This window comes from Cryptomeria japonica, chromosome 6 (genome assembly GCF_030272615.1).
Source record: "Cryptomeria japonica chromosome 6, Sugi_1.0, whole genome shotgun sequence".
Classification (NCBI taxonomy): domain Eukaryota; kingdom Viridiplantae; phylum Streptophyta; class Pinopsida; order Cupressales; family Cupressaceae; genus Cryptomeria; species Cryptomeria japonica.
The window spans coordinates 511936593-512080771 of NC_081410.1; positions in this window are offsets into that span (position 1 = coordinate 511936593).

The following is a 144179-nucleotide window of genomic DNA, read 5'->3' on the forward strand; positions in this document are numbered from 1 at the left end:
TACCACATATTGATGAAAGTTGGTTATGGCATAAGAGATTGTGTCATGTAAATTTTGATTGCACTGTGAAGATCAGTACAACTAAGGCAGTAAGAGATTTCCCTAAGATTGTTAAGCCTCACAATCTGGTATGTAGGGAATGTTAATTTGGAAAACAAGTAAGAGAAACATTTAAGAGTATACTAGAAAAATCCAATAATGTTCTTGACTAAATTCATACTGATTTATGTGGTCCAACAAGAACTAGAAGTTTACATGTAGATAGATATTTTATTCTAATCATTGATGATTATTCTAGAATGTGTTGGGTTACTTTTCTTAGGGAGAAATCAAAAGATTTTGAGAAATTAAAACTATTCAAGGTGATGGTAGAGAACGAAACCGGTAAAAAAATCAAATGTTTAAGATCACATCAAGGAGGTGAATTCACATATAAGGAATTTAATACATTCTGTGAAGTGAATGGAATTAAAAGATAGATATCAGTATCCAAGACACCCTAGCAGAATGGGGTTATGGAAAGAAAGAACATAACTACCTCAGACACCCCAGTAGAATGGAGTTATGGAAAGAAAGAACATAACTATTTTGGATACAACTAGAAGCATGATATCAGAAGAAAATCTACCACATGTGTATTGGAGAGAAGTAGTCAATACAGTTGTTTATACATTCAATAGAGTTCACATCAAAGGTGAAACCGATAAGACCCCTCATGAACTATGGTTTGGTAATACTCCTACTCTTAAATATTTCAGAATATTTGGAAGCAAATGTTATATTAGGAGAGATGAGTATATTGGCAAATTTGATCCTAGAAGTGATGAAGGAAGATTTTTTGGTTATTCATCTAAGAGCAAGACATATTGATGTTTTAATAAGAGATTGCAGAAAATTATTGAGAGTACAAATGTGAAGATTGATCAACAGTTTACAGATATTTCAAGGTACTTGGACTCTGAATTGGAAATAGAGATAATATAAATGAACCTACTATGAGCACACCTATACATAATGTTGATCTAGTCATACCAACATCATCTGATAATTCCACAATGATTGAAGAAAAACATCAAGTAAAAACACCCTGGTATGTAAGAATCAGTCACTCTGAAAATCAGATAATTGGGAACAAGTATCAAGGAGTTATGACTAGAGGAAGACTGGCAAATGAAGAGGTATGTTTTATTTATCAAATTGAACCGGCAACTACTAATGAGGCATGTGAAGGTAAATACTGGATTAAAGATATAGAAGATGAATTGAAATAAATTGAAAAGAATAACACATGGACATTAGTTCCCCGGCCTAAAGACAAAAATGTAATTTGAACTAAATGGGTATTCAGAAATAAACTTAATGAAGATGGTAGGGTAATCAGAAATAAAGCAAGATTAGTGTGTAAGGGATATTCACAGAAAGAAGAAATTGATTATAATGAAACCTTTGCACCGATAGCTAGAATTGAGGCAATTAGATTATTCTTAGCTTTTGAAGCACAGAAGAACTATAAAGTATATCAAATGGATGTTAAATATGCATTTCTGAATGGAGATCTTGAAGAGGAAGTTTACATTGAACAACCTGATGGAGTTTCTTTGACAGGTGACAAAGATATGGTTTGCAGGGTAAGGAAAGCTTTATATGGATTGAAGCAAGCTCCTAGAGCTTGGTATGCTAGATTGGACAAAATCTTTTGAAGATTGGTTTCACTAAAGGTAATGCTGACAACAATCTATATTGCAAAGTAACTAATGATGACATCTTGGTTATTGAAGTTTTTGTTGATGATATAATCTTTGGAGGAGAAGATGGATTATGTAAAGACTTCTCTAATAAGATGCAGGAAGAATTTGAAATGTTTATGATTGAGGAGATAAAAATATTTTTAGGATTGTAGATTTCACAGACTGATAAAGGTATATTCATAAATCAAGCAAAGTACTTTAGGAATTACTTAAGAAATTTGGAATGGAAAACTCTAAACCGGTAAGCACACCTATGACTACAACTGATAAGCTATATTTGAAGGATGAATCAACACCTATTAATCCGACTAGGTACAAGTCTATGATAGGAGGTTTACTGTATTTGACACAAACATGACATGATATTATGAATGTAGTATGTATTGTTTCAAGATTTCAGAGTAATCCTAAAGAAAATTATGAATCAGCAGTGTAAAAGATTTTTCGGTATCTATAAGGAACTACAAATCTTGGTTTATGGTATCCTAGAGATTAAAATTTTGATTTATGTGCATACACAGATGTAAATTGGGCAGGAGATGTAGATGATAGAAAAGGCACCACTGGTGGAGAATTCTTTCTTGGTAGTAGATTAATCTCTTGGTTGAGCAAGAAACAAAGTTGCACATCTTTATCAACAACAGAATTAGAATATGTTGCAGTAGCAACTAACTTTAGATAGGTATTATGGATCAAGCAAATGTTGAAGGATATTAAGGTAAAATACGAGGAACCTATAACAATTTACTGTGATAATGTGGCAGCAATTGATATATCAAAGAATCCAGTATTTTACTTAAAAAACTAAACATGTTTCTATCAAATTCAATTTTCTAAAAGAGAATGTTGAAGAAAAAGAAGTGAAATTAGTTTATGTGAATACTAAAGAGAAGATTGCATATATCTTTACCAAGCCTTTGCCTAAAGAATCTATTGAGTATCTCAGAAAGCATCTTGGGGTTATACCCCCACTAGTAGAGACTTAGACAGTTGATGATTGTCAGTAATTAGCAAAATTAATAGAAAAATATTTTTCTGGCTTTGATGAGGAGAGCTACTTCTTAGGAGGAGTAGTTAGATAAATTGATAAGTTGGTATTTTGTGATAAGTTCTTTGAACTGATTGTACTTGGTTTTGTATTGCTTTGACATTTGATGTCAAAGGGGGAGAGATATGGATATGGAAAAACACATTATCTTTTGGGGAGAGATTATTCATTGGCAGAGAGATTGTTACTCTCTGTGTTTGTATTTTGATGATCTCTTTGGGAGATTATTGGTTTCAATTTTTGGCATTTTTTCTTTCGCACTTAGATGGTTTTTCCATCTTGTGTTGCCATCAATGCCAAAGGGGGAGATTGTTGGTATTTTGGATATGTTGATATGGTTTTTTCATTGGCGTCAACACTTGTCAACACTTATCAGCACTTGGATATCTTTGGTTATGTTCACCGACATGTTCAATGACTTATGCACAATCACCGGTATCCAGTTCACCAATAGGTTGTATTGTTCACCAACACTAAGGATGATCTATTACTATATAGAGATTACTTGGTTATGCCGAAGACATCATTTGGACACTTTGTTTTGGTGATTTTTTCACTGGTCTAATTGGGTTGGCATATTTGTTGTTACCAGCAGATAGGTCTAGGTTGTGGACTGGCAAGCTTATCTATTCTAGATCAGCATGAAACATCATGAAGATGATTTATTTTTATTGTTAATGCATTGAGCCAACATCATGCATCACATATATATTCATTTATAATTATAATATCTTTTAGTGAGCCGACCTACTCATTTGGTCTTAGGTTATGGTATAAATGTAAGATCTCATTTATGAGATTGATATAGGATTGTAAAAAGGAATATACTAAGGTATATGAGAATATAAGAAGAGCTATACATGCAGACATCATTCAATATTGAAGGAAGGTTTGAAGAAGGCAAGTCAGAGCTTAACTAGTATTGAATCCAACATATGAAGATTCTATTCTGAGCAGTACATTATCATTGGATTTAACCATCCAATTGTAGTCATTGTGACTCCCGGTTTGTGATTGAGCAGTGAGCTCTAGGAAGTTGGCCCTTTTGCATGTGCAGACTCCATATTGTACACACACACTATTTGCAGTAGTATCATCTAATTGTGGGTAAGGTTTCCCACTGTGGTTTTTCCCCTTACAGGGTTTCCACATACAAATATTTGTTTTATATGTTGTGGATGTTATTGTCTTTCTGTTTCATGCATTAAACTTTATCGGTACTGCAATTAACTATTAAACTATCTACCGGTATTGAAGTTTGGTTTACCGGTATTAAGCATTAAGCTGGTTAAGTTAGTTTTGATTTGTATTTATTGGACAACTTATTCACCACCCCCCTCTCAGTTGGCTCAGGGACCGAACACTTTTTGCATGTTCAAACCCTATTTGTACACACATACTATCTACAGTAGTATAATTTGATTGTGGGTAAGGTTTCCCATAGTGGTTTTTCCCCTTAAAGGGTTTCCACATACAAATCTCCATGTTATGTGTTGTGGATGTTGTTTGTCTTTCTATTTCATGTATTAAGTTTCACCGGTATTGATATTAACTGCTAATTTGTTAACCGACATTAAGTTTTATTTACCAATATTATGTATCAAGTTCTATTAAGTTATATTTGAGTTGAAATAAATAGACAATTGATTCAACCCCCCTCTTAGATGCCTCTAGGTCCTAACACAAACTCCTATTTTTTTCTAACAATTATAGTAGAATTGAAACCCCCTAACCATTTAAGCTCCAACAAGCTTGGTGTTATTCAAATCCTCTAACAAGGTGATCCATTAGATTGGATTCTCAAATCCTCTATCGAGGTTACTCCTTATAGGTTATTGCTTCTAACAAGGCATTTGTAGTCAATCCCTTAATCGGTTGATTCCTAATAGGATCCATTCTTAACATGACTTTTTTTAAAGCTTTAACAGGCTAGCCTCCTAACAGGGCGAACTTCAGATGAGTTCAAATAGTTATCTTGTGAATCTCATCTCACCGTGGTTTTAACCTATTTTGGTTTCCACATCAAAATTATTTGTGTCAAGTGGTGAATGTTTTTGTGGTTATGTTTTCATGGTTGATTTACTTAACTACTTAACTATTTTGATAAGTCATGATAACCAGAAGCATTGAGAAACGAAGAAGTTCTTTACTGTTAATTTCTTGTAACAGTCAACCGGTTTATCTTATGAGTTTTTATCTTGACAAAGGTATTATTCTAAGTTTATTTTGAGAGATTAAATTTTGAGATTGGTGAAGTTTGTATCAGTTTTTCTATCTATTGATTCACCCCCCTCTTAGTAGTTGATCAGATACTTATTCTTTCATCATACAATCAATTGGAATCAGAGTATTTCAGATCCTCTAAGGTCTAAGCCTAATAGCTTGAGGTATTTAGATCTTGTAGATCATTATGAAGAAGGAAGGTCCGAAGTTTATTAGAGAATGTAGACACCTAAAAATGTCTTATTGTTCATGCACTAAATATTCTTCTAATTAGTTAAATAATTCTTTAATTATTTAATTAAGTTAATTAATCTTATTCTTCTAATTTCATATTTCCTCATAATCTCACTAATTATTCTATTTTCTTATTCTATCATCATTTAATCATTTTAACCATTTTCTAACGTTAATTAAATATTTATTATTTAATTAATTGTGATTAATCCCCCAATTTAAATAATCTTTATTATTTAAATAAATTACTAATTATTCAATTTCTATCTCTAATCATTTAATCATTCAACTCTTTTCTAAGTATTAATTAAATATTTATTATTTAATTAATTGTGATTTAATATCAATAAAAAAAATTGAGATTTAATCTTTAATTTAAATAATCTTTATTATTTAATTAAATTCTATTTCTAAAATAATTAAATAGTTTCTTTGAATTATTTAATTAACTAATTAATTCTTCCATTTCCAAATCCCCAAATTCTAATTTCATTCAATTTCATATTCTTATAATTTCTTCCAAATTCAATTACATGTGCATGATTTCAAAAACCAAATTGAAAATCAAAGTCAAGTTCTAAATATATTCAAATGCTAAATTGAATTAATAAATTCAATTATTTGAATTAAATATCATGCAAAGATTAAATTGAAAATCTAAATCTAAATGCAAGCACATGCTAAATTAATTAATTAAATCAATTAATTAATTAATTCATTTATCTCTTCAATCTCTATTTCCATCTTTTAGTCAGCTTTTTCTAAATTAAGCTTTCTTTGTCATCCTCTTTATTTCCTCCAATCATTCTTTTTCTTCCCTCGATTAGCTTTTTCTCAATTAGTTGACTCCATTGATCTATTCAATCTATTGAGTTTCACTCCTACAATGAGTAGTTCGACTATCAATTTTCATGTGAGCTCACCTAAGTTCCACCTCTTGATCATTTTGTTCCACCTTTCAATCAATCTCATCCAATTTTCTATAAATTGAGCATCCAATCTCCATTTTCAATAATCATGAACTTTGAATCTTTGTGTCACTTGCAGGTTACCAGCGCAATATCTAAGAGCCATCATACCGCAGAGAGGAGAAGAGCAATGGAAGCAATATGCGGTCTTGGGATAGGGAGTTTTTATTTCATTTGATTATTTTAATTCCTATTTTCTTGATTGTGTTATTTCATTGTCTTATTTGTTAGATTATTTGGTTAGAAGGGATTCATGATTTCCCTTTTGCTTATAATTGATTACTTGTTTTAAGATGAATTTTACATGCATATACATTTTGGTGAACCCAACGTGAATTAACAACAATTTACCCTTCTTTATTTTTCTATGTGATTTTTGCAGATTGTGCAGATTTTTTATTTTTTTGTAGGTTGCATGAATTTCAAGAAAAGATTATTCTGTCATGCAATTGAGCATTCATCATCACGCAATCACATAGATAGAATCATGCATTCGACCCTTCAGGGTCATGCATTCATTCTGAAAGGGTCACGCAATCGCCCTGGCCCGATCGTGCAATCACCCTTTCTAGATTACACATTTGCAAGAAGCTTTGTTGTTTAAGTTTTTCTTTTGTCCATTACCTGTTCTGTTTAATTATGCCTTAAATTTGGTTAATATGGGATCAAATGGATTTTTTTTTTATGATTTGATTAATATAGATTATGGAAAGAAAACTATAGTTCAGGATTTCAGGTGCAAGAAGGACGAAACAACAAAGAAGAGAAGCCAAATGCTATCAAAAGGTTCTCTAGGAAAAAAAATTGATACAAGATTTAGAAGAACAACTGGCCTTAGATAGATATAATAGCCTAGTTCTTTCTTATACAGTTAAATATGATCTAATTAATATTGAATGGATGATGAGATATTTGGCTAGGGCTTCACAATTGGTTTTGCAGGTTCCTGATCGGGTTTAGTTTCCTTTTATTTTTTTATTTTTTAACTTTTGTTGTTGTTTGCTTTCTATCATGCAATCGGCCTATTAGTGCTATGAAATCAACCAGATATCATCATGCATTTGGTCTGTCAAATTTATGCATTCGCTTTGTCAAATTCACGCATTCGGTCTGAAAGTATCACGCAATCACATAGGTAAAATTACGCAATTGCCTCTGTCAAGTTTTGAGTTTTTGTTTTTTGTTAGTTTGATTTTACTACTAATCTTCTGTTTATAGCCTGTGGTGGATTGCAGAGAGGATTAGATTAGTATTTTTGCCTGCACACTTCACACTTCATATTTAATGCTTAAAATCAACAACAGTTAAAATGGATATGCATGGATAATCTCACACTTCGTTGTTGGTGCTTAAAATGAACATGGGCTAAAATTGACATGCATGTATCTCACACTTATTTTTTGGTACTTAAAATCAAGAAATGGTTAAAATTGACATGTATACCTTCATACTTGGATTTGGTGTTTAAAATAGACATGCACATGTGTATCTAACACCTAAATTTGGGCTATAAAACGAGCATGAATCAGGCTGCATTATATTAAATCATTTTTCTTTTTCTTAAGGTAAAGAACTTTTTATTATGTCTGGGGTGGACCTACTATTGCACTAACTGACTTTCCACCCACCTTCGGGGTCTTGGGAGAAAGAAGGAAGGTGACAATGACATTCAATTTTTTTTTATTCTACATAGTGAGGGGTATCTTTGACTGGGGATTTCATCACCCCATAGAGGTACTTTGAATTGGGATGCATTGGGGATATCATCTCTTGTAGCATACTCTCAAGTGGGTTTTTTGAGCTACTATATAAATATATTGGTCAGGTGGTTAGAGTGTTGAGTGAATTCGATGTATGTGGGGGCCTTCCCTGCATTGATAAGCTCAACTAAAACCTTAAGTGGCTTGCTCTGAGAATCCATCATTGGATCGGGATCCCTCAAAACCTTATACTAAGAACCAATTTAGTTGCCAAAAATCCTATATTCAGTGGTTCCAAGAGTGCGGATTGTACCCCATAGATACCATTCATGTACTTTACACTATGATATAGGAATCCCTTGGCTATAAGATCCTCAGATCTTCAAGGTAAGAGAGACTAGCATGTCTAGGAAGTGTGTGTCGTGGAGTGGAGCTAGTGTTGCTAGACTCTCTATCTGTTCATTTTGTCTCGATATTTCATAAGGGCCTCACTGAATGGTGTCCACTATCCAGCCTAAGATTGTATTTCATGCTTTTTTATGTATCAATGTGCTAGACCAATATTGAGTTAGTCCCTTGGTCTATTTCAAGCCCTATCCCATGTATCTCCAAATTTTTTGAGATTGTATGAAAATTGAGTTAGTCAGCTATACATACCTACCAGCAATTGTTCTCAGATTTGGAAAACTACAAAACATTGTCCTACATGCAAAGTTACAGAAAACAAAGTCCATTTTGAAACCAAAACTCAAAATTCCTTATATACTTGTGACCCTAGGCAGTCTTTTACATAGTCTTTTGCATAGTCCTAATCATGTCCTCATTATCATCCTACATCTTTTGCATATTCCCACTTACATCCTCATTATCATCCTATGTCCTTTGCATAGTCCCACTTACGTCCTCATTATCGTCCTACATCTTTTGCATAGTCCCACTTGTTGGCATATGCACACTCCAATGAGACATTGTATGTGATTGAAGGTTTTATCATTGATGGAAACCTTACAATCCTATGGCACTGGCAAGACATTACACCGGCAAGTTAGTGCACTAGCATCAATGATCAAACTCTACACCGACACTCAGGACACCGACATTGGCACAGAGGCCGACAGGATTTTGTTATATTAGATTTTGTTTATTATTGTAAAAACTTTGTAAGCTGACTTGGCATGTTGTAAAATGACTCTTATATATAAAAGAGATCATTGTAGACATTTTAAAATGAAGCAATGAATAAGGTTATGTAAGTAATATATGCAAAATATTAAGGCAGACCTATTATGCGAAATATAGGGTAAAGGGTTTATGTAAGAAGCAGAGTAGCAACCAGTACTGAATCAGGCATTATAGATGCTATTGTAAAGTAGTACAAGATATTGGATTTGTACAATCCACATTGTAAGTCAGTGAGACTTCCCACTGAGCAGTGAGCTCTAGGCAGTTGGCCTTCCTACATGTGCAGGCCTCTATTGTAAGTAATATTCTCTCATTTGGCAGTAAGTGGATATTGTGGGTCACAAATCCCACTGAGGTTTTTCCCACACTGGTTTTCCTCATTAAATCCTTGTGTCATGGTGTGCTTTTCATGTGGATGTTTTTAATTCTGTTTATTGCATTATTTCTTGCATACCGGTACACTATTATAATATATTCTACATGTTTTAAGATAAGAAATTTTGTACACGAGTTAGATACTGATTTACCCCCCCCTCTCAGTATCTGTGGGAATCCTAACAATTGGTATTAGAGCCTGGTGCTCTATTTTCAGAAGCCTAATAGCTTGAGGAAGATCTTGACACCGGTAAAGATGGAAAATCTAATGAAGCAACTTGAAGGAGCTCTTTCAGACTATGATGCAAAGATTGAAAAATATCAAACTAGAAGATGATTTAAGGGAAGCTCAGGATATCATTCAGGCACTTCAAGAGAATCTTACTATTGCAAGAAATAAGAGAAGAGAACTTTGTGAAAAGATGCAAAATGAGAATGATGAAAAGGAATCACTTAATGATCAGATAAGAAAACTGAAACAAGAGAACATGACAACAAAGAATGAGATGCAGGATATGACTATGAGATTTTGTAAAGAGATTGAGGATAGAAAGAAGAATGAAGAAGAATTGACCAGAAGACTAAGTGATGCAGAAAATGAGAACACAAGACTTAGCTATGAAAATGAAATGTTGAAAACAGATCTGATGCACACTCAGAATGACTCCAATGAACTGATGAGATAGAAAGAGGTCTTAGAAAGAGAACTAGAAATTGCAAATCAACATAAGGAAAAATTCAAGAAAAGCTCAAAGGAACTTGGCACCTTGCTGAAGATTCAAAAACTTAAAGGTGATACTTCTGGAATTGGCTTTGAAGTTGGTGAAAGCTCCGATACTACAAATACTCAGGATCATAGCAAACTAGTAAGACAACCTAATGCTTATAAATTCAAAGGAAAATGTTTTAACTGTAATAAGTATGGTCATAGAGAAAATAAATGTAGATCTAGAAATTATTAGAATATCAACATACCCACCGGTCAATGTTCAAAATGCAACAAAGTTGGTCACAACTCTGAAAAATTGCAGAATGAATGTGAGATGTTATGTTTGTGGAAGATTTGGACATTTATCTAATCAATGCAGAACACAAACCGGCATAGGTTATGGGAAAGCTATTCAAAAGAGTAATGTAACTTGTTATGCAGGTAACAAGATTGGGCATATTGTAAAATTTTGTAGAAGTAAAGGATCACCAGTAGACAACAAAAGTTCTAGCTTGAAAGGTAAAGAAAAGGTTGAAGAGGTTAAGCAAGAATTATCAAAACAATGGATTAGAAAAGTTGATCTAAATATTGGGAATACTCCTCCACCGGTAGAGCTAGTCAATGCTTCACCGATAGGACAAAGTGATGCTTCACTGGTAGGATAGAGCAGTGCTCCACCGGCAGGAAGTTCTTCATCTACTTGAAGAAAGTTTCCTTGAGGGTTTGGCAATATAATGACACGTGCTATTATTCCCTCAGTTAGAGATGAGAAGTTGGAAATTACTTATTACTACTAGACAATGTTAAGTGAATACTTAACTGGCATACATTTAATGTGGTAGATGGTGAAAAGACACTATAAATTTGAGGTTTTGGCTCCATTTCATTTCACCGAGATTTCAAACCTACGAAGAGCGTGAAGATCCTGAGCTAAGGAATTTCAAGCAAGAGGCGAGAACACTTCAATCAATCATCCATCCTAAAGGTAGTAAAAGGTATTTTATCATGGCATCCACCTCTGCAATTGAATATATAGCAAACCCTACTGTAGTCAAAGTTATAAAAAGACCTAGGTCCGTATTTCAATTAGTTCCCAAAGTAGCAAAGAAAGATGATACCTTAGGTACTTTTTCTCAAATTCCTAAAGGAGTTGTTTATGCTGAAGACCCCAAAATTTACATTCACTGTAACATTGAGGAACTAGGAGATGAAGAGATTAAAACCATGTTTAAAACTATCATATGTGATGAATCTGGCAATGCAAAAGATGAACACAAGATCATTGAAAACCTAGGATTTCCAGAGATCCTTAGCATTCTTGAATTTCCCAAGGATGTGATTAGGATAGTCTTAAGCAGGGTACATGGTGAATTTTTCTGGTTAGATGCAATTCACAAAATCACTAAGGAAGCTGTGAAAGCTGTCACAGGGTTACCAACCACCGGTAAAAGGCCAGACAAAACCAAGAAGGTTTCCAATGACCTAGTTACTCAGTTAACTGGTGCCACATCCGATAGAAGGTCCTTAAGAGTAAATGATGTAACAGATATTAATGTGAGATTTATCAGCATGATATTAGGATATAAAGCTACTCATGCAAATAGACTTAATTTAGTTTCAAGTTTATGCATTAAGAGTTCTTATGATATGGTCACGGATAATGCAAAGATTGATGTATGTGAGTGGTTGAAGGAAAAATTAATTGACAACTTAGGCAAGATTAAGAAGGACAAGTAGGAACTTTTAAATTTGGAAATCTGTTAGTATGTCTGATGCTACATATAACCAAATAGGTTCCTGGTATAGGCTACAAAGAACTTGGATATGATATACCGGTAGGTAAACAGCTAACAGAACTATTCAACAATATGGGAGAAGATAAGGAAAACAATATCTATGATTTCTTTCAAGTAATAAAGGCCAAAATGAAGAAAAGAATCAGATTATCACAAAAGATTGTTGACAAATATAAGGATGAAATATGCTTTGTAATCAAGAAGGATGAGATCTGGATGGAAGCAGTCATCGCTAGGACTATTTGGGTAATAGAGATGGGCTATGAAACAGATGATCATATAATTGAAACATATGCTAAAGCACTTCTGGAAGTCCCTAAAGAACCTAAGGAAGAAGTATTTGGTAGTGTAGAAACTATTGAAAGCCAAATACAATCTAAGAAAAGAGTGATTAAGGTTGAGGCAGTTGTGAGAAGAGGTTCCAGACAGGCAAAGGCTATTAAAGAAGATGTGTTAAAGCAAACCAGTATAATAGAGGATGAGTTAGCAACTCCACAACCTGAGACTCATCTATCACTGATTGGCACTTCTTCGGAGAGTGACATGCCTGCAACTTTCAAGAGAGTTGTAAGAAAAGAGATCCCTCATCAGCAACCACACCCTCACCTAGGAGGACAAGACAAAAACAACAAGCAGTGAGATCTTCAATAAGAAAGGCTACACCAAAGAAGAAGAAGAAGACAAACAAGGACCTAGCCCCTCTTGATATACTGTTAAATGAAATTACAAAGGAAGGAAAATTGAGGAATATAGAGAAAATATATGACACTCTGACAACTGATGAAAAAGAACAAGTAGAAAATAGTGTTATATTGCATATGGATATGTATAAGAAATTTTTGATGGAAGTAGTAAATGAAGTTCCAGATGAACTATTTAAGAGACTGGAAGCAAGAAGACAAGCAGTAATAGAACTTGACAAGAAGATAAAGATAGAAAAGCTACTTGTTGTATATCCAGTGAATTCACCCAGATAAATTGATGACTCAATTGCTCAAGCCAATTGGTTAGTATTTTCTACTAGACACCGGCACATTGCTTTCATGATTGGAAGAGTTAATGAGGTGACTGAGGAGACAGAAAATGCATGGGACATTTTCCTAGTGGAAAAAGAAAAACAAGAAGAATACATGAGTGACAAACCTATAAAGGTATATCAGAAAGAAAGAAACAAGGGTAAAGGTAAAGTTGGTGGACCACCTAGTATCAAGGTTAAAGACAACTTACCCCCACCTCCTTTGATTACTCCACCGGTAAAAACAACAGCTACAAAAGATCAACTAGTAGTTGAAAGTATGGATGTAGAGGATGTTAATCCTAATCCTGAAGTCTTATATACTATGGATTTTGATACTCAAAAGATCAACATTATGGTAGACAAAGATACAGCTGATAAGACTAAAATGGCTAGTGAGCCTCCGGTAGCTGAGCAAACTAATAACACACAGGAGAAACTAGTAGATGACAAAGAGCAAAAGGTAGAGACTCAAACTCAAACTGAGACAATGCAACAAACAAAGTAAAAGGCTCCTTAACAGGAACATCAACAAGAACAGGAACAAGTTCATAAGGAAATAGTGCCACCGACAACTGGAGAAGTAGAAAAACCATTGCTTAAGAAAATGCAAACACAAATAGACCTACCAGAGGTCAATACAAGCTTGGTTACTTCCACTAGCGGTACTCAGAATGTAGGTTCATCATCAGGCTACAAATCAACTAATGTGATTGAGGTACTATTGGATTCAATTAAAAAGATAACAGACTGCAGCTCACAAGCTTATAAGGCAATAGATGACACAATACCAATTTTGAAGGTAATTGTTCCTAACTGTAATATAGACAATAAAGATTCTTTAGGACAACTTGATACCTTGTGTAAATATATCATAGAAAACATTGAGAAAATAAAGGAAGAGACATTGAAGGACAAAGTATAAATTGAAAAGCAGAGATTCTTTGATGAGCAGATAAAGAAGTGTACTAGATATTTTGACACACTTCTATCGGAACTGTGTAATTTATTGAAAGAGTACAAAACTTTGTACAAAGACACCTGTAAGACAAACTTTTTGACTGTAGATATTGATAAGAAGATGAGAAAGGTACAAGATGAAATCAACAAACTTGGAGATAATTTTGTTAACTCACCTGATAAATTATCAATTTTTGAATAGAAGATAACAAATTTTGAGGAAGAATTAATTAAATTTGAAAGAGAAAAGGAGAGAATAGTGAATAAGGCAAAGAATCTAAGATTAAAACTAAGTCCAAGATTGGACTATTTAGCATCATTGCAGAAGGAAGTATCTGAGGCACTAATACAGGGACAAAAAACATCGGCAAAGCATTTGCAGCATCTCACTGGTACAGTTAAAAGAACAGAGACAACAATAAGAGATGGTAAAAAGTTTATGGAGAGTATAAACTTGATTTTGGCAGATCTATTTCAAATTGTAACTACCCAGTTACAAGGTTGAAACTACAAACTCTACTGACATCTTGACAACCTTTGTTATTGATGCCAAAGGGGGAGTAGTGGGATGAGAAAATTCAACATCATAGGAATCATATGCTCAGGGGGAACACACACATTTTTGGTAACATTTTTGGACCACATTTTCAGATACACTTATGAAATTTCTCATGAGTGTTGCCATCAATACCAAAGCGGGAGATTGTTGGCATATGCACACTCCAATGAGATATTGTATGTGATTGAAGGTTTTGTCATTGATGGCAACCTTACAATCCTATGGTACCGGCAAGGCATTACACCAGCAAGTTAGTGCACCAGCATAAACAATCAAACTCTACACTGGCACTCAGGACACCGGCATAAAGAAAGGAAGTATATCAGCACAAAGGCCGATAGGATTTTGTTATATTATATTTTGTTTATTATTGTAAAAACTTTGTAAGCCGACTTGGCATGTTGTAAAATGACTCTTATATATAAAAGAGATCATTGTTGACATTTTAAAATGAAGCAATGAATAAGGTTATGTAAGTAATATATGCAAAATATTAAGGTAGACCTATTATGCGAAATATAGGGTAAACAGTTTATGTAAGAAGTAGAGTAGCAACCGGTACTGAATCAGGCATCATAGATGCTATTGTAAAGTAGTACAAGATATTGTATTTGTACAATCCACATTGTAAGTTGGTCAAACTTCCCACTAAGCAGTGAGCTCTAGGCAGTTAGCCTTCCAGCATGTGCAAGCCCCTATTGTAAGTAATATTCTCTTATTGGCCAATAAGTGGATATTGTGGGTCAAATCCCACCGAGGTTTTTCCCACACCAGGTTTCCTTGTTAAATCCTTGTGTCATGGTGTGCTTTACATGTGGATGTTTTTAATTATGTTTATTGCATTATTTCTTGCATACTGATACACTGTTATAATATATTTTGCATGTTTTAAGATAAGAAATTTTGTACACTGGTTAGATACTGATTCACCCCCCCTCTCAATATCTATGGGAATCCTAACACCACTTACATCCTCATTATCATCCTATGTATTTTGCATAGTCCCAATCACGCCCTCATTATCATCCCAAGTCTTTTGCATTATCATCCATATTAGTTACATAGTCCTACATTATCATATACGTCTTCATCTAGACCTCATATACGTCTAATTCCATTGTCAGTTATAGGTTCATAGCATGTGCCTTCATGGGTCTCCCAGGTGATGGTTTTCTCCCATTCGAGCAACCTAATTTAGTTCTGAATGATGGTCAATGAGAAATCATTGATGGTCTAGCTAACTTAGCTTGGGATGTAAGAAGAATTGCACCTCAATATATAGGAGTCATACACGAGATAAACATTGAGTCTAGGATTTCCCGTATAATTGATAGAGAGATTGAGGCTGAACAACTTCGTCAACAAATGGAAAGACTTGCATTAGAGAAATCTAGAAATTCTCAAAAGGTCTGACATCAAAATCCTCAATAGAGAGTCTAGTATAGTCTTGCATACCTCATATTTACGTCTATAGTCTAGTGTGAAGTCATCATCTTGCATAGAACCACCCTCATATAAGCAATTTTAGATGCTTGTCATAAGGTCACAGAAAGCGAAAGGAATAATGGACCCGAACAAGACACAGTCTATAAACCCTACTTGGAACATGGACATGTCAATAGGTCAGCACTCAGGTACACAAACAATGCCCACTATAAATGAATTACAAAATAATTTGACAAAGGAAGAAATTGAGTCCGCTCAGCAAGACCCACATGTCCTCATGATCCTAGATGCACTTATACATAGCAATAGGGACAAATATCTTTTGTTGTTAATACAAAATTGGGCAAAACTACTTGAAGATTTTGATGTCACAAAGATTTTACCACCAGGAAAAACTTTAGGTCAAGATAATAGTCAAACACCACCCTTGACACAAATACAATCAACAACCTCCACTTTTTTCTCAAAACATACCTATCCAAACAAATGTCAACACAAATGCAAACTTTCAAACAAGTGTGTCATCCTCGATGACCAATGCTAGTATACCATCACAAAGCATACCGATAATATCAAGTGTCTCAACACCTATATAAACACAAGCAACAAGTGCAACCCAACCTCCAGTTTCCTATTCTATGGGATCCACATATAGTTATCAAAATGCAAATCTAGGTCTTGCCAATACAACAAGTACAACTCAACCAAACATGGGTTCACATATCAGCTATTTCACAGTACCTAGTGGAACGCACAACACACAAGGTTATAATCTTGGTACCTTCCAACAACCTCCTAGTTATGCAACCACAAATCCTTTAGTGGGACATACACAAACACGAGGTATACCTTTGACACAAACAAATATTCTGACACAAAAAATATAGAATTTACAACAACAAATGATGACCATGCAAACTGGTAATGATAAAAAGAGCTACATAATGCAGGACTTACATCCTTATCCATTCAATCACACATTATACATGCCGCCTTTCCCACAACATTTTGAAATGCCCAAATTTGATAGATATCGAGGGAAGGGTGATCCTAGAGATCATACCAGATAATTTTTTACAACATGTATAGAGGTTGCCTCAGAAGATACTTATCTAATGAGACAATTTCCTACAATTCTGGGAGGTCCGACTTTAGAGTGGTTTTCACATTTACCACCAATCATCACATCATGGGGAGAATTAGTTGAATAATTTATTTCAAACTTCTCACACAACATTGATACCTCAGTTACTTTGATGGATTTGTGTTCCCCTAAACAATATGAGAATGAAACATTTGCATCCTTCATACAATGATGGATGGCTCTCTATAGTAGGTGCAAGACAATTATCCTAGAAACAAAGCAAGTGAATATGTTCACAAAAAATTTGATTCCTAAGATTAAATATCCTATACAAATTCAATGTTTAACCACATTCAAACAAGTCACAGAAAAGGCTCTCAAATGTGAGAAGGGACTAGTAGAACAAGGTCTTATTAAGTCTAGCAATACCAACAATAATGAAAAATCTAAGTTTTGGTCAAAAAACAAAAATGTGACCAATGATGATATTGTAGATGCTAGAATGATAAATAGAACTCAACCCGTTTTATCTTTGGGAATGAGTCAGTCAACAAATCCACATATAGGGAATAACACAACATCAAAACATGTAAATGCTACACAAAACACGAACACAAGATACCCTAGGGTAAATACTCCGAGAAGAAATTACACACCTCTAGGAGAACCTGTTGAGTCAGCTCAAAAAGTTAATACAGACAAACGTGATCACTTTACCTGAGGTAAGAGTGTATGAACAAGGTCCTCTCAAACCCACATGGTGGAATGATAATGATTTCTCCAATTATCATAGGACTAAAGGTCACAAAATGGCAAGTTTCTACAAATTGAAAAACTTGGTCCAAGATATGATAGACCAAGGGGACATCACAATTGATACTGATAAAACCTCAACAAACACAAATCATACAATTTTTAAGGATCGTTTTGTTAAGCATGACAAGGGGAAAGCTACCACATCAGGTACCCAAGACAATACAACTAACTACACAAAGGTCTCATACGACTACACTATTCATGCCATTAGCTCAGGAGATATAGCAAACAATGATTCACAAGAAATACTTGATCAAGATGACCAATATCAGAACACTCACACAAATGATAACCAAATTTGCATTATATTAGAGGCACCCAAGTATGATTATGATAGAAATCTTTATTTTAGAGACTGGGGGCATGATCAACCATCTCACTCAGGTTGGTTTGAAGATGAACTCATAGAACATATCATGGATGTCAAACATACCTATACAAACTATGAGGGGATTTAACATTAATCTTGATAAAAAAACCTATGATACAAATGATACAATCACTACGATCACCATAACTCCCAGAGACAGAGACTGTGTAGTAGTTACTCGCAGATCAAAGATAACTTTACAAGGAATATCAAAAAATCAACCACCAACAATAGGAACTTACAATGTTGTTGACCAACTTAAAAAAACTCCTACACGGATATCATTATTCAAAATATTGTGAATTTCATCCACTCATAGAGTTATACTGGACAAAGCACTTCAAGATTCGATAGTGAATAAAGATATAGATGAAAATGCCTTCCAGTCTATGGTGGGAAATCTGACACAAGGCACATGTATTGCATTCACAAAACAAGATATTCCCAGTGGTAGAATGCTTCATAACAATCCTCTACATTTGGAAGCTTACATTCATAAAAGAAGAATCAAAAGAGTACTCATAGATGGGGGAGCCAGTCTCAACATTTGTACTTTAAATTTGGTCAAAGCACTAGGGTATTTTGAACTTCACAATGATTCTTCTAAGAGGATAAATATAAAGGCTTGAGATGATGAAGAACGTCCATCAAAAGGCATTGTAACATTACCTATACAAGTAGGGCCTATAACAATAGAGGTCGCTTTTCAAGTCTTGGAGAGAGAGTTGGGATATAACATGTTATTGGGCTACCAATGGATCCATACCATGCAAGCAGTACCATCCACATTTCACCAGTGTATCAAATTCCCATATAATGGTATTAAAATCACCACAAAGGGTGATCCAAATCCATTCCAACATTGCAATTATCTGAAAGAGAGTGTGGATAATAAGGTACCTATCAATTAGGCCACACCTCTCACTACACAGCTAGAAACATTAAAGATCACAGAAACAAAAAAGGAAATGCCTACAACATCCTCCTTACAAGTAAAAGATATGGGTTGTGGAGAGTACTCTATTACAAATAATTTAAGTGGGAAACAATTGTCTCTTTCTCCTAAGTCCTTTGGGAAACCTGACACTATAGTGCAAAAGCAAGACAAAGGATAAGAAATTGTAGATACATAAACTCATTCTCTTTCATTAGATGGGGTGACTTACAAGAAGAATCTCTGAATGAAGATGTTAACCATTGGATATATAGAGAAGAAGATCATATGAAAATACCCAGAATACACATAGATCAGTATGGCAATGGATACAAAATACTCCAATGACATGGATATGATGGTACCACAAGCCTTGGGTTACAGAAACAAGGAAGACTAGAACCTATTGTTCCTAATGATAATCCAGGGAATCAAGGATTGGGATACAAGCATGTACAACATATCACCGAAGCAAGACAACATACTCTTGATATTCTAAATTGACCAAGCAAACCATTAGATTTCATATCACAAAGGAATTTGTCCACATAGGTGCTCCCATCTTCATCTCAAACAAGTATTTAGGTACCTACATCACCTAGTACAGAATCAGATGGAGAAGACATGAGACATCTCCTGCAAGAACCTATCACTGAGTTACAAAATGATGCAGTTGTTGACACAACAGTACATGCTAATGTGGCAACAGATGCAGGTTTACCACCACCACCTGAATCCCATCCATGGTTATTGTCACTACTCCTACCATGAGAAGCAACTCAGGCTCAACCTAATGAAACCAATGAAGAAAGATTGCAAAGGCTTATACCAGGATTAAGAAGGGTAACTAATGTTGAAAGAAGACCAGTCAATCTACAACAGAATCAGAGGCAGGAACAAGAAGAAATAAGTGATGATAGCTAATATGATGAAACATATATTGAAAGTGAGATAGACTCTCATTACTACGAATTCTTATCACTCCATGATTCTAGCCCACCAGAAAGTGTATTATTAAGGAATCAAATAAGGCTTATACAGGATGAAGATACACAAATTTAGTCAAACAATCAAGTCTTCATGTTATTAGAGTCTACTAAAAAAGGGAGTAATGATTTACCCCTAGTGCATTCACACTTGATTGATTGGGGGCAAGAAGGAAAACCAATGCTGAATTAGTTTGAAAATGACAAAGTAATTTTAGAATTTCTAGGAGTCAAAGAGGGATTTCCATAAGGTGATCATAAAGCAAGGTTTGTTATAGACCTGAATAGAACAACATACTTTGGAGAAGAAAGTACTTCTATAAAAGAAGATAAGGATCAAACTACTCATAATGACAAGAGTGATTTGGGTAATCTTCCTATGGAAAGAGAAAGGTCAGCATTACTTACAAAGGAAATAGAAGAAGTAAACATAGTAGAAGAGGAGGTTGTACATAACATTCATCTATTAAAATCACTAAGCAAGGAAGAAAAAGACAGATTCATCCATTTTTTAAAACAAAGACGTATAACCTTTGCTTGGTCCTATTCAGACATGCCAAGATTAGTGGTGTAGGAGAACCCTTTCAAGCTATCCCTCCTTCTTGTTTTGTTGGTTTTATGCTTCTTTAGAAGCCATTGTACATGAATAAGAGTCATGAGCTCATGTGTGCTAGTCTAGGTCCTAGTTTTAGGTCCTTAGTGTTTTTGTTGTGATTTCTTGTGCAGGAAAGGTTGAGTGTGCCTAGAATGTGTGTTAGGCCTTATTGGCATGTTGATGTCCTTAGGATAGCCCAAAATAGGCTTAGGAGTCATGAAAAGCAACAATGGCTAAGTTGCTCAAAAGATGCAAAAGTTGCATGACAACTTTTAAAAGTTGTCAAGCAACTTTTCCACCCAAAATGGTCATAGACCCTTGTTGTGCATGGAGAGCCCTAATTTTGGCACACTGATTGAGGTATGGGTAGTATAAGTATTTCCAAACCCTAAGTTAATGGGTTGGATGTCAGACATTGTACGGCCCTAGCAAAAAGACTAGACTAAGACTGTAAAACTATTACCAGTCAGTTTGAATGAAGCAACCAAGGAAGTTAATGGATTGAGATACATCCAAAACTCTGTGAAATGTCTTTCATGGTGTAAATAATTTCATTTCAAGCAATTAGTTTAGTTGTTTATTTTCAGATCCAGTGTGGTTGTAAATAGTTTGTAAATTGTCTTCTTACTGTCTAGTTTTGGATAGGATTGTGTAAATGGCTGCATAACTCCATTCCCCATTGTGGAACCACCATGAAACAATGGGGAATGAGAGTGCAAACCTTGTACCATACTACAAAACAAGAAGGGCCCTTGAAAATGAAGGGAGGCCATCAAGAGACCCAATCCTAGGTGAGACTGAATAGTGCCCCGCTAGGAGAGGTTAGGTTGTAGAGGTCTTGGAGAGCAAGGTTGGATAGAGGAAAGTACACCCTTTCGAGGAGGTGTAGAGGAGTGTTTGAAGAATCATTGGGGTGAAGGAGGAACCTCCACCAATCTAGAAAAGGTGGATAAAACACAAAACACTCACTGTGACCCAGGAAGACCACATAACCCTCACAAAACCATTAAAAACCCCAAAATTTGCCCAAGGCATTGTACGGCCACTTGGAGGCCCAAAACCTAGAAAATCCTTGAGCCCTTGCCAATTGAATGGTAGTCTATTTTGGGAGTTTTGGTTGTGTATGCATCATTTGTGAGAGAAATCCCTAAAGGACCGGGTAGGAGGCCTAATTGGTCCTAATCCTTGTAGCCCTGTTTTGTAAGCAAAAACACAAAATAGTGAAATTGGTAGAAAGGATGAAGGTAGCAACTTCTTGGGGGCACATGGAGGAATGTAAAACATGGTGTAAGACCTGATTTAACCTTGCTAAGACCTTGGAAGGTATGGAACAAGCCTTAGCCCTTATTAGCCATAGTAAGGGATTTTGAGTCTCATGAGTAGATGAGACCTTAGGAGCAACATAGCAACTCATTGGTGGGTGGATTGGGCAAGGTCAAGGGATTCCTCAAGAAAAGAAAGTCCTAGAGACCCTAGGGTGTGAGGAGAACACCAGGTGATCCAAGGAAAGGATCCAAGAACATAGACTAGGCTAGTCTATCCCAAGCACCAACCCATCAGATTGGTATCAGAGAAAGTTAAAGACTTGTTGGACTGTGTATGTCTCTATATACTAGCGAATCAGTAAGGGAGAGTAGAATGGTCACTAATGCAGAGTGGGATAGAGAGGTGGAAGAACAGAAGGAGAAGAATAGACTCCTTGAAGAAGCTATGAGTGAGATAAGGGATAAACTACAAGAAGTGGTTTATCAGAGGACACAAGGATCTTGGGATGAAGACACCAAGGGTAAAGGCAAGAAGACTATAGACATAGATGACATTATCCCTGAACCAGATCCCTTGTTCAATCAAGAACCTTTTGTGAAGGCTATTAAGGCCTTGAACACCAAAGCCTTTCAAGGATTACCACATTTCAGTGGAAGAATGGACATAGACACTGTCATGGAATGGATTGAGGGCATGGAAAACCACTTTGAGTGTGAAGGAGTGATAGAGGCTCAAAAGGTTAAAGTTGCCAAATCAAGATTAAGGGGAGCAGCTTTGACATGGTGGAAGTACCTGCAAGAAGAAAGAGTTAGTATGGGAAAGCTACCTATTGCAAATTGGAAAGCTATGGTGAGTAAGATTAAGGAGAACTACTTAGCAGAGGATTATGAAGTCCAACTTCATAAGAAGAGACTAGGATTGAAGCAGAAGGATCTTGATGTGACCTTCTATACAGAGGAGTTTCAAAAGCTATGTCTTAGAACCAAAGTCCAAGAAGATGAATCTATTAAGGTGGCTAGGTATCTAAGCGGCCTAAAGTGGAACATTCAAGAGGAGATAAGCCTATGGACTCCTACTACTATCCGAAAATGTCATCAACTTGCTACCAAGGTAGAAGAGAGGGACAAAAGGAAAGGAGACTTCAATAATAGGGGTAGAGGTAGAGGTAGAGATCAAGTGAATCACCGAGGTGGTTATCAAAGCAAGACAAATGAGCAAAGGAACTAAGGAGAAGCCAAGTTGACTAAGCATGGTAGTGAAGCCAATCTCAAAGGAGGAAATTCTAGAGGAAGAGGTGCACAAGGTGGTCCAAATAGGGTAGAGGTACCAACAGAGGTAACTCCTATTTTGCAACAATGAAGTGTTACAATTGTGGACAATTGGGACACCTGGCATATAGATGCCCTGACAAGCCTACATCATCAAACTTTGGAAAGAGGGTTGCATATGCACATGAAGACTCATCAAGTAGCAAGACACCTAAGGTGGACCATATTGAATCAAAGATTGGAGAAAATCTGATGTTCAATAGGGTCTTGATAAGATAGCCAGTCAAGAGTGAACCTAAGCATAGGAGAGCATTGTTTAGGGTGAGGTGCAAATTCTTGGTAAAGTTTGCAAGGTGATAGTTGATTCAGGCTCAATTGACAATATCATATCAGAAGTGGTAGTCAAGAAGTTGAAACTAACAAGGATACCCCACACTAACCCATACAAGGTGACATGGTTGAATCATGAGCAGAGTGTGCTAGTCAATGAGCAGACTTGGGTAGAGTTTTCTATTGGAGGATACAAGGATAAGATCCTTTGTGATGTGTTACCTATGGATGTATGTCACTTATTGCTAGGAAGACCCCGGCAATTTGATAGGAAGGTGGTCTATGATGGAGAGGAGAACTCCATTTCCTTTAAGAAGGACAACTAGACCTTCAAGATTCAGTCTTTGATAGAGAATGAAGAGGGAACTTCAAGAATACCTAGTGTATTATTGGCTACCAGTAAAGAGTTTTTAAACTTGCTACATGAGGAGTAGATAGTGAAGTGTGCCATCTTTGTGAAGCCAAATGAGGAAGAAGACAAGTTGTAGGTAGGGATACCCAATGAGGTGAAGCACATGTTGCAAGAGTATAAGGAGATAGTGAGTGATGGAGCACCTGCAACACTCCCACCAAGAAGGTCTATAAGTCATCAGATAGACTTTGTTCCCAGTGCATCCTTACCTAACAAGGCTGCATATAAGCTTACACCTGATCAAAATAAGGAGGTAGCAAGGCAAGAGCGGGAGTTATTGGAACAAGGACTGATTAAGAAGAGCATCAGCCCATGTACAGTCCTGGTAGTGCTAGCATCAAAAAAAGAAGGTAAGTGGAGACTTTGCACTGACTCAAGAGAAATCAATAGGATTACCGTAAGGTATAGGTTTCCTATTCCTAGAATAGAGGATGTAATGGACTATTTAGGGGGGGCTATGTATTTCACCAAGCTAGACCTTAAAAGTGGTTATCACCAGATAAGAATTAAGGAGGGTGATGAGTGGAAGACTACTTTTAAGACCACATAAGGATTGTATGAATGGCTTGTGATGCCATTTGGACTCACGAATGCTCCGAGCACCTTCATGAGGCTGATGAATGAAGTGTTGAAGGATTTCACAAGAAGATTTGTGGTGGTGTACCTAGATGACATTCTCATCTATAGCAGAACCAAAGAGGAGCACCTTGAGCATTTGAGGTTACTCTTAGAGAGGTTGCATGAGGAGAAGCTATCCATCAACCTAGAGAAGTGTGACTTCTTGAAGCAAGAGATGGTCTACTTAGGATTTGTGGTGTCTAAAGGAACCTTGAAGATGGATCCAAGCAAAGTGGAGGCAATCTTGAATTGGCTTGCACCTAAAACAGGGACTGAGGTTAGAAGTTTCCATGGATTAGCTCAATTCTATAGGAAGTTTGTGAGGAATTTTAGTGGCATATGTGCACCAGTCCTTGACACCACCAAAGGAGGCCTTAAAACTAAGTTTAAATGGACTGAGTAGGCTAACAAAGCATTTCAATTGTTGAAATAGGAAGTAGCCACAAAACCTATCCTTCTCCTACCTACGTTTGATAATCTATTCACTTTGGAGTGTGATGCAAGTGGAATTGCAGTAGGTGGTGTGTTGAGTCAAGAGGGAAGACCTGTGGCATTTTTCAGTGAGAAGCTTGATGAAGTAAAGAAGAAGTACTCAGCCTATGACCTAGAGTTGTATGCATTAGTGCAGTCACTAAAGAAATGGAGGCATTACCTACTCCTAAAGGAATTTGTAGTTTTCACAGACAATTAGGCATTGAGTTACATTAACACTCAATAGAAGCTCAGCAATAGACATCTAAAATGGATGGAATACCTCCAATCCTTCACCTTCACCATCAAGCATAAGATGGGGCAACTTAATAAGGTGCCAGATGCATTAAGTAGGAAGTTGTTGATAGTTCAAGAACTACAGTTGCAAAGCATAGGCATAGAAGGTTTCAAAGACCTCTATGAAGGAGATGAAGACTTCTCATCAGCTTACAAGGTTTGCAAAGAGTTTGAGAACCATTTCCATGGTGAGTATGCAGATTACACTCTCCAAAATGGTCTCTTGTTCAAGGGTAACCAGTTGTGTGTACCTAGAGGATCCATGAGGGAGAACCTCATCCAAGAAAAACATAATGGTAGTTTAAGTGGACACTTTGGTGTCAACAAAACCTTGGATTTAGTATAGAGGTACTACTATTGGCCAGAGTTGCCAAGAGATGTAAAGAGGTATGTATAGCAATGTGGAGTGTGTCAAAGAGAAAAAGGAGGATCAAGCAATGCTAGTCCTTATCAACCATTACCGGTCCCTAATAGACCTTGGGAATGTATAAGCATGGACTTTGTAGTGGGACTTCCCAAGACTAAAATACGTATGGACAACATCTATGTAGTAGTAGATAGATTTTCCAAGATGAGTCATTTCATACCATGTAAGACTACACATGATGCTAGCTATGTTGCACATCTCTTCTTCAAAGAGATTGTTAAGATTCATGGACTCCCTTTAAGCATTGTTTTAGATAGGGACAACAAGTTCATGGGTCATTTTTGGCAAACATTACGGAAGAGACTAGGAACTAACTTGTCATTTAGCTCAGCTTACCATCCACAAACAGATGGTCAAACTGAAGTCATCAATAGGGTGTTAGGCAATTTGTTGAGGTGTCTAACTAGGGAATATGGTCAGACATGGGACCTAATCATTCCTCAAGCAAAGTATGCATATAATGACAATGTGAATAGGACCACTAGTAGAAGCCCTTTTGAGGTTTTCTATGGCAAACATCCAAGAGGGATATGTGAGTTGAGAGACCTTAGTAGTTTGGAAATGAAGAGTGGGAAAGAAGAAGACTTCACTCAAACCATCAAGGAAGTTCAAGAGAAAGTTAAGAAGGCCATCCTTGAATCCACTCAAAAACTGAAGGCCAAAGTGGATGAGAGAAGGAGAGAAGTTCAGTTCAAGGTGGGTGACTATGTGATGGTACATTTGAGCAAAGCCAGGATGCAAAGTGGTAAGCCTACCAAACTGTAGATAAAGAGAGTAGGACCTTGTCAAATTCTGGAAAAATATGGTGAGAATGCCTATAAGGTTGATTTACCTTCAGAATTATCCATTTCACCACTCTTTAATGTTGCTGATCTAGTAATGTACAAGGGAGAGATAGCAGGGCAGACTGAGAACCAAGCTAAGGTATTACAAGACTTGGATGTAAATACCTTACCTCAAGTGAAGAAGCCTATAGAAGAGGAGATCTCAGAATCAAGGGTGAAGAAGTCTAATAGACACTAGGTCTACATGGAGCACTTAGTGAAATGGGCAAATCAACCAGTATCTGAAGCTACATGGGTGGAGGAGAGCAGGTTCACGACACTTGGAATAGACCCAGCTCTCATTTTTTCTTCTTTTCCTTAGTTATGTGCAAAGGGGGAGTATGGTGTAGGATAAACCTTTCAATCTCTCCCTCCTTCTTGTTTTGTTGGTGTTATGCTTCTTTAGAAGCCATTGTACATGAATAAGAGCCATGAGCTCATGTGTGCTAGTCTAGGTCCTAGTTTTAGGTCCTTAGTGTTTTTGTTGTGATTTCTTGTACAGGAAAGGTTGAGTGTGCCTAGAATGTGTGTTAGGCCTTATTGGCATGTTGATTTCCTTAGGATAGCCCAAAATAGGCTTAGGAGTCATGAAAAGCAACAATGGCTAAGTTGCTCAAAAGATGCAAAAGTTGCATGACAACTTTTAAAAGTTGTCAAGCAACTTTTCCACCCAAAATGGTCATAGACCCTTGTTGTGCGTGGAGAGCCCTAATTTTGGCACACTGATTGAGGTATGGGTAGTATAAGTATTTTCAAACCCTAAGTTAATGGGTTGGATGTCAGACATTGTATGGCCCTAGCAAAAAGACCAGACTGAGACTGTAAAACTGTTACCAATCAGTTTGAATGAAGCAACCAAGCAAGTTAATGGATTGAGATACATCCAAAACTCTGTGAAATGTCTTTCATGGTGTAAATAATTTCATTTCAAGCAATTATTTTAGTTTTTTATTTGCAGATCCAGTGTGGTTGTAAATAGTTTGTAAATTGTCTTCTTACTGTCTAGCTTTGGATAGGATTGTGTAAATGGCTGCATAACTCCATTCCCCATTGTGGAACCACCATGAAACAATGGGGAATGAGAGTGCAAACCTTGTACCATACTGCAAAACAAGCAGGGCTCTTGAAAATGTAGGGAGGCCATCAAGAGACCCAATCCTAGGTGAGACTGAATAGTGCCCCGCTAGGAGAGGTTAGGTTGGAGAGGTCTTGGAGAGCAATGTTGGATAGAGGAAAGTAAACCCTTTAGAGGAGGTGTAGAGGAGTGTTTGAAGAATCATTGGGGTGAAGGAGGAGCCTCCACCAATCTAGAGAAGGTGGATAAAACACAAAACACTCACTGTGACCCAGGCAGACCACATAACCCTCACAAAACCCTTAAAAACCCCAAAATTTGCCCAAGGCACTGTACGGCCACCTGGAGGCCCAAAACCTAGAAAATCCTTGAGCCCTTGTGAATTGAATGGTAGTATATTTTGGGAGTTTTGGTTGTGTATGCATCGTTTGTGAGAGAAATCCCTAAAGGACCGGGTAGGAGGCCTAATTGGTCCTAATGCTTGTAGCCCTGTTTTGTAAGCAAAAACACAAAATAGTGAATTCGGTAGAAAGGATGAAGGTAGAAAATTCTTGGGGGCACATGGAGGAATGTAAAACATGGTGTAAGACTTGATTTAACCTTGCTAAGACCTTGAAAGGTGTTGAACAAGCCTTAGCCCTTATTAGCCATAGTAAGGGATTTTGAGTCTCATGAGTAGATGAGACCTTAGGAGTAGCATAGCAACTCATTGGTGGGTGGAATGGGCAAGGTCAGGGGATTCCTCAAGAAAAGGAAGTCCTAGAGACCCTAGGGTGTGAGGAGAACACCAGGTGATCCAAGGAAAGGATCCAAGAGCATAGACAAGGCTAGTCTATCCCAAGCACCAACCCATCACTTAGATTCTGAATTAGTGTTGCGTCACTTACCTTTGAGTTAAACCTTACAAGGAAAAATTGAGAAAAATGCATCCAAGTATCCCATTACTGGTTTAAATAGAACTATAAAAGTTGTTGGATGTAGGTTTTATTAGACCTATTGACTACGCATAATGGATATCCAACCTGGTACCTGTGACTAAGCCCATGGGAGGCATAAGAATCTGTACTAATTTTCAGGATCTAAATAAAGCTTGTCCTAAAGATGACTTCCCGCTACCCAATATCAACATGATAGTTGACCTAACAGCTTGAAATGAGATGCTATCTTTAATGGATGGTTTATTAGGATACAACTAGATTAAAATTGCACCAGAAGATCAACATAAAACAACCTTTACATTCCCATGGGGAACATACTGCTGGAATGTGATGCCATTTTGTCTCAAAAATGCTGGAGCAACATACCAAAGAGCAACGAAAAAATTGTTTCATGACATGATCCATGTAATGCCCCGCCAGGAAACCCCTAAGGGTTTAAGTTAAAAACACTCAAATAGAGTGTAAATATTTTTTATTTTTTATTTATTTTTTTAATAATACTAAGAGTAGTTAATTATAAGTTACAACATTAAGATAATCTGGAGTTATATGAAACTTAGATAACACAGCGGAAGGCTAAATGATCCTAAGAGGTTTCCCAACGCGATTACATAACCTTACACCTAACTCAACTTGCGTCAAATGATACATAACTCTGGATGTCTTAATTGTGGAATAATGCTTAAGCCATGATTATATATATATGTTCGATGATATGACATCTTAGAATTTTAGGAAGCGTTCATTTACTTTGGGTGGTTGGGAGGCCATCGAGAGGTTATTTTCTCAATGCACTTTAATTCATAATTTCACTAGGAGGTCTCCCAATAGGTTCAAGCATTTAATATAACGAAGTTCACTCATTGGGTTTAGGGTATCCATTCACAATTGATATCATCCTTTAATATTATAAGTATGGCTAATAAGATGAGATACATTCATTAAGGAATAAACTACAATTAATAGAGTGAGGTCCCTTCAATTGATTTCATGCATAGCCAACTAATGAGTTGTAGTTCATTTATGAAAGATAAATTGTGAGTAGCCATAGAATTTCATTGAAGTTTTATTAATACTAATAGATGGCTAAATTCATTAAGGTGAAAATGTATTAGGACACATGAGAGCATCCCTTAAATTAAAATATAGTTAGCAAGATGATATTCATCATTACATGATTAAAACATGAGTACATAGTGACGTTCTTTCATTAGGATTAAAGTATACTTATCTTATTGCATGTCACTCCTTTTTAATCAAATAAGGTTAACATGAAGAGATACATTTACTAAGGTTGAGATAAAATCAACTATACCCATACTTCCCATTTTAGTTCCATTTTAGCAATTATAAGGGGTTCTTTTATTAAGAATTACAATTATGGATAAATAGTTGAGTCCACCCAATTATCAAGTTAATTTTGGTAAGGATTATTGTTAAGATTAAAATGTGATATAACTAAACAAATTCGTCCCAATGTAGTGAAACATAATTAACATGGCATTAATTCATTTAAGAAGATAAAAGTAAATACCTATATGATGTTTATCCTTTAGAACCCAACTTAGAAATTATAACGTTAATTCTATCTTTGTTTTCCCATACTCATTTGTTCAATTTACATGCTTAATAATAGTTAATCCAATGATGTACCCTAGCAAGATTCTTTCCACTATTACTACTTTTAATTCACATTATCAAAATACTTTTTCCATAAACTTACTTACAATGTTCTATGAACCTGATTTCTACATTTGTCAAGATGAATGGTTTCATGCACTTTGATTTAAGTTCGTTAATTTCCCATCATACACTTATTCAAGATAACAACCATACATGATAACTTAAAGCATGAACAAAGGAAGCTAAAACATCGCATAACACAGATATGATCTCGGAGTTCACCCCTAAAGGGATACATCTCTAGGTCTGCTCAACTGTAAGACCCCTTTGGTATTATATCGTTAGGAATACATGATTTATAAGTCTTTTACATCCTTGCCTCTTAGGCGAACACAACCAATATACAATAGAGACTTGACCGACGTTGGTCAGACATAAACAATCAGATGACGGGGACCCAACATACCTATCAAGGCCGTGCTATTATAACAAACACATCAAATTACCAAAATAATAAGCCATGCTCAAGCGTTAACGGTTAAATACTACATTTTCTGAAGTTGTCTCAAAAATCTGAATAGATTATTTAATCCTTAGATACACACAAATGTCAAGTTGGTTTTACAAAAATAATCTAGCCCCTTCTCTATCTACACAAAAATTACCCTTTTACTATATAGGAACAAACTAAATTAAGAGTACATAAAGAAATGGGAAGACCATTTCCGAGCTAAATTAAGCTTCTATTGCATTCATTTAAAAAAAAATTAAGGACTAACACCACCATTCGATTTACTCATTAGCACCTAACCGAGAGTCCCAACATTTCCCCACTTAAATGAATTAAAGACTATATACACATTTCAACCTTTGTAAAGATAATGAAAATCATTGCCATATTACATTTCAAAAAGAAAAGTCAATATAGGTCATCAAAAGTATATATGCTAATTAGATGATACCTATATTAACATATATTTTAACATATCTATTTATCCCTTTTTAAAAATAAAAATAAAAATAGAAAATCATTACTTATTAGAATGTACATCTCAACTCAAAATTTTAATATAAAATATTGGTTATAATATATTTATATTAATAAGCATCTTTTTTTTGTTTGTATAAAATAAAACAAACTAAATCCAATTTTTTAACTTACCTAAAAACTAATTAATAAATAATAAACTAAAAAAAACAATTTAAAATTGGAGGGCGGCCAAACCCTAGCTGTGCCCTAGCCGGAGGGAACTGCGGCCACCATGACGGGCGCAGCCCCTCGGCCTCTACACAGTGGAGTCAGGGGTTACTGTGTCCGCCATGGGGGATGCAGTCCCTATGGCTCCTCCACACAGTGGCGCCGGAAGGAGCTGCGGCCTCCAAGGGAGACGCAGTCCCCTTCGGCCCCCATTGTGTGTGGGCGCCGATAGGAAGCTGCAAGCGGCGCACGGGGAGGGGCGGGTTGAGCTTCGGCTCCCCCCCCGAAACCCCAAAATCATATTTTTTTTTTTTATTTATATTTTTTTTTTCCCAGTTAATATATGATTCGATTTACAGTTCGGATTTAATCATTTAAAAATCTTCAAAATAAAATAAAATACAATATGTATACAACAAAACTAACGAAATCTCCCATCATTTTATTTTTATTTCTTTTCACAGACCCATTCATTTTCTAGATTTTTACCAAAATCTTCATTATGGGAAAAATACTTTCTATCAAGTTTCAAATCACAAAATCCATTAAGAACAAAGATTTGATTCAAGAAACAACCAAGTTTGAAAGAAATATGAAACTAAACCTCAAGGAAAACATTCATGGGTAATACCTTTTTTTTTTTTTTATTCAACAAATAAATAAAAGGGTAGATTTGAATCCTACCTCATGATGCATTCTGAGCAAGAAATTTGATGAAGAGCTCCACCTGTAACTCCAAGCAAATCCCCCATTTTTCCAAAAATTTTCCCATCTCCATTTTTTTCTTTTCCAAAAAGATGGCCAAAAGAAAAGAACCCCCAAAAACATTTCCAAACTAGGTTAAAATGAGAAACCCTATTTTTGACCTAATTTTCAATTTCGAATTTAGGCATTTATTTTTAAAATAAAATAAAATAAATGAAAATCAAAATGGAAGTCATTCCTTTCCATTATTTATTACATCTTATTTGTTTTCCTTATTAAAATTAAAATGCTTCTATTTCTTATTGAGTTTTAAATTTTAATTTCTCAATATTAATTTTAGGCCTACTTCATATTTCGAAACTATTGACTAGGGTAAGGCGTTTTGATTAATTTTACTTTCTAAAAATCAATCTTTTATACTATATCAACTTTACAAGTAAAAAGGAAATAATTTCTTTTAAATAATAAAATTTACCCTTTTTTCTTCCAAAATGTGAAAATGAGTAATTTATTTCTATCTCCCAAATGACTTTAAATCTTCCCTTTCAAAAACGCATAACTCATTAAATTCGTTATTATTAAAATTAACTATTAAATTAACTCGCTATAACATAATATGGCAACCTTTTTAATAAATGATTATTCTCATGAAGGAGATCTATTTATTCTAATTTTCTCAACTACAAATGCGTAAATGAGCACATTAATCCAAGTTAAATACTTTAAGCTTGTTACAATAATGATTAAAGCGGTCTCTTTAAATTAACGATTAATCGTATAAAAGAAAACCACCTATTTTAAATTTCTAATTTACAAATGCGTACATCCACACATTAAATTGAACTAAATACTTAGGATAACAAACTTCACTTACCTCGTGCAAGGCACACAAATCGAGGAAGTCCACCAAATCACATGACACGTAACCCAATGCAAGGTAAGCCCCACGAATCCACACACGATGCTCACCTAACCATGGCTAAGGAAAGACAAGAGTTTAATGACCCCCAAATCCGAATTCTAAGGATGGAGGAGGTTTACTCAAACCTGCGAACCCTGAAGGAGATGAACCTCGCCTTAGGCGGTGTCGTACCTGCAATCTCCTGCACTCATGAATCACGCAAGCATACATATACATATACATATTCAATGAAGGCGTTAGCTCGAGATTTATCACAAGAGTTAGGAAACAATTACATATACACAAGAATCGATGCAAAAGCACAATAATAGGTATGCACGATTATTTATATTATCTAAACTACACATAGCACCACGGTTAACCTACCATTCAAGAATGCCACATAGGAAGTCAACCAAGGTCAAACAAGTTTTACAAGTCCAACTAGGGTAGGGGCATTACAATCCACAATATAATGGAAGATTACGTGGATGATATATTGGCTAAATCACAAACAAGAGAAAGTCACCTTGTAGTTCTGACACAGATAATTGATCGGTTAGAATAGTATAATGTCAGAATAAACCTGAAGAAGTGTGTGTTTGGCGTAATAGTAGGTAAACTATTAGGGTTTATAGTATCAAACAGAGGAATTGAAATAGACCCTACCAAGGTCAAGGAAATTATTGATATGCAACCTTTGTCAATACTTAAACAACTCGGAGGGTTACTAGGAAGACTGCAATCCATAAGGAGATTCATAGCACAGTTGGTAGATAAGTGTCACCCATTACAAAATTTACTCAGGAAAGGAGTTACTTTTAAATGGACAAAATGCCAGGAAGCTTTCCAAGCTCTTAAATATTATCTTTTGAACACACTAGTTTTAATATCTCCTACTCTAGGACAACCTCTATTATTATACATATCAGCAACGAACTCAACTCTAGGAGCTCTATTGGCACAACATGACAAAAATGGAAAAGAAAGAGCCATTTATTATATAAGTAGGATTTTTATCAGCTATGAGCTTAATTATGCCCCCATAGAGCGAGCATGCTTAGCAGTAATCTTTGCATCCCAAAATCTCAAACATTACATGTTGAGTCATAAGGTACAACTCATTGCATGCTTTGACCCACTCAAGTACCTATTGAGTAGAGCAACATTGACCAGGAAATTGGCTAAGTGGGTTATGATCTTGAGTGAGTTTGATATAGAATACATAGATAGAAAATCCATCAAAGGACAAATTATAGCAGATCAATTAGCAGAGGCTCCTATACAAGACATTCACCTATTGCTGATAGACTTTCCAGATGAATCTGTGTTTACATTAACTGCCTTAGTAATGTGGAAGTTATACTTTGATGGGTCATATACAAATCACGGATCTAGAGCAGAGATTCTCTTCATTACTCCTCAAGAGGACGTTATACCTAAGTCATTTAGGATCAATTTCTAATGCACCAACAATATGGCTGAATATGAATCTCTCCTCATAGGGCTTTGTACAGTTGTACAATAGAAAATACAAGAGTTGTAGGTCTATGGTGATTTGTAGTTGATTGTAAACCAGGTCAATGATGATTATAACACAAAGGATGACAAATTCATGCCTTATAAGAAGTTGGTCAAAGATTACAAGGAGCACTTCAGCAAAATTACCTTCGAACAAATCCCAAGGATACAAAACAAGGTAGTAAATGCAATGGCAACCATATGATCTCTTCCGAATATGCCTGCTAATGAAACTCAGTTTGAGTTCATCATATAAGAGTTGATGCTACCTGCATATGAGACTCCCCTATTAGAATATGAATGTGCAATTGTGGGTCTAGAATCACCTTCATACAATGAAATATATACATATTTACACACCCAATACATGTCACGGGATCTATCTAGAAATCAAATGAAGACATTTATTTGTCAGGCATCTAGGTACACCATTATAGCTCATACTTTGTATAGAAAAGGTTTAGATGAAACTCTTCTCTAATGTGTTGATGAGAATGAAGCACACCTTGCTTTAAAAGAAGTCCATGATGGAATCTATGGGGCTCACTAAAGCAATCCACCATTGTCAAATAAATTGTTGAGAATAGGTTATTACTGGCCAACCATGGAAAAAGATGCTTACAAGTATGTAAAGAAGGGTAAACATTGCCAAATGCATGGAAACCTTATTCATGCACCAACACAAGATCTTCAACCCATCACATCACCATGGCCATTTCACAATGGGGATTAGATCTAGTGGGTAAAATCAACCCTACTTCTTCCAATGAGCACAAGTTCATCTTGACAACCACTGAATAATTTACCAAATGGGTTGAGGCAATTCCTCTAATATACACCACTGGAAAGAAGATATCAAAATTCATGCTCAACTACATTGTATGTAGATATAGACTTCCAATGTGCTTTGTTATAGATAACAGGCATCCATTTAAAAACCAGGAAGTAAAAGAGTTGTGTGACAAATTACACATACAACATAGATTTGCCACACTATATTATCCACAAAGTAATGGACAAGAAGAGGCTAAAAATAAAACAATATTGAAAATTATTAAGAAAGTAGTCACTAACATAGGACATGACTAGCATCTCCAGTTAAATCCCGCTCTTTGGGCTTACAGAATAGGAGTACGTACACATATAGGAGAAAAACCATATTCCTTGGTCTATGGAACAGAAGTGATACTCCCCATTGAAATAGAAATATTATCTCTAAGAGTCTCCTTACAGAACATCATATCAGAGGAAGATTATAGGGTAGAAAGGTTACAAGAACTCAAAACCCTTGATGAAAAAAGACAAATAGTGTTTAACCATCTACAAGGATATCAAAACAGACTGAGACAAAGTTATAATAAACAGGTCCACACATGAACTTTTCAAGTGGGAGATCTAGTAATTAAAGAGAATCAAAGGAACTTAGCAAAATGAGAAAGGCCAGGGAAATTCAAACCTAACTGGCTAGGTCCTTTCATTATAACAAGGGTCATAGGCAATGGAGCATATAATTTGGCTATCATGGAGGGAGATCCACTCTCTGACCCTATCAACAACATGCACCTCAAGTGATATTATACCTAAGGGATGTGTATTTTAGGTTTCTACTTTCTACATTTCATATCATATCATTTAAAATATCTGCATTACATATAGTTTCTTTTCAAACGCATTGCATTCTCAAAAGTTTCAGCAATTACATATAGCAGCATCAATAAAACAAGGCAATTATCCAATTTTATCATCTATTTGCATCCAAGAGAAGCAAGGGTCATCTCCTTTCTTAAATATTTGGACATGAAGTCTTTAAGGTCCTAAGGTCATTAATTTTCAAAATTACCCTATGACGACGCTTTACTCGTGGTTGGGTAGTAATTTTACTATTTGAGACTTGTTAACCCACAATCTATCAATTGCTATATCTCACACATTAAGAAGAACTCTAATTCATTCTAGACACCTATTTTATCATATGAATAAGTGAAAAATCTAATTCTACTTTAGCGCCATTGTAATTGTCACACCCAAGTAGGTTTCATTACTTACAAGTCAAGGCAAGAAAAAAAAAGAGCTATGCCAAATATCCATCTCAAGGAAAAAGAGAAATGATATATAACTAAAATATCATGTATACAAAGTGCGATACAAATCTTGACTATGGGAACATGCAAGTAACTCCATCAGGGCTATGAACGCCTACTAGCAATGGAGCAATATTTGAGAAATTATAGTCTATAACCTTGTCAAAGCTCTCAAGGCTTGCTGGCAGCGAGGCTCTATTCGGGATGCTTTTGAAGTTAGAATAAACCATGTAGCTAGTCATATATGATTCTAGGGATCTTTAGTGAACACAAGAGCAAGAATTAACTCATCTGCACACACATGGGCAAAAGAAGATCAAAGTTTCAAGAACCAGTGGGGAAGTTTTCCACATCTCCATTTGTAAATCCTAGTCACTAAGTGTGTTGAGATGAATATTCCAAGGGACCTTAGGGATCGATTGATTGCTTATCTATGAAATGTTTTGCACCTCATTTCAATTGGTTCATTACAAATGCTAAAACAAACACAGTCAACCTTGTTTGAATAGGAAATGCATTTTCATTATGCATATTGTATTCACATAGGTCATGTCAAAAAGTCATTTGTCTCCACATACATTCTACAGATCATCATGTCATATAGGTCTACACACTAGGGGCACAATTGAAAAAAATCCTAAAAATCATATAAGGTCCTGAAAAAATCATAAAAATCATATAATGTCCTTCAACAAAATCCAGAAATAGTGAAAACCATAACTGAAAAAATCCAAAAAATCATATAAAGTCCTGAAAAAATCCAAAAAAATATATAAATTCTTGAAAAAAACCAAAATCATCCATATAAAGTCCTAAAAAAATCCTAAAAATTAGATAAAAAACTAAAAAAATCCAAAAACATTGAAAAACATAAAATCCAAAAACAATGAAAAACTCAAAATCCAAAAACAATGAAAAACTCAAAATTCAAGAAACAATGAAAAACTCACAATTCAAAAACATTAAAAATGATAAAAATAATTCAAAAACATCTGCACAATGTCCTTAAAAAATCAACCAAAAACATTCAAATATCAATCTACATAATCCAAAAACATCGAAAAAGCTCTTGGAAAACAACTAAAAATTGAAAATCAATCAATCAAAAAACTTGCAATAAAATGTCTTGTGAGAAACAAACACCCTGGCAGATATCCAGCAAATGCTTCACACAAAGTTAACAAAGGATACGACTATCGAGTCAAACATCTGCAATCAACTGATCAAACTATCTTATCAATCGTATCATATCCATATCAAAGTGATCATTATCTTTTCTTAAATAGAAGAGGATACACTCGAAATCAGATAGGTCAGTCTTAAATGGGGTCCACAACTTTCTGAGATCAGACATTATCAACCATCACATCAAACAATTGAGAACGAAGGCACAAGGTCAGTATAGCTACTGAATTTTGTCTGGGTCAGTCTTTATCTTTTTATCATTTGGCGATAGATATTGTTCCTATGCTACTCAAGGATGTCTACAAGTGACTAGAGGAGCTATGATGGGCATTATCTTTTTCTTTGTTTGCTGTTTATGGTGTGAACTGATGAAATTATAGGGAAATTTCTCTAGTGGGTGTCTGTGATAAGAGGCTTCACATCAAGGTGAAACTGCCACACATACCTCGACCCCTAGCGTAATTCCCAAAATGGAGGGTTCACTCCTTGTCTGCTACGTGTTTGTTTCTACAATGAGATATGTTTGCATCTTGGTTCCTTATACCTTGATGTGCTAAGATTCATTGTTCAATAATAAGGCTCAGTGATGAATATATATTGATGCAATAAAATATGTGACACAGGTTCGTGATTCATTCAATTTCATTATTATTCTCATCTCATTTGCTTAATTGATAGTTTGTTGACTTCTCATCTTCTGTCTAAATCACATTCTTTCTAACATTCCTTCTACCATCAATTCTTATTTCTATAATCTAACTAACATTTATTCAAGTTGTATCTGAGTTAAAATTGGTTCACCCATTATCATACAAAAAAACAAAAACAAAAAAAAACAATCATTATAATTCATTTGCATTTCATATAGATTCATTTTATTCATTATAGAACTCATTATAGAGTTCATTTGCATTCATTTAGCATCATTAATACATACATGTACTACCATTGCATTCAAAATCATATAGAATCGAATAGATATACATCATAAAACTCATAGCATCATATAAGAATACATGAGAAGAAAAACATACATAGATCACTATCAAAACCCGTGTGTCATATATATATAACTCAAAAATGATAATGTGTGTGAATACAATAAATAAACCCAAAGGCTCAGATAATATGATCAACCAATACTGCCTCTGTCAGCAGGTGGATCCTGTCCACTAGATCCTGCCCCAGGATGTCAAGGTGGTTCCATAATGCCACCACTGCTAGTCCGTTGTGAAGTAGATCTACTTGATCTCCTCCCTATAAATGCACTAAATCTAGGCTCTCTCTAACCCTCAAGGATGGCTCTTTCATATGCCTACCAATAATAAATAAACTCCTGCGCAATAGTGAAATACCTATCTGCCTGGTTGCACACATCTGTACTTGTTCTAAAAAGATAATCAAAGGCATCCATGGTAATCTGACATCTCCACACTGCCTCATCTCTCTCCCTATGGAGATGATCTCTCTCAACCTCAAGGGCACCATAATTTGCATGATAAGTCTCTCACTCGATATCTCATCTAGCGACCTCATCCTCCAAACTCTGGACCTACGCTCTAAGAGTCTGCAGGTCATCCTCATCATCAACCTGTCCTCTCCCACCCTCAGCACCAGGCACATCGTCCAGCTCTGACATATCCTCATCATCACCTCCACTCTCACTGCTCGATGACTCAGAAGAATCATCATCATCCTCATTTCTAATAGACTCAGTGTCTCCACCAATGTCTACATCCTCATCTCCCTCATCTCCTCCCTCATCTCCACCACCTCCTCCCTCAGCTCCACCCTCTCCTCCTCCTCCAACTCTCTCCCCTGCATCTATCCTCAACTACTATCTAGGATGTCGTATCTATTGTGTTGTAATCAGAACAACAAGATCAGTCAAAGGCACTGGCCCGTGCCTAGGAAACCATGCATCATACTCTGTCGTCGTCCCTTGATCCATTGCACCTCTACCCCAACCCTAGAGTAATGGTTGCAGAGAATCAAACTCAGTTAAAGAAACATGTGGTTGTATGCACATACCCCAATCAGATACCTCTCGTGATACATGAGCAAAGTAAGTAGTAATGATAGGTGTCACCTGTACCTCACCGAACTGTCTCATAACCTTCCCTGGAAGATACATCTCAATAATCTGCTAGGTTTGAAAGGTCCTACCAATAAGATATCTTTGTTGTCGACAGAAAGAAAAGTACACTACATCATCAGGCCAACCAAGGGAATCTAAGCATGGTCTCCAAATAAATTGCTGCAATATGTCAAACTGATGTCTCTAGTACAAGGTGCTCCCCGAACCTTTGTGTCTGATACCTGGTGTATACCTTAAAGCATAAGGCTCACCAAGCTACAAGTCTACATGAATGACATGCCTAGAAATAGAAATGTGCTCCCATGTGCATGTCTAAAGAAAAGTAACACCACAATTGATAGAATGGTATCCAAGATACACAATACCATGCATCTAATAGTACAACATGGCAAGTAGAAAAGGACCCAAGCATACAGTCAATGATGAACGATTATATCATGGAGCACTCTACCCCATCCAATTGGAAACCCATGACCTCATCTGTCAAGTATCAGTAAACCACCAACAACACCGTATAATACAATAGTCAGGTCATCATAGTCTAAATAGGCCCAAGGGATGTCATAATGGCCATTGATATGCATGTCCTAAATCTCACACTCAAAAAGTACACATAGTCCAGCAATACCATCATCATGGTCATATACAACTCTCTCACCATGAATAGGAATCTGTAGTATACACCATACATCCTCTAAAGTAATCGATGCCTCACCAGTCAAAAGATGAAAAGAATAGGTCTCAGAATGCCAATGCTCTATCAAAGCTTTAATCATGGCCCTATTGGTCGTAACCTCTTGCAAATGTAAAACATGATATAGACCAAGCTGTCAGATATGCTCGATATCCTCATCCAATAAGTTAGCTTGAAGATCAAGTCCACTAGGTCTGCTCTGTCGGCAGTATAACACTCCAATGTTCTCCTGCAATGAGAAAATGTTAAAAATATCAGATATCGGATCCTGAATAATAAAAATAAAATTTCAAATGCATGACAAAAAAATACACATACAATGAATACGTAACAGTTATGGCTGATGCGGAACAGTTATGACTCTTGCATGTTGTTTAAACCTAATGCATAATAAAATGGGCGCATGCGTAACGGTACTCACTTATGCGTAAATGAGTGAATGTTGAATGTTTAATACTAATGTGTAACACTTACGACGCATGTGTAGCATTTAGAACATTTGCGGTATAGTTAACACTAATGTGTAAACATCGACAGGCGATTACGTGACACAGTGCAAAAATTGATCATGGATTTTTTTTTGGAAAATAGCATAAAACAGGCATAAATTAGGAAAGAAATTGGAAAAATACCATGCTGCCAGTCCCAGGAGGTCTCTAATATGAACATACTTAGTCAGATAGGTGCAATCGAGCTCTATAACTAGCCATGATGATCAAATACTCAGAAAAAAGCACACAAATTGTAGAGAAAACCAAGGAATTACCAAATTGCAAATGAGCAAATGAAAACCTAAAAATCTCTATTTATAGCTCAAAATTAGGGTTTTTTGACACCTCAATGCCCATGGTCCCCGCCAGCTTCAAACACCTCGTAGCCTCCTCAAACGATCTTGAAATCGTACGAAATTTCACACGCTTGCTCGTTAAACTGATATCGAAAACATGGTCTCAATTTTGGAATTTTCTGACCATCTTTTCCGAGGGGGCATATTTACACTATACAACAGTACCAAGGCATACTCGAGCATATTTTTTTGTTTTCTTTGAAACAATGTCATTTCAACTTTGTCTCAAAGAGGGGCAAATGTAGATACCTAAAAATGTCTCATTGATCATTTACTAATTATTCTTCTAATTAGTTAAATAATTCTTTAATTATTTAATTAAGTTAATTAATCTTATTCTTCTAATTTCATATTTCCTCATAATCTCACTAATTATTCTATTTTCTTATTCTATTATCATTTAATAATTTTAACCATTTTCTAATGTTAATTAAATATTTATTATTTAATTAATTGTGATTAATCCCCCAATTTAAATAATCTTTATTATTTAAATAAATTACTAATTATTCAATTTCTATCTCTAATCATTTAATCATTCAACTCTTTTCTAAACATTAATTAAATATTTATTATTTAATTAATTGTGATTTAATCTTTAATTTAAATAATCTTTATTATTTAATTAAATTCTATTTCTAAAATAATTAAATAGTTTCTTTAAATTATTTATTTAACTAATTAATTCTTCCATTTCCAAATCCCCAAATTCTAATTTCATTTAATTTCATATTCTTCTAATTTCTTCCAAATTCAATTACATATGCATGATTTCAAAAACCAAATTGAAAATCAAAGTCAAGTTCTAAATATATTCAAATGCTAAATTGAATTAATAAATTCAATTATTTGAATTACATATCATACAAAGATTAAATTGAAAATCTAAATCTAAATGCAAGCACATGCTAAATTAATTAATTAAATCAATTAATTAATTAATTCATTTATCTCTTCAATCTCTATTTCCATCTTTTAGTTAGCTTTTTCTAAATTAAGATTTCTTTGTCATCCTCTTTATTTCCTCCAATCATTCTTTTTCTTCCCTCAGTCGACTTTTTCTCAATTAGTTGACTCCATTGATCTATTCAATCTATTGAGTTTCACTCCTACAATCAATAGTTGAACTATCAATTTTTATGTGAGCTCACCTGAGTTCCACCTCTTGATCATTTTGTTCCACCTTTCTATCAATCTCATCCAATTTTCTATAAACTAAGCATCCAATATCCATTTTTTAATAATCACGAACTTTGAATCTTTGTGTCACTTGTAGGTTACCAGCGCAATATCTGAGAGCCATCATACCACAGAGAGGAGAAGAGAAATGGAAGCAATATGCGGTCTTAGGATAGGGATTTTTGATTTGATTTGATTATTTTAATTCCTATTTTCTTGATTGTGTTATTTCATTGTCTTATTTGTTAGATTCTTTGGTTAGAAGGGATTCGTGATTTCCCTTTTTCTTCTAATCGATTACTTGTTTTAAGATGAATTTTACATGCATATACATTTTAATTAATTAAATCATTTATCTCTTCAACTTCTATTTCCATCTTTCAGTTAGCTTGTTCTAAATTAAGATTTCTTTGTCATCCTCTTTATTTCCTCCAATCATCCTTTTTCTTCCCTCAATCAGCTTTTTCTCAATCAGTTGACTCAATTAATCTATTCAATCTATTTTGTTTCACTCCTACAATGAGTAGTTCAACTGTCAATTTTCATGTGAGCTCACCTGAGTTCCACCTCTTGATCATTATGTTCCACTTTTCAATCAATTTCATCCAATTTTAAATAAATTGAGCATCCAATATCCATTCTGAATAATCACAAACTTTGAATCTTTGTGTCACTTGCATGTTACCAGCGCAATATCTAAGAGCCATCATACCATAGAGAGGAGAAGAGTAATAGAAGAAATATGTGATCTTGTGATAGGGAGTTTTGATTTGATTTGATTATTTTAATTCCTATTTTCTTGATTGTGTTATTCCATTGTCTTATTTGTTAGATTCTTTGGTTAGAAGGGATTCATGATTTCCCTTTTGCTTCTAATTGATTACTTGTTTTTAAGATGAATTTTGAATTAAATATCATGCAAAGATTAAATTGAAAATCAAAATCTAAATGCAAGCATATGCTAATTAATTAATTAAATCAATCAATTAATTAATTCATTTATCTCTTCAATCTCTATTTCCATGTTTTAGTTAGCTTTTTCTAAATTAAGCTTTCTTTGTCATCCTCTTTATTTCCTCCAATCATTATTTTTCTTCCCTCAGTTAGCTTTTTCTCAATTATTTGACTCCATTGATCTATTCAATCTATTGAGTTTCACTCCTACAATCAGCAGTTCGACTATCAATTTTCATGTGAGCTCACTTGAGTTCCACCTCTTGATCATTATGTTCCACCTTTCAATCAATCTCATCCAATTTTCTAAAAATTGAGCATCCAATCTCCATTTTCAATAATCATGAACTTTGAATCTTTGTGTCAATTGCTGGTTACCAGTGCAATATCTGAGAGCCAACATACCATAGAGAGGAGAAGAGTAATGGAAGCAATATGCGATCTTGGGATAGGGAGTTTTGATTTCATTTGATTATTTTAATTCCTATTTGCTTGATTGTGTTATTCCATTGTCTTATTTGTTAGATTCTTTGGTTAGAAGGGATTCATGGTTTCCCTTTTTCTTTTAATTGATTACTTGTTTTTAAGATGAATTTTACATGTATACAAAGATAAGTATAGGATATGTAGTGATAGAATGAAAATTTACATGAAGAGTTTGGGAAGTTAGTATTGGGAACATGATAATACTAAGTATGTTGCACCTTATTGGGATGTTGATTGATGATCAGAAGAAAGAGTAACAAGAAAATCATCAAGCTATGGAGGCTATTATCAATTCTTTGTCTATTGTAGAGTACGTAGATTTTCATGGTCTTGAAACTATATACGAGGTTTGAAAAAAACTTGAAGAGATTTATAGTGGTGATGAACATGTTAAGCTTCCTAAAGAAGAGAGTCTAAGAGGAAATTTTGATGACATGTGGATGGCTGAAGGTGAGAATATCCAGTAGTATGGTCAAAGGATAAAAGAGATAGTTGGTTAAATTAAGAGTGCATAAGGTAAATTCAAAGATTCTGCAGTGATCAGTAAGGTACTAAGAACCCTACTACCAATCTATACTATCTGATTTGCAGCTATTCAGGAGCTAAAGTTCATTGACAAAACTAAGGTAACTCTTGACTCCATCATTGGCAAACTTACTAATTTTGAATTAAATGGTTATGATGGTAGTGTACAAAAATCTAAGCCTACATTTAGAGCTTCTATTTCTAACCCATCTGTGAGGAAAAGTAGAGATGCCAGTCACAGTTATGAATCTAGATCCAGCAGAGGAGTTGATGATGAAGATAGTTTAGTTGAGCTTGAAGCATTGTTGGCTAAGTCATTTCCAAGAGGTACACATAAATATAGATGCAAATTACCTTTGAAATTTTTTGCATACAAAAAGATTGGACACATTGCTGCTAACTATCCTAATGGTGATAATAAGCACAAATGAGAGAAATTCAAGAAGTATAAGGGTAATGGGAAAAGAGATTGTCTTGTTACTATTGATAGTGGTATCACTGATGAGGAATCTAATGGTGATGCTAATGAAGACATTGTGTTTGTAGCTATTAAAGAAGAGATATCAGAACAAAAGGCATTAGTATCAAGGATGGATAACTCTGATGATTGGATCATTGATAGTGGTTGTTCACATCATGTGACCAGTGATCAAAGCAAATTTATTTCTTTGAAAGAATTTGATGGCGGAGTCGTAATATTTGGTAATGACTCACCCTGCATGGTTAAAGGTAAGGGGACTATTTATCTTAATGGAAAGAGTAGTGTAGATGATGTCTACTGGGTTGAAGGTTTAAAGAATAATCTTTAAAGTGTTGCACAACTCAATGACAGAGGATACCCATTGGAATTTAAAAATGGTATGTGCAAAATCTATGGCAATAAAGGTGAACAAATTGCAACTGGGAAGCAAACTAAAGGTAACTTGTTTCACCTTAATCCTAAAGTCAGCAATTGCTTAATTGCAAATATAGATGATAGTTGGCTTTGGCATAGGAGATTTTGTCATATAAATTTTGATAACATTGTTAAAGTGAGTAATTCCAAGACAGTGAGAGGTTTGCCTAAGCTAGACAAACTGATTAATACTCTATGCAAAGAGTATTAATCGATTTGTCTAGATTTGGTTCATAAAGATCTTTGTGGACCAATAAGAACAAAAATTATTCAAGGCGACAAATATTTTATGATCTTCACTGATGATTGCTCAAGGATGATGGGGGTCACATTCTTGAAGGATAAGACTGAAGATTTTGGTAAGTTCAAGGCATTTAGGACCTTAGCTAAGAAAGAAAGTGGTAAGAAGATAAAGTGTTAGAGGACTGATCAAGGCAGTGAATTTACTTCTAAGGAATTCACTAGGTATTGTGAAGAAAATGGTATCAAACGATACCTTTCTGCACCAAGGCTACCACAATAGAATGGTATCGCAAAGAAAAAAACTGGTCAACTGTTGAAGCTACTAGGACGATGTTGATACAAGGAGGTGTAGAAAAAAATTTCATGAGAGAAGCTGTCAGTATAGTAGTCTACACTATGAACTAGATTCTGGTAAAGAGAGGTAAGGAAAAGACTCCTTATGAATACTGGTATGGTAGATCACCTGATGTTAGTTATTTCAGAATATTTGGAAGTAAATGTTTTATTAAGAAAGGTGATTATATTAGCAAATTTGAGGCTAAAAGTGATGAAGGTATATTTCTTGTCCATTACACCAAGAGTAAGGCCTACAAGTGTTTTAAAAACCGGATATAGAGAATTATTGAGAGTGTTGATGTTCAAGTGGATGAAAATCCTTAAGTCTAAGAGGAAACCAGTTCAAAGAAAAATGATGAAGATCCTTGAATTTTGATTTTGGAACCAGAAATTGTGAAATTTGAAACCAGCAAAGCAAATATTGATGTACCAGTGCAACCAAAACAAATAAGTTTAGAAGAAGTTGATGATAATGAAGAAGCTAAAGCTAAAGATAATGATCATGTTATTCCAAGATATTTGAGACTGAATCACAATCCTGAATAGATTATTGGGGATAATGATGTTGGAGTACTAACCAGAAGAAGAATCAAAGAGAATTCTTGCATGATCTCCACTATTGAACCAAGAACTACTAGGGAATCATTTGGTGATGATCATTGGGTTAAAGCTATGGAGGAGGAACTAGATAAAATTTTAGAACAACAACACATGGACCCTAGTACCCCAACTAGTAAATAAAAATGTGATAGGTACTAAGTGGGTATTCAAGAATAATTTGAATGAAGATGGTGTTGTAGTTCACAGGTTGGTTTTCAAAGGGTATGCATAAGAGGAAGGAGAAGACTATGGTGAGACTTTTGCACTAGTGGCAAGACTGGAAGGTGTCAGAACTTTACTTGCATTTACAACACACAAGAAATTCAAGGTATACCAGATGGAATATGTTAAGTCTTCATTTTTGAATGGGATACTAGAAGAAGAAGTATACATTGAGCAGCTAGATGGTTATGCTCTAACTCATAAGAAAGACATGGTATGTAGATTTCATAAAGATTTATATGGATTAAAGAAGGCACCAAGAGCATGGTATGAAAGGCTTCATACATAGCAGATGAAGATAGGCTTTCTGAGAACCAGTGATGATAGTAACATTTATCTCAAATCAAAAGGATATAAAATACTAGTCAGTGAAGTATTTGTTGATGATATCATATTTGGAGGTAATGATGACATGAGCAATAATTTTGCAGATGAAATGAAAAAAGAGATTGAAATGTCTTTAGTGGGAGAAATAAAAAATTTCATAAGCTTGCAAATACAACAAATGAAGAATGGTATTTTTGTCACATAGTCTAAATATGTAAAAGAGGTCTTGAAGACATTTAGCATGAGTGACTATAAACCAGTTGGGACACCTCTGGTTATAGGTTGTAAGTTGTCTAAGGAAGATGATTCCAAATCTCTTGATGAGAAGGAATATAGGTCAATGATTGGGAAGTTGCACTATGTTATTCACATCAGACCAGACATAGCTTATGCAGTTGGCATAGTTGCTAGATTCCAGAAGAATCCTAGGGAAACACATTTGATAGTAACCAACATAATTTTTAAATTTCTGAAAGGTACTGTTCATTATGGGTTATGGTATCCATATGGAAGAAATTTGACTTGAAGGTGTACATAGATGCCGATTGGGTAGGAAATGTTGATGATCGAAAAAGAATAGCTGGTGGAGAATTTTTTCTTGGAGGAAGAATTGTTACATGGATTAGTAAGGGTAGAGTTGTACTTCACAATCTACTACTAAAGTTGAGTATGTTGCAACTTACATGAATTATACACAGGCTATATGGATGAGGCACATTTTGGAAGGTTTTAAGATGAAGATTTTTGTTGGCAAATGCACACTCCAATGAGAAATTGTAGGTGATTGAAGGTATTTTCATTGAGGGAAACCTTACAATCCTATGGCACTAACAAACACTAGCACAGGCATAGACACTGACACCGGCAAAGATGTTTATCGGCACCATGGACGATAGGATTTTGTTTATTGTATTTTGTATGTTATTGTAAAATCTTTTTGTAAGCCGAAAAGGTGAATTATATTAGGAATCATATAAGTATGAGATCTTGTAAATCATTTGTATGAAGCGAGAGATGCATGGAAGGCATGTAATAGGCAGATGTGAATATTAAGGCAAATTCTGGATTAGGGTTTTGAAGTTGTATGAGTTTAAACTGGTACTGAACTTGGCATGACAGATGCTGAACTGAAGGAGTACATGACATTGGATTTACATAATCCACTTTTGTAAGTTAGTGAGACTTCCTTTTTGTATTTAAGCTATGAGCTTTAGGTAGTTGGCCTTCCTGCATGTGCAAGCCCCTATTGTATTAGTAATTTTCACTTATTGGTCAGTGAGCAAATATTGTGGGTCATAAATCCCACCGAGGTTCATCCCACACCGGGTTTCCTCATTAAACATATTGTGTTATGGTGTTGTTTCTATGTTGTGCTTACTGATCTCATTTACTGCATTATTTCTGGTTTACCGGTACACTGTTTTGGCATGCAATTCATTTAATAAGTTTAGAAAATCCATATACCAATTGGATACTGATTCACCCCCCTCTTAATATCTTTGGGAATCCTAACAATTTCAAAACCTATAAAGATTTTATGTTATAATACAAGTGCCATAAATATTTCCAAGAACCTTGTTTTGCATGCACAAACCAAGCATATTGAATTGAAGTATCATTTCTTGAGGGAAAAAGTATAGAGTAAAGATGTGATCTTGGGACAGGTTTCTACCAAGGAACAAATTGTAGATATTTTTACTAAACCTATGCTTAAGACTACTTTTGAGTATCTTATAAGTTAGTTAGGGGTTGTCCCTCTTCATGAAGTCAATTAAATATGATGTAGATTACATCAGTCCTTGAGCTATTTGCAAAATTTTATAGAAGGATTGGTGTAGAAGTGGATTTATTCCATAGGGGGAGCATCAAGTTGTAGATTGTTGATGATGTACAGTGAAATTTGACATTACATGTTTTACTTTCAATTTGGCATTGTTGTCAAATGGGGAGAAGAATTATGTGATTATGGGAAGGAGAACCAGTGACAAGCTGAAGACATCGACAGCATGGTGAATACTTGGTAATGTAATCCATGATTCCTATTCACAATCATGTAGAAATCAATGATATTGATATTTGTATTACCATCAATACCAAAGGGGGAGATTGTTAGCATTTGCATGAAGATTGCATTAATGATATGTTATGTTGTCATTAATGTCAATTAACCGGTAATGATATTATTGATATTGTTGTAATATTGTTACTATAACCGGTAGGAAGAATTTATGGAGTGAACCGGTAACTAGTGTAAACCTTATATGTTATTGTAACTAGTAAACCCTACCTATTATTTTTGATAAACCCTAACTGATTAAGTCTAGTGAATTGGTTATATTGGTTTATGATCTAATGATGAGCGGTAATGATTACGACACATATGATTATTGTATGAAGACAATTCCAAGAGATTTTGGTGAGTTGTTGTAATGGTTTTTGTCTATGGAATGAGCAAATGTATTGCATATAATGCAAAGCACATGATGAGTTAATAAGTTTGATGAAGCAGTGATCAAGGAGCGATCAAGGATTTCTTGATTGATGTGAAGAGATTGCTATGTAATCCAATGGGCATACTTGAACCGATTTGTTTGTAATCTCTATGATAATTAGGTTTTTGTTGTGTTACCGACCTGATTGATTTGTTTATAAGGTTGATGAAGTTGTTTAGTTTAATGAGTTGACAAAGAATGAGCACATATTAGTTCAGTGTGTGGTTGGCGAACCAGATTATGTATCTGTAGTTTGAGTAAAGGCATATAGGAGCATGAAATAGATCTGATCAAGCAAGTGTAGTGTTATTCACACAGATTAGCAAACTCTTGTTGTTTTCTAACAATTATAACAGGATTAAAATCACCTAACTAGGTAAGCTCTAACAAGCTTGGTGTTATTCAAATCCTCTAAAAAGGTGATCTATTAGATTGTATTCTCAAATCCTCTACTGAGGTTACTCCTTACAAAGTATTGCTTCTAGCAAGGCATTTCTAGTCAATCCCTTAACCAGGGGATTCCTAACAGGATCAGTTCTTAACAGGACTTTTTATAAAGCTTTAATAGGCTAGGCTCCTAACAGGGAAAACTTCAGAAGAGTTCAGATAGTTATCTTGTGAGTCTCATCTCACCATGTTTTTTACCTATTTTGGTTTCCACATCAAAAATATTTATCAAGTGGTGAATATTTTTTGTGGTTATGTTTTCATGGTTTATTTACTTAACTACCTAACTATTTTGATAATTCATGGTAACTGGAAGCATTGAGAAATGAAGAAGTTGTTTACTATTAATTTGTTGTAACAGTCAACTAGTTTATCTTATGAGTTTTTATCTTGACAAAGGTATTAATCTAACTTTACTTTGAGAAATTAATTTTTGAGATTGGTGAAATTTGTATTAGTTTTTCTATCTACTGATTCACCCCCGCTCTCATTAGTTGACTAGATACTTATTATTTCATCATACCATCATATGATTCCTTTAATAACACAATCTCCTATCAATGAGGATTTTTTAGCAAAGAATTAGGGTACATTCAAATTTATTCCTTTCATTAATGGGTATAAAATCCATCAATCTAACAAGGAAACCTTGTGTTCTATTGGGATAGGTTATTGGATGAAAAAGATGAAATGCCAGTGAAGTGCTAAAGGCATTGTGCAATCTGATCTAACTTGGAAAAAGTAAAGCTACAGATGTGTATAACACGCCATGTTAGTTGCATGCAGTTACAGGGAGTACCAATCATAGTTATGTATAACACATCATGTTAGTTACACAAAGGTTATAGGTGGAGCACATAACATGGAGGTTATCACTATCTACGTAACTACAAAAGCAAACAAGGGATGCCAATAATACGACAATTATGCAATTGGGTTATCAATAATATAATAGTTATGTGAATGCAAATGTCAATAATATTATGAGTTAGTTGTATTGGTTTTGTGATAGAGGATGTCAATAACATGACAGGTTTGTCACCTGGCTATCCCGTGACATGAAGGATAGCAGAAAAATAACCCTGCAGAGTAACTTCAAAGCAAATAAAATGCAGTCCACACTATCCCATGGGAAGTAAAGTTGAAGTGACATGGCATCGCGGGGAAACAAAAAAATGAGGGAGATTAAGGCCCCCTACTATCCTGCACCGAGGAAGTTTAGAAGAAAAAGGCCCTGAGGGGTAACATAAAAGAAAGGAAAACAATGTTCCCCGCTATCACCTGACATTGAAGACTGAAGGTTGGAAGCATGACCGAGAAATTTAAATGAAGAGGAGAGGATAATCCTTCTATCCTGAACCATTCAAGATTGAAGTGAAGCGGTCATGTTTGGTTAAAAGAACAAAGGGAAAATTGTGCTCCCTGCTATCTCATAGCTGGAAAGCTAGAAGTGTCATAGTCTTGTGGGATAAGAAGAACCATGGAGAATGAAGTCTCCTTCTATCCCACACCATGTAAATTGGTTGCATGGTGATCTTGAGGGGTAACAAAAAATGAAGGGAGAGATGGAGCTTGCTATCCCATGACTTGGTGAAGGTATGATAGATGACCTTGTGGGGCAACATAAAAGAAAAGGATGAAGTACCCTGCTAGCTGGCATGGGTAAAATGAGCATATGAATGATGAAATAGGGAAATGAGGGGAAAGAAGATAGCGGTTCCCACCATCCCTCTAACATACATGCAATGCAGATATGCGAGGACATAGTCTAAGGTCATTGTGACTATTAGAGGTGATTATGTTGACATGTTGGCAGCCTGATAAACACAGAAGTCCACATGGCAGGTTGACTACAGTTGACCATATGACTTTAAAGGCAAATTTTGACACCACATATATAGCTTGAGAGATAAACTTCTCACACAGATAGTTGACCACAATTGACTGAGTGATTTGGATGTCCAATGAGAAGATTTTGCCCATACTTTTGCATGCCGATAGGCAAAATGGTCCATGTGGTAGCTGACCAAGTTTGACCAAATGATTTGGATGTCAATTGAGAAGTTTTCATGACTCATGTGCATGTCGATAGGCATAAAGACCTACATGGCTATTGACTAATGTTGACTGAGCGACTTGGACACCGAATATGAAGACATGTGGCTTCCTAGTGGTCGAAGAGGAAATCTAATATGCAGAAGTCGGTGATGATGAATTTAAATGAGGTAGTTATCAATCCTTTTATGGTAGGTCGAGAGAGGATGGTTAATAGATTAATGATGACTGCATTGTAGGATGTTTTTGTGCCTCAAGGAAGGATACTTGATCTCTTCGTGTAGATGAATATTAATAAACTTAATAATCAGTACACAGAGAACTACTTGATGACAGAAAGGATGTATTTAATATGGGTAGTTATATGTCTAAGAGATGAGTATAGAATATCTAATCAACAAGAAGATATGATCTATTAGAAACTCGAGAATAAATCCTTGAATCTAGTGCATGTTGATAGATACAGAACGGTCCAGATTCAAAGAAATTGAAGAAAACATTTTGTGGTGTCAACTGAGTGGACTAGGAACTTGAATAAGTCATTCTAGATTGCCAGTTGGTTGATAGATATATAAGGTGGTAGATTTCCTATTCCAATTTAATCAAACAGAAAATTGACTAAATGGACGATCTGCATGCAACCTAGGAAATTGCACAGATCATGTTGCATGATAATGATGAAAACTATGTTTGTTTGATCTATGATCTGGCCGACCTTATGGAGGTGGATGCTAAGTATATAAGGAGTGTAGTCTTGATATCATTTAATAGTTGTACATAAGGTAGTTGAAAAAAGATAGTAGTGATTATGAGGAGGATGTTGAATTGAAAGAGAGAGCTTGTGATCTGGAAGAAGGAGAGTAAGAAATAGTGTTGCATGATAGACAAAAAAGATAGTTGCAGAGTAGACCATGAATATTACAGAAGTGGAGTGTAGAGATTAGTGACCAGAGAAGTGTAGAGTCAAGGCAAAGAGGTAGAGAAGAAAGAGTGATTAGAGAAGAGACAAGAGGTAGGCAAAAAGAGTTATTTGCAGACACACGAAGAAGACAAAGAGAAGAGGAAAACAAGTGATAACAAAGATTAGAGATTGTGAGTAGAAAAGAATCAAGTCAATATAAAGAGCAGAACATATATGAGTTACAAAAAATTTGTAATAAGATGCAAAATTTATTTCTAAATACTTGTTCATTGCAATTATTTGAGTAGATTCCCAGAGCAGGAGTAGTTGCTCCTTTGGGTGGGTTCCTAAAAGGATAGGAGTTGGTGCTCCTTTGGGTTGGTGCCCATAAACTTCAGGGGTCGATGCTCCTTGGGTTGGTGCCTTAAATATTATAATCAATTTTATTTGTGAGGTTGGATTGGAGTAGTAGACTCTAGCAACATTTCTCACCGATGTTTTTGAAGAACACAAATGGACACTGAAAGGGGGGTTGAACCAGTGTATTTCAAAAAATTTAAGTTTAGTGTGCAAATTTTAAGAATGTAAAACAAACATAAGTACACATACACAAGAGGACATCACATAACACTAGTTGTACGAGGAAAACCCAATGTAGAAAAAACCTCAGTGATAATAATTGTTGGAGTCTACTGCTCCTATCCTGCCTCACAATGAATAATAGATTACAATGTTTAGGTCACCAACCCTTGATTTTATAAGCACCTACTCAAAGGAGAACCTACCCTTGCTCTAACCACCCACTCAAATTTTTACAATGTGTTGGCATTATGTGAACCAGCATGAAGACATAATGATATTGTATGTTGTCATTGATGTCAATATGTGACATGGTGTGAACCGGCACATGTGATAGGTGAAAAGAGAGAGGAACTAGCATATGTATGAACTAGTTTATATGCCAAAGTAAAGCGGCATATTTGTTCAAGATGAACCGGCATGGAGTTATGGGAACTGGCACATGGAAGCATTATGTTACTACCAGTTGGTAGGTAGTTTCCACTTCAGGATTTCCGATTCGAGTACCTCAAGCTTGTGTGACTCAATTGGTCATCTTTGTGTGATGAGTTAGCAGTATAATGGAGAATAGATCATGTTTCCATGTAAGCTTTGTGCTCGTGAAGGATCTTGCATGAAGAAGACTATTCCTATCTACCTCAGGAATGTGCAAAGTCCATCAAATGGTGATAACGTGTGATGGGTTATCAGCCACCATGAAATCGGTGGAAAATGGATGATGGAGAATGTCTTGAGATTGATTCAAGATTGTTGCATTTAATGCAGTATGATTCAACAGTCAGGATTGAACCACTTGAATTGCTTAACCTAACAGGTTTAGGGTTTAGGTTTTTTGCTATCAACCAGTCTGTTTCCTATAAAGTCGATGTTGTGTTTCTTTCTAAGGTTGTTGGAAAAAGCTGTAAGTGTGTATCCAAGGGAAGTGATACGTGATTCTTACCAAACCAAAGGAGAGAAGAGATATCTACAAAGTGAATGTGTAGAAGGAGAAGAGGAGCCAAAACAGATCTGCATTAGCATTTAGTGTTGTTATCAGATCATTGTAATTCTTGTTGATCTTTAACCACTTCAATAGTTGTGAAATCCCTTAACAAGGTAGCCTTAACTGGGCTTGATGCAAAATTCCTTAATAGGGTAGTCTTAACAGGTTTGATTCAAATCACTTAACAGGGTAACTCGAGGTTAATGAGTTCTGAGAAGCTATAGAGCTCTGGAGATCCTTTAGCTATTGAGTTCTTGAAATCCTCTAACAAGGTAACCCTAACCGGGTATTATAGCCATCCCTTAACTGGGTGATCCCTAATAGGATTGGTTCCTAGTAGAACCTATTATAATGTCTTTAACCAGACAAGGCTCCTAATAGAGCAGACTTCAAAAGAGTTCAAAAGCAACTTGTGGGTGTTCATCCCCACCGTGGTTTTTCCCAGTTGGGTTTCCACGTGAAAAATATGTGTGTCATGTGTAATGCTTTTATCTTGTGATGCTTTGTTTTTACCTATTGAGCATATGATGGTTTTATGTTTTATGCCTGTCTATAAAACATATTGAACTCATTGTTATGAAGATCTGATGTTAGTTTAACTATTCATGCATGAGAGCGTAATGGTACTATAGTATTGAGCTAAGAGGAAAGCTTAGTGAGTGACCAGTTTATGACTGTTTGAGCTGTACTGGATGTTACCGGTTGCACTCTATTTTAACCAGTATCCCTGTTTGTCAGTCATTTGGAGTATTTTCTATCAAACCGGTTTTGGACTGTATTTGTATTTATACTGATTCACGCCCCCCCTCTTAGTACCAGTTTGGTACTAGTGGTTCATCATTGAGTTATCAATTGGTATCAGAGCACCTCCAGATCCTCTGTGTTGTAATCTTAACCGCTTGAGGAAAAGATCCTAGTCAAATGATGAAGAGGGAAGGTCGAAAGTTTAACAGGGAAAATTTCGGTATATGGAAAGATAGGATGAAGATATTCATCAGAAGCATGGGTGTTCAACACTGGAGTTATGTTGTTGCTACCGGTACTCTCACCAATGACCAAAAGAGAGAGATACAAGAAAATGGGCAAGTCATGGAAGCCCTCAACAGTAGTCTATCTGACATTGAGTTTATTGATGTTCAAGACAAGCCAAATCCCAAAGAGGTATGGGATGCTCTTGAAAATATCTATGGTGGTGATGAGAATGTAAAATAGGCTAAGGAAGAAAGCCTGAGAGGGAAGTTTGAAGACATGGGGATGGTTGAAGGAGAGACCATTCAGTAGTATGGAATAAGAATCAAAACAGTTGTTGGAGAAATCAAGAGTGCAGGTGGCAAAATAGAAGATTCCACTGTGGTAAGTAAAGTCTTGAGATCCCTATTCTCGGTCTATGCAATAAGGGTTGCTGCTATTTAGGAGCTGAGATCAATAGACAAGTCTAAAGTATCCTTGGACTCCATCATAGCCAAGTTAATAGCCTATGAGCTAAATAGTTTTGATGGCAGTGTTCAAAAGACTGAATCAACATTTAAAGCCTCTGCTATACCATCCAGAAAAGGAAAAGATGCTAGCACTAGTGGGGAACCCAGTCAGAGTAGAGAAATGAATGATGAGGAGATTCTGATGGCATTTGAAGCTCTCCTTGCTAGGAAGCTTCCTAAAGGAACCGGTAAATACAAAGGTAAGCTACCTTTGAAATGTTTTTCTTGTAACTGAATAGGACATATTGCTATAAACTGTCCTAATGGTGATAACAAGGACAAACCAGAAAGGTTCAGGAAATTCAAAGGAGGAAACCAGAAAAACTATTTTGTGGCAGTTGATGAAGGTGTCATAGATGAGGAATCAGAAGATGAAGAAAATAAAGACATTGTGTTTGTTTCTATAAAGGAAGATGTGGGAGACAGGGAGACAAGAAGGCTCTTGTCTCCCAGTTTGATAATTCCAATGAGTGGATCATTGATAGTGGTTGCTCTCACCATATGACTTGTGACCGGAGCAAGTTTCTATCCTTGGAGGAGTATGATGGTGGTGTGGTTTTCTTTGGCAATGATGCACCATGCATGGTCAAAGGAAGAGGGTCCATCTCTTTGAATGGAAAGAGCAGTGTTGACAATGTGTACTGGGTTGATGGTCTCAGACACAACCTTCTAAGTGTTGCCCAGCTAAATGACAATGGCCTCACTCTGGAATTCAAGAATGGAGTTTGTAGAATCAAAGGAAAAGATGGTAAATTGGTGGCCATAGGCATGCAGACCAAAGGTAACCTATTTCATCTGAATGCAAATGTAAGTACATGCCTTATGGCTAAGCTTGATGATAGTTGGATATGGCATAGGAGACTCTGCCATGTAAACTTTGATAACATTGTGAAGGCTAGTAAGATCAAGGTAGTTAGAGGGTTGTCGGTGCTAAACAAACTGGATAATACCTTGTGTAGAGAGTGTCAATTGGGGAAAATTTCTTCCTCAACCTTTAAAGGTAAATCTTTCACTACTGACAACTTGCTTGATCTTGTGCATACTGATTTATGTGGTCCTATGAAAACTAGAAGTGTGCAGGGTGATAGGTACTTCATGATCCTCATTGATGACTGCTCAAGAATGATGTGGGTCACATTCTTGAAAGACAAGTCTGAAGCTTTTGGGAATTTCAAAGCTTTTAGAGCATTAGTGGAGAAGGAAAGCAGTAAAAGGATCAAGTGTCTTAGAACTAATCAAGGAGGGGAATTCACTTCCGGTGAATTCAACAAGTATTATGAAGAATTTGGCATCAAGAGACAGCTATCTGCCCCTCGGACTCCATAGCAGAATGGCCTAGTAGAGAGGAATAACCGGACTGTGGTTGAAGTAGCTAGAACCATGTTGATTCAAGGAAAGGTAGCTCACACCTTTTGGAAAGAAGCGATGAGCACTGCAGTCTACACTATGAACCGGGTACTCATCAAGAAAGGTAAGGAAAAAACTCCTTATGATTATTGGACCGATAAGACACCTATGGTTAGCTACTTTAGGGTATTTGGTAGAAAATGTTACATCAAGAGGAGTGAACATCAAGGAAAATTTGAAGCTAAATGTGATGAGGGAATATTTCTAGGATATTCCACCAAGAGTAAAGATTTCAAGTGCTAAAACAATAGGACTCAGAGAATTATGGAAAGTATCAATGTAAGAGCTAATGAATCCTCTGAGAAAACTAAGGAAACTGGTAGTGAGCAAGCTGTAAATGAACTAGTTGCAACCTTCTGGGAACCGGTTGTTAGTCAACCAAGTACTAGTAACAGTGTCCTTGAACTGGTGAATGCTAATACTGATGAAGATGAGGATGAAGAGGAAAAGCAAGAAGAACCAGTTAAGACCATTCCTCAGTATGTCAAGTTGAATCATGATCCTAAGCAGATCATAGGTAATAAGGATGTAGGAATCCTTACAAGAAGAAAGATCAAAGAAAACTCAGGTATGATCTCTGAATTTGAGCCTAAATCATTCAAAGAGGCTCATAAAGATGAAGACTAGATCAAGGCAATGGAAGAGGAACTTGACCAGATAGAGAAAAATGGTAAATGGTCCTTGGTACCCAGACTAGAGCATAAAAATGTCATTGGCACCAAATGGGTGTTCAGAAACAAGTTGAATGAGGATGGCACAATGATTAGGAATAAAGCCAGATTGGTGTGCAAAGGATATGCTCAAGAAGAAGGAGAAGACTATGGAAAAACCTTTGCTCTTGTAGCCAGATTGGAAGGAGTTCATATGCTTCTTGCATATGCAGCTTTTAAAAGGTTCAAAGTATATCAAATGGATGTAAAATCTGCATTCCTAAATGGTGTACTTGAAGAGGAGGTATATAGAGCAACCAGATGGGCTTTCCCTATCTGAAGACAGTGATATGGTGTGTAGGCTACATAAAGCCTTATATGGTCTAAAGCAAGCACCTAGGGCATGGTATGAGCGCCTACATTCCCATCTTGTGAAGATTGGATTTGAGAGAACAAGTGAAGATAGCAATATCTACCTGAAGTCTGAAGGAGATCAGATCCTGATCTGTGAGGTTTTTGTTGATGACATTATCTTTGGAGGAGATGACAAGATGAGTCATGAGTTTGCTGATGAGATGAAGAAAGAGTTTGAGATGTCACTCATAGGGGAGATTAAGTTCTTCATTGGACTGCAGATCCAACAGATGAAAGATGGAATCTTTATCACTCAGTCCAAATATGTCAAAGAGGTGTTGAAGACCTTTGGCATGGAAGATAGAAAACCGGTTGGTACACCGATGGTGACCGGTTGCAAATTGACAAAAGAGGATGATTCCGCACTGGTTGATGAGAACGAATACCGATCAATGATTGGTAAGTTGCATTATGTAGTGCATAGTAGACCGGATATTGCACATGCAGTTGGCATTACTGCAAGGTTCCAGAAGAGTCCCAGAGAATTTCACTTGATTGCAGTCAAGCGGATTCTTAGGTATCTGAAGGGAACAATTGAATATGGATTGTGGTACCCATACAACAATGATTTCAATCTAAAAGGGTTCACAGATGCTGATTGGGAAAGTAATGTGGATGATCAAAAAAGCACAACCGGTGGTGCATTCTTTCTCGGTGGTAGACTGGTCTCATGGATGAGTAAAAAGCAGAGTTGTATCTCTCAGTCTATAGTGGAAGTGGAGTATGTTGCAGCTTTCATGAACTGCACTTAGACAATTTGGATGAAGCATGTACTGGAAGGCTTCAAGATCCCTGTATCTGAACCGGTAAGTATAACACAAGTGCTATCAATATATCAAAAAATCCGGTTTTACATTCTAGAACCAAGCATTTTGAGCTTAAGTATCATTTCTTGAGGGAAAAGGTTCAGAATAAGGAGATTGCACTAATACATGTTTCTAGTAAGGAGCAGTTAGCAAACATATTCACCAAGCCTCTCCCAAAGACTACATTTGTGCACTTAAGAGGTGAATTAGGGGTATTGCCCCTTCAGGAGATGAACTAAAAGTAATTGTTCCACATCAGTCAGGTATTGCAAAGTCAATTTTTTATTGATTGATGTGTTGAAGGATGCTACTCCTTAGGGGGAGCAGCATAATGGAACAGAGATGCTTGTGCCTCCACTTTGGCATTCTTGTCAAAGGGGGAGAAGGAGTGAAGCAAAAAGATATCTGCAACAAATGGGGGAGAAGATGTGAAGCGGAAAAGATATCTTTGTATATTGCCATTAATGCCAAAGGGGGAGATTGTTGGCATTATGTGAACTGGCATGAAGACATAATGATATTGTATGTTGTCATTGATGTCAATATGTGACATGGTGTGAACCGGCATAGTGATAGGTGAAAAGAGAGAGGAACTGGCATATGTATGAACCGATTTATATGCCAAAGTAAAGCAGCATATTTGTTCAAGATGAACCGGCATGCAATTATGGGAACCGACACATTGAAGCATTGTGTTACTACCAGTTGGTAGGTAGTTTCCACTTCAGGATTTTCAGTTGGAGTACCTCAAGCCTGTGTGACTCAATCTATGATCTTTGTGTGATGAGTTAGCAGTATAATGGAGAACAGATCATGTTGCCATGTAAGCTCTATGTGCGTGAAGGATCTTGCATGAAGAAGACTATTCCTATCTACCTCAGGAATGTGCCAAGTCTATCAAATGGTGATAACGCATGATGGGTTATCAGCCGCCATGAAATCGGTGGAAAATTGATGATGGAGAATGTCTTGAGATCAATTCAAGATTGTTGCATTTAATGCACTATGATTCAATGGTCAGGATTGAACCACTTGAATTTCTTAACCTAACAGGTTTAGGGTTTAGGGTTTTTGCTATCAACCTGTCTATTTCCTATAAGGTCAATGTTGTGTTTCTTTCTAAGGTTGTTGGCAAAATTTGTAAGTGTGTATCCAAGGGAAGTGATACATGATTCTTGCCAGACCAAAGGAGAGAAGAGATATCTACAAAGTGATTGTGCAGAAGGAGAAGAGGAGCCAAAATGGATTTTCATTAGCATTGAGTGCTATTATCAGATCATTGTAACTCCTATTGATCTTTAACCACTTCAATAGTTATGAAATCCCTTAATAGGGTAGCCTTATCTGGGCTTGATGCAAAATTCCTTAACAGGGTAGTCTTAACAGGCTTGATTCAAATCCCTTAATAGGGTAACTTGAGGTTAATGAGTTCTGAGAAGCTATAGAGCTCTAGAGATCCTTTAGCTATTGAGTTCTTGAAATCCTCTAACAAGGTAACCCTAACCAGGTTTAACCCTTAACCAGGTGATCCCTAACAAGATCAGTTCCTAGCAGAACCTATTATAATGTCTTTAACCAGACAAGGCTCCTTACAGAGTGGACTTCAAAAGAGTTCAAAAGCAACTTGTGGGTATTCATCCCCATCGTGGTTTTTCCTAGTTCGGTTTCCACGTGAAAAATATGTGTGTCATGTGTAATGCTTTTATCTTGTGATGCTTTGTTTTTACCTATTGAGCATATGATGGTTCTATGTTTTATGCCTATCTATAAAATATATTGAACTCATTGTTATGAAGATCTGATGTTAGTTTACCTGTTCATGCATGAGAGCGTAATGGTACTATAGTATTGAGCTAAGAGGAAAGCTTAGTGAGTGATCGGTTTATGACTGTTTGAGCTATACTAGATGTTTTCGATTGCACTCTATTTTAACCAGTATCCCTATTTGTCAGTCATTTGGAGTATTTGTTGTCAAACTAGTTCTGGACTGTATCTATGTTTGTATTGATTCACCCCCCCCTCTTAGTATCGGTTTGGTACTAGTGGTTCATCATTGAGTTATCACAATGATTGTTCAAGTTTACAATACAATGATAAAGCCTTGTTACAAATGAGTTTTGTAACACTTACAGATTTCTCATAACATAAGATTGACTTTCTTTACCTATTGAAGTTATTCCTCTATTTCTCCCCCTTCCTTTGTCTGGTTATCTTCTTCTCTCTTCTACAAAAGTACTCTCCAAAATGATATGTTCTTACTCTATTTTCTCTTGGCAACAATACACTATGTACTTCACCGTTCAACCGTAATAACACCTTACTTTAACATAACTCACATGCACTTCTTCATTGACTCATGGATATATCTTTTTTTCCACCTTAGTCACTGTCTCATCAGACACACCTACCAATGTCAAATCACATTTAGCAATAAATTCTATATGTATTAGATCTTTCTTATATTGTAGTCTTAAATATTTTATTCAAGTCGGTTGTCTTGGAGGCCTATAACTCAAGAGATTTTATTCTTTGCCCTGAATAAGATCTTAGTTTAGTTGTATGAAGTAAATGCATTCTATCTGTTTTTAGATCATACTCTATGCTTAGATTACTAAGTTTAGTAGTCTTCCTCTACCCAAAGCAATCTGTCATCCTTCCTCAAGCCACATAGCCTACCTGCAACATGGTTGCCATTAATGCATCTTTCATTCTCTCAGAAAAGTTTGACAACTACCACACTAAAATCCACCATCACTGACTTTAGCATATCAAATATCTTCTTTGACTAGCTAGGGAGCCATATGTATTTTATCCAAATCATTCGGTCAAGGTGTTGGCATATGCACACTCCAATGATACATTGCATGTGATTGAAGGTTTTGTCGTTGATTGCAACCTTGCAATCCTATGGCACCGGCAAAGGCATTATACCGACATCAGTAGATCACACTCAACACCGTCACTAGCACATAAGAAAAGAAGTGTACCGGCACAGAGGCCAACAAGATTTTTGTTATATAATATTTTGTTTATTATTGGAAGATGACTTGGCAAATTGTAAAATGACTCTTATACATAAAGGAGATCATTGTAGACATTTATATAAGTGATAGAGAAGTAAGAAGGAAAATATTAGGTAGACCTAATGTGCGAAATATAGGTCAAAGGGTATATGTAAATAACAGAGCAGGAACCAGTACTGAATCTGACATTGAAGATGCTATTGTAAAGCAGAACAAGTTATTGGATTAGTATAAATCTTATTTGTAAGTCAGTGTGACTTCCCATTGAGTAGTGAGCTCGAAGCAGTTGGCCTTCCTACATGTGCAGGCCCCTATTGTAAGTAATATTCTCTTATTGGCTAGTGAGTGAATATTGTGGGTCACAAATCCCACCAAGGTTTTTTCCACACTGGGTTTCCTCATTAAAATCCTATGTTATGGTGTACTTTTCATATGGATGTTCTTGATTCTATTTATTGCATTATTTCTTGCATACCGGTACACTATTATATTATGTTCTGCATGTTTTAAGTTAAGAAATTATAATTACCGGTCAGATACTGATTCACCCCCCCCTCTCAATATTTCTGGGACCCCTAACAATTGGTATCAGAGCCTAGTCCTCTATTTTCAGAAGCCTAACAGCTTGAGGAAGATCTTGACACCGGTAAAGATGGAAAATTTGATAAAGCAACTTGAAGGAGCTTTTACAGACTATGATGTAGAAAAATTGAAAAATATCAAACTAGAAGATGATTTAAGGGCAGCTCAAGATATCATTTAGGCACTTCAAGAAAATTTTACTATTGCAAGAAATAAGAGAAGAGAACTTTGTGAAAAATTGCAAAATAAGAATGATGAAAAGGAATCACTTAATGATATGATAAGCAAGTTGAAACAAGAGATCATGACAACAAAAAATTAAATGCAGGATATGACTATGAGATTTTGCAAAGAGATTGAGGACAGGAAGAAGAATGAAGAAGAATTGACCAGAAGACTAAGTGATGCAGCAAATGAGAACACAAGACTTAGCTATGAAAATGACATGTTGAAGATAGATCTGATGCATACTCAGAATGACTCAAATGAACTGATGAGACAAAAAGAAATCTTGGAAAGAGAACTGGAAACTGCAAATCACCACAAAGAAAAATTCAAGAAAAGCTCAGAGGAACTTGGTACCTTACTAAAGAATCAAAAACATAAAGGTGACACTTCTGGAATTGGCTTTGAAGTTGGTGAAAGCTCCAGTACTGCAAATACTCAGGATCACAGCAAACTGGTAAGACAACCTAATGCTTATAAATTCAATGGTAAATGCTTTAACTATAATAAGTATGGTCATAGAGGAAATGAATGTAGATCTAGAAATTATCAGAATATCAACACATCCACCGGTCAATGTTCTAAATGCAACAAAGTTGGTCATAACTCTAAAAACCACAGAATGAATGTGAGATGTTATGTTTGTGGAAGATTTGGACATTTATCAAATCAATGCAAAACACAAACTGGTATAGGTTATAAGAAAGCTATTCAGAAGAATAATGTAACTTGTTATGCATGTAAAAAGATTGGACATATTGCTAAATTCTGTAGAAGTAAAGGAACACCGATAGACAACAAAAGTTCTAGCTTGAAAGGTAAAGAAAAAGTTGAAGAGGTTAAGCAAGAATTCTCAAAACAATGGATTAGAAAAGATGATCTAAATATTGGGAATACTCCTCCACCAGTAGAACCAATCAATGCTTCACCGATAGGACAAAATGGTGCTTCACCAGAAGGATAGAGCAGTGCTCCACTGGCAGGAAGTTCTTCATCTAATTGAAGAAAATTTCTTTGAGGGTTTGGCAATCTAATGACACGTGCTATTATTCCCTCGGTTAAGATAAGAAGTTGAAAATTACTTATTACTGGCAAACAATGTTAAGTGAATACTTAACCAACATGCAATTAATGTGGTAGATGGCGAAAAGACACTATAAAGTTAAGGTTTTGGCTCCATTTCATTTCACCGAGATTTCAAATTTTTAGAGAGCGCGAAGATTCTGAGCTAAGGAATTTCAAGCAAGAAGCAAGCACACTCCAAGCAATCATCCATCCAAGGTAGTAAAAGGTATTTAATCATGGCATCCACCACTGCAATTGAATACATAGAAAACCCTACTGTTGTTGAAGTAATAAAAAGACCTAGGCCCGTATTTCAGTTAGTTCCCGAGATAGAAAAGAAGGATGATACCTTAGGTGTTTTTTCTAAAATTCCTAAGGGAGTTGTATATGCTGAAGACCCCAGGATGTACATCCATTGCAACATTGAAGAGCTAGGAGATGAGGAAATTAAAACCATGTATAAAACTGTGATATGTGATAATACCGACAATGTTAAAGATGAACACAAAATCATTGAGACCCTAGGATTTATAGAGATCCTTAGCATTCCTGAATTTCCAAAGGATGTGATTAGGATAGTTTTAAGCAGGGTACATGGAGAATTTTTCTAGTTAGATGCAATCCATAAGATCACCAAGGAAGCTGTGAAAGCTATCACAGGGTTACTGAGCACCGGTAAGAGACCAGATAAAACCAAGAAGGTTTCCAATGACCTAGTTATAGACCTAACTGGTGCAACATTTGACAAAAGGTCTCTAAGGGTTAATGATGTAACAGATATCAATGTGAGATTCATCAGTATGATATTAGGTTATAAAGCTACTCATGCTAATAGACTTAATTAAGTTTCAAGTTTATGCATTAAGAGTGCTTATGACATGGTCATAGATAATGCAAAAATTAACATGTGTGAGTGGTTAAAGGATGAACTAATTGACAACCTTGGAAAGATCAAGAAGGACAAGAAAGGAACTTTCAAATTTGGAAATCTGTTAGTATGCCTAATGCTACACATAACAAAATAGGTTCCTGGTATACGTTACAAAGAACTTGGATATGACATATCGGTAGGAAAACAATTGACTAAACTATTCAATAACATGGGTGAGAACAAGGAAAACAATCTTCATGACTTTTTCCAAGCATTAAAGATCAAAATGAAGAAAAGAGTAAGGTTATCTCAGAAAATTATGGACAAATACAAAGATGATATATGCTTTGTCATCAAGAAAGATGAAATCTAGATGGAAGCGGTCATCCCAAGGACAATTTGGGTAGCCAAGATGGGATATGAAATAGATGATCACATAGTTGAAACATATGCAAAAGCACTTTTGGAAGCCCCCAGAGAGCCAAAGGAAGAAGTATTTGGTAGTGTAGAGAGTATTGAAAGACAAATTCAATCAAAGAAAAGAGTGAAAAAGGTTGATGCAGTTGTAAGGAAAGGGTCCAGACAAGCAAAAGCCATTAAGGAAGATGTATTGAAGAAAACCGGCATAACAGAGGATGAGTTAGTAGCTCCACAGCATGAAACTCACCTACCACCAATAGGTACTTCTTCAGGAAGTGACATGCTTGCAACTTTTAAAAGAGTTGTAAGGAAAAGAGATCCCTCACCGGCAACCACACCTTCACCTAGAAGGACAAGGCAAAAGAAACAAGTTGTGAGATCTCTGATAAGAAAGGCCACACCAAAGAAGAAACTGACACCCAAGAAGAAGAAGAGGACAAACAAAGACTTGGCCCCTCATGATGTACTATTGAATGAAATCATAGAGGAAGGTAAACTGAAGAACGTAGAGAAAATATATGACACTCTAACAACTGATGAGAAAGAACAAGTTGAAAATAGTGTTATATTACATATGGATATGTACAAGAAATTTTTGATGGAAGTAGTCAATAAAATTCCTAATGAATTATTCAAAAGACTTGAGGCAAGAAGACAAGCAGTGATAGAATTGGATAAGAAAATAAAAATTGAGAAATTACTTGTTGTATATCTGGTAAACTCTCCACAAGAAATTGATGATTTAATTGCTCAAGCAAACTGGTCAGTATTCTCTACTGCACAATGGCATATTTCACTAATGGCAAGAAGAGTTAATGAGGTGACAAAGGAAACAAAAGATGGATGGGATATATTCCTTGTTGAGAAAGAAAAACAAGAAGAGTATAGGAACCCTAAACCTATAAAGGCATATCGAAAAGATAGAGACAAAGGGAAACGAAAATTTGGTGGACCACCAAGCATCAAAGTTAAAGACAACTTACCCCCACCTTCTTTAAATACTCCACTGGTGAAAACAACAACTACTGAAGATCAACCGGTAGCTGAGAGTATGGATGTAGAGGATAATAATCCTAATTCTGAAGTCCTATACACTATGGATGTCGATACTTAGAAGATCAACACAGTAGTAGACAAAGATACAACTGATAAGTCAGATATGGCTAATGAGCCTCCGGTAGTAGGGGAAATAGAGAAACCAACATAAGATAAAGAAAAAAAGGTAGAGACTAAGTCACAGACTGAGGCAATACAACATACAGAGAAACAAACAGAGCTAAAGGCTCCAGAACAACATCAACCTGAACATGTACATAAGGAAACAGTGCCACCGGTAACTAGTGAAGTAGGAAAACTAGTGCTTAAAGAAATGCAGACACAAACTGACCTACCAAAGGTCAATACAAGCTTGGTTACTTCCATCGGTACTCAGATTGTTGGATCATCATCAACATATAAATCAACAAATGTGATTGAGGTGTTATTAGATTCTATCAAGAAAATAACCGACTACAGCTCACAAGCTTACAAAGTAATTGATGATTCCATACCAATTTTGAAGGCAATAGATCCCAACTGTAATATAGATAACATAGATTCTTTAGGAAAATTGGATACATTGTGTAAATATATCTCAGAAAACATTGAGAAAATAAAGGAAGAGTCAGTGAAGGATAAGGTAGAAATTGAAAAACAAAAATTCTTTGATAAGGAAATAAAGAAGTCTAATAGAGATTTTGACACACTTCTATCAGAACTATGTAATTTGTTGAAAGAGTACAAAAATTTGCACAAAGATACCTGTAAAACAAACTTTTTGACTGTAGATATTGACAAAAAAATGAGCAAGGTACAGGATGAGATAAATAAACTTGCAGATAGTTTTGTTAACTCACCTGATACACTATCAGTTTTTGAAGAGAAGATAGTAAATTTTGAGGAAGAACTACTCAAATTGGAAAGAGGGAGAAAGAATAATAAATGAGGCAAAACATTTGAGATCTAAACTATGTCCAATATTGGACTATCTAGCATCTCTATGGAAGGAAATTTTTGAGGCATTAACACAGGGAAGCAAAACATCGGTAGAGCATTTGCAGCATCTCACTGGTACAGTGAAGAGAACTGAGACATCAATAAAGGATAGTAAGAAGTTTATGGATAGTATAAACTTGATTTTGGGAGATCTCTTTTAGATTATAACTACCCAGCTACAAGGTTGAGGTTGTGGATAGTTGAAACTATAAAATCTACTGACATCTTGACAACCTTTGTCATTGATGCCAAAGGGGGAGTAGTGGGATGAGAAAATTTGAAACACAGGAATCATATGCTCATGGGGAGCTCTCACATTTTTGGTAACATTTTTGGACTACACATTTTTTGGATACTTTTTGAAATTTCTCATGAGTGTTGCCATCAATGCCAAAGGGGGAGATTGTTGGCATATTCACACTCTAATGAGACATTGTATGTGATTGAAGGTTTTGTCATTGATGGAAACCTTGCAATCCTATGGCACCAGCAAAGACATTATACCGACATCAGCAGATCACACTCAACACCAGCACTCAGGATACCGACACCGGCACCGGCATAGAGGAAAAGAAGTATACCGGCACAGAGGCCGATAGGATTTTTGTTATATAATATTTTGTTTATTATTGTAAGCCGACTTGGAAAATTGTAAAATGACTCTTATATATAAAGGAGATAATTGTAGACATTTATATAAGTGATGTAGAAGTAAGAAGGAAAATATTAGGCAAACCTAATGTGTGAAATATAGGTCAAAGGGTATATGTAAAGAATAGAGCAGGAACCGATACTGAATCTGGCATTGAAGATGCTATTGTAAAGTAGTACAAGTTATTGGATTAGTATAATCCTTATTTGTAAGTCAGTGTGACTTCCCATTGAGCAGTGAGATCTAGGCAGTTGGCCTTCCTACATGTGCAGGCCCCTATTGTAAGTAATATTCTCTTATTGGCCAGTGAGTGAATATTGTGGGTCACAAATCCTACCGAGGTTTTTCCCACACTGGGTTTCCTTGTTAAAATCCTGTGTTATGGTGTACTTTTCATGTGGATGTTCTTGATTCTATTTATTGCATTATTTCTTGCATACCGGTACACTATTATATTATGTTCTGCATGTTTTAAGTTAAGAAATTATAATTACCAGTTAGATACTGATTCACCCCCCCTCTCAGTATCTATGGGACCCCTAACACAAGGTCAGTTTACCACCATGTAGATCAGTTTGCCTATCGACATCCAGGTATTTTTTTCATATTAAGCATCCGAGTCACTTGGTCAAACCTAGTCAATCATACATTTGGATCTCTGAGTCTATCAACTTGTAGACATGGCCACAAACTCAATCACAATCTTCAATTTTGTCAGCAATATACCTTTTCATCTTTCTAACAAGTGTCTTTTAATTTTCTCTATGCATGCCACATCATCAGGTCAAACTTGGTCAACGTTGAGATGGACAATTGAGTTTCTTAGTTGCATGTTCTTCCTGCACTGGATAAGCTTTTGTAATTCTCAAGAATCTCTCCTCTTCCTTTGCTAGCCAACACCTTATTTTCATGGTCTCTCAACACATGCGAGATAAGACTTCTCCCTTTTGTCTTTGCTTGTCCTTGTCCCACACTATATTTCTTGACGCTATTTCTCCTCCCAAGATAAGATTTGTTTTTCGCCTTAACAAGCCTCTTCTTGTCCAACGACCCTTTCCTTGTCCCCACAGAGATGCACGAGATAAGGAAACCTTTCTTTTTCCTTTGTCTTATCCCACAACAATGTTCTTGCAATTGTAAACCCTCATGGGATAAGGGTTTCCTTCATGACAACTTCTACTTGTTAGCCTGCATGACATTTTGTGTGCCACTTAATCCACGCAGGATAAGTGAATCCATGATATTCCCTTTAGTTTCTTATCTTACATGAATTTTTTAAGTCACTCTTGACACCACGGGATAAGAGAGAGCATCTCTCCGCTTTGACCTCCTTGACTATCGTTATCCTACAAGGTTTTCTTACCTTATATAACATGTCATGGGATAAGGCAAGCAGCATAACATACATGTTATTGATATCTCTGCCGCAATGCAATGTTATCCTAAATGGTCACTATCATTGTCATGTTATTGATATCATGAAAGAGCAACATGACTAACCCGTTGTGTTATTGACATCTATAGTCACATTTTGCATCTTTGTAGATAGTGATAACCTTCGTATTATTGATAGTTGTGACTGATACTCCCTGTAACTACATGCGACTAACATAGCATGTTATTGAAAACTGCAACTAATCCTCCCAGTAACTACATGCGATATCATGCGTGTTATTGACAATTGAAGCTAACTTTTTCTGAGTTAGACCAAATTTTACAATATATTTCCAACTCAATTTCCTATGTCCTTGTCCATTTTCATTCCCCAATGACATGCTTCATGTTGGCATTAAAGTTTTCATTGTTGTCAACATGTGTGTGTGCAGGGTTGAGAAGTTGTAGCATATGATGTGTGCCCCAAATGAAAATTAGAATGAATGAGATGACGTTGTTTCAATTTGACTGAAGTGGTGTTGCTAAGATGTTGATGAAGAGAAGAGTAGTTTATGTTGGTAGAGCTGATATAGGATGATGAGGTTTCAAAAGAATGTCAACTTGCAAGTTGCAGGTTAAGTAAAAGAGTTGATGGATCAGATTTTTGAAGACACAGATCACAGAGATCAGATTGATGAATTGTTGCAAACTCCCACAATGCCACATGATGTGTTTATGAAGTTTATGTTGGATGTCCCAAAGTAGTTGGGGTAGTGAGAACAGTAAGTCATGTATATCAGCAAGACCCCATTATGTTATACCAATCATAGTATGGTTTGATAAATAAGTATCACAAGCAATATCGAGATAGCTATATCGACCAAATGTTTTGCAGGTGAAGTGATTGTATCAGAATAGCTAGTCAATACCGAGTCATGTGGAGGAAATTGATATCGGCATAAGTCATGTTGATGTCAGTACGTGAGGAGTCTCTTTTGTGTTTTTATGGATCAAGATATCGATATCAATCAAGTGTTATAAGTGAAGTTGTCATATCAGTATAACAATGTCGAAAACAAAGGCAGAGCCACTTTTTAGGATAGCAGGACAAAGGTGGCATAACGAGTTTGTGTTATGTCGATAGTGTAAACTACTCTGGCATCATTGTGATGGAATAGTTATGCCAACAAGAAGATTGAGCAGGTGTATCAGAGTAGATTTTGAACTTAGAATGACTAATTTCCAATATGTCGATAGTGTTAGTTATTTCGATGGATGTGCATTTTGGAATAACTATGTCGATGAAGATTGTCACCATGGAGTTTGATTATCAGAATAACATATGCTGATATGGAGCAAGTCATTGGAGTTCAATGTCAAGGTAACTATACTAATGCAAGTTCAAGATGTGTCATCGAAATAGCTTGTTTTGATGGGATAGAGTCCAAATGCTAATCTGATAGCGTTAACAATTCCGATGGGTATGTGCTTCATGATAGCTATGTCGATAAAGGGAGTTTGATTGTGTCTCATTGGTATAACTTATTTAGTCGATTTAACATATTTTCCTTATACCGATAGACCAAGCTATGCCAATAGAGGAAAAAGAAGAGTTCATCTTTTGGTTGTGAAATTAGAATAACCCATTCTGATGGCACTCGTCACCGTGGAGTTTTCTTATCAGAATACCTATGCCTATGTACCATATCACCACAAAGTTGTGCTTTTTGGAGTAGCCTAAGCCAATGTCATTTATCACTACATAGTTGTGAGTTTGGAATACCTATGCCGATAAAAGGAGGAAGACAATGTGGCATCAAATTAACTTGTTTGATCAATTTAGATGTTTCTAGCTATGCCGATAGTTATGACTACTCTAGTGATTGGTCATTTGGATTGAATTCCTTTAGCTCAAGATAATCTATACTGATAAGGTCAGTTAGCATGGAGATTGTAGTCTGGATAGCCTATGGTGATAGTAGAACTCAAGGTTGGAATTTCATCAAAATAACTAATACTGACATAAGGGAACAACAACATCATAAAGTCATCGAGATAGATTATGAAGGAAGAATAGTTGCAAGATGTCATCCCAATAATTGAAGCTTTCTTGATAGAGTTTCAAAGTGATATATCAAAATGAGTTAACCCAATATGAGTAACATGAAAATAAAGTGAATCATCATAGTTGTATATAATTAACCCGATGCATTTGTAGAGCATGCCTCTAGGTAACCTAATAGTCCACATCAACCTTGACCAAATCTGACTAGATGACATGGCATGTACGAAGCGAAATAGAGGGTGCCTATTGAAAAGATGAAAGGGTCTTTTTTTGACAGAATTGAAACTTGTAATCAACTTTGTAGTCATGTCTACAAGTTGATAGACTTAGAGGTCCATAGAGCGACTTGGACAATGAATATGATTACATGTGTGCTTCAGGTGGTGAATCAAAAATGCAACATGGTTGAATAAGGTGCTAACAGTTTAATGAAGTTGTTATTGATTCAAGCAGAAGTAGTCAGTGAATTCATTAATAAAGGATATGTAGAAAGATAGGTGTGTGACTCAAGATGATCAACATGTAGGAGATTAGATCTTGTGGATAGGTGATGATATCAGATAGGTAGGTGAAGTAACTAAGCTTGCAAGGTTGTGTGGATAGATAACATAGATGATCATGCAGAGAAAAGATAGTCATGAGATAGCTGAGTTGGTAGATTTGTATGAATATGTGGCATGTGGAACCGCCACAATAATGGCTTAGATCAAGGCTTCCCAATCGAATCCATTTGATCTATGGCTTATAGTCAAAGTTAATTATGAATACAGTTTTATGGGTCTTGAATTTTGAATTTGTTAGATAATTCAAATAACTGGAGGACAATTGAGGTGGGGGGTGGGGGTGAATCAATTGTCACCAAATTACCGAAACCTTAAGCAATTAAAAACTTATTACTGAAACTTATAAGATCAATACTAGAATACATAAACCAATTACCGAAATAACATATATACCAATTAAACACAAATAACAATTAGAGAATAGTTACCATCTACATGACACCAATATTTGTACATGGAAAACCCAGTAAAGGGAAAAAACATGGTGGGAAGCCTACCCATAGTAAGATAATACTTTTATAGTAAGTATGTGATTACAAATTGAGGGACCTGCACTTGCAGGAAGGCTAACAACCTAGAGCACATTGTTCATTACAAAAGGAGTCTCACTAACTACATAAAATATCCATACTACAATCTGGAAGGAAGAATGAACTACAATAAAAACATCTCCTATGCCTGAATACAGTTCCGGTTAAGCTTAATACCAGAGGTCTTAAACCTCTTTTGTAAACCCAACTTGACCATCTATGATCGACCAAATCCTTTGCATGAATTATTCTTACATTATTCACTTCCATACAATTATCCATCATGATCTACAACGATATCATACACATATATATACAAACTTTAGACCTTAAACAATTAGGTCGTCCACCTAGATAATAAAACTAATTACATAATCATAAAGCATGTCAGCATGAGACCAAACAAATATCATCCAACCCATAAGTCATCTCAAAAGCACATCAAGGAGTCCCAACAACACGTTACATTAAGCCGGTCCAAAACCTAGATAGTAGCAGACCCAATTTAGGTCCACACATGCTAAAGCAATGATCCCAATCACTTAAGACTCGAACACGATCACCATCAAAATCTTGAAACTCAACTAGAAGCTACACCAACACCACTTATGCATAATATCAAAAGATCTTCAACAAAGCTCCACTGGTATAACCTTCACCGAATTAATAAACAAGGCTTAGGAGCATATAAGATAGCATTTGATCACCAAATCAATGCCAACTGACTAAAAATGAATCCGAGTAGCATGAATAGAATATCTAAGCAAAAGCATACCAGAGTATACCAAATCAACATGATCTAACCAACCAAAAACCAAACATCCTACTGGGATCAACCAGATACCGATAAACAGTAAAAGGAACTAGTATTGACATCAACGATGAAAAATGAATGCAACACATAATCAACTCCTCCAAATTGATAACAATCTCCCTCTTTGGCATTGATGGCAACATTATATGTGAAAAACATCCAAGTGCCAAAAAGTCTCCCACACAAGAATATAGCAATGAAGTTATGATCCATACTCTCCATATAGATGATATCAGAGTTAAGTTTTGCAAATTTCTCCGCCTTTGACATCAATGCTAAAAATATAACATAAATATCAAAGCAAAATCATAAACCACTGAATCACAAGACTAAATACACCCCCTGAGTAGTAGCAACACCACATCAAACCAGAATGAATAATAGCTCCAATAATGCATACCGAACTGATGCCAAATAGCATCAATCAATTTTTTGCCCAAGGGGTAGAAACCCCTAAGCTATCTCTAAGGTACTCAAATGATTCTTTAGGCAAAGGTTTAGTGAAGATGTCTGCAATCTTCTCTTTAGTGTTCACATAGACCAATCTAACTTCATTTTCTTCCACCTTCTCCTTCAAAAAGTTATACTTGATAGATATGTGCTTTGTCTTAGAGTGAAATATTGGTTATTTGATATGTCTATAGAAGTAGGGTTAGCACAGTGAATAACTACCAATTCATTGCAATGCACTTTTATGTCCTTTAACATTTTCTCCATCCATAGAGATTTTGTACAATTAGTAGCAGCACCAACATACTCAACTTCAGTAATAGATAAGAAAGTACATGACTATTTCTTGCTAATCCATGAAATAAGTTTCTTTCCAAGAAAGAAATCTCCACCAGAAGTACTCTTTCGGTCATCAACATCACCTGCCCAATCTACATCTATATATACACATAAAGTAAAGTCATCATCTTTAGGATACCACAAACCATATTCAGATGTTCCTTGTAAGAATCTAAAAATCCTATTCACCACACTCTCATGATTTTCTCTAGGATCACTTTGATATTTTGATGCAATGCAAATTGCATTCATTATATCCGGTCTAGTCTAAGTCAAATATAGCAGATCTCCAATCTTAGACTTGTATCTTGTAGGATTTATGAGTGCTGATTAATCTTTCTTTGTCAATTTCTCACTTGTAACCATAGGAGTACTAACCAGTTTATAATTTTCCATACCAAATTTCTTCAACAACTCTCTAGCATACTTATTTTGACAGATGAAAATACCTTTACCAATAAGAGTAATATGCAAACCTAAGAAATTTTTTATTTCCCCAATCATAAACATCTCAAATTCATTGTCCATATTGTTAGGAAATTCCATGCATAACTTATCTTCACCTCCAAAAATGATGTCATCAACAAAGACCTCAATAATCAGTATATCATCATCAGTGACTCTATAATATAGATTACTATCAGCATTACCTTTAGTGAAGTCAAGTTTTAAAAGATATCTATCGAACCTTGCATACCAGGCTCTAGGTCCCTATTTCAATCCATATAAGGTTTTATTTAACCCGCAAAACATGTTTTTATCATCTGAAAGTGAAAATCCATCAAGTTTCTCAATATAAACTTCCTCATCAAGATCACCTTTTATAAAAGCACACCTAACATCTAGCTGGTAAACCTTGTAGTTTTTATGTGCAACATAGGCAAGGAATAATCTTGCAGCTTCAATCCTAGCTACAAGTGCAAAAGTTTCACCATAATCAATTCCTTCCTTCTGAGAATATCCTTTACAAACCAATCTAGCTTTATTCGTCACAACTTTTCCATCTTCATTTAATTTATTCCTAAAAACCCATTTAGTTTCAATAACATTCTTATTTTTAGGTTGGGGAACTAAAATCCATGTGTTATTCTTTTCTATTTGATCTAATTCTTCTTCCATATATTTCATCCAGCATTCATCTTTACATGCTTTAGTTACTTTTACTAGTTCAACATAAAAAATTAAACATACCTCATGAGATGTCAATCTTCTTCTTTTCATCAATCCTTTGTTCATAACCCCAATGATCTAATCTTCTGAATGATTCAACCTTACATACCTAGGAGTCTTCTAACTCTCAGTTCCTCTCCCCTGATCTTCAGTTACTATTGAATTTTTTGATACTGCCAGAGTAACTTGTTCAACATTATGTTCTAGTAAAGGTGTTACCAGTTCAGTTATGATCATTTCCACTGTCGGTTCTTGCTCATAAATTCTTATTTGACTCCTATTTTTCTCATCCACCTTGACATTAGCACTCTCCACAATTCAATGCAATCTTTTTTAATAACATCTCTATGCTTTTATTTCATTATAATAACCAAGAAATATTCCTTCATCACATCTAGGGTCAAACTTTCCAATGAAATTATCTCTCTTGATATAACATTTACTACAAAATATTCTGAAGTACTTAACTGTAGGTGTATTGCCAAACCATAACTCATAATGTGTCTTACCATTTTCTCCTCTGATATGAACTCTGTTGAATGTATAAACTATTGTGCTCACTAGTTATCTCCAGTAGATATGAGGTAGATTATCTTCCATCAACATGGTTCTAGCAACATCCAAGATAGTTTTGTTCTTTCTTTCCACAACTCCATTCTGTTGAGGTGTCTTGGGAGTAGAAAATTGTCTCGTTATGCCATGCTTCTCACAAAAACTAATAAACTCACTAGATGTGAATTCTCCACCATGAACTGACCTTAAGCACTTAATCTTCAATCTTGTCTCAGTTTCAACCTTAGCTTTAAAGATTTTAAAATTTTCAAAGGACTCGGATTTCTCCCTTAGAAAAGTAACTCACATTATTCTAGAATAATCATCAATGATTAGCATAAAATATCTATCACCTTGAAAGTTTTTTATTCTAGCAAGACCACACAAATCAGTATGAATAAGATCAAGAACATCATTAGATTTGTCTTATATACTCTTAAAAGAGGTTCTGACATGTTTTCCCATTTGACATTCCTTACATACAAGATTATAGGGCTTCACAATCTTAGGTATATCCCTAATTGCCTTAGTTGAACTGATCTTTACCATGAAATCAAAATTCACATGACATATCCTTTTATGCCAAAGCCAACTCTCATCAATTTGTGTAATCAAACATATCTTCTAACCAAAATTTAAATGAAATATATTACCTTTTGCCTGAGTAACGGTAGCAATGTCCAATCTAGATCTATTAATGATCTTGCATTTTCCATCCTTGAATTGTAATTGAAATTCCTTATCCACAACTGTCCTACACTCAAAATATTATGCCTTAAACCTTCAACACAATAAACATTATTAATATTGTGATTACCATCTAATGATATAGTTCCTCTTCCTTTAATCATGCATGCTTTGTCATCTCCAAATCTAACCAAACTGCCATCAAATTGTTGCAAAGATAGAAACTTCCTTTTATCTCCAGACATATGATGTGAACATTCAGTGTCTATTACCCATTCATCCTTATCTTCAATTTTAGTAGCAAGGGCCTTTTCTTCAGATACATTCTCTTCCAGTACTAGATCATCTTCCTTGATAGCTAGGAACACCTATTCCTTTTCATTATTGGAACCACTAGCAGATTCTTGTGCCGATTCATCATCAAAGTCAGTCATACCTTCCTCATCTACAAAGTAACATGTTTTATCTTTGTTTCTCCTATACTTATGCTTGTTCTGATATCCAGGGTTAGGCTTAAAATATCTTCTAGCTCTTTCTTCAAATATTGAATTCATTTCAAGACATATAGATGCAAAATGACCTATCTTATTACATGCAAAACATTTAAAGGGTGATTTTCCTTCATACTTACTTCCTACCGGTCCTTTAGGTACTCTTCTAGAAAATAAGGATTCAAGTTGCTCAAATTTTTCATCTTCTCTCTTCATATCATCCAATTCCTTTGCATACAAAGCTTTCCATTCTTGCTTTCTGGTTGATGATGTAAATGCATGAAAAAAAGGTTCGACTTCATAGCCCGGGAAGGTCCAAATTCTTTGAGCTCAAAATAAAATAATTTCCCAACCAAGGTATTCCTATTGACTGAAGTATTATCCATTGTTATTAATTCTTTAATTCCAGTAGCCTTCATCTTATAAGCTGGTGGTAAAGCTCTTTGGACTTTAGAAACTATTTCATCTTCACTCAGAGATCCACCACAACATTGAATTCCCATGACAATTTCATTTACCCTTTCCATAAATACAGTAATCCTTTCATCTTCTTCCATCTTCAAATTTTCATATCTCACTTGGTAACCATCAAGTTTAGCAATCTTAATAGTAGGGTCACCTTCAATTAGAGTCTCCAACTTGTCCCATATAGCTTTCGTTGTTGATTTGTTATTCAATCTCATTATTTGTTGATCAGAAAGGGCACACAAGAGGGCTTCTCTAGCACTAGAATCATTCTCAAGCTTATTATCCAAGTTTTTCAGAGGAGGAATACTAGATGATAGATTAAAATGGGTTACACCATTCTCAGTGATCTCCCAGGTTTCCTTACCAAGACATCTCAGATGAGTCTCCATCTGAATCTTCCATACTCTATAATTTATTCCATCAAGCCTAGGAATTTCTCTCTGGAAGATAGTAGTAGATGAACTAGATAAATTTGAACTGTTAGATGCAATAGGATCTTCCTCAAGTAGTTAATATTGTGTAGAGAGGACCAAAGCTATGATACCAATTCTTAGACAATTCAAATAGCCGGCAGACAATTGAGAGGGGGGATCAATCAGTTGTCACCAGATTACCAAAAGCTTAAGCAATTAAAATTTGATTATCAGAATACATAAGTTCAATACCAGAATACATAAACCAATTAAGCACAACCAACAATTTGAGAATAGTTACCATCCACGTGACATCAAGATTTATACGTGGAAAACCCAATAAAGGGAAAAACCATGGTGGGAATCCTAACCATAGTTAGATAATAATTTTGTAGTAAGTATGTGATTATAAATTGAGGGGCCTAAACTTGCAAGGAGGCCAACAACCTAGAGCACACTTCTCATTACAAAAGGAGTCTCACTAGCTACATATAAATTCAGACTACAATCCAGAAGGAAGAATGAACTGCAATAATAGCATCTCGTATGGCTGAATAAAATTCTAGTTAAGATGAATACTGGAGGTCTTAAACCTCTTGCATAAACCCAACTCTATCACTTATGATTGACCAAATCCTCTACATGAATGATTATTATATTATTCTCTTCCATACCATTATCCATCATGATCTACAATGAGATCATACACACACACATATATATATATATATATAAACCCTAGAACTTAAACAATTAGGTTGGCCACTCAAACAATAAAACTAATTACATAATTATAAAACACGTTTGCCTAATACCAAACAAATATCATCCAACTCATAAGTCATCTTGGAAACACATCGAGGAGTCCCAACAACATGTTACATAAAGCTAGTCCAAAACCTAGATAGTACCAGACCCAATTTTGGTCCATACACACTTAAGAAATTATCCCAATCAGTCAAGGCTCGAACACAATCATCATCAGAATCCTAAAACTCTACTAGAAGCCATACCAACACCACTTTTGTATAATATCAAAAGATCTTCAAAAATTCTCTACCGGTGAAACCCTCACTGAATCAATAAACTAAGATTACATGCATATAAGATAGCATCTGATCACCAAATCAATACCAACAGACTGAACATGAATCTGAGTAGCCTGAATAGAAGATCTAAGCTAATTCCATAAGCCAAATCATACTGGATTATATAGGATCAACATGATCTAACCAACCAGATACTGGTAAATAGCCAAAGAAGCTAGTGTTGACATCAATGACAAAACATCAATGCAACACATAATCAATTCCTCCAAATTGCCAACAGAATTGCCAACTAGGAGAATTAAAACTAACTAAATGGATGATCATGGTGGAGAGAAGAGTAGGGCAGTGAATGTGATCTAACTAGGGTAGTTGGATTGTAGTGAGAAAGAGGCAAGTTGAAAAAATAGAGAACGGTGAGCTGTAGTAGAAGGATATGGTTGTGTGTGGCGTTGCTGATAGGTGAAGGAATTAATTGCCATGAACAAAAGTTTTAGAAATGCATAGAGATCCAAAATAGAGTAGTGTTTAACCGAGAACATAGAGAAGATAATAAGAAAAAAGAATAGAGAGTGATATGTTGTGGTTGTAGGGTGAAAAGACAAAAATATTAATAGAGAGAAACCGCATAGAGAGAAGCAATGATCAAAGTGCGGAAAGTGCAGTAGAAGGAAGGTAGAACATAACAAAGAGCAGATAACAGAGTAGAAGGCAAAGAGTTGAGATACATAGATTGTAGCAAGCTAAGATTTAAGCCTATGGATAGAGAGTAGAAAAGAGATAAGTCAATCTCAAGAGTAGATCTGTAAGGTGTTACAAAATCTCATTTGTAACAAGGTACATAACTTGTTTTGTAATTATATTCATTGTATTCTTTGAGTGGGTGCTTAGAGCTAGGGGTTTGTGCTCCTTGGGTTGGTTCCCTAAAGATGAGGGGTTGGTGCTCCTTGGGTTTGTGCCCTAAAGTTAAGGGTTTGTGCTCCTTGGGTTGGTACCTTAAAGATCAAGGGTTGGTGTTCCTTTGGGTTGTGCCCATAAAAGTTGTACCAGTGTTTTACCTGTGAGGCTAGATTGGAGCAATAGACTCCAATAGCATTTCTCACTGAGGTTTTTCCCCACCATGGGTTTTCCTCATACATACTTGTGTTATGTGTTGTTCTATTATGTGTGTGTGCTCTTGTGTTGGTATTTTTGATCATGGTTTGTGAATAAGGGTATTGCTTCTTAGATCTTTAGGGAGAAAAAGTATTATTGATCATCACTAACTCACTGCACCCCTCTTAATGACCCATTGTGTTCCAACAATTGGTATTAGAGCACTAGGTTCTAGGTTATAAAATATTCCTCTAGCTTGAGTATATTCTGGTTTATGAGAATAATGTTTAATTTTGAGTCAATCCCTGCTCCTATGTTTGATGGTTCAAAATATTATATTCAGTCTTGTAGAATGGAAGTCTGTTTGTCTACCTTAGGTTATGATTTTTGGATGTCAGTTGTAAATGGTTACTCTATTCCTACTTGTCCTCCTACTGATCCTAAAGTAAAAAGAAGTTATGAGTACAATGATAAAGAAATGAAAGCTATCCTCGGTGGGTTATCTGATGAAGTATCTTCAAAGGTGGATAGATGCAAATTTGGAAAGAGCTTTTGGGATAGAGTGAAGAAACTATATGATGAAGAACCTACTACTGTTGGATCAGATTGTGATAGGAATAATATTTATGAGGTAGATAAATGTGAATATGATAAAAGAAGATCTTCCAGTGGTTGCAATAGAAATGAAGATAAAAATGAATCACATCTATTCATAGCACAAGGGACACAAGATGAGGAGAGAACATCTTGTTGTAATAAACTATCACCTTCATGCAGGCAAGGTATTTTTGGTAGTGATGATGATGAAGAAGAAGATGAAGAAGAAGTTGAAGATGAGGTAGATCTTGAAGGAGAACTAGTCACTACACTCGATGAACTTAGTAAGGTGAGGAAAAATACAAAAAGTATAAGAATGTAGCTATTGAAGGACATGACAGATTAAATAAAAACCTTGAAGAATCTAACCTAAATATTGCTACTCTAAAAACTCAATTGGAATATGCCAAAAAGATAAGGGAAGAAATAAAATCAGATCTTGATGTAAAGAAAAGAAGGTGTGAGGATTTAGAGCTAGACATGGAGACAAAAGGAAAGGAGTGTAAGAAGCTAAAAGATGAAATACCAAAGCAGACAATAGAGCTTGAGAGGTGTCAAGATGAGCTCAAACTAAGGAAGAAGTATGATGGTGGCTCCAAAGCACTAGATGAAATGTTGAGTAGACAAAAGCACTCAAAAGACACCACTAGATTAGGATGTGAAGCTCGTCAATGCTCTACTAGTGGAGAATCGTCAAAAAGTGATATAAATTTTGTGTCTTCAAGCTTGAATGGTAATAAACAAACCTTCAAAGTCAAGAATGCCCCAAGGAAGAAGATTGATCTGACTACTATTGCTGAAAGTATGAAAGCACAGGGTGTTGCTTCAAGAAAGAATAATGTTGATTCAAAAGGAAATGACAAGTTGAATGAATAATGTTTCATCAAAAATAAAAACACAAGATTATCTAGCAGACCTCCTGGGTGTGTGCAGCGAGCTGGTGTTTAAAAAAGTGGACACACACCAAGAAAAAGTTGAAAAAATGGCAATCGCATTCACAGGGTATTGGCTAGGCCTCTTCATTCTCAAAATCTATGGAAAACAATAGGGAAATTTTAAAAAAAAACCCATACATGGTTAAATTCATTATGCTCAAGCCTAGAGGGACAAAACCGCATACACAATCATTTAGGAAATAAGACTGTGTACGCAATTTTTTAGGAACTAGGACCCCTACGTAGTTTTAGTTCCTAAAGGAATGTGTATGTGGTCCCTTTCAATAAATTGTTTTTGTTCACAGTCAACTGTATCATTTTATCTCATGATTGAGAGCAAGTTTAAGGGTTTTTTTCTTTGAAACCATGCATGGGCTATGTATTATCACACCCAGATGATATGGAAAGAGGTTGGTTACACATTTTTTTAATTTTATTTTTTGCACATTTGATAATTGTATTTACGTTTTCAATTTAAATTCATTGATTTTGATTAGTTTTTAAAAAAATTTGTTACCAATATCAGATTCTCAAAATCTAGAACCACAACAAGACACACCTTAAAACCCACAACAAAACCCTCAGGATACACCTCCAACTCCTCCTCTACACCATACAATAGCTACACAGGAGGATTTTCTTAATTAGTTAGGGAAAAACACTACTAAAATAACTAGATTGATTGCTAGATTAAAAACATCTGAGGTTGAGCATCATTTATCCCTTACGACTAGCCTAGAAATATTGGCTAGTGGTGCCACTATAGTTTTGAGTCAGATTACAAAATGGGGAAACTATACGGATAGGTGTCACACTTATTATGCTAATGGGTTATCATATGATGCAGTGAAAAGAAAAAACATAAGTAAAGCACAAATATGTACTCTTTTTGTTGATCCTAGAACTGGTGAGTCCTTACCTCTTAATACAAAGAGGTTTCCCATACATTGGTGTACCAACGTGTAGATGAGGAATCTTTTTTGGAATAGGTGGTGGATGGTCTTTGATGAACCACTTGTTATAATTTTGAGGTTCCATTATATTTTTTGAGGAAAGTATATTGTGATTTTGTCCTTAATGAGCATCCTAATTATTTTGATATGAGAGAGTTTCATGGTAGAGGTGGTGGATCTGCCCAAGATAAACCTGGAGCCCATAGGGTATTAGACCCACAAAGTCATTGCCCCTTAGCACCCAAACCTAAGGTTCATGTGTTGGCTTATGTTGGATTTGGTTAAGTGTTGTCATTGATGTCAAAACTATATATCGGTTAGATATGGTTTTGTTATCCCCGTTGGACCTATCCTGGTTAGGCTTGGTGTCTATCTTGGTTTTGGATTCGATTGTGATCTAGTATGATCAGATCCTTGGATATGGTTTTGGATGCTTATTCAGGATGAATATATGCTTTCCATATTATTTTGGTTTATGTTTTGGTACTCTGGTAACTATAGCTTATGTTCCTGGTTGATATTTCTTGGTACCAGTTAGCTTTATTGGTTAGAGATATTTGATGTTTTGATAAGATGATTTTGGTCCGGCTTATGGAATCAATTTATATCATGTTGAAGGTGCTTCTTAATCATGTCCTGAGTGTTTTGTGGCTTTACATTGGTTGGTGTGCTGTTATGGTGGTCCTATTTGCATCTGGTTAGACTTTCTATGTTATTGCACTAAGGGTTTCTACTAGTTGGTGAAATGTGCTAGATTTTGGTCTTAACAGAATTTCCAATGGATATAATTGTTTGGATATTTGAATTAGATCCATGCTATGTAATGTAAAACATAATATTGGTTTGGTAGTACCATGTGATGTAACTTTTATAATAATGGTTTTTTGGGTTTAGAGTTTAGTCGACCTTATCATTAAGGTTGATGATTTGTATTTATAGGTAACTTATTCATATAATTGGGTATAGTTTATGGGATAGATGATTATGTCTACATTATAAGTGAAATATTTATGTGTGAACAAATTCATATCTTTCAACAAAGGGATCAAAAGGATTTGGTATTGCAAGGTAGACATCTATGCTTAACTAAAACTATATCAAGCATTAGTGGATGCTACTTTCATAGTTCATTTTCTCTGGATTGTAGTCCGATGTTTTGTAAGTTGGTGAGACTTCTCTTTTGTGATAAGAAGTGAGCTCTAGGTTGTTGGCCTAATCGCAAGTACAATCCCCATTGTAATTATTTCACATACTACTACAGAAGTATTATCTAATTGTGGGTAGGGTCTCCCACCATGGTTTTTCCCTTTATTGGGTTCTTGTGTGTTGTTCTTTCAAGCTTCATCTTTCATTGTTTTGTGCTCTAATATTAATTTGATAATTTTCATTAACTATTGTATTTGTGTGAAAACTGATTCACTCCCCCTCCCTCTCATTTTTCTCCTAGTATCAAATCATTCAAACAATTGGTATCAGAGCAAGGTCCTCTCTGCAGAAGCTTAACTACTTGAGAAGATTCAATGGTATTAGCATCAAGTTCTACATTCAACCCCTATCAAAAGGAGAGTCCCAGATTTGATGGTACAAGTTACAAAATATAGAAGGAGAAAATGAAGATTCATCTTTGATGTCTTGGAGCTGATGTTTGGGAGATAGTGGAGAAAGGGTATATACCTCATGATCCTAATTCTGGAACACCGACACCTACTGATGAATGGAAGAGAGCTGAAAATGATGTTAGAGAAAAAGAAGCATTGTTGAGTGCCCTATGTAATGAAAATATATTGAATGTCATAGAAGTGGAGAATGCAAAGCAGATCTGGTTGAAGCTTGAAACTCTTTATGAAGGAGACCAAGCAGTAAAGATTTCAAAACTAGAAGGTTTCCAAGTAAGATATGAAACTTTGAAGATGGAAGAAGATGAGAAGATTAGTTCTTTCATGGACAGAGTAAATGAGATTTTTAGGGGAATCAAATGTTGTGGTGGATCAGTTAGTGAGGATGAGGCTATGTCAAACATTATGAGAGTTCTACCTCTGGCTTACAAGATGAAGGCTACTACAATTAATGAACTCCAAACAATGTCAAGTACCCATGTTACTAGAGATACATTAGTTGGTAAATTGACTGCTTTTAAACTTGAGGAACTTGGAGATCAGAGTGCTACTAAAATATAAACTACTTTTAATGAATTTGCATTTGGTAAGAAGAAGATAGATTGGAAGGAATTGTATGTTAAATATTTGGAGGACATTGAAGGGAAGACAAATAACTTGAAGAGTTGGAAACCCTGATTGCTAGAAGAATTCCTAAAGGATCGACTGGAAGTAAGTTTGAAGGAAAAGTGCCTTTTAAATAATTTTCATGCAATAAGATTGGTCATTTTTCTTCTATATGCCTTGAAAGAGTTGCTAAGAATCATGAAAGATCTGTGAAGAGTTATAAGCCTAATCTGGAATATCAGAACAGACCTAGATTTAGAAGGATTAAGGATAAATCATGCTCTTATGTTGGTGATGATGATTTTGGTATTACTAATGATGATGATGAACCTATAAGTGTAACAATCAATAGAAGCTCCGGTAAACATTGGGTCTTTATTTCTATCAAGGATGATTCTCTGGAACCTATCATTGAAGCAACTCATACCAAGGAGAATGCCTTAGCTGCTAAAATTGAAGAAAATGATGAATGGGTTATAGATAGTGGATGCTCACATCACATGATTGTTGACAAGAGAAAATTTCTAACACTACAAGAATTTGATGGCAGACTAGTCAGATTTGGAGACAATAAGGCATGTAGGATCAAAGGCAAAGGAACAATATCATTGGATGGTAACACTAATACTGATAATGTTTATTATATTGAAGGATTGAAGCATAATATTTGAAGTGTAGGTTATATGGTAGATACAGGATTTCATTTGCAATTGAAGGATGGTAAATGCAAGATTATCAATAGATCTAGATTGGAAATTGCTTCTGGAACCCAAACCAAATAAAATATTTTTCATTTGAACTCTAGTAAGAAAGCTTTTTTGATTTCTCAGATTGATTAAAGTTGGTTATAACATAAGAGGATGTGTCATGTAAACTTTGATTGCATAGCCAGGATCAGTTCAACATAGGTTGTCAAAGATTTCCCCAAGATCGTCAAACCTCACAATCTGGTATGTAGAGAATGTCAAATGGGTAAGCAAGTCATAACTTCTTTCAGAAGAACACATGATAAATCTAATGAAATTCTTGATCTTATTCATACTGATTTGTGTGGATTAGCAAGGACTAATTTTTTTTTAGGTGATGGATATTTTATGTTACTTATTGATGACTACTCTAGAATGATGTGGGTTGCATTTGAAAAAGAAAAATCAGAAGATCTTGAGAAATTTTGAATCTTCAAAGCTATTGTTGAGACTAAGATAGGATTGAAGATAAAATGCTTAAGATTAGATCAAGGCAGTGAGTTTACATCTGGCGAGTTAAACAACTTTTGTGAGAAGAATGGAATAGATAGACAACTTTCTGCACCTAGAACTCCATAATAAAATGGATTGGTGGAAAGGAAAAGTAGAACCACATTGGATGTGGCAAGGACAATGATGAGTGAAGCTAAATTGTCTGATATCTATGGGAGAGAAGTTGTCAATACCAGTGTATACACTTTCAGTAGAGTACACATAAAAGGTGATAACGGTAAGACTCCTTATGAATTATGGGTTGTTCATACTCCTACTATTAGATATTTTTGAATTTTTGGAAGTAAATGCTACATTATAAGAGATGATGGATTAGGAAAATCTGATCCTAGAACTGATGAAGGGATATTTTTGGGTTATTCTACTAAGAGTAAAGCATATAGATGTTATAACGAAAGATTGAATAGGATAATGCAGAGAATAAATATTAAGGTGGATGAATAAGATAATGCAGAGAATAAATATTAAGGTGGATAATGCAGAGAATAAATATTAAGATTGAATAGGATAATGCAGAGAATAAATATTAAGGTGGATGAATAAGGCAGTAATCAGATTAGATCATATGACTATAGACCAGAAGATGAATTTATCAGACCAAAAGTGGTAATTCAAGAATCTGTTCAAAATATTGAATTAGTGACTCCAACAACATCAGAAAATTCAACTAACTATTGAACAACATAAAGAGTCAGTAAATCAAGAAAATTCAAAGACTCCTAGGTATGTGAAACTAAATCATTCTGGAGATCAGATCATTGGAGATAAAAGAAAAGGTGTGATTACTAGAAGAGGTATGTTTGATTTATCAATTTCAACCAAAATCATTTATTGAAGCACGTAAATATGAAAATTGGATGAAAGCAATGGAAGAAGAATTAGATTAGATAGAAAAGAATAAGACATGGGAATTAGTTCCCAGACCTAAAGATAAGATTATTATTGAAACTAAACTGGTTTTCAAGAACAAATTAAATGAGGAAGGTCAAGTTGTAAGAAATAAGGCTAGATTGGTTTGAAAAGGTTATTCATAGGAAGAAGGAGCTGATTATGGTGAGACTTATGCTCCGCTTACAAGAATTGAAGTGGCAAAACTATTTCTTGCCTATGTTGCTCACAAGAGCTACAAAGTATATCAGATGGATGTCTAATGTGCATTTCTGAATGGAGATCTTGAGGAGGAAGTCTACATTGAGCAATTTTCTTTATCAGAAGACAAGGAAATGGTTTGCAGATTGAAGAAAGCTTTATATGGATTAAAATAGGCCCCTAGAGCATGGTATGCTAGATTGGATAGATATCTTTCTAATCTCGATTTTAGCAAAGATAATACTAACAGTAACTTATATGATAAAATTGAGTATGATGATATACTGTTTATTGAAGTCTTTGTGGATGATATCATTATTGGAGGACACAAAATCCTATGCATGAAATTTTCTGATGTTATGAATAATGAATTTGAAATATCTATGATTGGTGAGATGAAATTTTTCTTAGTTTTGTAGATTACATAGACTAATAAAGGTACTCCTATGATAACCGGTTGCAAATTGTCAAAGGATGATCAATCTCATAAAGTGAATCCAAGTAGACACAAATCAATCATTGGTGGATTGTTTTACTTAACTTAGACTAGACCTTATATAATGAATGTTGTTTGTATTGTTTCAAGATTTTAGGCAGATCCTAGAGGAACTCATGATATTGTTGTCAAGAGGATATTCAAATATTTGGAAGGTACAACAAACCTTGGGTTATGGTATCCAAAGAATGAGGATTTTAGACTATGTGCCTATACAAACTCTGATTGGGCAGGAGATGTAGATGACCAAACAAGCACTACTGATGGTGTATTCTTGCTTGGAAAGAAATTGGTTTCATGGCTTAGTAAGAAACAATCATGTACTTCATTATCTACTGCTGAAGCAAAATATGTAGCTACTACAACCAACTATACTTAGATTTTATGGATGAAATAGATGTTGAAAGATATAAGGATAAGTTATGATGAGCCTATTTCTATTCACTTGATAATACTGCTGCTATTGATATGTCAAAGAATCTAGTATTTCATTCCAAATCAAAACACATTTCTAGAAGGTATAATTTATTGAAAGAAAAGGTTGAAGCAAAGGAAGTTAGATTGGTTTATGTGCCTACTAGGGAGTAGATTGCAAATCTTCTAACAAAACCATTTCCTAAAGATACTTTTTATTATCCTAGAGATCAGTTGGGGGTTACCAACCCTCTTGAAGAGACTTAGAGATGCAAGAATGCATCAATCCAGTAAGTTTATTAGATATTTTCTTTGATCCGGGTTGATTAGATGATTCTATTACTCATGGGGAGTAGTTAGTTGTTTGGTTCAATATGTTTGGTTTGGTATCCATCCTTTTTCATTGATGTCAATGGGGGAGATATGGTATTCATGTGAAAAATAGTCAAATCTTTGGGGAGATGGTGCTCATATGATAATCAGTTAATCTTCGAGGAAATACATTTCAGATAAGCTTTTGGGAGATTGTTGGCATTCCTTAGCACTTGGAGGTTTTTCACATTTAGTGTTTTCATCAATGCCAAAAGGGGAGATTGTTGGCATATGCTAGATTTGGTTAAGTGTTGTCATTGATTTTAACATTGTATCTCGATTGGATATGGTTTTGTTATCTCGATTAAACATAGTTTTTTATCTTGGTTTTGGCTTCGATTCTGAACCAGTATAATCATATCCTTGGATGTGGTTTTGGATTCTTATTCAAGATGATTATATTCTTTCCATATTCTTTTCGTTCATGTTTTGGTGCTCCGCTAACTATCGCTTATGTTCCCGATTTATATTTCTTGGTAATGGTTAGATTTACCGGTTAGCGATATTTGATGTTTTGATAAGATGATTTTGTCCTGGCTTATGGAATTGGTTTATATCATGATAAAGGTGCTTCTTGATTGTTTCTTGAGTGTTTGGTGAGTTTTCATTGATTGGCGTGCTGTTATGATGGTCCTATTTGGATCTGGTTAGACTTTATGTGTTATTGCACTAAGGGTTTCTACTAGTTGGTGAAACGTGCTGGATTTTGGTCTTAATAGAATTTTCGATAGATATAATTGTTTGGATATTTGAATTAAGTCCATGTTATGTAATGTAAATCATAATATTGGTCTAGTGGTACCATGTGATGTCACTTTGGTAGTTATGGGTTTTTGGGTTTAGGGTTTAACCAACCTTATCATTAAGGTTCATGATCTATATTTATAGGTAACTTATTCATGTAATTGTGTATGGTTTATGGATCAATGGTTATGTCTGCATTATGAGAGAAAGGTTTTATGTGTGAATAAAGTCATATCTTTTAGCATAGGGATCAAAAGGATTTGGTATTGCAGGGCAGATATCTGTGCTTAATCGGAACTGTATCAAGCATTACTGGATGCTACTTTCACAGTAAATTTTCTCCAGATTGTAGTCTGATATTTTGTAAGTTAGTGAGACTTCTCTTTTATGATGAGTAGTGAGCTCTAGGTTGTTTCCTTGATTGCAAGTGCAATCCCCATTGTAATTATTTTACATACTGATATAGAAGTATTATCTAATTGTGGGTAGGGTTTCCCACCGTGGTTTTTCCCTTTACCGAGCTTTCCCATGTTAAAATATTGGTGAAATGTGTGTTGTTCTTTCATGATTCATCTTTCATTATGTTGTGCTTTGGTATTAATCTTATAATTTGCATTAACTATTGTACTTGTGTGAAAACTAATTCACCCCCCTCTCAGTTTTCTCTCGGTATCAGATCATTCCAACACATGTGATGGTCTCAGTAGCCCTGAAAGAGTCGATGGAGGTAAAGACTCTTTAGGCAGCTACAACATTGACTGATGAGATCATTTAGCATGGGACATAGTTAGCACACCCTCTAGGCCCAGATGATGATCCATTAGCTGAGGCAGCTAGTGCTGGTCAGCCCATTGAGCTTGTGTGTCCCACTTGCTCAGGCATACGCATAGGGATGGATGTTGAGGCCATTGAAAATGGTTCCACATCCCATTTGTGCATGATTTGCTGGAGAAAATTGTCAAACCTACATGAGTAAGGATGTGACACTGACAGATGAAGCAATGGACATGTTGCTTGCTAGTCAGTCGTAGACACAGATGTGTTGATTTGAATTCATAATATTTTATTTATCAGTCACTTAGAATTTGCAATTATAAATGATTTTCATTTATACATCAATTTAAATTGATTCAAATAATATATATTTTAGGATGCAATAGCGAGTGTTAATACACCATCTAATATTCCTCCTGCGGTTATTGCAACTGCAACTTCGACACCTGAGGTATAAATTTTGTAACATGTTAAAATAAAATAGTAATTTGAATTCAAAAAAATAATAAGGTATACTAACTTTCTTTAATGCTTGACAATTTTTTGTTTTGTAGGCATTGACAGGGGACCAAATGTCCCACATTGATGATGTCATGCTCTCGACAATCAATTTTTTCCTACAAAGCTATGCAGTATCATATTTTGTACACCTTATTTTGTGTATTCTTTTGATGGAATATGCAAGTCATTTAATTTTAGATTTGTTAAATTATGTTTAATATTATCTACTAATATCTCTTGTGTTAATTTTATTTGTTTCAGGGTACCCTGTCCATGTTTAGGCCTTGTCCTCACTGAAAGAAATACTCGACGATTCCTAAACATGAGAAGAAGGTAATTGAACATATTTTAAATTATACAATTGTTTGAAAAGTTGAATTGTCTTAGTTGTAATTTATAGATTTATTAGTGTATTTTGTCTGTTTTATATACAACGGCCATTGGGCTTTGTAGAATTATTGAATGCACCTGATACATTCAAGGATCAAGAGAGGGCAGAGGTATGTATCTCTACTTTATTTTCTTGATTTGATGGTTATATGCATGTGTGCATGTGAACTTGTGATAAATTATAATCTTATCATTTTTCAGATAAGAAATATCCATAGCCACTTCATCAATGGCGATCCCTCCTCTGTGTGTTGGAGAAGCATCTCAAGCTCCGGTATAGTTTTGTTTTATATATTGCATTAATTGTATTTAACCTACAATACTTATCATTATATTAATTATATTTAATCTTTAATCATATTTTGTATAGGTAATAGTCATAGCTACTCCATCAATGGCAATTATTCCTCAAACTACTAGAGAAGCTTCTAAGGCTTCAGTATACTTTTTTTCTCTATATTGTAAATTTTTAGTGTTTTTGATCTGTATATGCTAGTGCATTATATTAATTGTATTTAATCTACAATAGGCCCCTTCGTGGTTTGGCCATAACTTGGATCCTTTGAAGTTTGTGTTCAAGAAAAATACTAAGACTGACAAGGAGAAGACAAAGAAGATAGTATATCCTAAATTAATAGATCAGTTAATCTACATTTCAATTGCAAAGAAATTCTGGCTAAATGCATTGCTATGTTGACAATTGTAAACTATTTTCTACAAAAGGATTCTAACCTAGCTTTTGAATTGTGGTTATGCACCCATCTACAGAGCCATGTACTGTATCAAGGAGGCTCGATTTTGATGATCCACCACAAGTATAGGATCATATAGTGTTAGTTATGGTCAGTGAATGACCAATACCTATATGTTGGCATTTTTTAAGTTCATGTTATGATTGTCATTGATGGACACACACTTGCATTAAGATCCTCTTTATATGTATAAGTTAGAGCACAACCGGTATTTGTTCCAACCAGTATGTTGTAGGTATGTTGTATTATAGTCTTTAGACTATTGATGTTTTGCAGAATGTGTTTACTGGTCTAAAGCGGCATGTTGACCCCAAGCGGTTCGTGGATACCAAATGGTACGAGGGATTAAAGCGGCATAGCACATTTCTACTAGTCTTCATTTTTGTCAAACTGGCAACTGGTATTTTGTATGAACTGGTAATACTTTGTGATGAGTTACCAACCGGCATTTTGTGATGGTGCCGACACACTGGCGATGCTTTTTGTGTCATGTTACTAAGTATGTCTAGATTCATTAAACCTAGTAAATTGAAATGTAATCCTATTGGACCGACATGAAATCAGATTCCTTTAAAAGGACATCATGTCTAGGGTTTTTAGGTTGTTGTCAAAAGGGTTTATGTTGTTGCTAGGGTTTAAGGTGGTTGAGGAGTTGGAAAGAATATGAATGTGTCGAAGACTGAAGTAATGCAGGAGTGCATTAAGAACGAGCTATCAAGGATCTAACCGAGCAGTTTGTGCTATTAGATAGATCAAACACTTGTTGATTACTCACATCTTTGACATGTCTATAGCCCTTAACCGGGTAGGCCCAAAAGCCTTTTGTAAAATCCTCTAACAAGGTGGTTCACCTCTATGAATCTAAAATCCTCTAGCAAGGTAGTCCTTGATCAGACTTATCTCCTAACAGAGATTGAGATTCCTAATAGGATCTGTTCTGGTGAAGAACATTGTAAGACCTTAACCGGTCTGACCTTAATTGGTCTGGTTTCTATTCTGTAGATAGTGACTTGTGAGTTCCATCTCACTGTGGTTTTTTCTCATTTGGGTTTCCACATCAAATATCTTGTGTTATGGTTGTATTGCTTTTGTGGGTGAATGCTTTATTTGCACTTTGGTTTGCATGTGTGATAACTGGTCTGTCTGTTAAACTATTTTACCGGTTTATCTTTAGACTATTTAAGTGTTTAACTGCAGTGTTTTTTGGTGTACTAATTCATCCCCCTCTCTTAGTATTCATCAATTGGTATCAGAGCCTACCTTTCTATAAGTTTAACCACTTGGAAAGAGATATGGGGGAATACACTTTGAGGGAACTTATTCAATGACTCACTTAGTGCAAGCAAGCCTATGATGATCTTATGGTCAAATACAAGGCATCTCAAGCAAAAAGGAGAGAACATGCAAAAAAGCTAATGGAGCTATCTGAAAATAGTTCTACAGATGAAGCAGACATGGAAGCCCTAATTACAGAATTAAATAAGCTGAATGAATCAAACTCCAACCTGAGAAAGGATTTGGAAGGACTAACTCTCCGAATGTGTCAAGAGTTTGAGAACCAAAGAAAAACTGAAGACCTAGTGAAAGAAAGAGATTTTGAGATCTCCAAGTTAAAACAAGAGATGAGTGCCCTAAATGCTCAACTCCATGCAAGCAAGGTGGAAAAAGAAGGCATGGAAGGAGAACTGAACACTGCCATCTCTGAGAATGAAAACCTGTTGGAAACAAATGCTGCTATTTCCAAAGAACTCTCTGAGTCAAAGAAAATACTTGCTAAGTTTAGCAATAGTACTGTCAAGCTAGAGCAAAAGCTTTAATCTGCCAAACCGGTCAAGAATACTAATGGACTTGGTTATTTCGATCATGAGGAAGGTGAGACCTCTGGAACAAATGCTGAAACATCAAAGAAGCAACCGACATTCAAAGCAAAAGGTAAGCAAAAATTCAAACCTATTTGCTTTAACTATCTTAAAGAAGGACACACTGCCAATGTATGTAGGAGCAAAGCCTACAATAATTTTCCTTACTTTATTAACAATGTACCTAGATCCAATAAGTTCAATGGTAATTGTTATGCATGTAACAAGTTTGGGCATAGAGCATCTGAATGCAAGTCTGTCATGAACAACACCAGAAGATATCCTTAGAGGACCCAAGGAGCTGGTCCAGAATCTTTTGTGAACCGGAACCCCAACCAGTTTAATGCTTATAACCATTAGTCAGGTAATAGTGGCTATCAACCGGCAACTGAATGGAGAGAAAATTGTATGATCTATCATGGTCATGGTCATACTACTGCAACATGTAGAAGGAAGAATAGAAACATGAACAACGGACCTTGGAGAGCACCTAGATTGGTCTGCTATCACTGCAACAAACCGGGTCACATTGCTAGATTATGTAGATCAAGAAAGAGTATATCTGATGATATACCAGTCACTCTGGAAGGAGGAATTGATGTTGAAAAAATTCAAGTGGACATGAACAAAACCTGGAAGAGGAAACTAGTAATGTTGGAAGAGGAACCGGTTTCTGCACCTAGTGTGGAAATATTGGAACCGACAAACTAAGCTTCAAAAGGATTAGGGGGAGAAAACAGAAAAATGTTTTTGGACCCTCGGTTTATACCGGCAAAAGACCTTAACTGGTATGTGATACCTGTCGCTTGGTAGAAGACCAGAAACGGTAAAAAGGTAAACTATCAGTTTTCAAGCGAAGAAAAGTTTTTCAAAGAGCAGAGCGACAAAAAGGCGATTTGAGTTGAGATTTTGAGAAATTGAAAAACTGTGAAGGAGATTCAAATTCAAATAGAAAATGATCAAGTGGAGAACACAAAGCAATGATTTAGCTACCAATGAAGTGAGGAGTGAAGGAGAATCGGAAAGCCCTAAATTCACGTGTTTTAAAAGGTATTTCTCAAGTTCTTAAAATTTCTACAATGGCTTCCGCATCTCATACTAGTTCTAGTGCATCTATTGAGTCTAAAAGTTTTATTCAATGGAAGTCAAAGTATAATGCCCTATCACAAGTTTCGGTTGGAGTGATAGTAGAAGAGGGAATTTCTGACTACATAGATTGCAAGATTGAAGACCTAGGGTCTCTAGCCATCCACTCCCAACTAGGTCTATTTTGTAGAAAAGATAAGAAAATCAAACTGGAGTATAGTATCTTGGAGAAGAAGAAACTCCATAATGTTGTATACTTCCTGGAAGACTTTACAGAGGATCATATAAGGATCATTTTGACTAGAGTCCATGGTGACAAAATGTACTTGGAGAGGATGCATGATATCACGCCGCAGGAAATTCCTGCAATCATCGGTTTCTGCAATACAGGGGAAGTACTAGCCCTAAGGACGGTTAGAAAAATTGAAATGTCCAAGCTCACTGGTTCAATGAGTGACTAACAGGGCATGACTGTAAATTCAATAAAGGATGATTTGGTTAAGTATGCCTGCATGGTGATAGGCTACTAGACATTCTCTGCCAGCAGAATCAACTCTGTATCTGTTGTAGCGGTAAATACCGCTTACAGGATGATAAAGGAAGATGCATCATTTGATCTATGCATCGGTATTTAGAGGCAACTCCTATTGAACCTAAAATCAATCAAACAAGATAATGCACTGAGGTTCAATTTTGGACAACTACTATTTGGGTTGTTATTTTACTTTCAAGGATACTTCCTAGGAGTGGGAGACATTCAGTGGTCTGTGGACCAACTGGTTACCAATCAAATAAAGGAAAGTTTGCAAGCAGTGGGAACTGGTTATCCTGAAGTTCTAAATAAGTATTTTGATGAGTTTAGACAAAAAATGAGCCAAAGGATGAGGATCTCAGGTGATATTGTCATGAAATATGAAGATGACATCTGTTTCACCATCCAGGTGGACAAATGCATAATGAAGGTTGTTGAGCCTAGAATGGAAGAAGTGGAGCCAATGGGCTATGAGGTGATGTACGACATGGTGGAAGGGTATGCCTCTACCCTTATTGCCTCACCGCTTGATCCTAAGGTGAAGAGAACCGGCACCTACCTAGAGAGGATAGCACCGACTGAGGAACCACCAGTAGTGAAAGAGAAAGAACCGGCAGTGAAGAAGGCAAAGGCAATGCCTCCAACATCAACACCGGTTACTACTGCAACTCCAAGAGTGACCAAGCGGTCACCAACTAAGAAGAAACTAGAAGCTGCACTGGCTAAAGTGTTCCAGAGAAAGAGGAAGACAAGGAACACCTCTCCAGACTCAGAGGAAACTGTGTTTGAGGAAAAGCCAAAGAAAACACGTCAAGCAAAGAAGAAGACCAAGAATGAACCGACATCATTTGCACTGGTAAATATAGATATCTCCTCCTATAAACCTTTGACACATTGTCAAAGAACAATAAAGAATATTAGGAGAAAAGTGTTAAATGATTTACTTGAGTGTTTTGATGACTTCAATGAGGATGAAAAGGAAGCGGTTGAAAAGGAAATAATTCACTATCTATGTAGTAATGACCGGTCACCCTCAAAGATTAAGTCTCAGACATGGGATTCTTTATATATGTCATTAGATAATAGATGGCACATTGCCATAGAGAAAGAACAAGAAATTAGAGAGAAGGTTTTTGCACAATACTTTCTCGACCTGTCAAATTCTGAATTATATGATGTTATTGATTTCAATAAAGGACTCTTCTTCACTAGAAAAAGAAGACTCTGACTGTTAGAAGGAAGAGTTCCTGATGTCGAAAATGACACCCATCTATTTATGCAAATGCTGTCCAGACTCACAAAGCATGTTTGGCCAACTGGCAAGCAGAAGAAGAACCGACTATATCCAAACCAGACAAAGTATTTGATGATGAAGGCAATCTAGTTGTTGAACCAATCGACACCATTGATGTCGATGCTCTGGATGTTGAGGATGATACTTAGGAAACACCATCTGAGGCAACAGCTCAAGAGCAACAAGCTGAATAGGAGAAGAAAGCTGAGGACAGACAGGAAGCAAGGCCGAGCAGAGGAAAAAGGAAGAAGAAGAGAAGAGGAAAAAGGATGAAGAAGAGAAGCAAAAGAAGAAGGAAGAAGAGAAAAATAAGAAGAGAAAAAGAAGAAGAAAGATGAAGAAGAGAAGAAGAAGAAGGATGAGGATGAGAAAAAGAAAAAAGATGAAGAGGAGAAAAAGAAGAAAGATGAAGAGGAGAAGAAGAAGAAAGATGAAGAGGAGAAGCATAAGAAGGATGAAGAGGAGAAAAAGAAGCAAGAAGATGAAAAGAAAAAGAAAGAAGAGGAGGATAAGGAACAGGAGAAGAAGAAGGAAGTAGAAAAGAAAAAGGCTGAGGAGGACAAGGAAGCAGAGAAGAGGAGAGATGCAGAGAAGAAGAAAGTGGAAGAGGACAAGGTAGGAGAAGCAGTGAAGAGCACCCAGATGGAGACTCTGAAGGCAACCGGGAGTCAAGCCAAAGTGGCGGACCTCTCTAGTCCTATAGATCTCCAGTCTACAAGTGAAACAGAGCTAATGCAAAGCATCAAGGTTTCTCAAGAGTGCCTTGAAATCATTCAAAGGAAGAAGGAGTAGGATATAATTCAAGCAGTTATGGACACACTTACCGGTTTGATACCCAATACAAATCTTCCCAACACTGAATCATCACTAGAAAAGCTTAAGCTACTATGCACAGTAGTGGATGATCAATTGCAAAGCTTGGAAGAAGTAGCTAAGGCAAATGTCAAGAAAGAGCATCAAAAAGCTCTTAACATTTCTCTGGTAAAGAAGTTGAATGAGCTCCGGTCTAACCTGCAGAAAGACCAAAAGGATATAAGGGACACTTTGGATGAGCAAAATCTGCCAACCCCATCTATTCTATGATGATGTGCTATCTCAGAAGCAAAAGCTTCAAACAGACTTACAGTCTTCCTTGAGCACATTCAAGCCACCTTATAATTCCTTCACAACTTATGGGCTAATAGTTCACCGGTTTCACATCCAGTCAGCCAAACTGGAGCAAGAGATAAGCACATGGTCTAGAGATTTGCAGGAGCTACAACTGGTTTTACTTCCACGTATGCAAATTCTTCAGAAGTGTTATTTGAACTTGGATGCCTTGATAGTTACACAGGAGATGAGCACAGTTGATGTCATGGAAGAACAGGTCTCCCAAATGCAAACAGAGAAAGAAGTGGCCACCTCCCTACTTGAGTCCTGGTCTCTATCAATGAAGCAATTCTTGCAGGACTATAAATCTATTTTTGACAAGTACTATTCCTTATTGTCATAAACTTTTATTATTTTTATATACCAAATGGAAATAGGGTTGTTTAGCGGTACTTTGTCATTGTTGGCAAAGGGGGAGAAGTATTCTATTTTGGAGAAGTATAGGGGACAAGTATCTGGTACTTAAAATTTTTCTATATGCTTTGATATATGCTATATGCTTTGATATCTCAATGTTTATGCTATGTATGCAAAATTGCTATACATTATATTGATTAAGGGATAGTGTATATGCTTAGGGGGAGCAATCTTTTGCTAATGGCATGATTTTGTTGTAAAACACTTAGATGTCAAAATTTTATTTTCCTAAGTGTTGCCATCAATGCCAAAGGGGGAGATTGTTGGCATTTTTTATGTTCATGTTGTGATTGTCATTGATGGACACACACTTGCATTAAGATCCTCTTTATATGTATAAGTTAGAGCACAACCGATATGTTGTAGGTATGTTGTATTATAGTCTTTAGACTATTGATGTTTTGCAGAATGTGTTTACCGGTCTGAAGTGGAATGTTGACCCCAAGCAGTTCATGGATACCAAGCAATACGAGGGATTAAAGCAGCATAACACATTTCTACCAGTCTTCATTTTTGTCAAACTAGCAACCGGTATTTTGTATGAACCGGTAATACTCTGTGATGAGTTACCAATCGGCATTTTGTGATGAGTTACCAATCCACCGATTGTTTGATGGTGCCGACACATTGGCGGTACTTTTTGTGTCATGTTACTAAGCATGTCTAGATTCATTGAACCTAGGAAATTGAAATGTAATCCTATTGGACCGACATGAAATCAGATTCCTTTAAAAGGACATCATGTCTAGGGTTTTTAGGTTGTTGTCAAAAGGGTTTATGTTGTTGCTAGGGTTTAAGGTGGTTGAGGAGTTGGAAAGAATATGAATGTGTAGAAGACTGAAGTAATGCAAGAGTGCATTAAGAATGAGCTATCAAGGATCTAACTGAGTAGTCTATGCTATTAGATAGATCAAACACTTGTTGATTACTCACATCTTTGACATGTTTGTAGCCCTTAACCAGGTAGGCCCAAAAGCCTTTTGTAAAATCCTCTAACAAGGTGGTTCACCTCTGTGAATCTAAAATCCTCTAGCAAGGTAGTCCTTGATCAGACTTATCTCCTAACAGAGATTGAGATTCCTAATAGGATTTGTTCTGGTGAAGAATATTGTAAGACCTTAACCGGTCTGGTTTCTATTCTATAGATAGTGACTTGTGAGTTCCATCTCATCGTGATTTTTTCCCATTTAGGTTTCCACGTCAAATATCTTGTGTTATGGTTGTATTGCTTTTGTGGGTGAATGCTTTATTTGCACTTTGGTTTGCATGTGTGATAACCAGTCTGTCTGTTAAACTATTTTACCGGTTTATCTTTAGACTATTTAAGTGTTTAACTGCAGTGTTTTTTGGTATAGTAATTCACCCCCCCTCTTAGTATTCATCACTATAGATATATTCTACATTTTTATTGTATATCAATTTGGACATGGCATAAACCACATTTTTGTAAAACTTGTATTGACTTGGCATATATGCCCTTTTTTATATATATAAATGTGTATTATGTTCATTATTATGCATTTCATTGATATTGATAGGCATATTAGATACATACAAAAAAAATTCATTGTGTTGATTATTGTGCATTTGGATATATATAAATGATTATTTATAATTGCTACAGTTAAGTTTTGCTCAAACTATTCGGTGTATTTGGTGGCTACCCTTTCATCAAGTTAAATGAATATCTGCCTATGTAATAAAAAATATGAATATAGACAAAAAACATTTATGATATAAAGAATGGAAATTGTGGAATATGATTTGATAAGATTTCTAAAATATTGAATTAACCCTACAAAACTCCTTATCTCAATCAAAATGAAATTTAATGGTAATGGTCAGATTTGATTTGTGGTAATGATCACTGGATGCTTTTGATTCCTTTCATCAAATTTTAGTGTTTGTCTTGTTTTCCATTTGTTTTATATAAATAAGGTGATTTGGCACCATTAATGATCATTTGAAGTCATTTGTGAAAGTTTGGGTTCATTTGGATAAAAGATGTAAGAGTTGCTCAGATGTTGTCAAAGTTGTGAATGTTGTCAAAGGTTAGTTGTGGGCACAAACCAACATCACGAGCATGTCTGGGGGGTAGGTTTACACTAGGAAAGAAACTGTTGTGCCTCCTAATGCATCAGAACGTCGAGAGCCATACCCTATCAATGTGATCTCCCAAGTGCCCTGAGTCCAAAAAATGTCAAAAATTTGACGGTCAGTTTCTTACAATCTAGGATGCATATGATCGATCTGTTTGAACCTATAAGGTCACATGAGTGTCATCTACATTAAATTATCTCAGGTTTTGATGACTCTAAACCATTTTCAAATGGTACTATTTTTTCACCTGCTACAAAACTGTCAGTGACATGCAGTGCAAAGTTGCAAGATAGGATAGATTTGATTCCATTTATAATGGGCACAAAACCACATCATGAGCGCATCCACATGGGTAATTATATACTATGCATTTTCCTATTGTGTCTCTGAATGTGCCAAAATGTTGAGAGCCATACCCTACCAGCGTGATCTCTCAAGTGCCCTGAGTCCAGAAAATTATCAAACATTGATGGATAGTTTCTCATAATCTAGGATACATATGATCAATATGTTTGAACCTATAGGGTCATGTGAGACTCTTCTACAATGACTTATCTTGGTTTTTGACGAATTGGAGCCATTTTCCAATGGTGGCATTTTTTCACCTATTGCAAAAACCGTTAGTGGCATGCAATGTAAAGTTGCAAGATAGGCTAGATTTGATTCCATTCGTCATGGGCACAAATGAAAATCACAATTGTATTTGAGTGGGTAGGTATACACTAGGAATTCTCCTATTGTGCCTCCCAACATGCTGGAATAACGAGATCCATACCCTACAGATGCAATCTCTCAAGTGCCTTGAGTCCAAAAAATTATGAAACTTTGACGAATAGTTTTGTGAAATCCGAGATGAATATGATTATTCTGTTTGAACCTATAGGGTCATATGAGGCTTGTCTACAATTACATATCTCAGTTTTTGATGAATCAGAGCCATTTTATAATGGTATTATTTTTTCACCTGCTACAAAAATCATCAGTGCAATGAAATGCAAAGTTGCAAGATAGGCTAGATTTGATTCCTTTCATCATGGGCACAAACCAATATCACAAGCTCATCCAGGTGGGTAGGTTTACACCAGGCATGCTCCTTTTGTGCCTCCCAATGTGTCATAACATCAAGAGCCATACCCTACCGACGCGCTCTCTCAAGTGCCACGAGTTCAAAAAATTGTCAAACTTTGACAAACTATTTCTCGCAACCCACGATGCATATGATTGATTTGTTTGAACCTATAGGATCACGTGAGCCTCATCTACAATGACCTATCCTGGTTATCTTCCTAGTCATCCCAAAATGCTTGTTAGTTGTTTCTAATCATGTTGCTATCATGACACCCTATACAAGCCCATTCCTAACAAACTATTCTAATGTGAGGGAAAAATGGAACAGAGAGAAAGAGGGAGAAGGAAGGCAAGAAAAAAATTTCTATCTCTCCCCCATTTTCACTTTGTCTCTCCAAAGGGTGTTTTATCTTGTCGAGCCAAAAAGAGGCCTTTTTCTCTTCTAGCCTACTTCAAACAATCCAAATGCCCAATTTTTGCTCTCCCCCATAATTCCCCAAGGAGAAATTTGTGCAAATGGAATCAAAAGCTAATGTGCCTTCACAAGTTTTAGGGCTAATACCAAAGTCATGGCCCATACACCTCTAAAATTCTTCCTTCCCAAGATCTCTAACTGCAAACCCACAATAGGAAAAGCCAAAAATCCCACTTCCAAATGTGGCTTATCTCAATACCAAAACCAACCCAACTTATCACATCACATAAAATCAAAACCCTTAATATATTCAAAACATGGTCACATATATTCACATATATTAAAAAAATAGTCACAAAAAATAGTCACATATATTCAAAATATGTTTCACAAATCATCTCATGGGCTTTTATACAAAAATTGACATTTAAATATGAGTGAATCAACTCATTTCCATTTAAATATACAAAATTTGGCATCTAAATATGTATAAATCAGCTCATGGCCATTTAAATATACAAAATTATGCCCCTAAATATGTACAAATGAGCTCATGGGCATTTATATATACAAAAAATGAATATAGAACAATTTGCTGATGATATATATAAAATTCTCAAAATCATTCTACCTTGAACCATAGAATAAATCAAGTGAGCCTTCTGGATTGGTTCTGACCCATATTGTGTCAAGTATTGCCTCGTAGTTAGAGTCATGAACTTTCCATAAAATATTGTTATGAGGTCTACTACGATACTTAATCAAATTAATATTTATTGCAACAACAAGGTTGGAGAAATGAAAAATATGTCTATGTGTTTTGAAGTCCTCAAACAACCAAACATCATAATTCTTGATAGGTTATCTCCTAGTACATGTGCCTCTCATGACAATAGACCCTACTAGATACTCAATAACCTCTCCATCAATGATTGTGGTTGTCAATTTTCTCTTAGGATCAATACAATGACACAAAAAGTAATTTGTTCTTTATTCATTGTTCTCTCCTGCAACAACTGCATACACATGAACTGCATATTATAGAGTGATAATTAATACCAAAAATAATGTTTGATGTAACAAAATGAGCCAAAAAAAAAAATTGCGATAAAATTTACCCAAAAAATTACCTAGTTCCACTAGGTCAGATACATGATCAAAATCAACTCATGCTTCCATCTAGTTCAATTGCAGTTCTTTATAAATTTGATAGGTATCAATGGGAAGCAATGGTCTACAAGACCATTTGTCAACCCTCTCTTGTGATTCACATTCTTCCCACAAAAAAATACATACATGAATAGACAAAACATACAATCTGTCTAGTATAAATTATTGGTGAACTTGCATTTGAACTTCAAAATGAGTGCATGCCACTGGATCCTGCAACTGTACAACAATCTTGATAGTTTTCAATGCCATATTTAGTGATCAATCAAAAATATCTATCAAGCATTGACATACCTACATTACCTAGTCCCATTGTAGAGTTACACCATCACAAAATTGTTGTTGCATCTATCAACTCAACATAACCTTCATACATTAATTCTTCTCTAGCTAGGGCTCTTTTTACGCATGCTCCTGCACCATCATGCTCACCCTTTCCATGTCCAGGCTTAGTGAAATTCTAAAAATATTGTACACCACTTGTCACATGCATCCTACTCAACCAATAGAACATCCTTGCATTTTTGAATTGCGAGGTGCAATTATCTGACTATATTATGTGTTGCTTGTATCATATGTTCCTTTCCCTTAAACTATCATATAAAACTTTAAAGAATCCTTGCACAAACTCTGAAAAATGTGTACAGTCATCACTTATGTAGAAGTGATACTCTCTTACAACCTATCTATCCTCCTTTGTGCTATCATCTACCTGGATGAATGCTATGTGTACAAAAATAGAAACTTATGTAGAATGTTAATACATAGATTTCACTTCATTTTGAGGTTGTAGTGTATAATTTTTAGCAAAATAAACTATGGAGACAATGGTACCAAGAGGAAATGTGCCCTTACATAACTTCCATTACTCATCTAATGATCGAGCTCTATATGTATGCATTATATACTCATAAATTAGTTTCTCTTTAAATATTCTCAAAAAATCAGCTACACATATATCATTTTTCACTAACTCACATCTCTTAAATTCTTTTCCATCTTTAACTCCATATGTCATTGTCTTGTACTTTTCAAAAGATACTAGTTTCTTATGAATTTCATGTGTGCTATCCAAGTGTAGATATCTTGGAAAATATTGCAAACCACCACATGTAGAACAAGAACCTTTCAAACACATCATCTTATAATAAATGAAACCATCATCTCTTTAACACAACATACTTGAAATAAATTCTCTTGGTGACCTAAGAGGTGGTTGTATAATGCATTCCTGCAAAACATCTCTAGTGTGCAAAGTACAATATATATGACAATAAATATCATAGTGCATGGAAAATTCAATATGCATCCTAGAACATCACATGGTGCATACATGATTAATCTTAACATAAAAAGATTTTCCCATTTCAAAAAATCTTTGACTAATTCTTATTTGAGAAAACCTTTGAAGGAATCTTTCATAAAATTTTGTTTGAGTCATATCCAAATAGTGTTTGGCATGTAACTCATGATTTATAGATCCAATTCACCTTCTAAAACCATCTCTTTTCTTAGGAGAAACCCTTGTGTTGTCGTGCCAAAAAGTTTCAATTAATGTTCTTAGTGCATCAATAACAACCTTGTCTTTGCGTGGTAGTCTATCTGAGAACACCCAAATAGAATTATTGTTAGGATCCTCTATTTTCTCCTACCTATGTAATGCTTTACGTAATGTTGTTCTACTTATGTTTACTTACTTACTTGTTTTTCTTATCAAATGATCTTTTTATATTTTCTTGCTCATTATGGTTGATGTAATAACATGTCGAGTAACATTAGAATCTTTATTACATGAATTTGAACCAATATCTTGATATGCATCAAATAGTTTTCTCACAATAGTTCTTTCGCTATTACTTTCATATGATCTTAGGTCTAGAATTTTCATTCTCTCTAAAATTCAAATATTTAATCATTTCAACAATTAATTGGAATCTTCCAGTTTGATTTAAATTTCCAAAATAGTTTTTCCATATTATTTTAACCATTCTCCTACAAGTTCGTTCATTCATTTTATCAGGTATTGGCTTCAAACTATTCTCATCGATGTCAATTAGATACTTTGGTTTTCTTTGAATGATTATAGGAGGTGTTAACATCGATGCATTGTGTCCATTAGGTACATTCATTACATCAAATAGATCTGATGTATTTTGATCATTGTGTGAATTAGGTTATTGTGGTAAATCAAATGTTGTTGGTGCATCTTTATCATTTATTTGATTATTCATTGTGATCTCTTATTCAATTGCATTATGTTCATTTGGTAAATTGAATTCAGATGTTGAGGATGATGTACCTTCTTGTTCCATTATTCTTATGTCATGCAATTTCTTCATATGTTGTCTTTCTCTTTCCTTTTCAGCCTCTTGTTGTCCCATCATTCCTCACTTGTTATTTCCCATCGTTAATACCACTTATCCTAAATAGAATCATATTACATATATATGTAAACAAAAGTTCTTAAAGAATCAAATAACCATAAAACTAAGCATTATCATTATTTTTTAAATCAAAACTATTAAAAAATCACAATAGCATTGATCAAACTAATAAGAACAACAATTCAATCATTTGAAATCATGCAAAATAAAACTGTCACAGAAGCATAGTAATAGTTGTAGTGGGGCATTCAATGACCTCAAAAATGTCTTTTGAGGCCATTGAGACTATTGGGCAACTAAAAGTATGTCCAATAACCACATATAAAATATGTTTAGTAACTATGTGCGTGCTTTTAGTCCCTAAAAATTCTCAACAAACCAACATCCATATTCCTAGTACCCCATATGCACTTTTCACTTATCAAAACCCCATATGTGTTACTTGTAGTAAAGAAAATGTGAAGGAAAGGGGAGGGAGGGAGAGGAAGAGGGAGGGAGAAGGAGAGAAAGGGGGAGAGGGAGAGAGGAGGGGTGGGAGAGATGATGGAGAGAGAGAGAGAGAGAGAGAGAGGGGGGGGGGAGCAGGAGAGAGGATAGAGAGGGAGGGAGAGGGAGAGGGAGAGAAAGGGAGAGAGGTAGAGAGAGGGAGGAAGAGAGATGGAGAGGGAGAGGGAGAGGGAGAGAAAGGGGGAGAGGTAGAGAGAGGGGGGAAGAGAGATGGAGAGGGAGAGAGGGGTGGGAGAGAGGATGGAGAGAGAGAGAGAGAGAGAGAGAGAGAGAGAGAGAGAGAGAGAGAGGTGGGGAGAGAGAGAGGATGGAAAATGGATGGAGGGAGAGGGAGGGAGAGGAAGAGAAAGAGGGAGAGGGAGAGAGAGATCAGATTAAGGACATTCCATTGTCTTTTATTTTATAATATATTGGCAGGTGAACATGTCAAATGTTTTTTGGGCCATGTTTGAAGGGGATCTAATGGTTCAAAAGAAATGAGTGATTGTGATAAAGGAGGTGTGAGATAATATTATTATGTTCCAAGTGGTATATAACGAGATGGGTAAACAAAATATAGTGATGTAAGAGGTGGGAGGAGAAAGTATCATGTTTCAAGTTGTAGGTTTCATGGAGAACGGAAGAGTAGAAGTGATAGTGGAGGAGGTAGGTGAAGAAATCTTGAAAGTGTTTCTGAATTTTTTCTACATAAGAAAAGTAGGTGATAATGAATGTTTTGGCAATTATAAACAACTTGCGAGGCTTGCAACCAATTTTCAGATAAAGAAGTTGTTTACGAAGTTGAATTTGTGTATGGATGGGGTATGGAGGAAGGGAGAGAGGGGGATTATGTTGGTTTGTTATTTTTGTAAGTAGTGTTGGTACTGCTTTTATATTATAATAATGGTTGATCTTGCCACCTTAGGAAACCATATGACCCCTTAGGACATCATATGCTCCTAAAGGGTCATGTGATGTGCTAAGGGGTCACATGATGTCATTAGGTGTTATGTGGGGTCCTAATGGAGAGAGAGAGAGAGAGAGAGAGAGAGAGGGAGAGAGAGATATGGGAAAGTAAGGGAGACAAAGAGGATAAGGAGAGAGAAAGAGTGGGGGGGAGAGAAGAAGAGATAGACAGGGATGGGGTATGGAGGAAGAGATAGAGGGGAAGAAAGTTGGTTTGTTATTCTTATAAGCAATATTGGTATTTCTTTTTATATTGTAATAATGGTTCATCTTGCCACCTTACAACACCCTAATGTCATCTTGCCATCCTAACTACTTAAGACATCATATTCTCCTAAAGGGTCATGTGGTGTTATGTGGGGTCCTAAGGGAGGGAGGGAAAGAGAGAGATAGAGGGAGAGAGAGGGACCCCTTAGGACACCACATGACCCCTTAGAGAACCACATTAGGGTTATATGGTGTCGTTAGGGGTCATATTATGTCCTAAGGGGTCATATTGTATCCTATGACCCCTTAGGACACCATATGGTGTCGTTATGGGTCATATGGTATCTTTAGGGGTCATATAGTATCTTTTGACCCCTTAGGACACCATATGACCCCTTACAACACCATAAGGTATCGTTATGGGATGTATGTTGTCCTTAGGGGTCATATGGTATCTTATGACCCCTTAGGACACCATATCACTCCTTAGGTGTCATTATGGATCATATTGTGTTCTAAAGGGTCATATTGTGTTGTATGAACCCTTAGGACACCATCTAAACCCTTAGGTGCCATTAGAGATCATACTATGCCCTCAGGGGTCATACATTGTCCTATGACCCCTTAGGACACCATATGACCCCTTAGGTGTCGTTATGGGTCATAATGTGTCCTTAGGGGTCATATTATGTCCTACGAGCCCTTAAGACACCATATGGTGTCATTATGGGTTGTATGGTATTCTAAGGGGTCATAGGACACCCTATGACCCCTTTGGACACTATATGACCCCTTAGGTGTCTAATTTTGTAAGTGGTATTGACACTTCTTTTTATATTATAATAATGGTTCATCTTTCCACCTCAGGACATCGTATGACCTCTTAGGACATCATATTCTCTTATAAGGTCATGTGGTGTTATGTGGGGTCCTGAGAGAGAGAGAGAGAGAGAGAGAGAGAGAGAGAGAGAGAGAGAGAGAGAGAGAGAGAGAGAGAGAGAGAGAGAGAGAGAGAGAGAGAGAGAGAGAGGAAAGGGAATGAGGGTGATAAACTTATAAGGCACTGAGAGGGGGGGTGAATTAATGCAAGAAAAAAACAATATGAATCTGATCACCAACATTAAAAACTCAAAAATTAACAAACATAAGAGGAATAACACCACACAAGCTAATTCCCAATAAAAAAAATTCCACATAACACAAGATATTTATATGTGGAAAACCTGTTGGGACTCATCAAAATTGAGTCAATTTTAGAGGCCCAACCCAAAAATTTGCTTTGCATACCTAAATGAGTCGGTTTGAAGGGCCTAGTTTGCAAGAGGGTAAAATGGAGCCAGTTGATTTTCAGGGGGTAAGGCTCGGGATTCATGTCCCACACCTTTCATTTGGCCTATGAAGTGATGTGCAACTTACAAAATTCAATTTGGATAAGTTTATGAGGTACCCATTTTGAGGGGTGAGCTGGAAGTGCATTTTAGGCACAAATGTAGATTTTATTGAGTAGCCTACTTTGAGTGATTACATCTTTTTCCCTGTTGATCATCATAGATAAATTCAAAGTGGATTAAATTCTGTGTGTAAAAGTGACTTACCCTACAAAATTTCAAGTCTTGACGAATCCATTTGCTCAGTTTTCATAGCAAAATCCGTTTGCAGTTTGTGTGTTTTGACTAGTCCTTGTTTCGACAGCTAGTCGGAGCCCTGTTTCGCATAAGTGTAAAAGTTGCCTCCGTAAGCATCATGTTAGAATGTTTGTTCTCGGCTAATGTTGGTATAAATGATGAGCTATGTTTAAAATTTCAAGCCTTTATCAATCCGTTTGATCGGTTTTCAAAAGGGTTCATTTAGCTATCATTTTCAGTTATCCGTACTTTCAGTGATATATCAGTTAATGTAGCCATTTTTGTGAGCACGCCATTTGCATCCTATCAGTCTGGTTATCAAACTGAGAATTCAAAGATTTAATATGTACTTTAAGGTACCTATGTTCCGAATTTGAGGACCTACGGAGGTTGTTTGATATTTTTGAGAAAGGCATCATGTGTTGCTAGGACTTTGACTTCATCAGGTCCGCAGTGTCAACAAAGCCAGTTGGGCATTTTTGGAAATTAATAACTCTTCGCTCGGGACTCATCTTGAGAAACCACTTGGTAGTGTTCATGCTTGTATATCAGAGTCCACACCTGTCAGATGGTGAGCTCTCAAGAGGTGTTTTGACAGGTTTGAAAATTACGTCTTCGTGATTAAATGCGAAAGTGTGGTGTAATCGCCTGAAGGTTGCAAAAATCAGTCTGATGATCTGAAAATGATGTCAGTCATTTCCACAGGTATGTTTCAGGTCTGTGAAGCATTCCAGGGGTCAGTCGCATGAAAATGAAATTTTTTTTAGTCGGACCCGCTTTGGGCCCCAACCTGGCTCGACTGCAATTTGCCAGTGGGATGGTGAGAGGTGACTTCAGTTTATTTGTCATTAATGGATTGATGGTGCGTATCTTGCATTCTATTTTTAAACCTCAGAAATTTCAGAGAGATATCAAATTTACCAATGTATCACTGTGTTGGATTTTGGGAGCAATAAAGTTGAGATTGCTGAAGTAGATTGAATGAATGATGTGGCACCATCACTCAAGTTTTCTTTCTAAATCTGATATGCATTGTTCTGGGAGTGAGGCACAACTTGAAAATGGGTCAAGTATCCACCCCAACAAAGATGCAATGGTCACAATGCTGCAAAGCTCAAACTTCATGGCTGGTTGTTTCCAGTCTCATGCCATACATGATAGCCCTTCATTGCTAAAAGGGAAGATGATAAAAGTTCATGCAAGAGGAATACGTCATTTGTGTCAAAATCTATACAAGTTTAAGGAGGATATGGTTACATCTCTAAGGCTGTTGGATGTGTGATGTATGTCCAACCTCCTAGAAAATGCTATCTATGGAGGACTAAAACCCCAATCTCCCTGGGAGAGGCTAGTACTGAAACAACAGACAAGCTTTTCAAATAAATAGCAGATTTTTGGCATTCAAGCATATTATGTTTGGAGGCCAATTAAACTCCAGAAATATTGCATTGTGCTTCCTATGTGTTCCCTGCTGTGTGTCATTGTCCCCGGACATTGAAATGGTTTTTCAAACCTTTCAAATTCGAACAGCAAGTGTATGGAAAGCGTTGAAAAACTCATAGTTAACGCAAACATTTGCTAGCCTCCTTATCCTCCCTGCATGACATGGAGTTGGAAGAAGGTGCGTGACATGGAGCTGAACTTGGTGGCAGCGTTAAAGTTTATTGTAACAAATGCAAATGCCATTGGACACCCCAGGCTTCTACGAGGCATGGTAAGGAGGCAAATAATAAAGACTTTCAAGCAAATGCATCGAGATTGCTAGTATCTTCTTTCCCTGCGTGATAATTAGAAGACAAAGTTTTTAAAACAAAGTTCAAATGCAAAACAGTATTCTCCCTTTCCCTGCATGGTAATGGAGCTGAATGTGTGAAATCTCATGTGGAGATGAGGAAGCAAAGAAGGGGGCTGCAGTTCTAGATCCTTCACATGGATTGGGGAGGAGGTTTTTTTTTAAGGTTTTCAAATAATTGACATTTGCAATTTCCTCTTTCTCCTCATGTGCCCTCCCAAATGAAGCAACCAAGACAGCGTTGAAGCTTTCTGGCAAGGGCAAACCAATATTTCCTCTCCTATGCATTGAACAGATGGCATGGGTATTCAAAGAACAAACTCCACGAACTCTAGCATCCTCTAAGTGCCGTGAGTTGATAATATATCCCAGTATGATGTGGTTGAGAAGAAATACCATTGAATGCCAAGGAAATAAAAAAATCACCATGAAAGCACTCAGGGAAAGCTTAAAATTGAAGCTATAGGCAAAAATGAATTATCCCACATTCGCTGGGAAGTGGGATATTTTAATTTTTATAAGCAAATCCTTACTGTAGTAATATGTCTAAGCCATCAAGGCTTTTGACGGATGGTGCCCGATGGCACCCAAGGGGGGCCCATGCATGAGCACGGGTCCTGAGGCGATGGAGGAGGTGACTGAGTGGTGACCAGGTGGAGCCCACATAGGCACGCTTCCCGAGGAAAACAAGCAGAATTTTGCAGAGAAAGGTCGACTTAACTAGTGAGCAAGTTCGAGATGGATCAATGGTGTGCGCGGTTTTGCGAAGGTGAGATGCTCGAACGTTAAGCCCTGCGATGTTGCGAAAAGGGTAAAGGTCAAGCATGTTAGATGGAGATCGACGACCCGCGCGATTTTGCAGATTGAAGATGCATGAACATTAGACCCTATGAACTGGCAAAAGCCAGGTGGCGCATAGGTGGCAGGTACAGTCAGTGGTCCAATAGGCGGGTCTCAATGAGGTGGCGATGATGTGGTGATGAAGTGGCATACAGGTGGCAAAATATGAGGTGTCATCCCAGGTGGCATCTGGTCAACCCCATTGACCAATCAGAGGGTGCCACGTGGAAAAGCGTCAAAGCATAAAAGGAGGCAAAAAATCAAAATTTAAATGAGTAAATGATATAGTTTAAACTATATTAAATTTTGAAAAATTTAAATGATTGAGCACATTGGGGAATTAATTTGCCCAGGGTCTCAGGTTTGGCCAAAATATAAAGTGTTATATATCGCCGAAAAGCTCTTGGAGTGAGGAATCTGATTATGAGGTTAATTTTGATAAATGTGGGATATTTTGGAAGAAATTTCCATGGGAACAAAATTCAATTAGAGAGGAGACACTTCGTAATTAAGTTGTAGATTTGATTTGGTTCCCTCTCCTTCTTATTCCCAATTCTTCTCAGTTGTAATGGTTCCAGAATTCTATGAGGAAGTGCTCTAGTTTTCATGGCTTCCATTTTCTGAAATTCTTGACCCAAACTTGTAAAGTTCTATGGATCTATTCAGGGTATAGAGGCTACATTGCAGGATGACAGATTGTTTTCTAGTTGCAGGTCTTACTTGTGTCAGGCATAAGTAAATTTCCCATGATATTGTCTTTGTGTATGAATTTAATTTTTATGAATTGAATCCTCAAGGAGGCTTATAATTTGTCATCTCAAGGAGATTGTATGATTGTTTGTAGGCATTCTTCAATGAAGAGTTTAAATTCTACTGTCAGTCATAAATAATGGAATGTGTCCCAGATCTAATAATTTTATGAATGGATTGAGTAATGCATTAGTACAAGATATTAATGCATTGATATGTTGTAAGGAAAACCAATTTGCAGCTGTGATTAACATTTTGTAGTTCTGTGTGTGTGACTCTGTTGCCAAATGAATAAGGCACTGGTCTTTGATAGATTTGGGGATGGTTTTAGATCAACAATTTAAAAGATAAATCTATTTCCCTTTATGTTTAGGGGTTAATTTTCTATCCTTCGAAAGCTCTATTTCACCTATTATTTGTATAAGATCCAGCCCATCTGTACATGTTACCTAATTTGGTGAGGTTGTGGAATGGTTTGTCTGCTTATTGTTGATGCAGTCTTATGTTTGTGATTGTTGTATCTAATGCATCAAAAGGGTGTCCCCTCCTAGGTCTAGCAGAACCTGAAGTGCAGGAGGATCATTAGGATCCTATGTTATGTTGTCCAAGCCCTGAGGTGTTTCATTGATTAAGATCGGCTATCTCATAGATAGATTTGCAGGTGTCTTGGGTTGTCACTTTTGGTGAACAACAAAAATGGCGACTCTGCTGGGGAAGTGTTGTAATAATTCATGTTGAATCGAATCCCAAAGTTGTGCCAAAATTTATTTGGGGATGAGTCTTAGAAGTGTACAAATTTTAAAGTCATTTTCAGATTCGGAAATGTGTATCTTGGAAAGTCTTGTTTCTTTGAAATTTGAAAGTATTATGTGACTTTGCTGTGTGTGGTGAGACCCAGAAATCTGAAAGTGTTTCAGAGTGAAGATCAGTTGTTTAAAATTTATTCCTCTTCAAAGAGGTGGCGACTCTGTAAGAATGAACCTGAGATTTGGAGGATTTCTTCAAATTTCTAGTCAGAAGTGAAGTGGACAACAGCAGCATTGATTTTACCAAGTATTCCTCAAAGTATCTATGAAATTATATGTTCCTTATAAGGTGAAAAGGTCACCATTGAAAGGAAAAGAAATTTACAATTTACATACTTCATTGAAATAAGTTTTCAGTCAGAAATATGATGAGAAGTGTGTATGATTCTGAAAAGTAGTGATTGCTTGTATTTTAAAAAGAATTTGTAAAATAGTGAGATGCATGGTTATGATAGTGGTTCAGTAGATGTTTTAAACCCAATGGATCTAGATGTAGTTCCTAGATCTCCAAATCCTTTGTCAAATCTGAAAGAGATTGATAAAGAGATTGCAGTATGTCTTCAAAAGATTCGAGAGAAATTCATTTGGTTTTTAAGAAAGAAAATAGGGAAAAGAAAAGAGGAAGAGTCATCATGTATTTTTTATAAATGATTCATAGCTGCATTAAATGAGTTTCCAGCTGATGCTAGACCCCATGAGTTTGTTTTGATTAAATTATTTTTAGAGCTTGATGAGCCTGACTCAATTAATTCATCTACTACCTTGAGAGAAGAGAGTGTTGCATGTATTAAAGAATGGATAAATGAGATTGAAGTAATTATATCTGAAAATGTACACAAGATTGAGGATAGTGAGGGAGATGAATCCGTGAGTGGATATGCCTCCTATGATGCTGAAGGTTATTCTTACTCTCAGCATGATAGTTTAGATGTGTATTCAGAGCAAGGAGAAATTTGTGAGAACACAAGTAATTGTTTGAGTAATCATGAGCCCGTTGAGGTTTCAGATTTTAATGATATAGATCACCTTTTTGTTAAGTTCAATCCACAAAATATTTGCAACCAAAGTTATGAAACAATGTTGCAACATATAGCAACACTTTATGAGCAACATGATAAAGGTTATGATGCAGATGTGAGTTGTTGTAATGATGAAATAAATGTGCATAGAGACATGAGCACTACTGATTTAATAACTTTATCAGATTGGGACAATGTTTACAGCTCAGAGGATGAAGCCAAGAAAAATGGAAATGAAGAAGGTTCACTAAGTAGTGAACAAATTTCAGAGCTCCTAGCTGCTGATTTTCAGAGGTATGCATCTAAAAATGTGCCCAATCTCTCACGCCCAACCAGTACTTGTTTAGATATTGATGATGTTTTTGAGGGTGTGAAGTATGATACATATGCTATTGATTCTTTCCCTATTTTTGATTTGAGTGATGGACAAGATGAAGATGCATATACACTTGATAGGTGTGATAATGTAGATTCATATGTTGATATGAACTCAGATTTTGGTATGCATTGTGTGGATCTTGCTATGAAAAAGAATGACATATTTGAAGTAGTTTTCTCAGATTTACAAGTGGGAAATGAACCATTGACAAGTGACAATCATGTATTTTCGTGTGTGCAAAGTGCTGATAGAAAATGTGATCAACAAGTGGAAGTGCAGTCATGTTATGAGGAAGTTTTCCTCTCTAGTTTGCAAGCCATCATTGTGGAGGAGTGTTCATCATTTGAGCAAACTAGTAATATAGATGTGCCTAATGTTTTCAACTTTCAGAATGAGTTAGACTACTTTTCATTTCAACTGGGAAAAAATGGTAAAGAGTATGGCACTCTTATGTCACTTAGTGATCAGTCCTTTCAGCATGTGTTTGATTTTCAGAGATATCATGATTATGAACATGCTACTGATTATGTTTTATGTGATCAGCTGATTAGAAATGGAAGTGTTTTTGATCAGGCAGATTGGAATGATGATGTCAACTTACCTCCGGTTAGTGGAAACGAAAATCAAGTGTTTGACAGAGGTAAGAATTGATTTCAGTTTTGATGGCCCGAGGCCATTTATAAGTTGTATATTTTGTAAGTCACTTTGCTTTCAGTTGTGTGGTTTTCAATAAAGTGCCCCGCTGCTTGGGTAGAATAAGGAAGCCCTGTTTTTGAGATGAGAAGAAATGAGAAATGATCTGTTTTTGAGTGGTCTGCTTAAGCAAAGATATATGGATTCTTGTGTTGATCTTGCAATCAACCATCCCCAGTCAGAGCCACTATTGGGACTCATCAAAATTGAGTCAAGTTTAGAGGCCCAACCCAAAAATTTGCTCTGCATACGTAAATGAGTCAGTTTGAAGGGCCTAGTTTGCGAGAGGGTAAAATGGAGCCAGTTGATTTTCAGGGGTTAAAGCTCGGGATTCATGTCCCACACCTTTCATTTGGCCTATGAAGTGATGTGCAACTTTCAAAATTCAATTTGGATAAGTTTATGAGGTACCCATTTTGAGGGGTGAGCTGGAAGTGCATTTTAGGCACAAATGTAGATTTTATTGAGTAGCCTACTTTGAGCGATTACATCTTTTGCCCTATTGATTGTCATGGATATATTCAAAGTGGATTCAATTCTATGCATAAAAGTGAGTTACCCTGCAAAATTTCAAGTCTTGACAAATCCATTTGCTTAGTTTTCATAGCCAAATCCGTTTGCAGTTTGTGTGTTTTGATTAGTCCCTCTTTCAAGAGCTAGTCGGAGCCCTGTTTCGCATAAGTGTAAAAGTTGCCTTAGTAAGTGTCATGTTAGAATGTTTGTTTCAAGCTAATGTTGGTATAAATGATGAGCTACATTTAAAATTTCAAGCCTTTATCAATCTATTTGATCAGCTTTCAAAAGGGTTCATTTAGCTATCATTTTTAGTTATTCATACTTTCAGTGATATATCAGTTAATGTAGCCATTTTTGTGAGCGCGCCATTTGCATCCTGTCAGTCTAGCTATCAAACTAAGAATTCAAAGATTTAATATGTACTTTAAGGTACCTATGTTCCGAATTTGAGGACCTACGGAGGTTGTTTGATATTTTTGAGAAAGGCATCATGTGTTGCTAGGACATTGACTTCATCAGGTCCGCAGTGTCGACAAAGCAAGTTGGGCATTTTCAGAAATTAATAACTCTTCGCTTGGGACTCATCTTGAGAAAATTCTTGGTAGTGTTCATTCTTGTATATCAGAGTACACGCCTGTCAGATGGCGAGCTCTAGAGAGGTGTTTTGACAGGTTTGAAAATTATGTCTTCGCGATTAAATGCAAAAGTGTGGCGTAATCGCCTGAAGGTTGCAAAAATTAGTCTAATGATCTGAAAACGATGCCAATCATTTCTAGAGGTATGTTTGAGGTCCGTGAAGCATTCTAGGGGTCAGTCACATGAAAACAAAAAAATTTTTAGTCAGACCCGCTTTGGGTCCCGATCTGGCTCGACTGGAATTCGCCAGTGGGATGGTGAGAGGTGACTTCAGTTTATTTGTCATTAATGGATTGATGATGTGTATCTTGCATTCTACTTTTAAACCTCAAAAATTTCAAAGAGATATCAAATTTACCAATGTATCACTGTGTTGGATTTTGGGAGCAATAAAGTTGAGATTGCTGAAGTAGTTTGAAGGAATGATGTGGCACCATCACTCAAGTTTTCTTTCTAAATCTGATATGCATTGTTCTGGGAGTGAGGCACAACTTGAAAATGGGTCAAGTATCCGCCCCAACAAAGATGCAATGGTCACAATGCTGCAAAGCTCAAACTTCATGGCTGGTTGTTTCCAGTCTCATGGCATACATGATAGCCCTTCATTACTAAAAGGGAAGATGATAAAAGTTCACGCAAGAGGAATACGTCATTTGTGTCAAAATATATACAAGTTTAAGGAGGATATAGTTCCATCTCTAAGGCTGTTGGATGTGTGATGTATGTCCAACCTCCCAGAAAATGCTATCTATGGAGGACCAAAACCCCAATCTCCCTAGGAGAGGCTAGTACTGAAACAACAGACAAGCTTTTCAAATAAATAGCAGATTTTTGGCATTCAAGCGTATTATGTTTGGAGGCCAATTAAACTCCAGAAATATTGCATTGTGCTTGCTATGTGTTCCCTGTCGTGTGTCATTGTCTCTAGGCATTGAAATGCTTTTTCAAACCTTTCAAATTCGAACAGTAAGTGTATGGAAAGTGTTGAAAAACACATAGTTAACGCAAACATTTGCTAGCCTCCTTATCCTCCCTCCGTGACATGGAGTTGGAAGAAGGTGCGTGTCATGGAGCTGAACTTGGTGGCAATGTTAAAGTTTATTGTAACAAATGCAAATGCCATTGGACACCCCTGGCTTCTACGTGGCATGGTAAGGAGGCAAATAATAAAGACTTTCAAGCAAATGCATCGAGATTGCTAGTATCTTCTTTCCTGGCGTGATAATTAGAAGACAAAGTTTTTAAAACAAAATTCAAATGCAAAATAGTATTCTCCCTTTCCCTGCATGGTAATGGAGCTGAATGTGTGAAATCTCACGTGGAGATGAGGAAGCAAAGAAGGGGGCTGCAGTTCCAGATCCTTCACATGGATTGGGGAGGAGGTTTTTTTTTAAGGTTTTCAAATAATTGACATTTGCAATTTCCTCTTTCTCCTCATGTGCCCTCCCAAATGAAGCAAATAAGATAGCATTGAAGCTTTCTGGCAAGGGCAAACCAATATTTCCTCTCCTATGCGTTGAACAGATGGCATGGGCATTCAAAGAACAAACTCCACGAACTCCAGCATCCTCTAAGTGTCGTGAGTTGATAATATATCCCAGTATGACGTGGTTGAGAAGAAAGACCATTGAATGCTAGGCAAATAAAAAAATCACCATGAAAGCACTCAGGGAAAGCTTAAGATTGAAGCTACAGGCAAAAATGAATTATCCCACATTCACTGGGAAGTGGGATATTTTAATGTTTATAAGCAAATCCTTACTGTAGTAATATGTCTAAGCCATCAAGGCTTTTGACAGATGGTTCCCGATGGAACCCAAGGGGGGCCCACGCGTGAGCACGGATCCTGAGGTGATGGAGGAGGTGACTGAGCGATGACCAGGTGGACCCCATGTAGGCATGCTTCTCAAGGAAGACAGGAAAAATTCTGTAGAGAAAGGCCTGCTTAACTAGTGAGCAAGTTCAAGATGGATCGATGATGCACGCAATTTCACGAAGGTGAGATGCTCGAAAGTTAAGCCCTATGATGTTGCGAAAAGGGTAAAGGTCGAGCATGTTAGATGGAGATTGATGACCTGTGCGGTTTCACAGATTGAAGATGCACGAACATTAGACACTGCGAACTTGCGAAATCCAGGTGGTGCACAGGTGGCGGGTACAGTTAGCGGTCTAGCAGGTGGGTCCCGGTGAGGTGGCGGTGACGTGGCGATGAAGTGGCATACAAGCAAGCAGCCTAGTGGTGGTGACGTGGCCGACAGGTGGCAAAAGATGAGGTGTCATCCCAAGTGGCATCTGGTCAACCCCATCGACCAATCGGAGGCCGCCACATGGCAAAGTGTCAGAGCATAAAAGGAGGCAAAAAATCAAAATTAAAATGAGTAAATGATATAGTTTAAACTATATTAAATTTTGAAAAATTTAAATGATTGAGCACATTGGGGAATTAATTCGCCTAGGGTCTCAATTTTGGCCAAAATATAAAGTGTTATATATCGCCGAAAAGAACTCAAAGTGAGGAATCCGATTGTGAGGTTAGTTCTGACAAATGTTGGATATTTTGGAAGCAGTTTCCATCGGAACAAAATTTAGTTAGAGAGGAGACACTTGGCAATTCAGTTGCAGATTTGATTTGGTTCCCTCTCCTTCTTATTCCCAATTCTTCTTAGTTGTAATGGTTCCAGAATTCTATGAGGAAGTGCTCCAGTTTTCATGGCTTCCATTTTCTAAATTTCTTGACCCAAACTTATAAAGTTCTATGGATCTATTCAGGGTATAGAGGCTACATTGTAGGATGATAGATTGTTTTCTAGTTGCAGGTCTTACTTGTGTCAGGCATGAGTAAATTTCCCATGATATTGTCTCTATGTATGCATTTAATTGTTATGAATTGAATCCTCAAGGAGGCTTATAATTTGTCATCTCAAGGAGATTGTATGATTGTTTGTAGGCATTCTTCAATGAAGAGTTTAAATTCTATAATCAGTCATAAACAATGGAATGTGTCCCAGATCTGATAATTTTATGAATGGATTGAGTAATGCATTAGTACAAGATATTAATGCAGGGATATGTTGTAAGGAAAACCAATTTGCAGATATGATTAACATTTTATAGTTCTGTGTGTGTGACTCTGTTGCCCAATGAACAAGGCACTGGTCTTTGACAGATTTGGGGATGGTTTTAGATCAACAATTTAAAAGATAAATCTATTTCCCTTTATGTTTAGGGGTTAATGTTCTATCCTTCCAAAGCTCTATTTCACCTATTATTTGTATGATCTAGCCCATTTGTACGTGTTACCTAATTTGGTGAGCTTGTGGAATGGTTTGTCTACTTATTGTTGATGTAGTCTTATGTTTGTGATTGTTGTATCTAATGCATCAAAAGGGTGTCCCCTCCTAGGTCTAGCAGAACCTGAAGTGCAGGAGGATCATTAGGATCCTATGTTATGTTGTCCAAGCCCTGAGGTGTTTCATTGATTAAGATGGGCTATCTCATAGATAGATTTGTAGGTGTCTTGGGTTATCACTTTTGGTGAACAACAAATCCAAAAGGGAAAAACGATGGTGGGAGTTGATACCCACAAGATTAGTTATCTATAGAATATAAATCTTGACTGATTAAGGTCTTACAAAAATACCCCTTTAGGAGCATATCTATTTAAGGGATTTAAATGATGATCATTACTAGGAGCTTTGACCTGTTAGGATCAACCTTGCAAGAGGATTTAACACTCTTATATAGAACTTGACCGATTAAGGTCTTATAAAAATACCCCTTTAGGAGTAGACCCGATTAAGGGATTTAAATGATGAGCATTGCTAGGAGCTTTGACCTGTTAGGATCAACCTCATAAGAGTATTTAATACTCTAATGTAGAGCTACCCTATTAATGGATTTATAATGTAAGCCCTATTAGGACCTATCCGGTTAAGGGATTTTATTGTTGTAACTATTAGGATAACAACAGTTCAAATGATCTTCATATAATACCTCTATGTCTGATATGATCCGCTTCAAATCCTCAAATCTTCAATAGCACTTCAATATAGAGCCTCACTAATCACTACACAATCAAAATCCCAATATTCGCCTTCAATCTCATCAACATACATATATCTATCTCATAATGCATCACACTTTCTGTAGACATCAACTTAGTCGGTTACAACCTTGGAACAATTTCCTAGGTTCAATGAATCTAGACAAACTAAAATTGCATGCCGCACTTATGTCAGCCACCGACATAACAAACAAAAAATAAAACAAAGCATGTTTCATTTTACCTATTTAATTGTCTTTAACACTACCAATCAAGTGTTCATCAGAATGCCAGCTCAGTACACCAAATCTCACTTGTCTGGTGTAATCTTCCAATGTGGTCATGAACATAGCTCCAATCACTTGTCTCCATCATTAATTTAAAACCTCATCATCCAACTCTTCATCAATTTCCCATATCGGTTGCAAGAATGAAACTCTATCTTTGTTTATCAGTTAAGAACCTATTTGCTGGTTCACTGGTAAACTGTCTTCTAGACTAGTTATACATTACTGGTTGGCTTCCAAGACTTAGATGACTACCAAAAATAGTGTTTCCATCAATGAAAACACAAGACTTAGTCATGAATCATGAATCTCAAAAATCTTCATCACATTCACCAATCAATCTTTACTGATTCAGTGAAATGCCAACATTCTCCCCCTTTGGAATTGATGGCAACACTTAGGAAAACAAATTGTCAACTAAGTGTGCAATATAAAAATTGACTTCATGACATATACTCTCCCTTAGCAATTGCACACTATTAAAAAACTTAAACTCTGACTCCCCCTCTACTTTTACAATCAAAATTTTGACTAACTCTTCAACTATTACTCCCCCTTTTACAACAATGCCAAACAAAGAAGTAAATATAGGAAAGATAAAACATATTACATCAAAATTGTATCAAAAATTGCATAACATATATATATGTAGGAGTTCAAAATGTTTTTACAGTGTAATTTTTGAAAAATAATCACTAAAATGTGATTTCAACTACATTAGATCATTATGCTAGGTCTCAAAAATAGTGTCGGTTATCTCTACATGTGTCTTTATCTGGCCATCAAACTCATCCATGGCATCTATTGTACTCATCCTTGGTGTTGCAAGGATGGCTTCAGTTTCTTAATAATCTCTCTGCAAGATTTCCACTTTTGGTATCAGTTGTGGTTGTAATTCTTGGAGTGATCTAATCCTCTTAACCTATTCATTTTCATAAGCTTTTAGCTTATGTTGAAGTTAAACAACCGATTTTCCAAATTTGGCAATAGAGTCATTAAGGGGCTTGAATGACTCAATACAGAACTTCAAGTTATTTCTTAGCTTCCTCCTTTTTATTCAAATCAGCACAAAACAATGAAATTTTGAAACAATTAAGAGTATTTTACCTTCAGTTTCAAGTCCTTCTTTCAAATAGTCCTTATTGATAGTAAGAGAAACTTTCCCTTTATCAATTTCAGTCATCAATTGCTCAATTATTTTCTTCTTGTAATCCTTCTCAACATTGACATAAGCTGCATCCTCAAATGATTCCATCTGTTCTCCAACATCATTAACAATTTCACCTAGCTTGTTAATAGAAGTAACAAAATTATCAATATCAGTCTTTGGTAGGAGACTTGACAAAATCTCCACAACATTCTTTATTGTTTCTACCTCCTTCTGTTGTTCTTTCCTCCTCTTCTTCTTGGCCCAGGACGACATTGCAGTTGCAATCTCCATCAACTTAGTTGAGCTCAAATTGTCCATGTCTAGTTGTCCTTTGATTCTTATGCCATCATCGTCTTCATCATCAACATTTTTCTTTTTAGAATCAAGTGATAAATGTGTCACTTTAGGTTCAGTCCTCTTTGACTTCTCCTCTACCTTTTCCTTTTCTTTTTCTTTTGTCTTAATTTCCTCTTTCTTTTCACTTTCCTTATCCTTTTCTATTTTTTGTACCAGTGGGGGTTGTGTATTAATAGTTTGAGTTACTACTAGTGGCTCCTCATCTTTCTTTTCTTCTTCATCTTTCTTTTCTCCCTGTCCCTATTCTTGTTCATGTTGCTCAGACATTTGAACATCAACATCATGTACATTTACATTGTTAGTAGCATTATCATCATAAATATTACCGATATCATCATCATTAGGGATATTCATAGGTTTAGTTTGTGTGTTCACTAGTTGATCATCCAATGCAATTTCATCAGGCTTAAAATCAATCATTTAACACCTTTCGGAAGATCTTCATCCTCAAACCTTTTTGTTTTATCTTCCTTAACTTCTTCCTCTTCATTCAGAATTAGACATAGTACCTTCTTCAAAAAAAAATCAGTCTCCTAATGGACTGATTTGGTCTCGCTAAATAACATTATTTTCAACCTTTTCTTCGAACTAAAAGATGACTTTGCCTTAGCAAAAATTTCATCTATCTCTTCTTTAGTAGCTTCAGGTTGGAAGTTTTTCAAAAAATATTCAATAAATTATTTTTCTTGTGTCATGGTTGCCTACCATCTAGCATCAATTATATTATACAATGAATTTCAAATTTCCCTATGCAATTCAATTAGGGCCTTGCTGTATTTATTCATCATGTAAACAACTGCATCTTCTATCTACCTTTGTTCATCCTCACTAAAATCATCGTATATTTTCTTCACACCAGTCAATACACCATACTCTTTAATGTTTATTATTAAATTTTCAAGAGTTGTGAGCTTGATTACCGGTTTCTTTGGATATTTCACTATTGAAGTACCAACACCCTTTGACCTTTTTCCACTGGCCCTTAGGGATTTTTTTAATCCTTCAGACTCAGTCTCTTCTTCATCAGCATCTACCATTTTCTATGCTTGTTGCTTTTTCCTTTTATTAGTATTAACTAGTAAAATAGGTGGTTCAAAAATCTTACCTTTTCTCTAGAACTGAATCTTTGCTGGTTTCTCCTTCTTTGTTGCTACTTGTTTCTCCTGCTTAACAACTGATGGTTTTTCTTTCTCTACAACTTTCTCCTTTCCATCTCTTTTCTTTACACTGGTGGGGGTACCGGTTTGTGCACTTGATGTTCTAGCCTATTGAGCAACATGATTTTCTCTTGCTTCAGAAATGGATTCCTTTGTGAATCCTACTAGCTTTACAAATGCTTCTATTTCTTTTATAACTTTCTTTGCAATAACCAGTTTGTTAAGTTCTAAATGCACTTGAGGGGATTTCTCCTTGTAAGTGCCAAAACTTTCTATTGTTGTATTTACCAGTTGGGCAAGCAAATGATCAGCATATGCAATCAGAAGATTCTTGTCTACTTCATATCCCATGGGCATAACCCATGTAGTCTAGGGCACATCTACCTCCATCATGTAGGTATTTGTATCAACCATAAAGAAAATTGTGTTTTCAGATTGGCTAACAACCTCTGTCGGTATCCTTTCCTTTGCATGCATTTTCTTCTGAAAGTCCTTAAAATATCCCCATACAATCTTGTCAAAACCATTACCCAACATTCTTAAAATGTTCTTCATTTGCACCAATGTTGTAGTGCCATCTATTGATTGGATATCACCAATACTAGGGAAATAATTCTGAAAGTAAAAGAATAGACCAAGAATTAGTTGTCCAAACTTAAACCTTAACCTCTTATCCTTCTTGATGGATTCTAGGTTAAACAATAGTTGACTCCTCAATACCTCTGACAAGTCATAGTCAACATCCTCTTTTATCTTCCAGTGGGTAGTGTGAATAGTAGCAATAGGGACGCGATTCATCCTGCTAGAGTAATAGATCTGATAACCGATAACCATTGAGGCATATTTCACTGTCGAATCATTGATATTATTCACTGTCATTACTCTGCCATCCCATTTAGAGCCTATTAAATTTTATACATCATTCTTATAAATGGATTTGAGTACAGGAACCTCATGAGTGGCACAAAATTTGGTGATTACGTGAATAGCTTCCTAAGAAATCTTATGTGGTCAGTTGAGCCACATAAACTCGTTATGAAATCTGCTAGAAGATATCTCACAAGTTCATCATCAAAATCATTAATGAAATTTAGGGTATGATGAAACCCTTTCTCGCTAACCATTTTGAATTTTTCCTTAATCACTCTGTTCTTATAACACAATGCTTTATACTGATAAAAAATAACAACAATACCAAGATCCTCCAGTTTACAATGATTAAATGATCCATCTTCAACATGTAAGACACCATAAGGAACTATAGATAGGGCTCTGATGGGATCAATTACCTTAGACTTAAATGGGTGCCTCTTAAATTTAGGATGGGGTCTATTGGTCACATCAACTAGATGTGGGGTGTCCATCTTCAATGATTCAGAAAGATAACAAGATAACAAGATTTCTAGGAAAATACCTGTTACCACTTCTGCACTAGGGTTCCAAACACCAACAAAGCTTTCTCACCGATTGTCGATCACAAATCACATCAGATCACTTAAAATCTCTATCAATATTGCAAACACAAACCCTTCTCTTCTCTATTCACTCTTTGTGTGCTCACAAGAATCCCATGTGACAAATAGCATTCAAAAAGTTCCTTTTATTTGCCCATTATCTACAACATTAAATGTCATTACCGTTAAAAACCTAAAATATCTTATAACACACTATCGGTTCTCATAACACATCAAACCTACTAGTTTTATCACAAAATCACTTCACAATATCACAAAACATCAAAGTATGAAGATTAAACATAACTCATGGTCCTTCAGGGGGTTCTAAAATAGATCTAACATTAAGCTCCACCTAATCTTTTTAACAACTTAGTTTTCCAGTAAAGGGTTCTCCACACTAGGTGAAGAAATAGGATCTTCAGACGGTTTCTCTTTGATTTTCTCATCATCCTTCTTTTTCTAGATTCTGTCCATTTCAAATCCGGTCTCCTCCATATCAACTTTCATCTTCCCTTTCTAGGCAATAGATTGATTTACCAGTTGGTTCACCTTAGCTCTGTAAAACTTTGCAATATGTCCCAGTTTCTGACAATGATAACAAGCCATACCAAATGCTCTCCAAGGTCCAGCATTGCCTCTACCAGTCCTTCTTCTATAGTTCATAGCTACATGAAATTAGTTATGATAGATTATGGAAACCACATTCCTCCCCTTTCCCATCTCAGAGGGAATAGACCGATTAGCATAGGGTCTTTGCCAGTTAGGACGTCTCTGGTCATTAAAGGTTCTTTGCCAACCACCACCATACCTCTGACTCATGTCAGGTGCCAGATTATTTTCTCCATATCTGCACTCAACAACTGTGTGTCCATGCATGTTGGAAGTGTAATAATAACCATTAAAGGTTCTAGGCTTATATACTTGATAAGTATTGGATCTATAACCATTAGCAACATCAGATTTCCTTCTACAAACATTAGCAGTATGTCCTGGCTTAGGACAATTGAAACAAACAGGCTTATAGGATTTCTTACCAGTGGGTTTATATATCTAGGCGTAAATTTACCTTCATGTATGTTTTCCTTTGTACCAAAAGGCTCACCTTTATCAAATGTTTTGTAACCCAATCCATTTGTATCACCGTTCATCCTTTGAGATTGGATTTGTTCATCAAGCATGGTAGAACTTTTGTTAAACTTAGCAAGCTTCTCATTAGCATTAGCAAGTTCTTGTGTAAGGTCTTCATTCATTTTCATAAGAGTCTCTCTAAGAGACATTTCCATATCTAGGTCTTCCTTTATCTCTTCCTTTTCTTATTTTTCCTCATGCCAATTTGCATATAGAGTGCCATTTTCCTAATTTATCTTAAAGATCTCATGTTCTTTCTCTTTGATCTTGTCTTTTTCTACCCTCCTTGCTTCAAGTTCCCGACTCATCTAGATGGTTAGGGATTCTAGCTCTCTCCTCAAGTTAGTCTTCTTATCATTCAGTTTCTCCACCTCATCAACCAATTCCCCCATGTTTGCTTCATTAGAAGAACTACTCTCAGAAACCTCCAATAGTTGTTCAGTTAGCTCTCTTCTCTTAGCAAGTGAATCTTTACACTTGTCTCTCAATGTTTCTAGGGCTTACTTAGTTTTAGCAAGTTTATTAGACATCTCTCTATAACTCATATTCCCCATTTATGCCTTAGGAATCCTTCTCAAGTGATTAAGCCTCAAAGAAGTGTGGCTTTGATACCAATTGATAAACTTATAAGGCACTGAGAGAGGGGGGGGTGAATTAGTGCAAGGAAAACCAATGTGAATCTAATCACAAACTTAAACAACTCAAAACTTAACAAACATAAGAGAAATATCACCAAATAAACTAATACCCAATAAACAAAATTCCACATAACACAAGATATTTATACATTGAAACCCAAAAGGGAAAAACCATGGTGGGAGTTAATACCCACAAGATTCACTATCTGTAGAATAGAAATCTTAACCGGTTAAGGTCTTACAAATATGCCATGTTATGAGTAGACCCGGTTAGGAGTCACCCTGTTAAGGGATTTAAATGATGAGCCCTTTTAGGAGCTTTGACCTATTATGATCAACCTCACAAGAGGATTTAACACTCTGATATAGAGCTACCCTGTTAAGGGATTTGCAATTTAAGGCTTGTTAGGACCTACCCAGTTAAGGGATTTTGATGCTGTAGCTGTTAGGATAACAACAATTCAAATGATCTTCATATAACACCTCTATGTCTGATAAGATCCACTTCAAATCCTCAAAACTTCAACAACACATCAATATAGAGCTTCACTAATTACCACACAATCAAAATCTCAATATTCACCGTCAATCTCATCAATATACACATATCTATCTCACTACTCATCACACTTTTATAGACATCAACTTAGTCAACTACAACCTTGGGACAATTTCCTAGGCTCAATGAATATAGATAAAATAACATTGCATACCGAACTTATGTCAGCTACCAACATAAAAAACCAAAAATAAAACAAAACTTGTGTCATTTTACCAATTTAAGTGTTCATCAGAATGCCTTCTCTGTAGCTCAAATCTCGCTTGTTTAATTGAATCTTCCAATGTGGTCATGAACATAGCTCCAACTACCTATCTCCATCATTACTTTAAAACCGCATCATCCAACTCTTCATCAATTTCCTGTACCGGTTGCATGAATTCAACTTTATCTTTGTTTACCGATCGGTTCACTGATAAACTGTCTTCTATATTGGTTATACGTTACCAGTTGGCTTCCAAGACTTAGATGACTACCAAAAAAATTGTTTCCACCAATAAAAATACAAGACTTAGTCATCAAACATGAATCTCAATCTCTTCATCACATTCACCAATCAATCATTTACTTGTTCAGTAAATTGCCAATAAAGGGAGGGAGGGAGAGAGAAAGAGGAATAAAAAAGGGGAGGGAGATGGGGCGAGAGGAATATATGTCACATGATGTTGTTAGGGGTCACATGGGGTCCTAATTGAGCCACATATGTGTTACAACACCATATAACCCCTTAAGATATCATACATGGTCTGAAGGGGTCATATGGCGTCATTGGGGGTCATGTACGATCATAATGGGGTTGCACGTGTTAGAACATCATTTGACCCCTTAGGACATCATATGGTCTTAAGGGGTCATATGTGTGCTAAGAGACCTTACATGATGCCATTATGTGTTATGTGAGGTCCTAAGAGAGACAGAGAGAGGTAGGACTACAATGTATAATAAGATATCAAAAGACAATATATATCAATATACATGTACATGTACATACACATACACATATAATACACATAAAATATCGAAAGATAACATACATACATACATATATATATATATATATATATATATATATATTACATACATACATATGTGTGTGTGTACATATATATAGATATATACATACAAACAATATCTATATATCTATATATTATACATATACATATATGTATGCACACACACATTTTAAACATACACATTAATTTCTTTATGTTAGAGTATCATAAGCAGAACCACGTACGCGATGCTTATTCAAAAGAAACCCCATATGCGGTTCTTATTCAAAAGGAACCTCGTACATGGTTCTTATTCAAAATAAACCCTTTATGCACTCTTGTTTGTTTAGGCTTGTGAATAGGCTTGGATGAAAAAGTTGTGGTTTGTAAGTTTGATTTCCCTCCATTTCCCTCCTTTTTGATGTGTTTTGTTTTATGAACTTGGTTTCTTGGCTTTGTCATCATCGGGTTTACACTTCATCAAGTGGGTATTTCTAAAATTTCATCATATTTTCACCCATCTTATGAGCTTTCTATCCATATATTTTTTTAAAATTTGAACAACAATAAATATTATTATTGAATTTGTTTTACCAGTGTCTCCATAGCTCTCAAAGACATACGTGTACAATTTTTTTAATAACTTTTGATCTACTTATCCAAAAATTTAAAAAATTATATATTATTGTAGTGCACTTGATTCTTTAAAATTTAATTTTTAATTTTTTTTGCATTTTTCAATTGTTTTGGTGCAAGCTATGCTTCGAGCATGAACAGGTACCTGAGTTTCAAGATGTGCTCGATTGGAAAAATCATAAAAAAAAATACTCAACAAAAAATTCCAAAAATTACACAACTTCTAGTGCTCACTCTTAACTGTCATTCTACCAAAGGATTTGTCAAAATATTAAATCTAACTATGACTTTTTTTATGCACACGTCAGACACTATGCTATGTTTTTCAGAAAAAAATCAAGGTCTATTTTTTTCGTCTGCAAAGGATTTGTCCCCCTTAATCTTATCCATTTTTTATAAAAAATAGTAGCTTGGAAACTAGATTCAGAGTACTATGCTATTTTTTCTTTGATTATCTTCATATCTTGAGTGGATGACTCTCAACTTTCTCCTCCAAGTTCAGATTTACCTGATTTCAAAAAAAAAAAAAGTGTCCACTTATACCCCTTTTTTGCACACCATCTTGGTGCACTTACCCTCATGTTGGAAGAAGACTAGGATATGTTGTTTCTCACAACAACAAAAAACATGTTTGGAGATAGAAGGTAACAAATGAAAGGAGTTTCGCAAATGTATTGGCCAAGGTCAGCAACAAAAGAAGAAATGGAGCAAATAAACTTGCAAGATCTCCTCATGTTTGGCAAAATAAATTTGTAAGTTATAAGTCCTTTTTCTCGAGTTATTTTCATTCATGCAATAGTTACATTCATACAACAAGTGAGTGTAGAAAATGGTCTAGAAAAGGTCAAGCTAATTTTTCTAGAAATAAAGATGTAGCTTATCAAAATTGTAATGCACATGGACATAGTATGTCAAGTTGTAGAAACATGCATTGGCATTCTCCCATGTATGATAGAAAGAGTCCATTTGCTACTTCAAGACATGTAAATATTTAATGTTACTATAGACACCTAAAATTGTCTTGTCTAATTAAATAAATATCTTTATTTATTTAATTAATTCATTTATCTTCTTCTAGCCTTATTTCTCATTTAAATAAATACATTCATTTATTTAAATTATCCTATTTCTAAATTAAATAAATATCTTATTTATTTAATTGATCCCACTTCTTCTATTAATTAAATGAATCTTTATTTATTTAATTAATTCATTAGCCTTTTCTACCTATGACACATGTCATTCATCTCTTAATTCCTACACTACCTACCCTCTTATTATTTTCTTATTTCTTCTACCTACCCTCTAATCATAACCGACCATTTATCTTTTACACCTCTCAATCTTATCCCTTCATTTCTTATAGTGTCTTCTATATAAGGAGATGCTTCCTTCATTATCAACCCCGACTACTCTAGAATTCGAACATTCATATGTGATCAAGCCTACTTGCAACCACATTTTCGTTCTTTGTTGAGCTCTTGTGCACACATAAAATCTGAGAGAAAATGAATCAAGCAAGATCAATGGATATAGGAAGAATGTAGATCATAACCCTATTGGACATGTGATGGTATAATCTTTATGATTTTATTTGATCTGTATTGTCTTAGGTAATCTTCAAATGTTATGGTGAATCTTTTTTGTTGTTAGGCTAAGGTTTTGTGGTTGAATCTATTTAGTCTTTCAATATTGTTGTTATCCATTTTAACCTTAAATATTTTGGCATGCCTAGTGGGACATGGATTTTTGTTAGATCTATGTTTTTGGTAGGTTTTTCTAACCCTATATTGTTGTTTTGTAAAATAATTTGGAGAATAACCTTGTGCAGCTAGGGTTTTCGACCCAAAATTAAGATCTTGGAGAGATTTGATCCAATCTAACAAACAAATTGGTTTATTTGCATCAAAATTTGTTTGTAGGTTTGGCATAGTATGAAGAGCTTGCAATCTAAAATTCAGAATTTTTGGAGCATATTTGAATTTTATATGAATTTTTTATGAATTTTAATAAAAAAATAATTTTGAGAGAAAATGAGCGATTTTTTTGGATTTTCTTATATTTTTTGAAATTTATTTGAATTATACATAGGATCTATTGTTTGTGATTTTAATTTTGATGCAAAATATTTCCTAAAAAATCAAATCTTTAAAAATTAGGGTTATTCATTATTTCGATCAAATCTCACAAAAGGGTTTGTATTTTGACATAAAATTTTGTTTGCAGGTCAAGAACAGTATAAAAAATTCTCACTCCAAACTTCAAATTTTTTGGATCATATTTGAAATTTCTATGAATTTTTTATGTACTTTCATAAAAAATAATTTTGAGAGGAAATTAGCGAATTTTTTGAATTTTCTTACATTGTTGGAAAGATCTCAGAATTATACACAAGATCTATTCTTTGGGATTTTAAATTTGATGCAAAATCATTCCTAAAAAAATGGATCTTTGAAAATTAGGGTTTTGCATTATTTTGCTCGTATCTCACAAACTGCTTGGATTTTTTGCAGAAAGTTTTTAATGTAGGTTTGGAAGACCATTAGGAGTGTCTAGTAAAAATTTCAGATTTTTTGGATCAATGTTAAGCTTTATATGAATTTTTTATGATTTTTCATAAAACATTAATTTTTGGAGCAAATTAGCAAATGTTTTGGATTTTCTTACATTTTTGGAAATTTTTTGGAATTTTACAGGTGGTCATTTTTTTAATGATGAATCAGATCTTTGAATTTCTAAAAAAAATGCATTGTTGAAGGCCCCTATTTCACAAAGTCTTTTGGATCTAAAATTTACCTAACTTGTGTGCTTGTAGGAGGGGTATTATTGAAAAACTACTAATAAATCTTTGTTGCAGTATTTTGGCAAGGGTTTTTGATCTTTATTGTGTGCCTTATTTTCATAGATTATCAAACACTTCAATTGGTGGACTAAAATTGAACCAGTGTCTTTTGTGTATTTGGCAATAGGCTCTTTTTGTTTAATCTCTAGAGGGCCTATCTCCCCGTGTGGTCATTAGGACTTCTAGTGAGGAGAGAATGACTTAAGTGGTAGTGAGGAAAAGCCATCCTCTTCTGAACCACTATAAACAACTGTATCCATGGTGAAAGCTATGGGTAACGTGTGCTGATTAATTCATACCGACACTATGTCTCCCCATAAACCCATTTGGTCAAATTTATTTGATTAGTTGTAGGATGTAACCCCTACCAACTGGGAGCCTTCTATATTTACAGAGCTAAAAGTGTCACATGTATGGCAACACAAGTGGATGCCCTTACTAGTACCTTTTTGTTTTAGAAAGCTAAAATCCTTCTAGTTGTTGGGTTAGGAGGTCGGACCTCTGGAGCGACCCACACACATATGGTTCTTGGTAGAGATACAAAGTTTGCCACATGGAGTTTTCATGGGAACTAATGCTTGGCTGCCCTAGAGAAGTGAGTGCCGAGGGTGGAGCCAGTGGGGTCAAGCATCTAAGTATCCACTTTGAATAGCATAGCCTCGGGGGAAACCCCATGTGGGATCAACAACTATTGTCCTGGCCAACCATAGGAATTGTGTTTGTCTTCTTTTGAACATTCAAACATTCAAGATCAAACATAAAAACATTGTGTCTTTTGTGTCTTCAAGTGTAGGCCAAACATTTTTACATCAAACAACACACTTTCTTTTGAGTCATTTTGAGTCAAAACACTTGCAAACATTGAGTCTTCATCAACATTGTGTCCTCTTGTCGTGGAAATACAGTCAAAATTTTAGATTGGGTCACAACAAACAATTTTATGAAAAGGAAAAATTGTACTAAGTTTTTCAGAAATGCATTTGTGTCTAACAGAATCACATTTGTATCATCTAGCTATGTCTGTGAAGGGCAGAAATGCGTATGTGCTCTCTTGAGTAACATTCATTTACAAAACCTTAGAAATGTGTCTGTGTCTACCATAACCACGTCTGTGTCATTAAGTCACATCTATGAAGCATACATGCACGTCTATGTTTAGAATTAAAAACTTTTATAGTCCAGCAAATAAGAACACTCAGTTTTAGGCTTATTGAGCTTCCTAGGTTATCTCTCCAGGTTTTCATCTAGCATTCAACCTATTTCCAGGTCTTACACCTTACATTACATTCACATTTGTCTAAACTTGAGTCAAAAGGTCACTTGCTTGTCCTCATCTTGCTTTGTCAACACACTACATACAACAACATTTTGCTAAGGGGTCCCTCATCAAGGTCTATCACCTTTGGGTCTCATTTGGTCTTACCTAGAGTCAAGGTCAACTTACCTCATCAAGAGAAACTATCATCACTTTGGAAGTCACACCTACTCTACTACATAAATACTTAGTTTTACACTTTGGACATTGCAAGTACACTTCAGATTCATTTACATTACATCCAACTCTTGGTCCTCCATACTCTTTCCATTTTGATCTAGTCTCAAACATCTTGGTCAATACCTAGTTCATGGTTGAAAACCATTCCCAAAAATCTAGGAGAGAAGCTAAAGAGGCTCAAGAGTCTGCAAACATGAGTGCGTATGAGTATGACAATGATGACTTTTTCAATTTTGATCATACAACATTACTTGACATGGATTCCTATAGAAACATTCAAACTGTTGAGAACATGGACACTATAAACAACAATGATACACACAATGAAAATACAGACAACTTTTCTGCACATTTAGCAGAAGTGGAAGACTCCATTATGGATCCCCATTTTAATTGATTGGTTGAGGAAATCATGAGAAGAGATAGACAATATTTCTTACAATTAATGGCGCAAAGTGGAGCCAAGATTCCTCATGATTTTGACATGTCTCAAATAATGGAACATCGACCTTTGCAACAACCTCACCCCAACATGGATCAAAGGAGGCCTAATAGTGGAGGTAATAGAGGACCACATCTTGTTCCTATGTCACCTTCATATTTGTTTCAAAAACCTGAGGTCCCACAGACACATGGCCAAGCATATGATACTCATCTATGCTGGCCATTATGAAAGTCTTATGTAGAAAAATATACTCAGTCACATACCAATGCTAAGGACCAACCACCAAGGCAATTGGATATCCAAAGGCATGATCAAAATTTGGACACAAGGAACCCCCATGTCACATTTGGGGGCAACACACTAGAACAAACTCATGACATGCTTGTAGAGTATGACATATATGGACAAAACAAATATTACATTCCTCATCATGACTCTATGCCAAGTGGTCCATATACACAACATCATTATAGACCTCCTCAATATGAACATGTGTATGATCAGTACAATCCATATATGCAACATACTCCTCCTCCACCCAGTGGCTCGGGCATGGGATATGGTCCAAGAAGTTAGTCTCCACCTAAGAACAATTTGGAACAACAAATTAAGGACTTACAAAAGAAAATGGAGGACATAAATGCACTGAAGCCAACTTACACAATGAGTGACATATGTCCCTATCCATTTGAAAAAAGCATTCCAATGCCTCCTTTTCCTACATATTTTGTGACACCTAAGTTCAATAAGTACAGAGGCAAAGGAGATCCTAAGGCACATATAAGATAGTTTTTCATAGCTTGCTTTGAGATAGCATCAGAAGGGACATATTTGATGAGATTATTCCCACAAAGCCTAGGTGATCAAGCTATGTAATGGTTCTCCTAACTCCCACCTAGAATTAAGTCATGGGGTGACTTAGCAAAGGCATTTATCTAACATTTCTCATACAACATAGAGACAGACATATCAGTCACTACTTTGTGCAACACCAAGCAAAAGGATGGAGAGTCTTTTTCATCATTTTTACAAAGATGGAGGAATCTAGCCAGCAGATGCTCTTGTGAAATTCCACAAAAACAAATGGTAGAGATGTTCACCCAAAATGTTAACAAATCTGTTTTGATGATAGGTGAGTATGCTCTCACCTTTCTTAGGTAGTAAAAAAGATAGACTCATCTTTTATTTTCAATAGTGCATATCTTTAATGGTCCTGCCCTCCCAAGGAGCCTATAAGGCCAAAGCCATTAAGGATAGTGAGAGGGGAAGGACCCAAGTGGGAATGGCTAATGCCAAGTACTCCAACCCACTATAAAATAAATATAATTTGATGAAAATCAAGTCAATGATAGTGCTTGGGAATAGCTCTCCTTCATACCTTCGGGTATATCAAACCTTGGTTTTCAAGGTTGAGAGACCTCTTAATTAAGTTTATACCTTGATGCGTAGAACAAATCCCTTACTAGTTCCAATTAAAATTAGAATCTACTTGGTTTACCTCCGAACATTATTAAGTTCTTAGTGCATGGAGGGGGAAGAAACTCTCCTTAAGACACTCACCATATGTCCCTCTTGAGTGTATGTGCAAACTCCCCTATTGAGACCTTATTGATAGGATCATAATAGGACTCCACTAGCTCTCATAAAGGTAAAACCATGGGTGCCTTTTAGGGTGTGACAAGGTTGTGTGAGGTTATTGGGTACCAAGTGTGGGCTAAGAAATAATAATGAAGCCAATCTCCTTAGGATAGACTAGATGATGTTGTTTCAATTGATCAAAACCCATGAAAACTTGGGATTTCTTTAAATATTTTTGAACATACACTTTATGTGTCCTTTGGGATAAAAATAGAATTTGAATTCTATGTTTGTAATTCAGGTCAAGATATCATCAATTGAAATAGAACAAAAACTAGAAACTCAAACTTCAAATTGTCAAATTTACAAGTTTCATAGCAGATTAGCTCTTTTGGTCCAAACAATCACTCTCATAGTCCAAATAGTAGCTCTCGTGGTTCAAATAGTCACTCTCACAATCCAAACAATAGCTCTCATGGTCCAAATAGTCTCTCTCATGATCCAAACAATAGCTCTCATAGTCCAAACAGTAGCTCTTTTAGTCCAAACAGTAGCTCTCATGGTCCAAATAGTCACTCTTTCAGTCTAAACAACCACTCTTTTAGTCTAAACAATCACTCTTTTAGTTGAAATAGTAGCTCTTTCAATCCAAATAATATCTCTCATGGTCCATACAATCACTCTTTTAGTCCAAACAGTAGCTCCCACAATTTAAAAAGTAGCTCTCACGATCCAAATAGCAACACTCTTGGTATGAATGTTAGCTTTCTCATATTTCAACATTAACTCTCCAAGGTTGAGCTTGCTAGGTATAAACATCAATTTTATCATTCTACACATTAACTCTTGGGGTCAAAATAACCATTATCTAAGTTATAACATCACTAGTTTAAACTTTTAAGTTCTTGGTCTAAACAAGAGAGCTTCTTGTCTAAACAACAACTCTCTTGGTCTAAACAACAACTCTTCTAGTCTAAACAATAACTCTCTTGGTTTAAACAACAGTGTTTCTAGTCTAAACAAGAATTCTCTTAGTCTGAATAGAAACTCTTTTGGGTTGAATGTCAAATTGCTCATGTTTCAATACTAGAGTTCTTGGTCTAAATGTTAGCTCTCTTGGTCTGAATGTCAGCTCTTCTGGTCTAAATGTCAGCTCTCTTGATCTAAACAACAACTCTTTTGGGTTGAATGTCAAATTGCTCACATTTCAACACTAGATCTCCTAGTTTGCACTTGCTATGTCTAAATATTAGTTATCTGAGTCTGAAAATAAAAAATTTAGGTCAAAACAACAATCTCCTATGTTCAAACGCCCAATTTGCTGAGTCTAAACATCACTGCTTTGAACTTTAGAGTCACTACACTATAAAATAGCATTTTTGGTATGTTCCTCAGCATTCCTAGTTGGTTTGTCAGTGTTCCTAGTCAGTATAGCGATGTTTCTAGTTATTATAGCAGCATTTCTGGTAAGTTTGTCAACATTTCTGGTTAGTTTGTCAGCATTTCTAGTCACTATAGCAGTGTTTTTGGTTAATATAGTAGCATTCTCAGTCAGTTTGTTAGTGTTTTTGGTCAGTTTGTCAGCATTTTTGGTCAGTATAGCAGCATTCTTGTTCAGTTTATTAGCATTTCTAGTCAGTTTTTCAACATTTTTCGTCCATATAGAAGCATTTTTGGTCAATATAGTAGTGTTCTCGATAAGTTTAGTAGCATTTCTGGTCATTTTGTTAGCGTTTCTGGTAAACTGCAACAAATGAGAAAACAAAGCAACCCATTTCTTAGACAGTCAAATATATAGACTAGGTCATCTTCTCGAGTCACTTAGTTAGATTATCATTTGTTAAAATAGATTCAAAGATAGGCACACTAAGGTTCTCAAGTATTCATCTCCAATAGGTTTCAGATCTAACATCTCAAAGTGCAAAATAACACCTTCTTTGATAAACTAATCACTCAAAACATAGTTTCTCATGAGGATCTATCATCATCTATCACAAAACTGCAACATTTGATCATGATAACCTTGTCCCACATCATAGGATATATCGTTCCTATTGTACTTGGTTTTATCAAAATCATCATTATTGCACTCCAAACTAAGATCAAAAAACTTACAAATCTATAAATACTTGAATTATCTTTTCATGTCAAATCACTCTATCACATCTACATTGACAGTTGGTCACTTATCAAAACACCTTCTAGACAATTGGATCATTGCACAATATTCAACACATGTTTATGCCCATTTTAACAAGAGCACACTGATGAAAGATTCAAGAAACATAAATAGAAACATTGGAAATAGTTGAAGATCGTAGAAACATGGAATACTAAAGCAAAATACAAGAAGAAGACATAATAGGTAAACATATTAGAGAAATCAAACAAATCCAAAATCAAAAGCCAACAATGTCAAAACCTCACTAGGATTCAAATGAATCTCCAAAGAAAGGTGGCTCTTTTATGCAACTCTTAAAGAGATCCCTAAAGGATTTCTAAGGAAGATCAAAATCACACACCTATGTCTAGAAATTCCTCATCCCCCCATAAGCAAATTGACTCTCCAAAGGCATCTATTCCTAAACCTCTTAAAAACTTGCAAGATCCTTCCATAGCATCCTCACCAAAAAATACACCCAAAGATGAAGTTCCCTAAGGGATATCCATAATGGCCATCAAACCTATTTTAGAGGATCTTATTTAAATCCCATCTCCTTCATATCTAAGCATTGATTCCTTACAACATCCCCATAACACTCCCTTGCAAATTGAAGTCCTCATTCATAGAAGGCTCTTTAAATGTGTCCCACTAGATGAGGGAGTTGGCTTAAACATTTTCTTATTGATTATTGTTTGTGCTCTAGGTTATTCTAAAGAGGTAGTTGATCCATGGAAAAAGATCACATTGAAAGCATATGATGAAGAAGAGTGTTCGTCTAAAGGAATTGTGATATTACCCATCAGAGAGGGACCTTTGCAGAAATACACAACATGACAAGTCCTAGAATTAAATTTATCATACAACAAACTCTTAGGAAGACCATGGATATATGGCATACAGGCTATTCCATCAATATATCATTAGTGCCTGAAGTTTCCATACAATGGGCAGGAAATCATGATCTTAGCAGACTCAAATCCATTACAGTGTTGTATTGAAACCGGGTCGAGAGGTTATTGTTCCACATAATAAAGAGACATCATCTTCAATCACATAATCCAAAGAAAAATTATCTGCCTCAATTTTGTCAAGTATGGAAAAACAAATGCAGCTAAGAGATCGAGAAAACAAAGAATATTCACTATCACAGATACCACTTTCTCCTAAATCTTATGAAAAACCATCGAACTCTAAACAACAACCCATTGTGAAAAATCTTCCTATATTTGATGGAGCATTTATTACTATTGGGACCTTATCTGAAGAAAAAATAAAAAGATGTACTATAGACAAAGAAAAGGAAGGAAGGTATTCTAGAACCAATAAAACTACATACTCAGCAGGCTACAAATAAATCAAACTTAGGGTATAGACAAGTTATTCTACAAGAGGATACATCTTCTAGGAAAATAAAAAGATGAATATGATACCAAACAAGAGAAACTTGAAATTGAAAGGGAATAAGAAGGTGTAGGTATTGATTTAGTTCATATGTATGCAGGGAAAACATTAGGAACTAGCCCACTTGAACTACAATCACATTTGATTGACTTGGACTTAATAGAGGATGATCAGGAGCTACTTGTGAGAGGTAATTCTAATAAGAGTATCGTTCTAGACATGGAAATATGTATTGAAAGCTTTGAAATCTCTATCATGAACCTAAATACCCTTGAAACTATTGGCATTGGGTTCTGATTAATATCAACTGGTATGGGATGACTATCGATATAAGAGGAATAGGTTATGTGCAACACTGGCAAGGAGGAGTATAGCTTGAGATATCTATGATATCACTTTGTGTTGCAAGACACTGGTAAGGTAAGATAGAGTATCCCAGTCAAAGGAATGATCATTGAGGTTACTGGTACACAAGTTAGTACCTAACTTGTGTGGATGAGATGAGCAATTTACCGGTATAGTCTATCACTAGTAAGGAAAGGATGTCAACTAGTAAGTGATGTGTTGACATAGAGTAGTCAGATCAACCAAGTGAGTGGTTGTCAACCAAAAAGATGATGACCAGTGTACAAGTAGGATGGGCAAGGTGCTTGAGTGGTTGTTTGTGATGAAGAGGCAGAAAGCTATCAAAATCACACCAACATAGGATGAGAAGGATGAATAGGTCATCAGTACACTATGAGGTTGCAGAACAATAGGACTCCCATCGGATGAAGATATATATCATCATGAGAAGAAATGACTGATAGTGAATGTGCCTACACTAGATCACATGTGCCTATTTAAAGATGTGCTGCACAAATAGGGATGCCACATGAGTGCACTGTAGGATGTATATTACAAGACCTCACTCCCACCTGTAAGTAGAACTTATCTCCTATTATGCATTGTGTGAATCATAGTTCCATGAGATAAGGTAGATGAGGCAAAGGTAGGTGTTTGAAGGGTCACACCAGATCTACTAGTGAATCAAAGGAATGCCTCAAGTGCATGAAATCAGGGATATGCAATGAACTATCTGAGAAGGAAAGTTGAGATGTTGGTATAGATGAAGAGTAATGAGTTTGTCACTTTGACAAACTAGTTGAGATAAGATTAGAGCTGATCAGTGAGAAGGTAAGGCTAAGAAGATGCAGTCAGAGAAGAATGGTTGAACTGGAGATGAAGTCTATAGAAGGTTGATGACATGGTTTCATCAAGAATGTTTATCAGTATGTAAGTCCATTGGTAATATGGAAAAGGTGCAGATGTAGAAGACCTCCCACCTAATGAGAATGAGCATGTTATGGATAGACATATCTGGCAACTGGTTAAGGTATTGTATTGATAGTTTGGCTAAGGGAAGACATGAGGAGTTAACTTGTTAAATGTAAGATACTGACAGGGTCAGTAAACCAGCAGAAGAGAAGAACCAATTGGGTGTTTGGTGGGCAATTCTTGAACTGACACACTGATCCAAGAAGGCAGTTGGTCGACCTGGATGCCACAAAGAGATGAAGTGCCAAGCATGCAAAGGTTGGTGGAGTGTCATTTAGAGATAGGTGTCTCTACTATTGAGCATTCAATATGGATCTCGTGATTTGAGGATCGAATCACAAGAGTGCGGCTCAAGGAAGAATGAGAAATTGAGACAAATCAAGGAGTTCTTGGTGCCTGGATCAAAGTGATAAAATTAGTTTGTGAGAAAACATTGTGAAGGAAACAATAGAGGTATTAATGGTGGCTTGATAGATATAGGTTGAGATACAGGCCAAAGTTTTCTATATTTGGAAAACATGTATTGGAAGGCGCGACCATGGTGGAGATGTACAGTTGGTTGTCTAGTAGATCAGATCAAACAAGATCTAATTGGATTTGTTTTGCCTCAAGGTTGATGAGGAAACCCTAGCTACCCAATGTTTGAAGTGGTTTTTGGTGAAAAAACTAAAATCAAAGAAGGTTGTCACTGGATGAGAGAGTGTTGCTGCTAGATTAGAAAGTGCTACTACAAAGTGATAAAGTGTTAATTTTGCATGTGAGAGGAGAGAAATGTGAAGAAGAACTAGGTTGAAGTGTTCAACCAGTATTAATGTAGAACTAGTAGAGTCCATACCAGCAGAGCAGAAGTGAAGGAAGCTACAAAGAAGCCAGAAACATAACCGACAAAGTATAGTACCAGTAAAGAGCGGACAAGTGAGAAGGAGATCGAGTAGAGAAGAATAGAGGAGAGGTGAAATGGTAGAGTTTACCAGAAAGAAAAGCATCAAATGAGAGCAATAGAAGAGTGAACCGATGTAGCAGAGAAGATGTCTCGCTGACAGACGGAGGTATATGAGTTGGTTACAAGATTCACTTGTAACAGTATTATTAATTTGTATTTGAAGTTATAGTTGTGAACACTAAGTTGTAGCTCAGTTTAGGGGTTGTACTTCCTTTATGTTGTAGCCCATAAATTAGTTAGGGGTTGGTGTTCCTTTGGTTGGTTCCCTAAATTAGGCATTGGTTCTCCTTGGGTCAGTGCCCTAAATCAAGGGTTGCATGTCCTTGGGTTGTAGCCCAAACATTGTAACAAAGGTATTAATTGTGAGGCTGGATTGAAATAGTAGACTTGAGAAAAATTGCTCACCAAGGTTTTTCTCATCTTGGGTTTTCCTCGTACATTCTAGTGTTATGTGATGGCCCTTTGTGTGTGATTGCATTTGTGTTGGTCTCCTCACTAGATGGTAAGTCTGTATTGTGTTAGATCCCATAACCGATATGCACACAAAAGTCAGTTAAAGGGAAAAAGTTTGAGAACCACTAATTCACCCCCCTCTCAGTGGTGCATTGTGTCTAATAGAAACATCTCAACCTGGGGACCTGTTACCTCTAATCCACCCTGAACTTATGGACTAGGAAAATGAAAGACATACTATCATTGATACCTTTCCTAATACCATGCCATATCCTTATATCTTATGTAATCAAACCCACAACAACTTTCACTAGGAATTTCAACAACGCAACTTCTAGTCAAGTGGGTGCTAAATCTCCTAGTCACAAAAATGACAATAAAAAAATAATATCAGGTCTACTGCTGAAAACCATTTATTGGCAACATTAGACCATGAAGAAGTAAAAAGAAAGGACACATCTAACAATGAAAACCTCCTCAAGGCATCGGAAGATGGGAGATTTGACACTTTACTTGAATACTATCAAGAAAGGCCATCCATTTTGACTGAACCAACAGAGGTAGTTAACATTTGCACAATAGAGAACCAAAAGATTCTACATCCAGAAACTTCTCTATTAGAACACAAAGTGTAGAAATATTTAGAACCCTTCAAAAGGGCAAATTAATTTTGCCTAGTCATATATAGAAATTCGAAGGTTAGATCCATATCTTATAATACCTCACCTGAATATCAGTCCAAGAGTAGGCATCAATAATGGAACACAACATGGGTCAGGAGAAAGCATTCTATTCATCACACCACAAGGTCATTCAATCCCAAAAGCATACAAATTAAGCTTTCCATGTTCCAATAATATAGTAGAATATGAAGCTTTGGCCACATAAATAAAGATGGCCATAGAATGGAACATTACACAACTTCAAGTCTTTGGAGACTCTCAGCTTGTCATCAATCAAATCAATAATGAGTATCAAACAAAAGATGAAAAGTTAATGCCTTATAAGAAGATGTTGGATGATGTCAAGAAATACTTTGTCAAAATAATTTTTCAGTAGATTCCAAAGATAGACAAAAAAGTGGCAAATTCCATGGCAACACTTGCTTCTCTATTACAGACATAGGAAAATCAAGAGCATTATGAATTCTTGGTGGAAGAGTTGTTTTACTCTACTCGTAATTGTCCTGATTCCCAAACTATTTGTCATCTTGTTGGGCATGATTTCTCCCTCTATGGACAAACTTATTCATACCTGAAAAATAATATCCTCTCTCTTGACTTGTCCAAGAACCAGAAGAGAAACTTTATTCATTAATCTTCCCATTATGTTATTGTCATAGATACCCTTTTCAAACGAGGTTTGAACGATACTCTTTTAAGATGTCTTGACAAAGAAGAATCTGAGATGACCTTAAATGAAGTCCATAACGACATTTGTGGCACTCATTCAAGTGGTCTTACCTTTTCAAAAAAACTCATACACTTGGGCTATTATTGGCTAACTATGGAACGAGATTATTTTCAGATAGCTAAAACATGCAAACAATGTTAGATCCATGGAAATTTAATTCATGCACCAGCATAAGAGCTTCATGCTTTGGTAACATTTTGGCCTTTTTGCTAATGGGGTCTTGATCTAGTAGGAAAGATAAATCCTTCTTCATCCAATGGCCACAAATTCATCCTTGTAGCTACATAATATTTCACAAAATGGATTGAGGTAGTACCTCTCATCAATATCACAGGAAAACAAATTGTTGCATTTATCTTGAACTACATCATCTGCCCCTATGGAATACCCATGACAATTATCACTGATAATGGAGGACCATTCAAGAATTAGGATGTACAAGAACTAAGTGATAAATTCAAGATCCAACACATATTTTCTACACCCTACTATCCACAAGGGAATGGGCAAGCCAAACAAAACTATTCTGAAAATCCTCAAAAAGACAATGAATGATGCTGGTAGAGATTGGCATATTCAATTGAACCCTACTCTATGGGCCTACCATACCAGTATCTGCACACCAATAGGTGCCACACCTTTCTCTCTTGTCTATGGATAAGAAACAATACTGCTAATCAAAGTAGAGATACCTTCTCTATGAGTATCATTAAAAGGCCTCATCCCAGATGAAGAACAATGGGTGACTAGATTGCAAAAGTTAGAATTGATCCATCAACAAACACAAAATGCCTTTGCTCATTTAAAGATATATCAGCAAAGAATGTGCCACAGTTATAATCACAAGGTCAAACCATGAGCCTTTCAAGTTGGAGAACTAGTACCAAAAGAAAATCCATGCACCCAGTCAGATTGAGGAAAGAAAGGGATGTTTGAACTAAAATGGTTACGTCTGTTTGTGGTCAAAATAGTATTTGGGTTAGGAGCATATCATCTATCAATATAGGATGGGGATCACCTTGAGGAACCCATCAATAGCATGCATATGAAGAAGTTTTATGTCTGTAAAAGCAAACAAATCCAAAAACAGTGGAAAAGTAGAAAATCCTAAAAAGTGAAAAAGCAGAAAAATCCAAAAATAGTGGAAAAGCAGAAAATCCAAAAAAGTGAAAAAGCAAAAAATTAAAAAACAATGAAAAAGCAGAAAATCCAAAAATAATGGAAAAGAAGAAAAATCCAAAAATAGTAGAAAAGAAGAAAAACCTAAAAAAAGTGAAAAAGCAAAAAAAATACAAAAACAACAAAAACAAAAAAATTCAAATATGAGAAAAAGTACAATAAAAATAGATGGTGAAAACTTGGCAACAGGCACTATCTGTCAGTTACCTCTTCCATCTATTAGTTCATGCATCCTTCCTCTTGCATTCATCTGCCATTAGCACTATTCATATCCATGATAAAGTCTTTGTACATATGCAGGAATCACATGTGATTTCTCACCATGGTTTGGGTCATTGCATATATCATAATAAAGTGTGTTTCTAGACTAGGGGCAAAAATGCAAAACCTAGCTGGGGGCAAAATTTTCATTGTTTTGAGCTCAA